The sequence below is a fragment of the Brassica napus genome, chromosome A7, assembly GCF_020379485.1.
Source record: "Brassica napus cultivar Da-Ae chromosome A7, Da-Ae, whole genome shotgun sequence".
NCBI lineage: Eukaryota > Viridiplantae > Streptophyta > Magnoliopsida > Brassicales > Brassicaceae > Brassica > Brassica napus.
The window spans coordinates 11,992,910-12,132,047 of NC_063440.1; the positions used below are offsets into that span (position 1 = coordinate 11,992,910).

The following is a 139,138-nucleotide window of genomic DNA, read 5'->3' on the forward strand; positions in this document are numbered from 1 at the left end:
AACGTCGAAAATTTGAAGAATTTTTGACGTTTTGATTTTGAGGATAATGGTGTATACGATGGTCGGACACATAGCCTACCGTATGAAAAGTACGGTCCATATACATGTCCCAAATGCAAAGACGTGTTTGATACTTCACAAAAGTTTGCAGCGCATATATCTTCTGTTCACTACAAGAATGAGACGGTCGAAGAAAAAGCAAAGAGATACAGCGCGAGGAACAAAAGAAGATTTCGTAAGATAGACCAAACGATGCATGACGAATCTCAAATGATCCAACCCGAAGAAAGAGTGTAGAAGAAAGCGGAAGCAATAATAACATTGCAAGTGGCATTGAGGCTTCCAACAACAGCTGGTTGTTAAGGAAGAACCTACTTATGATGTTGTTGATTGATATGTTTTCTGTTTGGAGTTTTATCATAATATATATGTATCTTTTGTTGTTGTTGTTGGAATTTCATCATCCTTGTTGATGAGTGATTTAATCACTGGGATTAAATCTCCGCATTAGTGAAAAAAATAATTGAATTATTATAATGTTTTGCGTTATCTGTAGACTATGGTTCAGTTATATTTTGTTAGTTTACTCCCGAATTTCCTTCATTTCAAAAAGATTAAATTGTTTAGCGGATTCTATTGCTAAGTTTGCTCTTTGTAACCCAACTCTTTAATGGGCTAGGCTGGAATGTCTTTTTCTTAGTGAATCTTGTAAAAAAAATCAATAAATTTCATATTTCGCAAGAATTATATTGTAGTTTTAAAATTAGTTTAATTTAAATCAATAACTATCCAACAGTGTAACCATTATATAATTTCGCAAGAATTATATTGCAGTTTTAAAATTAGTTTAATCTAATCAATAACTACCCATGTAACATTTTTTGGGGTTTAATGATAAGGTTTAGATATATAGTGATTCATAAACATCTATAGTTCACCAAAAATAAAGATATATATATTATATATATATATATATATATATATAAAATTTTTTGAACGAATGTTAAATTTATTCAATCCAAAATATTTTTACAATGGATGCTTCGTTAACTCAGAAAAAAACAGAGCTAGACTAATAATCTCTCTATATATTAAAAGAGAAGTCAATTTATTGAGGTCTAGTGACGTGTCGTTCATAGATGAAATTTCAAAAAAATGTTATAATTGGATTGGTCGATTGTTTTTAATTTTTATTTATTTAAATTAGATTTAAAATTTAAGGTAAGTCTAAAAACATTTAACATCACTTGCCATATAATTTAAAGAATATTACAAATAATAATTTATGGCAATTAATTCTCAAAATTATAAAAAGATTAATAATATTATATTATTACTTTTAATATTTATAAACTATAAAATATAATGAACAAATTTTTATATGAGATAATTATAATAATTTTATACTCTACTTGATGAATTGTATTCGAATATAATTATATAATAACTATTTTAAATATTACAAAATCCAACATGTTTATTAATATGATTTTTAAATTATTTATCGTTGTTTACAGAATAAATTATCAGAATTTTAAAATTATTTATATAGTGTTATAAATTATTTATAAAAAATAAATCCTACTATATATTGATTGAGAAGTCACATAAGTGATTTTTTATTACGTGTTGATCATAAATGAACTCTTCAAATTGTTATCATTTGATTGACCGATGATTTTTAATTTTATTTATTATAATTATATCTAAAAGAAAAGGATAATTCAATTACCACTTTCTAAATAATCTACATAATATTAGAAATAATTATTTATGGTAACTAATGTTGAAACTATGAAAGAGTAATAATACGATCAATTTTTTATATATTTATAAATTACGTAAAATAATAACAAAAGTGTTTATTTGAATTGATATAATGATTTTATATTCGTATAGAAAGAATTATATTTGTATATAAAGTATCATAATAAATATTAATGTCTAATAATTCAATGCATGCTTTATAAATCATTTATAAAATTATAAATACATTTATAAAAGTCAGACATTTTAAATTATTATCAGAGGTTCTAAGTCATTTATACAAGCTTATACATTAATTTATAAAATGTATTTTGAAACTTTATCTTCCTATTACAATATTTTGAATTTTTTACATTTTTAATGGTAAAATTTATCAACTATGTTTACTTAGTGTAGAAACTCATAAACTAAAGATTTACTGGTATTAATAGTAATTATGACCTGTTAGACTTTAATTCATTAAATAAAGTTAGTTTAGGGAGTTTTTCGTTAAATACTTAGTTTGAGGTTTTTACCCAAACAAACTTAGTTGAGGGGTTTTAACGTTAAAATTCTTTATTATTTCCTTATTATCTATTATTTAAATCCTTATAGTGTGATTTGTTTTATCAAAAACCAGTTGCAATCAACTGACGAGATATCTTCTTTGCAATTATATAATTTGTTATCTTTTGTTGATGTTTACATCTTTAAATATTTTTGTTAGAATTAATTCTTTTCTGTCTCAAGGCTTAGAGAAGGAAACCGTAAATCATCTCTGCTATTACAATGAAACCAATGATAATAAATCTCAGGTAATTCAAATCTCTCTTTTATATTTCATGGCTGATTTTTTATCGTGGTTATGCGTGAAATATTTGTTTTTTCTCAATTATATTTTTCTGATGTTTTAAGATTAGTGTTAGATGTGATCGTTTTCTAAACGTTCTAATGTATTTTTTTGTTTATATGAACATAGTATAAATATCAATATATAACATTGAATCTTTCATATTATCTATATACATGTAACATAATAAATATGTAATTATCAATTTAATATTAATGTTAATGCCCGCACATGCGTGCGGACGGTCCACCTAGTAAAATTACATGTGCAGAGAATATCAGCTTGCTTGACAAGCAAACCATACAGCCTCGCTTTCTCGAAACCTTTTCGTCCCATGGTTTGAATTGTTCAGATTCTATTTCTGATTTGCTTATCTATTGTGTGTCGAAGTTTAAGAGCAGGCTGATGGTATATTAATTTTATTAGTTCATTTTTACCAATCATTTGTTTATAAGCTATATAAATATTTTTTAAACAATTTATAGTAAGCAACATAACAGTTTTATGTTTTTTTATAAAACTTGAAATGGTTATTAACATTTTGAAAAACTATAACGTAATTTATAGGGGTGTTCAAAATAAAATCAAACCAACCGAAATATAGAAAATGGTTTGGATTTAGTAATACCAAATAAACCGAAAGGATGTAATTTTTAAAAATCCACAGTGCATGGATATGGTTTGGTATATAACGATCCAACTGAAGAAATTGAATAATTAAAATATATTAGTATAATTATACGTAAATTTTCTGATAAAATTAATAATATATATAAATTATTTATGAATATGATATTCATAATTAAAACATTGTTTTTAACAACTTGTTATTTTGTTTTAAGTTAAAAAGGTTATTTTATTTTTCATTCAATCAAAATAAAAAAAAAATATTTTATTTTATTTTTATTGGAAATATTTGTGCTAACTTGAATTTATCTAATAATATTATGATATTATAATTTTCTTATTTTTATTTTAATAGTTGAGCAAAAGATAAAATATTATATTTAAAAGTTAGATTAAAAAATATGTTTTATAAATGTGATTTCTAGTCATGTAAACTAAAACTTGTTATAAGAGATAGATATAATTATGGTTTGTGGTATAAAACCGAATAAACAAAAAACGATAGTATATAAACCGAAACAAACCAAATTAGATATAGTTCCAATATGGTAACTAATTTTTATATGCTAAAATTCTAAAAACAAACTGAGAAAATCAAACCAAAACTAAACCGCAATCCAGACTGAACATGCTTAATAAAATAATTTATAGAATCATTTATCGATTTTATAATATTATTTTTAAAATTATTTATAAGTATCTATAATAAATTCTCTTATAAGAATTTATAGTTTCATTTATAAAAAAATATAGATTCATTTATAAGGATTTATAAAATCATTTATAAAGCTTGAAAAATAGTTTTACAAGATTTATAGATAATTATAAATTTTTATAAATATTTATAAAATTTATATCATATAAATGTTTGTTATAAGAATTTATGAATCGCATAAACATGTATTACACATAACATAATAACTTGATATTTATGTAACGTTTACAAGAGTTATAAATATTTGTAAAGAGTTTCTAATGTTTATAAAATTTTAAAAATTAGTTATAAGAAAATACTATATCATTTTTAAGGGTTTATAAAACAACTTATTAGGTAAGAAAAATATACTAACTAAACTTACATTATTGTTATCAGACTATTTATAAACTCTTGTAGGGTATACTAACTGCAAAAAAGTAACTTAACATCTTTAATGTAATAGAGTGTAAAAATTTTAAAATCAGAAAATAATATAATTATTATTTTTGTTATCTTCCGACTAAAAAAATTTACTTTCTTTTTTGTAAACTTGACTAAAAACATCTTACAATAAAATTAAAAGTCACATATAAACTAAAATCATTCTACTCTTTCTTTTATAAAGTCTAAAATTCAAACAAAAAACAAATATTTTCCCCTAAATTATCAAATTCTTCTCTTATTAATTTACCAACTCTAATATAAAATTTAAATTAACACATGGCAATTAATGACCAATTTATTTAGATAATATTGTGTTGAGAATTATTTTCCTATATACAGATTCGGTATAGATTTAATTTGTTTTTATAAAATACAATATGATACAATTGATTCCAACTATTTAAATATTTCACAATAAATGATTTTTTATTACTTTCATATTTAATTGGTCAACTGATAGATGTTGGTGAGTTTACAACATTTAACACATTCCTATATGAAAAAAACAAATTAGCATTATATTTTCCAACAACGAAAAGTATCATTCAATATTATCTTTAAAACAATAACGAAAACAATAACTAAAAGTAATGTGTTTGTAATATGAATAGTTGTAATATTACCTTTAGAATGTTTCATGTGTAGTATCATTCAATATTATAAAATTCATGGAATTACCAATTATATTTCGTGAAAATAATTGTTTTAAGACTTTCATAATATAAACGAAGAGGTTGAATTTTCATATTAATTTAATTTTATTTAAACATATATTATAATAGAAATAAAAACTTTATCTAAATCACCGATAATGATCAAAATGCTATCCTCCCATCCCTCTTCTCTCTCACCTTTAATAGTGAGAGAAAAATGTATTTATTTGATTTACAACATTCAATATAGCGAATTCCACAAAGTAAAACAAAAAATAAATAATTAATAGAAAATCTAACAAAAGCCACATCTTAACCAATAGAAGAGTATACTATTGATAAAACACGTTTCAAAACTTAAACAAATGTAAATGAGCTTCCGTTCAAAACGCATGATTGATTCAATCTCCGCCAAAGATAAACTCTTAATTTGATCTTCTGATAACTCAAGCCTGAAAGAACATGTAAAAATTAATTTGATCTACTGACGTTTTCTTTTGATAAAAACATCATAAGCTAAGAAGTAGAATATTCTTTAATAAATTCTCAATAAATCTTATACTTATAAGGTAATATTATTTTTGGAATATCTGTTAATAAGCTAAATGAGAACATCTCGTGAATAGATTGAACCCGAATTTTGGTTGACAAGTCTCACCATAAATATTAAGTTTTTAAATGCATGATTTTAGGAGAGAAAATATCTTGTCAATTAATTTCGTTTCTCTGACATCTAAAATATTTAGTGAGTATTTAATGAATTAAACAGAGAAATGATCTCAAAAAGATGTTATTTGAATCGAGAAAACACAAAAGATAAGTATTAAAGTGATTTCAATTTTAGTAGTGTCGATGATTAAATAAATCAGAAAATAAATTCTAAAAAATCAATCAACAAAATCAAGAGAATTCTTTCCATTTGTAATAAGGGAAACTAATTATTACATGTATTAACTAATATTGTTGCGCAAGTAATGTTAATAGAGGGATTAAATTATTTTTTCCTTTTCAATCAGTATTCAATGTTACTTTCCTTTTATAGGGGATCGATGAATTAAAATAAATTATTTGATTTGATAAAATGACTTTATATTCTAATATATCTATAGACTACATAAAATAATAAACCAAAATATTTACTTGAATTGATAAAATGATTTTATATACCATACTTTCGACAATTAGTTACCATAAATAGTTATTAATAATATTATGTAAGTCATTTGGAATCCAAAATATTTATTTGAATTAATAAAATGGATTTATATACCATACTTTCGACAATTAGTTACCATAAATAGTTATTAATAATATTATGTAAGTCATTTGGAAAGTGATGTTAATTGGTCATTAAATTATGTTTTCCCTTGCAATTAGTATTCAATGGTACTTTCCTATTATAGTGGGATCGTGAATTAAATGATATATCGAAATTACAAAATAAGGTAAGTATTTAAAATAAATCAAAAAGAAATTCTAAAAAATATTTAACAATAAACAAAATTCATATCAATAAATTAATTTTAATTTTATTAATAATTTATAACATTCTGTAAATTATTTTAAAATTATGATAAATTTATTCTTTAAACAGCGATAAATAATTTAAAAATAATATTAATAAACATGTTTGAATTTTTTAATATTTAAAATAATTATTATATAATTATATTCGAATACAATTCATCAAGTAGAGTATAAAACAATTTTAATTATCTTATATAAAATTTCGTTCATTATATTTTATAGTTTATAAATATTAAAAGTAATAAAATAAAACATTATTAATCTTTCTATAATTTCGAAAATCAGTTTCCATAAATTGTTATTATGTAGATTATATGGTAAGTGATGTTAAATGATTTTAGACTTACCTTAAATTTTAGATCAAAATTAAATAAATAAAAATTAAAAATCATCGACCAATCAAATTATAATAATTTTCTTGAAACTTCACCTATGAACGACACGTCACGAGAAATCACTAAAGTGACTTCTCTTTTAATATATAGGGGGATATATTTCATAATCCCAATAATTAACAATTTCTACTTTCCATTTTTTTGGTTCTCTTTTTGTGTACTGTATATACCCAATAATAGATAACAATTTATATTTTCCATTTTACTATATTCTTTGATATACATATACTGTATGTTCTTTCTCCCTCTCCAGTCTCCTTCACACAAAACAAAATCTATCATGGCTGAAGCTGAGAAGAAGACTGCAACGGAGATGGAGAGGAAACTGAAGAAAGAAGAGAAGGCTAAAGAGAAAGAGATGAAGAGGCAAAAGGCTTCTGAGAAAGCAAAGCTCGCCCAAGTGAAGTCAGCAAAACCCAAACCAGTAACCGACAAGAAGATCAACAAAGACGAAGAGACTCCTTCAGACACTCCTCCTGGTGAGAAGAAAGGCTGTCTTCACAGATGGCCAAGCAGTACAACCCTTCTGCTGTAGAGACATCGTAAGTCTTCTCCCTAAAACCCTATTTTTTTTCCTAAAACCCTAGTTATACCCACCAGTTTATTAGATGATTTGTAATAACTCTGTTCCTTCTCCGTTCAACAGATGGTATGAATGGTGGGAGAGATCTGAGTTCTTCAAAGCCGAAGCAAAGAGCACCAAACCAAAGTTTGTGATTTCTTCCTCCTCCCAACGTTACAGGAGTCTTACACATCGGTCACGCTCTAACATGTGCGGTCCAAGACACACTCATCCGTTATAAAAGAATGTCTGGTTACAACGCACTGTGGCTTCCAGGTTTTGACCACGCAGGCATCGCTACACAAGACGTGGTCGACAAGGATCTAATGCGTGAGACAGGGAAGACCAGCCGCGACATTGGTCGCGAGGAGTTCTTGAAAAAAGCCTGGAAGTGGACACACAAGTACAGCGGCACGATAAAGACACAGCTGAGGCGTTTGGGGTCGTCTCTTGACTGGTCTCGCGAATGTTTCACTATGGACGAGGAGAGATCAAAGGCTGTGGTCGAAGCCTTCGTGAGGCTGCACAAGGAAGGTGTTATCTACAGAGGTGATCACCTTGTTAACTGGGACTGTTTCTCAAGAACAGCTAGATCCGAAGAAGAGATTGATCATGTTGAGATCAAAGGGAGAACGTTAAGGAACGTTCCTGGCTATGAGAAGCCTGTAGAGTTTGGTTTGATGACTTCATTCGCTTATCCTCTCGAGGACGGATCAGGAGAAGTTGTTGTTGCAACTACTAGAGTGGAGACGATGCTCGGCGATACCGCCATTGCTGTTCATCCTGATGATGCAAGATACAAGCATCTTCATACAAAGTTTGCTATGCATCCATTCAATGGAAGGAAGCTACTGATAGTCTGCGACGCAGACCTCGTTGACCCGGAGCTTGGTACTGGTTGTGTTAAGATCACTCCAGCGCATGAACAAAAGGACTACGAGCTCGGGAAGCTCCACCATCTGGAGGCTATAAACATCTTCACCGATGATGGTAAGATCAATAAGAACGGCGGGTGTAAATTCGAAGGAATGAAACGGTATGTGGCTCGTGAAGCTGTTGTGGAAGCTCTGCGTAGCAAAGGACTGTTGAGAGGTGTGGAAGAAAAAGACATGAGGATTGGTATTTTCTCAAGGAGTAATGATGTTGTTGAGCCTATGTTGAAGCCTCAGTGGTATGTGAGATGCAGCACAATGGGTAAGGAGGCGCTTGACGCTGCTGGTGACGGTAAACTCGAGATATACCAAAGCAGTACTCAGCAGATTGGAGGAGATGGTTAGAGAACGTGCATGACTGGTGCATCTCTAGGCAGATTCTATGGGGTCATAGGATCCCTGCTTGGTACGCTACTCTAGAAGAAGACCAGCTTAAGAAGTTTGGTACCTATATTGACCATTGGGTTGTTGCTAGTAACGAGGAAGAAGCTAGAGAAGAGGCTGAAGTTAAATTTGCTGGGAAGAAGCTGTTGGATCTCTCTCAAGATCCTGATGTGCTTGATACATGGTTCTCTTCAGGGCTGTTTCCTTTATCTGCTTTGGGATGGCCAGACCAGACAGAGGAACTCAAAGCTTTCTATCCAGGTTCTGTTCTTGAGACAGGGCTTGACATTCTTTTCTTCTGGGTGGCTCGCATGGTTATGTTGTCTATGAAACTGAGTGATGGGGTTGTTCCTTTTAGTAAAGTTTATTTGCATCCTATGGTACGTGATGCACATGGACGCAAGATGTCAAAGTCTCTTGGAAATGGTATTGATCCGCTTGAAGTTATCAACGGTGAGTCTCTTGCTGGTCTTCAGACTAGGTTAAAGAAAGGTAACTTGGATCCCAAGGAGCTGGTTGTTGCCAAGAAGGGGCAAGTGAAGGATTTCCTAATGGTATCCCTGAGTGTGGCGCTGATGCTCTTCGGTTTGCTTTGGTTTCTTACACTGCTCAGTCTTATAACATAAACATGGATGTTCAAAGAGTTGTTTGTTATCGCCAGTGGTGTAATAAGCTGTGGAATGCTGTTAGGTTTGCAATGATGAAGCTTGGAGATGATTATACACCTCCTGTGAAAACTATGTGCCCTGAAACCATGCCTTTTAGTTGTAGATGGATTCTTTCCGTGTTGAACAAGGCAGTGATAAAGACTGTGGATTCATTGAATGGTTTTGAGTTAGCTGATGCAGCCAATACTGTTTACTCTTGGTGGCAGTATCAGTTTTGTGATGTGTTTATTGAAGCAATCAAGCCTTGTTTCTCTGGTGAAAACTCAGACAGGACACATGCGCAAGATACTCTATGGGTGTGTCTCGAGACTGGCTTGAGAATGCTGCATCCGTTTATGCCTTTTGTTACGGAAGAGCTGTGGCAAAGGTTGCCTTCACCGAAGGGTTGTGAACGGGAGGCTTCTATCATGATATGTGAGTACCCGTCTCCCATAGAGGAGTGGACAAACGAGAAGGTGGAAGCTGAAATGGAAATGGTTATGGCGACTGTGAAGACTATTAGGACACTGAGAGCTGCTGAGTCTATGGAGAGACAGAGGAATGAGAAGTTACATGCGTTTGCTCTCTGTGGAAATATAACAACTCTGGAGATTATGCAGTCTCATTAGCTGGAGATCAGAACTCTTGCAAGTCTCTCATCTTTTGAGGTTGTGTTGAAGGGAGAAGACATATCATCTCAAGCTGGATCAGCTGTTGTTGAGACGGTGAACGAGAACCTCAAAGTGTATCTCAAAGTGGATGGAGCAGCTATAGACCCCGAAGCTGAACGTGAGAAAATGAGAAAGAAGATTGAAGAGATACAAAACCAAAAGGAGAAGTTGGAGAAGAGTATGGGTGTGAGTTGGTATGAAGAGAAGGTTCCTGCACACATCAAGGAAGAGAATGCAAGGAAGCTTGAGAAGCTTCTTCAAGAGTTGAACCTATTTCAGGAGAGTTAATCATCTTCTAGTCTTATAGACTTTTATTTTTCCTTTATAGGTCTTATCAAGGAACTTATAGTCATGACTTTATTGTGAGAAGATTCTGACTTTTTAAATGAAATTAAAATATTATAATGCAGATGATCAAACTTGATACCTCCTCCAAGAATTCAACCTATGTACTTTCGTTTATAGTCTAATGTAATAATAAGCAAAGTTAACACAGAACAATAGGTATGTGTTTGTTGTCTAATCAAACTTCTGATCTTATAATACCAAATATAAAAATAGTTGATAAAATATTATCTTAAAGACCAAAGACGCAACAAGTTAAAATGAGGCTTTGATCAGAGATGAACCTGGTCGACCTTAAACCCAATTCAAGTTTAAATCATGAGGCTTAATTTACGGTATAAGTGGTATTGGGAAGACTACACTTGCAAAACGTTTCTATAACAAGATCATCGAAAACTTCGAGGAACAACGACTTTTCATCTCAAACATTAGAGAAAAGTCATCAGGACAAGATGGCTTAGTCAACCTACAAAAAACTTTCATTACTGAACTGTTCCGTCCGGCTCCTGAGATAGAAGATGTTAATGAGAAGATAAGAGAGAAAGTTCATGAGAAGAAGATTCTTGCGGTTTTAGTCGATGTTTGATAGTAATTAGTAAAGACCAGGTTGATGTGCTTGTCAGTGAAAGAAGATGGTATGGTGAAGGAAGTCTTATAGTCATCACTACCAGAGATGAGGAGATTCTTAATAGACTCTCTGTGAACCAAAAAGTATGAGGTCAAGTGCTTGAATGAGGATGTGTGATCAGATTAGAGACATGGGAATGCAGATGGTTGTTGAAGAAAGCGGAGAGTGTCCTGGAATGCGAAGTAGACTATGGGACCGTGGTGAAATCATGACAATGCTGAACAACATGAAGGTTTTTATTCTATCTACTGCAATAGCATCATTTGTATTTGACTCCTATGCTCAATTGCTCATGATGTTGTTTTCCTGTCATGGGGATGACAGGAAACAACATCCATCCGAGGAATTGTACTAGACTTCAAAAAGAAGTTTGTAAGGCAGCCAAGTGCAGATGGCATAAGCTCTGTGTTTAGTTACATGATGAGTATATTTGTAAGATTTACATCAGAGGATGAGAGTTCTGTAATCACCATTTCTGTAGAACATTTTGTACTGAGGAAGTAGTTGAGACTTCTTCAGATTAGTCATGTGGAGTTGCAAGAAAATCTCAACCTTCTTCCAGCTGACCCTGCATGAAAGTGATGTGCAGTGCATTTGATGCTTTCTTTTGGCGCTAGTGGACCAAGTTTAGTTGTCGGTTTAGATTTGGTATACAAAACTCGAACCAAAAATACATGATCTATAATGGTATTTTTTAACTTTTAGATATATGTTATCTATCAAAACAGAATCACAACGTAAACCTAAATTTGATTAACTTGTGATATTGCCAAAATTTGAACATTTATATTAACTATGCTTATTAATATGTCACTTAAAACCTTAATTATTTAACTAACTCAACTAGATATTCTTTTTAAATAAATAAAACATAATTATACAGATTTTTTTTTAATATTGCAATCTAATAAAATTTTATGAGATCTTAAAAAAAATTATACATTTTTGAATAACTATATAAACTTTATAAATATCTAAATAATTAAATAATTCTGTGATTGTTATTAAATAATTATTAGACATTAATATTAATTTAATTTGAAATGTTATACACAATATAAAATTTATGATACTATATATATGGTTATTATTATGTAATACTAAATTTACTATATCAGATCTACTATATATATATATATATATCTCTTTTCTTTTGTCAACTTTTACTATATATATATATATATATGCCTTTTTGAGAACAAATATCTACTATATATGTCCAAAAATCTACTATATATTAACAATCATCTTAATTAAATTTTCTATAAATTAAATATACTAGGTATATATATCGAACATGTTGAAATCTTATATATATACTAAAAATCTAAATTAGTTTTTGAGATTTTATGATTTTAATAGTTTTCACTTGTTATCTCAGTTTTTCAATTGATATCAGCTAAATATAAAAGTTTTTTGGATTGCAAAAATAAATGCCACAATGTAAAAATACAATTTAATATTTATAACTCATTTCTACAAAGATATTGCTGTCAAAAAAAACAAAGATATTAATTTCAAATGGACTGATTAGATTAATGTTTTCTGTATATAAAGACATCCATACAACTCAAAGATTATTCATGTGCTAGTGCTACAAAGGTGAAGCTTGAACTCATAATATTTTTTCTAATTCGCTAATTACGTAGAAACTTTTTCACCATTCTGTTTCGATCATACCCAGTTAATATCTAGTATACTATAAGAATGTTAAACAATGAAATTTACATATTTCGCGGAGATATAATAGTTACATGAATGGTTTCTAAAATTTTTAAAGGTGTTTTCTTCGGCAAGTCTTAAACTGACGAAATATGAAGTATTCCTAGTTGAGAATCAGGATTTTACCACGTATATAGTTAGATTTGGGTTTGGATTAAATTAAAATGGAACTTAAATTTGATTAGATATATATTGTCATGTTGTCGTGCTCTATTTGGTTCAATCTTCAATGCATGTAAGTTTGAAATTATAGGAATTGTGAATTAAGATCTTTATGCAAAAAAATTTTCACCCGAAGATGTCAAAGTTACTTTCAAGAAAGTTATAATGTGTTTTAGTCTTTGGAGATGTTTTTTTTTAATTATTCTCTTTGTTTGTAAAATGAAGCTTCGACCAACTTCAAACCATGGATGGAGAGGGAAGTAAACCGAAAGCAAATATTGATGATGCGTATGCATATCTTAGGACTGTGAAGGATAAATTTCATAACGATCATGACAAATATGACAAATTTCTTGCTATTATGAATAATTTTGAAGCTCGGAGGTATGTATATTCATAGTTTCTGCAAAAAAAATTTAACCCTTGATGGGGTAACACTATAATTTTATTAAAACTAATTAGTTACAAATACAATCTTTATTTGTAGGATTGATAGGGCTCATTGCATAATAGAGGTGAAGGAACTATTTAAAGGACATCAAGACATGATATCTGGTTTCAATAAATTCTTGCCAGAGTCGTTGGAGATCTCTTGTGGCCCAACTTAGATAGAGGGTTTTACTATCCATCATTTTCATTTCGGATCTGAACCGACTTCGGTTTAGATTTGTTCTAAGTTGAATCTGTTCTTTCTTCATAAAGGAATCATGTTTTGGATTTAACCATTAAGGCTTAATAAAAATAAGGTTTCAAGATCTTTAATGTATCCAACTTTTTATTTATCATTCATGTTAACTCTTTAATCTAATAATCCAAGAACTCAAAAAATGATATTTCAAATCTTAAGAGAATTCAACAATTTATAGTATTATCATGTTGATAAAGTACATCGAGTTTTCAGAATGAAGTGAGGTCAACGTTTGATTTGATTTGGTTATTGTCTAGTTTCACAACAACAAAAAAAGAAAAAAAAGTCATGATATATATGCCATTGGAGTAAGATGCTTAAGGAATGAAAATTAAAATATATATGCACTTCAAGAAAAGCTAACTTTGAATTATGAATAAAAGCTTGTTGAGATTTTGAAAATGAAATAAGAGATTTGGGTCGTGCAAATAGGTTGAATGATTAAAAACTGCAGTCATAACCTTTCAGTTTTAAGGAACTACATGATCTTTTAAAAATTATAAAGCAGGAAACAGCTTGAGCTTTCTATATCACAACCAAAGAGTACCTAGTATCATAGTATGCTCCCAGTCCTACGGACTTGTAACCAACCATGTAAGAATCTTGGACGATGATATCAAAAAGCAACTCAAACTATTCAGTGTATTCACCAAGACACCAACTTAACATAGACAACAACAAACAAGTAGTAATTCTGAAAAAAAAAAAAAAAAAAAAAAAACAAGTAGTAATTCTCCATTTGTTGATTTCACCAGATAAATCCAAACTGAGTTCTCCTTGTAAACAGACGCAACATAATTTGTCTCTTTGTTGTCTTGACGGAAAAAGTTGACTTTCTATTACGTTTTGTCGAAATGACCATTAAAGGCTTTGACTTTAGAGGAGGAACCCTTCTTACATAACTTCTTCCCCTCACTTCAACCAAAAAAAAAAAAAAAACAGTTCCGATCTTTGAAAAAAAAATAAAGATTCCAAACCAAATCGGAGGAAGATGGCGCTATCACGACTCTCTCTACGATCCAACCGCTTCCTCCAACCGTCGACAACCACCGCCGCCCTACCTTCCTCCCTCCGCCGCCACGTCTCCACAGACACAACCCCCATCACAATCGAAACCGCCGTCCCTTTCGAGTCCCACCTCTGCGACGCGCCGTCGCGCTCCGTGGAGACCTCCTCCTCCGAGATCCTCTCCTTCTTCCGCGACATGGCTCGCATGCGCCGCATGGAGATCGCCGCCGACTCGCTCTACAAGTCCAAACTGATCCGCGGGTTCTGCCACCTCTACGACGGGCAGGAGGCTCTGGCCGTGGGGATGGAGGCGGCGATCACCAGGAAGGACGCGATCATCACGTCGTACAGGGACCACTGCACGTTCCTGGGACGCGGAGGGGAGCTGGTGGACGCGTTCTCGGAGCTGATGGGGAGGAAGTGGGGGTGCTCCAACGGCAAAGGAGGGTCGATGCATTTTTACAAGAAGGACGCGTGTTTCTACGGCGGCCATGGGATCGTTGGCGCGCAGATTCCGTTGGGGTGTGGTTTGGCTTTCGCTCAGAAGTACTCCAAGGAGGAGTTTGTTACTTTTACTTTGTATGGTGACGGTGCTGCTAATCAGGGGCAGTTGTTTGAGGCTTTGAATATTGCTGCTCTTTGGGATTTGCCTGCCATTCTTGTTTGCGAGAATAACCACTGTGAGTTCTTTTTTTTTTGTGTTTTTTTGATAAAGTTTGAATCGTTGATTGATTGAGTTTGGTTTGGTGTAGATGGAATGGGGACTGCTACGTGGAGGTCTGCTAAGAGTCCTGCTTATTTTAAGCGTGGAGACTATGTTCCTGGCTTGAAGGTGAGTCTGAATCGTTTAATGTCATGATCTTGAGTGTTAGCAATGTTATTGCATAGTAGACTTCTGATTAAATATGGTACGTGTAGGTATATAACGCTTTGCGCACTAACTGAGTGAGAAAGGACGAACCTTTTATGTGATATTTGAATCTGTTATACGTTTGGATTATGAGAATTAAAATGGTATTGTCTCCAAAATGTCTCCAAAGTCGTTAGCTTTATTGTTCAGTGGGTTCTATAGTTTTAACCAATAGTATTGTATTCTCTGTGTGACTTTAAAGCTATCTAATGACCGTGTTTTTGCTTTGGGTAGGTGGATGGTATGGATGCGCAGTGCCGGCTCAATAGGGAGTGCGGCCGGTGCGACCGCCCCGGGTCCGGTTCAAATCTTACAATATTAGGGGCCCTAATTATTTAATTAGCATATCTGATTTAGATTTAAACAGTATTAAAACAATGTATCACAATTTTTTCTAGTTAAATTATCAAAGAGAATATACATGTTAATTTGATGCTCGAGTCGAAATTTCAGAAAATTTTTTTACCAACGTTAAAAAATTAACTTACTATAGGGGCCTTAAAATTCTTTTTGCCCAAGGGCCCTTCTATATATTAAGCCGGCCCTGGATGCGCTGGCTGTGAAACAGGCGTGCAAGTTCGCCAAGGAGCATGCGCTCAAGAATGGACCTATTGTAAGTCTGTTCAATGCTTTTATCAAGTTTTAATTCTTGATTCCTTTGTTTCCAGTCTTTGGCTTCTCTGAAATGGAACATAATCAATATGACTCTTTGAGCTTATTTGTTAGCAACGCATCTATTAGCATATATTTGAATATTGTAATCGATTCTGCACCTAGTGATTTGACCCAACAGACCGTTGCTATTAACTTTGCAGGTCCTTGAGATGGACACCTATAGATACCACGGTCACTCTATGTCTGACCCAGGAAGTACCTACCGTACACGTGACGAAGTCTCCGGCGTGAGACAGGTTAGTTCTTTCTTTCTTTTTGTAAAAACACTGCTCCAAAGCGTCAGAAGATTTTAATAATGTAAAAGTTTCATTGGTGGTGTTACCTTTTAGGTGCGTGATCCTATTGAAAGGGTGCGAAAGTTGCTCTTATCTCATGACATAGCTACAGAAAAAGAGCTCAAGGTACTCTTTTTTCTCTACCTTCACATCCTCCACATACAAACATAATCATCATTTCCATATGCAAATGACAATCCTCTCTTGACTTTAAAGGACATGGAGAAAGAGGTGAGGAAAGAAGTGGATGACGCCGTAGCTCAGGCAAAGGTAATCTAATCTCATGGCTCTTTCTACCTTTGTCCTTTTTATTCATATATCAAAGCATTTTATACAAATTTCTTCTCTTTAAACTTGTTACAGGAGAGCCCTGTACCAGAGCCATCTGAGCTATTCACAAACATGTACGTCAAAGACTGCGGAGTTGAGGTACTGTCTTTAACTCTGCGGCATTGTAGTTCTTTGCACATAAGATGAATCTAGTGATTTATGCAATTTTCTCCGTTGGAATGTGCAGTCATTTGGAGCAGACAGAAAAGAACTCAAAGTCACACTTGCATAAACCTTGTTCCATAGGAGATGAAGGTTCTCAATAAATGCACTCACAATTCTTGAGTCTTGCTACCAAAATCATTTCTGGTTTACATTTTCATTGAGCCATTGCTTTTTGATTAAGCTTTTTTGTCATTTTTAAATACACTTCAACCACATTGTTACTGACACAGAAGCAATAAGCTTTGGATCTTGCGAGTCTTTCTCTATGTGTGAGAAATGATAAGAGAAGCAAGAAGAGAGCAGTTCAGAAAATATCTCATCTTCTTTGTATGTATTTAAAAGGATCGTGACGTGTGAGTTCAAAAATCATCAAGAACCCGTGTGTTTAATATCGTCATCTAAAACTACAAATGACACATTTATAGTTAAATAGATAAAATGGAGAGTAATATCAAAAAAAAAAAGATAAAATGGAGAGAAAAACCAACTTCGTCGTCGGTAGCAATAAAGCCTCATGAATTCTTATTATCTTTGCTTCTACTCCAAGTCCTTTTCTCATTCCCTACTATCACACACCAAATCCTACTGAACCGGTGAACTCAATGACGCACTCACTCTTTTAGTTTTCTTGTGACTACTAATCACCAATAAGAAACGTTGATTCATTCTCTCTTTTTTTTTCTTTCTTAACCCGGTATTTGTTTCTCCATATATACATAGGTGGTGTGAAATAGAAACCATCATGGATGTTGAATTGTTGTTCCTAACACCACCACGAATCACTAATTCATAAAAGTTTTGATCTGAATTCAAAGAGTAAAGCTCAGAGCAAGGCTAAGGCTGATGTAGAAACATGGAGCACATTAGGTTAATGTCGAAACATCCTCCAGAACTCGTTTGCTGTGTCTTTAAAAACATGGGTTGATCAAGGACTCAATCATTTGTTGTCTTTTGAAGTTTACTAATGTTTAAGAAACTCTAATTTTCATGTAATTATTTTATTTATGCTGTAAGAAACGGTTATGTATACTGATTTGGCCAGCGTGGGACATGCCGTGAAATTGCTCCAACCCATCTCTATTTCTGCCTCTATAATAGAGATTTCTATTTTTTCCTCTATTTATAGAGGAAGAAATAGCATTCCTCTATTTTTTACTTTATATTTTAGAGATTGCTATTTTAGAGGAATACATTGGAGCATATCTCACCTCTATTATAGAGTTCCCCTATTTTAGAGGTGAAAATAGCAAAATACATTGGAGATGGTCTAATAAGCTTCTGGTAATAATTCTAATAAAGTTGTACTTTGGTTGTAGCTAATGTTCTCGTGGAGTTTGAGGTAAACTTACATGTTTAGTTCAAGCTTCAACCATTTTTTTTTGGATCTTGTGAATTAAATCACAGCTTATTGGATTCTTATGAACCATCCTCTACATAGTGATAAGAGCCAAACAAACCATTGCCTTTTTTTGCAGATCCTCGAGATGGAGGATGTTTCGACACTTCAACATTTGTGATTGACACCAAGCAAATATCAATTTTTCTCTAAGAGAAGCAAGAAGAGAGCAGTTAAGAATGTCGACACGTGAAGACAAAATCATCAAGAACCCGTGTTTAAATTAGTTCTCTACAACTACAAATGACACACTAAAATTTTAAAAACAAATAAATGAAAAGAAGAACCTACTTCTTCGTCGGTAGCAATAAAACCATATGAATGCTCATGTCCCTACCACCTAACTTCAATTATTGTTGCTTTTACTACAAGTCCCTTTCTCATCCTCCACATCAACACACCAAACCCTAACGAACCGGTAAACTCAATGACGCACTCAACTCTTTTTTTTTCTTGCATTTTCTTAATATATAATTTGGATTTCTTGTAACTTACTAATCACTATCAAGTAACGTTGATTCATTCTCCCTTTCTTTAATCCGACATTTGGCTTTCTATAGGCCTTTAGGAACCTAACCATACTTAGTTTGACAAGTTTATAGAGTGTTCCAGTGTCTAACAAACAATTCAAGAATATTCCAAACGTATTCGACGAAAATCTTACATCGTGTTCTCTTCTCATACTCTAGAAAAAGTCCGAAGCACATCACATATCATATCACATCACATAGAAAGTGAACATATATAAATTTTCTATATATTATATGGTTACGTCGAGCAAGAGCTGCACTACCCAATGGGAATATTCGCTATAATTGGCTCAGTAGTCGCTACCAGCAACCCCATTTTAAAATACAAACAAGAGAACAAAATTTAATTTAATATCCTAAATGAAATCTTGCCGACAAAAACATTTATCCTTGTAAAAATTCGGATTTATGTCTTTCTTTTTTTCTTCCAGCTAAAATATACATTTTCCCTTTTTTTTAACTACGAATGAATACGCACGAGCGGGTGATACGCATAAAACCGGAATGATAGCCTTTTTTGGTCATGTTTCTATAAATTGTGTAAGATACGTTAAGTTTAAAAATCATTTTTAACTGATTGTGATATGTGAATGTTAGAATCTATAGTTTCCTTGTTTGGTTGTGCAAAATTTAATGCTATTTTCACCTTTTTATAAGGAAATCTTACATGCTTTTTCCTTTAACATTAGTTAGGAACTCTTTTTTTTCTCTAATAGGAACTTTATTCCTTGCTTGGCTGTACAAAATCTCATATTTATAGAAATTTGTAAAGAAAAAGGATATTATCTTATTATTTTCCCAAAAACATTATTGGGAAATATTTTCTGGGGTAGATGGTATTGCTTGCCAGTACGAAACTCGTATATTTTTTTGTAAATAAAATGAAAATTATTCTTTGTTCAACTGGCAAACCAGCATTTATTCACAGACATTTTCTGGTATCTCAATGCCATTTTTTCATAAGAATTATTATTACAAGCAAATATATGTGTGCAGCGCACGTGACAAGTTGTTTACATTCAACTTCTAATCTTTCAATCTCACCCGTCCAAATCGCCACAATGGAGCCCGTTTCACAAAAGCGAATCATCCAGCTGTTTCCCTCGACCTTCATAGCTGGCACTGTCTTAATGGGTCAAGACAAGTTTCCAAAACCAACCTTTCGTTTTCTCTACAGTACACCCTCCCGCAGAGGAACGTATCCAGTCTTATTAAACTCACGGTACTCACCGATATCTTGAAATTAACTTTTTTTAGTATGGGTTAATCAAAGTTTAGGGATTGCCTTTGTAAACTTTCCCTTAACGACTAAGCCATACTGCCTTCTCACGCGCTACTAACGAAGCGTGAGTTTCAGTCTCCTAAACGAGGAAACCAAATCATGAGAATCCAAAGTAGACATCTCATTTATAACCAATCTTTTTTCTTCTTCGACTTCCTCTTTCCTTATCTCTCCATCTCAGTGGAGAGACAAAGGAACATTCTTGAAATCTTTCCTGCACAATGCTAACTCTTTAGCAGATTCAAGAAACAAAGCTCAAATCTTTCTTCACACCCGCTTTGAATCTAAACGTGTTCTTGTTCTTGTTCTTGTTCTGATAATGCGGTCAAACGCCGTCGTTTTAGCGGCGGTCTTGTGTTTGTTTCTTCTACCACCGTTCGCCGTCGGGATACGTACCGGTCCGGGGAGGATCACGACCGTCAACGGCGGAAGAAATGCGTTTAGTAAACTCGGTCCGTTCATGGAAGCTCCGGAATACAGAAACGGCAAGGAGTGCGCTTCTCTAGTAAACAGAGAGAACTTCGTGTCGTCTTCCAACGACCCTTCTCTAGTCCACATCGCAATGACTCTAGACTCCGAGTATCTACGCGGCTCGATCGCAGCCGTCCACTCCGTTCTCCGCCACGCGTCGTGTCCAGAAAACGTCTTCTTCCACTTCATCGCGGCCGAGTTCGACTCAGCGAGTCCCCGCGTACTGAGCCAACTCGTCCGGTCGACTTTCCCGTCGCTGAGCTTCAAAGTCTACATCTTCAGGGAAGACACGGTGATCAACCTCATATCGTCGTCGATCAGACAGGCTCTCGAGAACCCGCTGAACTACGCGAGAAACTACCTCGGAGACATACTCGACCGGAGCGTTGACCGAGTCATCTACCTCGACTCGGACGTGATCGTTGTCGACGACATAACCAAGTTATGGAGCACTGAGTTGACCGGGACACGTGTCATCGGGGCTCCGGAGTATTGCCACGCGAACTTCACGCACTACTTCACTTCCAACTTCTGGTCAGACCCGGTTTTACCGGGTCAGATCTCGGGTCGGACGCCTTGCTACTTCAACACGGGGGTGATGGTGATGGACATGGTTAGGTGGAGGGAAGGGAGCTACAGGGAGAAGCTAGAGAAGTGGATGCAGCTCCAGAAGAAGATGAGAATCTACGATCTTGGTTCTTTGCCACCGTTCTTGCTCGTGTTCGGAGGGAATGTTGAAGCTATCGATCATAGATGGAACCAGCACGGTCTAGGAGGGGACAACATACGAGGAAGCTGTCGGTCTCTGCATCCTGGACCGGTGAGTTTGTTGCATTGGAGTGGGAAAGGGAAGCCGTGGGTGAGACTTGATGAGAAGAGGGCTTGTCCGTTGGATCATCTTTGGGAGCCGTATGATCTGTATAAGCATAAGATCGAGAGAGTTAAAGATCAGGCTCTGCTTTGGTTTGCTTCTTTGTCGGAGTTAGCTGATGATTGAAGCTTCTTGTGAGAGTGGTTAAAAGAAAAGTTTACATTTGTTTATTTTCATGTTGTGCGTTTTTACAGATACATTTGTTCAGGTGATTCTTTGATTTTGTGGTGTATAAATGGAATTAGAGAGGGAGAGAGTGAGAGATATAGAGGCTGTTGATGAACCCTTCTTTGAGAATTCTTTTTTCATTTTGGTGCATCTTCTTGTTCCTTAATAAAACTCATCTTGAAGTGCCTCTTGAGATTTTTCATTTTAGACCATTTAGGTTGTGTATAGAGAAGCTTGGGTGATAAGGAATAGATTGGTAATGAATATTCTGTCCTCTACCGCTATGGTAAGAGATGCCTAATCAAACCTAATCATGTGTGCATGCCATGATCGACCTTAAGATTTATGAGGTTTAAAACAATTATGGATTAAAGTTAGGACGATCTACACGTATATATATTTGGAATGGTTTGTGAAGTAGTTCAAATTTGAAGGCCAATGTGGATGACTGTTTCATTCGGTTGTTCCTAAACCGGGCTTGAGTGTGTGCATTATTTTTGAAACGGAGAAGAAGAATATGATCAGTGCCTAGGTTTGTGATGACAATATAAATAGGCTTTTAGCGATTGGTTTTGACTTTTGACATTAATAAACCTGGTGAAGGACGAAGGATTGGTCATATTTGTTTTCGTTATCAAAACCATGATTACAAACATGACATAAACACAGTGTCGTTTAGGGATTACTAATGGGCTGGACTGTGAAAGCCCAAATAACATTTTTTATGTGTCCATAACTATTTCGTTGTAGTTCACCGATGACTTTGAGAGTTATGGGAGATAAAGACATTGTGAAACGTGCGTTTAAAACGTTTTAGAAGAGTTATGACTTCAAAGCTTCTGTCGACGAGCAAAAGCCAGCTCTGAAGCAGGTATATTAGTATTTTTTAGTAATGTTTTTTGTGAAAAATAACCACTGATTCAGCTGCTTAAACATCAGAATGCAGCAAAGCCAACTACGAAAGCAAGTGGCATGGAGAAGAGAAGTAGTACTAACACTCGTGGAGTGAAAAGCAATGTGAGAGCTGAGAAACAACAAAAGGAAGTAATATCTCTCTCCCATGAGTCATGACCAAACTAAACATTGGAGGTTTGTGAACTTGCGCTAATGCTTTTTCTTCACGGTGTTTTCAGGTTTCCAGATCTGGTGCAGGACCTGTAGAGAAGCCACGCTTGCAGAAGAACCCTAAGGCTGGAGTATTGATGCCAAAACTAGGAGGGACTCTCTTAATCCGAACGCAAGTTCTCTTCCAGTATACGTACCTTACAAAGAGGATTTGCAGCATAGGTGTTAGGATAGTTATAATCGGTCCGGTTTTAGTATGATCTTTGCCACCAATGTTGTTCCATTTAGTGAAGAGCCAATGATCTTTTTGTTATATAGAGAAGTCTCTAGTTGTTAAAAACAAGCCTAACGTTAATATCTCTGAGGGATGGATGATGAATGGTTATAATTCCTGTGTATGTGTATAGAGTATAGACTATGAGAATCATACAGTTTGTTTTGAGGATGAGTCAGAGCTACCATCTTTGGCTGTGGTAATCTTATATCTTGAAAGATATTTGGGCCTTTGAAAAAAAATTATTCACGGTTTCGAAGAAGCAATGATAAAATTTTAGAAGTTATTAATTTCATTTATGTTTTTAAAAATTATAAATAAAAATTTGAGAAGTATAATTAAAATTTTAAAATTTTAGATCTTAATATATACTCCCTGTTTCATATTAGATGATGTTTCTGTTTGACCGCTCTAATTGCATATGCTAAAGCTAAATGCATAACAATAAGCTCATTATAGAATTTGGACTTAAGCCTAAACTGTTTCCTCGCATAATCATATGACAAAGCGTACCAAATTCCAAATTTTAATGTTTTTGTTTTCCTTTGAATTTGAATTTGACTGTATTGAATGAGATCCATAATTATTTTCCTTAGTTACGAGATGAGAGAGAATATCAATAGTCGATAATCATTTACGCAAGACTCAATAGTCGATAATCATTTACTATAAATTCATCACTCATGCAAGGTTTTGAACCTCACTCGAAATAAGAAAAGCTCATTTGAAGTGTTATTACTAATGAAAATGTTTGGATTCGGATGCTTCATGATGTTCGTCTCGTGTGTGGTGATGATAGTGCAGGCTGCGATAAGTCTCGCTACTGTCTTAGGATATGTTTTGTGCCCAAGTTGTAATCGATCGGGCTTATAAGTCAGATCTCACTATGAATTAATAAAAAATAATTTCTTCTTATTTCTTTAATCTCTCTTACTTATTTTTTGTGCTATTTACACATGACTCTATATTCCGGAATTGTTTACGTTCGAATTTTCCTGTTACACGTTCCTTTCTATAGTTGTTAGCTTCTCTGTTATTTGCACGTAGTCAATGTTGATATATGTTCATTAATTATGAGTTTGTTTATCTTTCAAAAAATTGTTTACTATAAGCTTTTTGAGGCATAAGCTTATAACCTCTTTGTATTGGGGATCATAATAGGCTGTGTAATCTCCTTCGCCAATAGTCAAACTCGCTATCTTGAACACTCTTCTAGAACCGAAACAACAAAAAACTGAAAAGCCAAAGAACTAAATGCTCATTGCTAGCTTAAACCATTATAAAAAAAGTTTACACAGAAAGTAATTATGATAATTAAATGTGATTTGGTTAATTCGAAAAATAATTGTAGAAGATTGATTAAATTACTAGTCTAGAAAAACAATGGTCTTCAGAGTAGAATCATCTTAGCAAAAGAAAATTGGTTGGCTCGCCATAGTCTTTTCCGGTCAAAGTGGTATGAAAATGCCAAAGCATTGATAATTAACGTGTGCGTCTGTTTGTGTATTTTGATCAAGAAGCCAATAGCGGATTGAGCTTAGCCCTCTTATTTCATTTTAAAGTTCATACCACCATTCACATGAAAAAGAAAAGGCATGTCATTACTGAGTATATAAGAAATCCTAAACCTAATTTTGATCTTAAAGCATTGTACAAAGGTTGATTTTCATGTGCTTTTTGAAGAAGAGAAATGAAATTCACTCAGCCTACACGACTGCTCCATTAAGAAAGCGGAGCTCGAGCAAGAACATACTGAGAAAGAGCTCGTTTAAGAAGGGGGTGGCTGGGGCATATACACCAATTGATCAGGAAGAGGAAGAGAGCAGCAGAGAGAGGAACAAGAAGCCATGTAGTCAGTGGCGGAGCCAGAAATTTTTTGTACTGGGGTCAAAAAAAAATCAAAAACATAATGTATAAACGACCAAAAAACTACAAATGTATTACTCCAAAAAAAAACTACAAATGTACTCGACACTCATTCATAACTTAAAACTTTTTTTTAAGCTTGTTTATTTTTGATGTTTCTATATTAAACTAACATTAACAATGTTTAAAATTACAAAATATGTGTAGTGATTTACTAAATTTTTATAATTATAGAAAAACAAGATTAAAACTAATATAAATCCAAAGTTTTAAAAATAAAAATATATTAGTTGTAATTAAATTTTGTCTTTAATGTTTTGTAATTATTTTTGTGGGGTCAAAATTATTTTTAAATGGGGTCAATACAAAAATTATACAAATTTTATCTAAAATTTCTTTTTTTTTTACAAAAAAGAAGTGGGGTCAGCTGACCCCCCACCCACTAAGCTGCCTCCGCCCCTGCATGTAGTACTTGTCATAAGTCTGAGACACTTAAAGGAGAAAAGCAGATGGTACAAATTAGTAATTACATTTGAAATTAGACAAGAAAAAACCATTTGCTGTTAGTCTTTGTATCTGTAAATATTTCCTGTTTTTTCTCCTTCAACTCTATCATTAGTAGTAATCAAAATTATTTGTTTGATACATTATTATTAGATAAAATTATCATGATCAAAGCATGTTAAATGACCATGGCATATAGCCTACAAGTTTTCAATCAGTAAATGGTTTAGCAACTCAACAAAACCACATTGTAAATTTTCCAGGAGAAACTGAAAATGTATTTTCTAAAACCAAATTGTAAAATTCTTATTTTAGTCTTCACGATTATCGAAAAACCATGTTATTGCATATTTGCTTATACCAAAGAAAGATCTGTTATCGTAATGCAAAGGCCCAGTAATACCTACAGCCCATAAGACCTTTTAAGAAGAAGCTTCAGCGTCCCACATTGGGGAGCCGAGAGGAAAGGATCTGTGGAGACTTCAGTATAAATAAGCTTCACACTCTACGTTTGAAAACCACGCAGCCATGTGGTGAGCACAAAGCGAACTATTCTTTCGCCTTTTACTAAAGAATACCGTGTGCTCTCCACGCTAAGTGGCATACGCCTATTTTTGGAGGTATCCACTTTCGAGTGGACCCAACATATTTCTAGTATTAACTTTATTTGATGTTAGTTATAACGTGCTGGGGAAAGTAGTTGATAATACAAAATCTAAAGGATTGTGTCATTAGCATTAGATGAATGAGTGCATCTCGGTCTATAACCCACTTGAGAGGCAAGTATGATACCACTCGGAAGTGCAGCCGCAGAGTCAAAAGGTACACACTCAGAGAGGATTAATCCTTTGACTCTGATCCTGAACTATGGGCTTTTAGGAGAAAACATGTTGATCATGAAAATTGAGACTATGCAAGAACAGCCATTATTGACATGAGCAGTCACTACGCAAGTACAGGGCAAGAACTCAAGAATATAACAGAAATCACTATGAAATCATCTGACCTGAGAAGTTATTAATCATTATGCAATTAACTAAGTTAAGCAGTCTTTTTTTTTTTTTGAACACATCTAAGTTACGCAGTCTACAAGAGATAACTCCTGGTGATTCAATCATTTCAGCATTAGTTAAGCTTATACTTAACAAAATCCATACATGGCTCGTTCTGTAACTGTGCAAAGTGTATACTCCAAAAATTGGAGGCAAAATCACTCTTCTTTCACCGATGATAATAAGGAAATGATAAGTGTAAAGCCGTCACGCCACTTCAACTTGTCCTTCTGTATGTAACGCACAATAGGTTTAGTTAGCTTTTTGTATCTTTTTGATCTCTGATATTATCAAATGTAGAGAAAAGGGAAGACTAGGTTAAGTATGGCTTGTTCCTCCGTGTAGTGATCCACAAGACAGTGATATCATCTACTTACAGAGAGAGAAATGCACTTAGGAACATACCCTTAGTACATGACTGATCTCGAAATATCCTGCTTCTTACAACTTCCTTTCTTAGTGTCTCTAGTCTTTATCTTTTGACCTCATCTCTGAGGTATCATCTTCTTCACATACTTAAACTTTAGGAGAAGTTGGCTCCTAAAGAAGGGGTTTTAAAGAGAGGTAGAGTTTTAACACACAATTCAGAATCTTGACGAACCACCACAGTAATGTTATCTAACCTGGAAAAGACAAAAGGTGAGAGAGCGCAAAACATATATCCTCTCTCTCAAGTCTCAAGCTCCAAAACTGTTGAGTGGGTTCTTCATCCCAACAGAAGAAAGATGCTCCTCTGTATAAACATAACAAAACAGATTGCAAGGCGAAAGATGTACTCACGGATGATACAGCTTGAGCCTGACAATCATTCACCTCTTCTATTTACACTTCTGCATAATAAAATTCATAGAGTTATCTCCAGTTTAAGTCAATAAGGTCTATGAGCATCAATCTCTCTTTTGTTCAAAAGCTTGCTATCACATTTACAGTTCACACTGAGATGTATGAGAGAAAAAAATAAGAAGCACACATCTTTAGTTGAAAAACTATAAAACGCGAAAACCCAGAATGAAAAATCAGCACTTATGTTCAATATGACATCTTTGCGTACAATTCAACCATAACTTTCTACTTCGTAACGACAAACGCTAGTGTTATTACGTAATCGATCTTCAAACAAACATGTCAAAGTTAACATCTTACCAAGCACAAGGACGTCAATCTCTCTCGCCACTGGTGCTAAACTCTCAGTGAGCTCTTCTTTCCGCTTCGTGGAAGCCGAGCACGGTGGGTTTGGTTCGTTTCCCGGTTAATGGTTTACGTGTTTTTAGAACTTGCTATATAATTTAGTTTGTAAAACTTAAACCATCAGGTTTCGTGGTGTAGTCGGTTATCACGTCAGTCTAACACACTGAAGGTCTCCAGTTCGAACCTGGACGAAGCCATTTTATTTTTTTCCTCCACCCGCCCGGGAAGGGAAGGCTTAATGGGCATAACTATAGGGCTCGCTCGACAATCAAATCAGATTCAGATCCATGAACGCCTTGTAGGCTCGTCTGCCTGCTTTGATTATGAGTTCTTGTTTATCATTTTTGTAGTTTTGTTGTTTGTGTGGTTATTTTCACTGTCAACCTCAAGAAAAACCAGTACGACTGTAAAATGCTCACGACCACGTGATAAATACTTATAAAAACTATGAGTGGGTTAAAGAAACAAACAGTTTGTTCTTTTTCTCCTGTGTGGTTTGAAGCTGCCATACTGCTCGTGAGTCACTAGAACCTCCAAACAATCATCAACGTACGTTTTACAACTATTAACGTAACCGACAAAGTCTAGCTAGGACCAACCAAACTAAAACACAAAATGTCCTGACGAATACAATAAATACTAGGTGATACCCGCGCCCTGCACCGAGTGAATGGATTAAAAGAGATTATAACTTTTAATCTATAAATATTAGAAATGCAAAACTTATAGTCACAAGATTACATATTATATAATGAGTTGAGACCCACCATAAATGTTTTGCTTGCAAGATCAAATTTGTAATGAAGGTTTGGGTAGAAGAATGTGATGAGTAGATGTGCTCAAAACAACCTATTTATATATACGATGAGGAAGGATTAGATTTCAAATGATGAAATCGTATGTGATTCGGATGAAAGCTAATCTATAAGAGTAATCAAAAACTTATATAAACTAAATTATGAAGGAAAAAAAAACACGTACAATAGAATTATTGTTTTCATAAAATAAAATATAAATATAAGATAAAACGAAATATAAGCAATAAACTAGTAAAATTCTTGAAAAACATGAGCAAGAACACCATAAGAAACACACTTAATGATGACGTGAAATCACGATGTTATCACCTAGGTAAAATGACAATGTTACCACCTAGGTAAAATCAGAAAAACCTAATGTTTTGGTAACAATGTTTTGATATATAGACTGTGGTGAGGATATGTTAACATTGGCTACATATTTATATACAAAAAGTTTTGGGTTTAGGGTTTGCTATCTTTATTCGAAATCGCTTTAAATATATGTAATATTCAATAATTAATACTGAATAACTTGCGCTACAATTTTATTTTGAAACTCGCCTTATTACTCCATTTGCGAATTGATCTTTCAAAATCAGAAAACATTTTATTCTTATTTTTAATATAAGGAAACAAAAATTGCAGCTTGATTGAAAAAATCAATCGATCTCAAATCAATAATCAATTCTGATTTTGAAACTTTTCATTTTTCGTCGCAATTTTTGTATAGAAATTATTAAGTTCAACTCCTATAACATACATTTATTCCAATAGCGTCATATTTATCTTTATACATTCCTGATTTGAAATATCATGGAGATCATCGTATGTCCCATTAAGTGTTGTGTGATTGACAATCCCTTCGTTTAGGTGAAAACTTATATTATTAAGAAAGTAGAAAAATATTGTAATATGTAAGTTTAATATATATTTCTTTTCACCAATGCCATTATTGCTGTAAGAAAATCTTTAAAATGCATAGCAAAGATATTTATAACGCATAGCAAGGATTTCATGTACACTATATTTTTAAAATGCATAGCAATGTTATAATATATGGCTTATTGAGAGTAAAAAAAATACTCAGTAATTACATATCCCAAAAAGGAAGTCTTTGTTTGAAAACAAAATCTACATTTACATTTGAAATATTGTATCATAAATTTTATAGAAAACTCCTCTTTTCACGTCAATTGTGTTGCCATTTCCTACGCTAACATTGCCATTGACAATAATTTATTTGATCCCGTGATTGACAAATCAATTTTGATTCATATATTATCGGAACACTCGAAATGGTAATGTATTAAATTGTGTTGCCTTGAATCTAAACTATCATAAAATGATCGTCGATTACAATTGCATTGATAATTGTGGAAATGATAAACGTGGTTAACATACAATGGAGGTAATTTGAAACTATTATTAGCTTTTAAAAATACTATATATTAGATCGTTTTATATAATTTTTTTGAAAAAGTGTATGTATATATCTATAAGATTTTGCGATTATGTAAGAATTGTTGAACATTGTGTTTGACAACACATATATAACGAATTCGTGATATATCAACACATATATAAATAGATATGTAGATACATACGTACACAATGGATTTTATGTAGTTTAACTATATAGAAAGGCATTAATATTTAAGTCAGGCTATACGAATTTCCATATTGAAATCGATAATTATGACGAATCTCTGGTTATGGTAATAAAATCTCTGCGTATTTGAAAATGGAAACGTTTGTAATCAAAGAGTAGTAGGGCATGAGATAAATTATTTTGTTAGTCAATAAGCTTATAGTATATACGGAAGTTTTAATGTAATTAGCAATGACAAATTTTGTAATTAGTGTAGTTAAGGAAGGGTGTTTGAATATAAGGTGTGAGAGAACTTGTGGTGATGCCACGTAGGAAATGACATACATGTAATAAACACATAAAGTAAATGTTAGTTTTATCTAATGCTTCTCAAATAATAAGAAAGGGATCCCTTTTATATTATTTGAGGAGCATTAATTTAAACTAACCTTGACCTCATGTGTTATTAACCAAATTGCCATTTCTTAGGTGTCAACACTAGAATCACTCTCACACCCTTTAATTAAATACCCTCTCTTTATTAGACTAATTACATATATTGCCATTATTCATTACAATATAGCTTAACACATAATATATTATATGACTCCTATCTAAATAACGGATAACTCATTTGATCATTTATTACCCATTTCTCATGCGGCCTCCTTCATATTAATAAAAAATATTTTTATTATTAATTTTCGTAGTCACTTTATGTTTCTATATCCATCAAGTAGATACAAATATATTAGTAAAAGTAGTATAACACAGGTTTTACTTCAAGAAATATTTCTCATCTATCTTGAGACGCCTATCATCTTTATAATATAAGTACAAATAAAAATCGAATATAGCTTGAAACGCCTATCATCTTTGAGAATATAAAAATCTCAAGCACAAATCTGTTTTTGTATAAGTAAGAAGGTTCGTCTCACTTAAATGATATCAACTATAAAGCAATTTTAATATCTTCAAAATGTAGAAGGAGCTACATAACTGCTTGATCTATATGGTTTGTATTAATTTTCTTATTCCAGAAGTTCTTATTGTCCAATGGTCATATGTTATTTTTTTTTATATCAACCTCACATATATAAACTCATTATAGGTATAGTTTTATTGAATATATAAAAAAATGTATTAAGCTATAGCCTTAACCGGTTAGCTACGTATGTTATTATGTTGAATTTAAAAAATTTATTAGTCCGTTTGGACAAATTAAATTAGATATCAATTCAAAATTTTCATTGATTGTCTTTTTAAGTGATTAAGTATTTATCGGTAATTACGGTTGTATATAAAGAAAGTTAGATTATTCTGATTGGACAAATTAAATTACATATCAATTCCTAATTTTAATTGATTGATTTTTTACAATGTTCTAAAAATCGCTAGGCGGTAACTAGGCGTTTTATAGAGGACTAGCGACTAGGCGGATTATTCGGGGCCTAGGCGAGGCCTAGGCGTTATCAAATTATTGATTTATTTTATATATTTTATACATTTATATGACATATTTTAGTTTTTAAGTTTAATTATAAAATTATTATGATGAATTATCAAAATTAGATATACAAAACAGAAGAAAGTAGACAAATTTATAGATTTGTAATAATATTATTGCTTAATTTAACATATATAGACAATTTTAGATCGATTTTAACCAATTTTAACTGATTTGGAACAGTTTAAACCAATTTGAATCATATAAATCGGTATAAATCAGATTTTAAGAAAATCGTTTCGGATAGGACTGAGTTCCCGCCTAGGCGCCGCCTAAACCGATTTTTAGAACCTTGATTTTTTATAATCATTAATCATTCATCTGCAATTACGGTTGTATATAAAGAAAGTTAGATTTAAAACTGAGTTACAGCTTCACACCTTCAATCTACTTCAAAAACTAATATTTTTAAATCTACTTCAATTACACCTAACCAGTTACACAAGTTATTTTGGGAAAAAAACTACATTATATAAATCTGCATAATTTCGTTCAACATTTTATTATATCTAATATTTGTGACTATTTTTTTACTTTATAATATCTATAGATTAAAGTAATAATCTCTTTTAATCACTCATTCGTGATTATTAAGTTAAAGACCAACTCTGAATTATTAATTACGTCAAATTTAGAATGGGAATGTGATTGTCACTGATTGTTTTTACATTTAATTTGATTGACCAGCACCACATTAATTTCCTATAATACAACAATCAAATAGTGTATGATAAGGAACAAAGGAAATAATATATTCAGATTTCGATTTGAAATAGAAAATTTGATTGTGGCAATTAATGATAGCGAGTATACCCTAGACATAGGCGCCTTGCATATATAAATACTAGGCCTTATATCTACATCTCCTCACCATTATCTCATTCTCAAAACATCTTTACTACTACGATCTAGCATTCACAACAGTCATGGAATTGTTTAACCATCAATTTCTAATTTATTTTTGTTTTTTTATATTTTGTTTCTGAAAGGTTTTATTATTTTATTGCTTATGTTTCATTTTATTTCTACTTCAGAATTTATTTATATTAGTATTTGCTTACTCTTATTATTTATTAATTCGCTTCCACGACCTATAATTCAATTAAACAAACAAAAATACAAGTTAAAAAATGAAGATTAAATGGTTAGTGAAACGCACAATTTTCTTTAAAGTTTTTAAAATATGTAGTATGTCTTTCTATGATTTTTACCTTTATAATAACTATTAATTAAAAGTGATAATCTCTTTAGATCTACTCACTCCGCACAGGGCGCGGATTATCACCTAGTAACTAATTATAAAAAAAACCATAGTGCTTTATATTAGAAGCAGTGCACCACTGAATCTGAACTCTCCAGAAGTATGGCTCTGTTTCTGAAGCCTCTTATCATCTTCCTACATGATTCATGGCTTGCCCTCCTCTCTCTACTGGTAATCAAGATGTCATCTTTCAGACTTTCTCTATCATTCACTCGCTCTGTTTCTCTGCTCTGACAATAATTTCTTCCTTTGTCTCACGAGAAGAACTATGGATGGAGCTCTGAAGAGGCAGCTGGAGTTCCAAAAAGGCTCCAAGCATCCATTAAAACGACATGGGGGAGACAATTGAGGAGTTCACTTATGGTTCCACTATTCAAGTGTTTGGTGGCTTTTTGCTTGATAATCTCCCTCTTAGTTTTCATAGAGGGCGTTTACATGAACCTTGTAGTACTCTACGTTAAGTTATTTAAGCGAAAACCCGAAAAAGTTTATAAATGGGAGCCTATGCAAGAGGACATTGAGCTCGGAGATGAATCATATCCCATGGTCCTTGTCCAAATCCCAATGTACAACGAGAAAGAGGTATGCAATTTATAGTTTATATTATGGACCGATATATTAAGATTAATCTCAAAATTATATATTGACAAGAAATATAAATATGAGAGATTTCTAACAGTCACGACGTGTTCTTACACCGCAGGTCCTCAGATTATCTATAGGTGCTGCATGTAGACTAACATGGCCATTGGACCGCTTAATTGTTCAGGTTTTAGATGATTCCACTGATGAAACAATCAAGGTCTCTTGCTAACCAACTCTATTAATTTTTTTTTATTTCTAAAATTATTAATGTGAAAGGATTGAAAATCAGGAGCTGGTGAACACGGAATGTGCAAAATGGGAAAGTAAAGGCGTGAACATTAAGTGTGAGAGGAGAGACAATAGAAATGGCTACAAAGCAGGAGCTCTCAAACAAGGCATGAAACACAACTACGTGAAGCTTTGCAACTACGTAGCCATATTTGACGCTGACTTCCAACCGGAGGCTGATTACCTCCAACGCTCTGTCCCGTTCCTTGTTCATAACCCTAACGTTGCTCTCGTTCAAGCCCGATGGAGATTCAGTACGTAGACTATGGTATCTAATTATATTTGACACACCTAAAAGAACTATTAGTAACTTTTTAACATTATACAATTTTTCTCTGAACTTTTATTTCAAAATTAATTGGACATTAACGAAAGCAATCAGTTGTTAAAATCAATTTATATGAATGCAATTCCCGATATTCTTTTTAAATGACTTTTTATCATTCATTTCACCAAAATTCCTTCATTCATTTTCTTATATATTTTTAAAAAAGCTAATGATAATTCATCTTAAAATTGAGTGATTCTGTGTGTGGGGTTCATCACAGTGAACGCAAACAAGTGCTTGATGACGAGGATTCAAGAGATGTCACTCAACTACCACTTTATGGCAGAGCAAGAATCTGGATCCACTAGACATGCCTTTTTTAGCTTCAATGGTGCATTTTCCTATCATCATGTTACTTACTCATTCCCCTCCACCCCTTAAATCTTTTGTTTTCACCTTCTTTGACTCTTATTAGTGGGATGGTAATCAATTTATGTGTTAATATTCTATGTTTAACATTAAATCTTTGTCAGGAACTGCGGGTGTATGGAGAATGGCGGCGATGGAAGAAGCTGGCGGATGGAATGACCGAACCACCGTAGAAGACATGGACTTGGCCGTTCGTGCTGGTCTTCTCGGATGGAAGTTTGTCTTCCTCCATGACCTCACGGTATTCGATTATGTCCCTAATTAATTAACCATTATTTTTTTGGTCAAACATTAATTAACCATTAACTAGATTCGGACCGTCTTTAAAAATAACGAATATATTTTTTATTTTACATTTTTTTATAAATTTAATTTCTATACTTGTATTTTTATTCATATTTGTGTTTTTCTTTATATAATATTTCTTTTAAATAATTAATATTTTTTTTAATAATTATATTAAAATAGTTAGACCACACCTATTGTTGTTTTAATAGAATATATTTTTTTGATAAAAAAAACTTACCTCGAATCAATGAAATCCCCAACCTTAAAAACTCATATCATGCTAACTTTAGTCATCATAGTGAATGATATCTAATATTGAATGATCGAACATATCATGGTGTCTATACACTGAGTTTTGTAGGTGAAAAGCGAGCTACCAAGCAAATTTAAGGCCTTTAGATTCCAGCAGCATCGATGGTCGTGTGGTCCAGCTAATCTCTTCAGGAAAATGATTATGGAGATTATTCGCAATAAGGTCTTCTCCAATTTTTTTTTTGTTTCATCTTAAACACACACGTGCCTCAAATATTTTGTTTTTTCTGCCCATCATCTTACTAGCATGAGATATGTGATGTGAGGCTGACGTACATTTTCTTGTTGATTGGTAAATTTCATTAGTTTTTTTTTTCTTTTAACTATATATATCAAGTTTTTTTCTTATGCTTTACAGGAAATATGTAGATTTTGATGCTGAACTTGATTTGCTAACGTAATGGCCTAATGAGAAGTTCGGTTTGGTTCAATGTAGTGTTATTTGGTTTGGGTTAGCTAAAATATGTTACGTATTTGAAAGATTGATTGTTTTTTTTTTACTTTAAACAAATAATCAACGTATTATATGTGTAATAACGAGCAGAGAGTGACGTTATGGAAGAAGTTGTATCTGATCTACAGCTTCTTCTTCTTAAGGAAGATCCTAGTCCACTTCTTCACTTTCTTCTTCTACTGCGTTGTTCTTCCTACAAGCGTCTTCTTCCCTGAAGTCAACATTCCAGCTTGGTCAACTTTCTTCATTCCCTCTCTGATCACTCTCTTCATTGTCATTGCTACACCAAGGTAATTAGTACTATACTTCTTGATTTATTTTGTTCAATATACAAACTTGTAGTATTAACCTTTTAAATTACTATATTGTAGATCCTTCTATCTCGTGATATTTTGGGTCTTGTTTGAAAACGTGATGTCAATGCATCGGACAAAGGGAACTTTCATCGGAATACTTGAAGGAGGAAGAGTGAATGAATGGGTCGTCACTGAGAAACTAGGAGATGCTCTTAAGACTAAGCTACTTCCTCAGATTGGAAAACCTCGTAACGGGTGTTTCGAAAGGTAACTAACTAATGAACTATGAACTAATCAATGCAAAATAAACATAACAGTATATTTAGAAGAGTGTTTGGTTTGTTGCAGCATAAACTCGAAGGAGATAATGATGGGGATTTACATATTGTGTTGCGCATGCTATGGACTTTTCTCTGGAGACACATTGTTATATCTCTATCTCTTCATGCAAGCGGTTGCTTTTCTCGTCTCTGGAGTTGGCTTTGTCGGAACTTGAAAGTACAACACTGGGACACCTTTTGGTTACTGATCAAGAACTTAGTTGATGCTTGATGAGCCGTTCTGAAGCTATAGTTTGATAATTTCTTGATCTTTTGTCTAGCTACGTTAGCGTGAACTGAATAAGATGATAATGTAATAACATTAACAAAAACAATGGCATGGTGTAATCCACATGAAATTCAAGAAATCTCTAATCTGCTTATAAGGAAAAACAGATTCTAGGTAAAAACAACAACATGCGAGAAGCAAACATACTTCTCGCTGGTCGATCAGATCTAGACGCTTTTTTAGGGTTAGCAGTAACATATATCCTTTAAAGCAACTTCACTGACCGACTCCTTTCACTGGACTCATGTGCCAAAGAGTTGCAACCTTCGTCTCTCCAGCTCAAGCTGTGTGATGAGGACAAAAATGCATTAATATCACAGAGACAGAGGCTTAATTAACATTAGACACAATGAAATGAAAGTGAGGCTTACCACTTTCTTGACTCGGTTGTTGGCAGCATCAGTTCCTCCAAAGACAGAATCGGAAAGATAGGGGCTACGTACCCGTACTTCTTTCATCACCAATATGTCTGACTTTTCCCATTGCACCGGAAGCCTGTAATACAAATCATATTCGATTCATTAGAAACAGACAAATCATTCTTCTGCTGTACTTGCTTAGACGAAATTAGTTAGAAACAATGAAAATTTCAAGATATATAATGTCCAAAACCATGCATCTCGACTGTTTCTTAACTGTATCACAGAGAAGACTAATAACGAATCATTTGAAACCAAAGCAAACAACATATGTAGTCTAAAACCATGTTGAACTTGGTAAGTAACGCAAAAACAACTCGAGAGCAGACAAAAGTACATTTACTACTCTCTCTCAGTAATTCGATTCAAACACCATACTCTCCCCTCTCTTTTTTTCTTAACAGCAATGCTATAAAAACTAGACTCCATAAAGGAACTCGGTTTCAACTCTACAACCAGTAGCCAATGGTACTCAAACAGTACAGCTCAAGGGAGAAAAAAAAAGACAAAACGCTGCAATAATAACGTAAAAAAAAAAGGAAAGAACTTTTACGTCTTAGACAAGGCGTCGAAGATACTCTGCGCCTCAGCGGTAACACCAACACCCATCCTCTCAGCATCCGCTTCCGCTTGCCTGCCTCAAATACATTCTCCCACTTAAGCTTAAAAACTTCGCATGCAAAAAAAAAAAGGATTCAACTTTAACTAATTCACCTGACAGCAAGTGCTTCTTTAGCTCGGAGACCGTCGAGATTAACCCAACAGCTGTCCCTAAGAAGCGGCTCCTCGGTTTTGCCCAGATACGAAAGCCCTGTAATGAAACTCGCGTTCACCATCCGAGTGTTCTTCGAGTGCCCAGGTCTCGGTTTCGAACCCTCTTGTGGAACAAAAAAAGCCAATCACTTTCGTCAAGGATTCATCAAATTAAACCAAAAGAATAATAATAAAAAGAAAATTAGAGTTCGAAAAGGATATCGAAAACGACGAAGTTGGGGATTGGATCGTAGGCCATGACGATTCCTCTGAACTCATCTCCGGTGATTAGCTTCACCGAGTAGATATTCCCTTTAGCGAATTTCTCGCCTTCGCTTCCTCCGATGACGTTGGCCACCGACGCTCCTGCTGGATCCATGGCGGCCGCCGTGAATCGCGCCTTCCCAAACGCCGTTGTACAAAAACGCGAAGTTTATATATGCATGCCACGATATGGGCCTTTTTAAAGCCCAATTACTTAAATGGGCTTTTTGGAGATTATATAAAATGATGCGTTTTATTTCGTTTACTAAAACCAAATTACTTATTAGAAGTGGTTGTGATTGGCTCCACCATGCAGGAACTTACATGTGACTTGACCAAGAGGGCGAAGCTGGAATAATTATTCAGTGGGTGCACCAGTGCTAAAATATATAGCTGATATATTAATTAGTAGGCATTGAATTTGAATTAAGGTTGCACAACTTCACTTTTGCCATCTAATACACCAATTTTTTTTAATGATCTTGTACATAAAATGGTAAATAGTAATATTATTATGGGTGCACTTGCCCCCACATCTCCCAACCTACCTTCGCTGGGCAAGAGCATATGTGTTGTTACCACCTTCATCCCATTGTTGTTGTTCCAGTTTCTTGCAACTTGCTGTTTATATGATTGTAGTAGAGGTATGTCTCTGATCATATTCTTATCTTAGTTACCTGTTGTTTTCTTCCTGACTGACTCTCTTGTTTTTATATGTGCGGTCCAAACTTTAAGCATAATGCGGAAAGATAAAACATAAAATGATTCACCCTTGAATGTACTATGTATATGATACACTAATTTTTCTTCAATCAAAACATTATTGGCAAATAAGGCTCAGCATACACCCTATTTACTTGGTGACTATATAGTATATATATACATCTACATAATTTCTCGTCTTTATATAATTTGAGCAGCGGGAAAATGAATTCAAATACCTCCACGTTCTTAATTGGGATTTTATCAAGTTTCATCAGCAACCTCTCATTTTTGGTGTCTAGAGCCTTCTCAATGTAGGAATTGTCTCACCCAAACCACCTTCGAATTTGCGTAGATAATTAGCTGCAGTTCCTTAACACAATCCATCACCGAAGGTAGCTCGCTGCTCTCTATACGGATGCACTGTGATGCCAAATCAGCAAACATGGCTATAGCTTCCATGCAAAGGAAGGAATTTCTTTTGAGTTATTATTATTATATACCTAATCATCCAAACACATTATCGTAAAAATATAGAACAATATTTTAGATCTACTGTAGTGTTGCAATCACTAGGATACTTTAAAGAAAATATCAACTCTTGTCAAAAAAAAAAGTTGCAATCAAGGATACTATGTTCGAAGTGATTATATTAATTAAAACCATTTTGAACGTCATCTTGATCACAATGTTGGTCCACATAGTTATGATGTTCTTTAAAGAGGTGATAAATGATATCCAATTATATGTAAAATGTGCTGCAATTCACTTATTTGGTTCTTTGTTGAACTAAATAAATATATGTTATAGATTCAGTGGCCATCCAAGGGCGAAGCTAGAAGAATTTTTGAATGAGTGCGTATGTGATACAAAATGAAATGAAAGCCAAGGGGTCAACAAACTTAAGACATCAGTAGGGGCACAAGATCACTCTAACCATCTTTCCATGCTGATTTTATGCAATGTTACATACTAAATGCATAATATCAATAATATTACGGGTGCACGTGCCCCATTCATGCACTGGCTACGCCCCTGTGGCCATCCCGCACAATCAAAGTCATAATTAAATGAGAAGATAACTGAAGCGGAATAGAATCCTTCTTCAGATATTGAACCATTTTCACGTCAGTAATCCTACACACGTCGCATGAACTGAGATAGCAAATGATTGACATACGTCAAATGAATTTGACGTGGGTATTTTGAAAAGATATTATTATAGCTCGCCTTATTTCAATGTATAGATTAAATTTTATACATAAATTAGGATCTAGAACAACTAAGATAGATACATAATTCACAATATATATATATATATATATATATATATATATATATATATATATATATATATATATATATATATATAAGCAAACGAGGCATGGATATTTGGTATGCACACCAATATATTCATCTACCGACATGGTTGGGTGAGATATCAATGCAGAATGCAAATGCATAAGATTTGCTTAAATTTACAAGGACCCATAGGATGAATAATTAGTTGGATGGGTTGCTGCAAATTTAATGCAATTAACATATCAATCGGGCTTCTAAAAATCTCTCTATAAATAGAAACGTTCATTGGCAAGCTTAATATCATAAACAAATATTTCTAATAATAATCGAGCTTGTTAAGTTAGAAAATGGGATTGAGTGGTGTTCTTCATGTGGAGGTTGAGGTTAAGTCTCCAGCAGAAAAGTTCTGGGTTGCACTCGGTGACGGTATCAATCTCTTTCCCAAAGAGTTCCCTAAGGACTACAAAACAATGCAAGTTCTTGCCGGAGATGGCAACTCTCCTGGCTCCATTCGCCTCATTATTTATGGAGAAGGTATACTGTCTCATTTTATTGTTAATTTGTTACCATATATTGTTTCTTATTCAGACGTGACTAGAGAGGACCCGAGAATGAGTAATGAGTACGGTATTACATTCATGAAAATATTTTTTTTTATCACAACATGTACAAACCAAATATTTTAACAAAAGAATCATTCATGTTTCTTGATTGGCAAAATCATCACATTTTCTCATTAAATTGTTTTACCCTTTCATTGTTTATTAATAAGTATATACTTTACCATATAAAGGATCCCCACTGGTGAAAGTATCGGCGGAGAGAATCGAAACAGTGGATCTGGAAAACAAAAGCATGACGTACAGCATCATCGGCGGTGAAATGTTGGAATACTATAAGACATTCAAAGGAACCATCACCGTTACTCCCAAGGGCGGTGGCAGCATTTTGAAATGGTCTGCTGAGTTTGAGAAGACCGGCCATGAGATTGAAGATCCACACGTCATCAAGGACTTTGCTGTCAAGAACTTCAAAGAGATCGATGAGTATCTCCTTAAACAATCCAGCGTCTAAAACTCTAGAAGCTTCTATTATATATAAGGGGGTTCGATCATCTCTATCAGTTTTATTGTTGTCTATTGTTGTCTAATTAAGAAGTTAAATAAAGTGGAATCTCCTTATGAATAATCATTTTAATGATTCCGAAGTCTGAGTATTGGAGATACACGTGTCTTTGAATATACGTATATGCATGATATCTTGGTAGTACATTTTATTAACACACGATTTAAACAATTCAACAATGCTTTCTGTTGACAAAAAAGGCTTGTAGTTCACCTATTTAGAAAAGTTTTTCGGTTTTAAAATAGCCAGTAGGCCATAAGATTTATACCAAAGCCTAACTAGAAAGAGTTTTGATCGCACATTATTGAAAAATATTAGAATAATTTAATTTATTAGTGTTTTAAAAACTTGAATAAGGGTTCATAAACACGATGTTTTTAAACTTTCCCAATATTTATAATTTAGTAATATAAAAAAAATATTACATTGCATGCATGTTTCTTTTGAACGTCACTAAGATACAATATATATGTTTAAAAATAGTTACTTCATTGTTTTGTTATTTGTGATGAAAGAAATAGTTTTAAACACATTGGATACTCATATAATAACAAAAGTTAGTAATTTTTTTTTCTTGAAAAAAGGGCTTAAAATTAGTAAGTTGAGTGACTTAAAAATCTGCAGATGTTTATTTTTCATTATATATACTCATTGGTCAAAACTATTCTCAGTTCAAGGAATTCGTATCAGCCCACATAATTAGTTTTAGAGATAAAAACAAATGGTTCCAATTACTTTCTAAGTTAGGCAGATAAGAAAAAAACAGCACGTTTTCTATATCGTATAATGCAAGGATCTGCAACTGGTTCATAAAAAAAAAAACTGGTACATTTCAAGAAAAAACTATTTTTGGTGACTCATGCAGTTATGACAGAACAATTCATCAAATCTATCTTATTAAAACATAAGTACGTACTTATAGATTCATCCTAAAATTTACCACTTATTTACAATAGAATATCACCGAAGTATTAAATAATCCTAAGTTTAAGCAAATAAATGTCTTTTCCTAATTTAACTTAATCATTTTCTAAATAAAGTTTAGCTAAATTTTCATGTTCAAAATATTTTCTAAAACGATTTAGCTAAATTTTAGAAATATCTACTTTATTAAAACATGAGTACACTTATAGAATCAATACAATACTAAAAAGGGAATAATCTCAACTCTCAGCTATGACACATCATCAAAAATATTCTACCAATCAATTTTTATATTTTTGCCACATCAGTAATAGAACCTAAGTTTCTTCTTTACGAATGAATGGGTGGAGCTCTTTTAATTCCGTTGAAAGTTGAAACTAATCGTCTGTTCACCTTTCTCTTTGTCTCATTGTCACCCCTTAATTACAAGTCTGTATATCTTCCTCTTCACTTCTGTTCACAGATTCACTAACCGAAGATAAAGCTTTGAGACTTTCTCTCACACTCTTATAATTGGATCATACACGATGGTCTGTGGAAGGGATGCTTCGAAGAAGACGGTACGCCTTGCCGGAAACACATGGCAGCACGGTGAGTTCTTGATTTCATCTTAGGTTTTAATCGAATCTTTGCAGTTTGCACTCATGTTTATATATCATTAAAAGGTTTATTCTTTGGAACTTTGACTGATCTCTCTTAGAATCGATCTTTAGTTTTGATCAGTGAGAAGTGCACCGAGTTTTTCTGATGCTGCTATGGGAAGCATTTAACATCGTACTAAGGTCCTTGCAGAAGGAGGATGCAACAAAATTTCCCGACAAGCGTTTAAGAATGTTCTCGAAGAACATCTTTAAAACTCTTTTCAATGTTACATGTCAACCTCTGTGAGTGATTAGCTATTTTCTGAACATGTTTCAGGTTTCCGTACGACGCCAGAAGTTTACCGGAGAGATTTGTCATGGCGAGACCTTTAATGACTAGATTCACAATCACCAGGGAGAGAATTGCTGGTGAAACAAAAAAAAATCAAGCTTTAACAAGTGTCTGATTTCGTTAGGGATCAAACCTGTGAGTTTCACAGATGTTAAGAGTGAAGTAATAGACTTTAGCTTCTGGGGATGAATTGTCAGTAACAGAGCTTGATATATATTCCATGACATGTAGTTGTATCTCCGAGAATTGACATGTAACATTGCATCATTGTTAAGGATTTGTCTCTACAATGTTCCTGAAAGGTAAAGCCTCTCCGGAGATGTTTACCTGAGTTTTCTGTGAGTGGAGAGCCTGACCTTCTTTATCTATATGTAGAAACATGGGATGAAGGAGTTTAGGAAAAGAAAGAAGAAAGAACAAAAATTTGTTATGTGGGTATCTTCATATGAGTCATGAGTCTCTTACACATGTTTTTTAAATGAAATTGTGAATTGGTTTACGTTTCTCTCTCAGGTTGAACATTTGGCGAGGGAAGAGAATACAATGGGTGGTTATGAGCTCTTTGGTCTATTCCTTACTTATGGTTTTACGGAGGTGCAGCTTATATATCGACAGTCATATTCAGTCCTATCATTGTTGTTAAGGTATATGTTTCAGGTTCTGCAATTCCTGTTATCTAATATATGATGAAAATGGTATTGTAACTGCAATTCCTGTTAATTTTTACATGTAATTTGTTTAACCACACATGTGTTAATGCACCTTCAAGTGTATGGGCTCAAGTCGCAGCTTCTAGCTGTTAGTTCAACTTCAAGTGTTGCATTTTCTTATCCACTAGCAATGTTCTTTGGTACTGGTGAGACTTGCGAAGAGCTAATGCACCGTTTTTGGGAATATATATGAAACTCAACAATTTAGATGCGTATATTGAGATACTCTGGTTTTACTTTATTTTCTGGGATTGGATTTGTCATTTTTTGTATGTTTAGAGGCTTTTGAATGGCTCTACACAAAATAACTAAACACCCTTTTTTCTACTTCTCAATATGATTACAGGACCCGGAATATCCAATGGCTATTCAGTGTGATGAGAAGCTCTGTCATCCTCTTGGATGTGAAAGCATTCAGCTGTGGGGGATAAATGAGATGCTAATGCGCCAAATTTACAAGCAGTCATGTGATCAATAATGATTTTAAACTTCTTTATCCAACTGTCTCAGACTATGATGTTCGATATTATTATATCTTAACTTCTAAAGGTGAGCGACCAATTTCTTTTTGAATCCTAGACTGAGCATTCTTCAGGTTAGTATTACTCCTTCAAATATTATATTTTATTACTATGATAGGTCTCTAAACATGATTGTACATGTTACTGATTTAGTGAAAATTCGCACTGATTCCTTTACATCCCACGTTTTCTCTTTCTGTGTGATTGCAGAGCTCGACAAAGCTTCACTAAAGTGGAAAGAGATTGAACGGTCTGAAGTAAAAAAGTACTCTCCCATTTTGGACAGTATTTAACGGCTCCACAGATCTCATGTTCTCTAACTGTGAGTGACAATGGACGCTTGGGGAAGACGACGAGCATTTGGACGGATGGACGAGTGAAATTGACGTCACCTCTGTTGTAGTCATAATTATCATCGCCATAGCCACTACTGGAGTGTAAATACAGTGGTTGGAGGAGGATAAGAAAAGGGGTTTAGGGTGTTGGAAGAGTGGCGCTGAAGATGGGTGCGATGGAGAGATATAGGGAGCGGACAGAATCTGAAATTGCGGGAGAGAAGAGATGACTCTGTTGTTTTCCTGGACATAAATCTAGATATGGATAAGCTTCACAAGATTTTATGACTCTCTGACTCCTTTGATACGGCTCACTTCTCCTAGAAATGGTTTTAGGGTTTGTTCCACGAAGAACCAACGTAGCAAATTTGCTTAAAACAAAAGAAATGATAAAATATGTTACATGTAAATACAACATGAGTCAGAAAAGTATCATGCAGAAAACCTATATCCTTTTCTAGATTAAGTAACGGATCCGAAACTCCACGAGTATGACCATGTTCATTGGCTTTCACCACTGTGGAGGTTTCCATATCCCCGCTTCCTACGCTGAAGATAAAAAAGAAACCATTTTAGTCAATGAAAAAGAACGCCAGATGCATAATCATAAATGTACCAGTCCATAACCAATGGTTTCTTTCAAATGTTACAAGCAAGCCCGCACCAGAAAGATCTAAACCAGAATATAGAAAGGATATTAAATATTTATTTTGTCAGTCACTCAATCAGGAGAAAAGTTACGAAGAAAAACAATAAGCAAAAAATAGACAAAAAGTACAATAAATAGGGATGATGACTACAATGTGTGTATATATATGTTTGTGTAAAATTCTTTGTTGAAATAAATTTGAGATTATTTAGCAATTGCATGGGTGGTTGACATGATAAGTAACAACTAAATTTAGTTTGGTCTTCCAAACCAGCTGAATACTAATTTATGAAGTTATTTAGTTACATAACAACTGAATATGAATGTTTCTAAGGCTTCAATTGGTGACCGTCTAATTGAATAAAAATAAAAAATAAAATAATGAACAAAAATTCGGTTGAAGAAATGGGAAAATTAGAAATATAGGAATTTATGTTCAATTTATTTGTCATCGAAATTTGAAGAGGATTGTTTTCTTAATTTTTTCATCATTGAGGAATGAGAGGAATAGAGTGGAACCCATACGTGTAATTTGACAAAAAAAAATTAACATGATTGGTATAGAAATTGAGAAATAAGAATTTCACTATTATTTTGTTTATAAAATGTGGTCACAAATTGAAGCCTAAGTTTATGAAAAGATTTACACAAAAAATTCTAGATTGTATACTATGATATCAAAAAACTATTTTATAAATGCATTTACAACCAAAAAGAAAAAAAAATAAGACAATAGTAAAGAAAGAAAAGAACATTTATTTAACCAGAGATGATGAGGAGGACGATGCCAAGAAAGAAGAGCATAGGTTCCTCACTTAGTAAGCATGAGTGAGAGATCTTATTTTCTGGCAAAGAAACTTAGCTTATTTCTGAAGAAAAAAAAAGTCAGGTTTTTGAGAGAAGCCTAATTTTTTCTTTGGTTTGGTTTTGTTTATGTTTTATTTTCATTTGTATTGTGTTCTAATGAACTACGCCCGGTTTGGAAGACAATACTCTTTTGTACTTTTGGTCATATTTTGACTTAAACTTATTCTCAATCACTAGATGGTTCGATTTGGTATAAAAAAATAACAGATTTAAATCATGAGTTATTTTACTCAGCCATTTCTTGGTCACTTATAAAACATTTTCAATATGTAACCAATGAACTTAATTTCTCAATTAAAATAAACCAAGTAAGAAGCCAATTAATATGTTGGTTTGTACTTCCTTTTGTGGACAGAAGACCTATAAACGTGAACTCAATAATTCTAAAACCATAACAATGGTTAAATCATCTGTAAATTTATCAATCATTTTACATAAAAATAATCGAAATAAAATAGATTTCTGAATATAAGTAAAGTTTAATAATTGTCAGTCCATTTTCCTGACCATACTATATACAACTTCCAATGTAAAGAAAAAACACAATTGTGAGTTTTAACCATTTTGAATTCATTGAAAAACAATGAATACAAAAAATAATTAAGATCTTTCTATTATTTTGCAATTTATGATAAATTCTAATATACATTTACAAATACAAATATTAAGTTATAAATTTTAAAACTATAGAAGAAAACCCGGGCGTAGCCCGGAACAGTCCCTAGTAACCCTAAGAGTTAAACAATGTTTACAGCCAAATGCCATTGAGAATTAAATTAATCTCATATTAAAAATAATTTTCTTTTCCACATATTTATTGTTTTCCTAAAATAACTCAAATGAACTACAAAGAAGGAAACCGATTATTAATAACTCAAACGAACTACATTGTTTTCCTACATGTGATTTCCACGACTATAATAAATGAACTACATCAATCTAGAATCCAGAATATTAAAACAATCACAAAATATTTTATTTTACTCTTATAATAAATAAACAAGCATAAAATCTTAAATAAACATTTACGCCTACACACTTGCGGAACAAGCACAATATCTTATCACATTTTTTACATTTTGTTTTTAGTTTTCAAAATTACTTCATTAATTTTATTTATCATTTTAATTCGATTTCATTTATTTTACGTATTAACCATAATAATTTCATGTGTTTAAATGAAATTATTCCATTAGTGACAAGAAGTCAAACCGGTTAACAAAATTATTTTTATTTGTTTACTAGATCATTTACACATGGTCATTCATGTATTCGTTCAGATACATATCGGTTTTTATGAATATCAAATTTTTGGATTTAAAGTTAAACTATGTTCGGGTGTTATAAATTTTTGAACAAAGTTCAAGTTAGATTCTTTCGGATCCGGGTAAGTTTGTAGGAACCTAAAAATATTTAAATAACCTATATGTTTTAAAAGTATCACTAAACAATTTATAAAAAGTAAAAACCAAACCCGTACGGATGTGCGGATAAGCTCTAGTCTAATCTATTAAATTAGGATCATGACCTATTGATATAGGTTTAATCCAACTAATTATTTTATAACTGCATTTAAACAACCATAACCACCTTTTAAATATTGATACATGTTATGTCTAACTATTTATTACTAATAATAACTAACTTTTTGCATTTAATTTATAACCTCTTTTTTTTTATTTCCTATATTCTAAGAACCCATAACTCGCATTTATACTAAATAAAATTCACGAATATATTATATATATAGTGAAAAAAATAAATATAAATTAGAATTCACGAAATAATTGAGAACAATGGCAGTTAATTTAATATTTGTTAATAATTATTATCTATATTAGTAATTTTATGTTAAACGGTAGCTCCTCTAATAATAATAAGGTATAAATAGCACTTTTAAGATTTAACCATTTCAAGACTCATTAATTTTTTGGCATCTTGATACTGCCAGGAAGGGGAAAAACAAACTCTTTCCAAACAAGCACAAGCTTATTGACAAATATTATTTATACAAGTTTAATATTTATTAAAATAAACCACTAAAATAAAATCAAATTGAAATAACAAATCATGAAGTTAAGAAAACCATAATGTGGGTCTGAATTATTTTAAATTCTTAATAAATAGTTCCATTTAAAATAAAAAAATTAAATCATGTAAAGTAAATTTAATAAAATTATAGAAAAGGTTTAAAACACCCAAAAATGATTTTTTTTCAATAAAGATCGGATTTAAAATATAAAATATTTTATTTAAACTAAAATAATAAAAATAAAATTAGTGTGAAATAAGTTTAACAACGGGTTAAATAAACAAAATTATAATATGGATCAGAATTATTTTGAGTTTTCAAAAATTTAGTTATATTTAAAATAACAAAAAAGTCATATAAATAAATTGAAGATAAATTTAATAAAAAAGAAAACTTATAATTTATTAAAGATCATAATTTTCATTACGTAAATTAATTTTTTCAACAAAAATATTAACCCCGCATTTTTAAAGCGCGGATCAAAAAATATACCTGCCTTTAGAGAGATATGTCATAATCTAGTTTTTGTTTAATTGTTATTTCTTGTTAAGAAAGAAATGAGCACAAACTATCGTCTTCAATGGCAACACTTATACTTTTCCAATGGACCATCCAATTTTCCTTTATACAAACTCTTTTTTCTGAGCATCACTTAATCATCATTTTGACAAACTAAAAGAACAGGTTAATATATATTTCCAATTAAAATTTTGTTAGAAAAAGTTCTGTATTTTTCCATGTACCTATCAAATTAAAGCGTACAATCTTCAATTTGATCAACACTATTTGTGTATTTTCAACTTGTCTTATTTTAGTGAAATCTAGTGGTATTCATAGCCAAGCCAAATAAAAATTTCTAAAACTAATTTCTAAGTTGGTTATTGAAATCACCTGAACAATAAGTAATGGAAACCATTTTAATTTCTTTACCCACATCACATATATGTACTTTTTTGAACATTGCATATATATAGATATATGTACTTTCCTTTAAAATGTAATAAAGAATCAAAATGTAATTGCAAAAAAATTGTAAATTTTATCAGAAATTCACTTTAATTTGTTGAAGTTAAAGGAAGAAATTATATATTAATTCTTCCAAATACTCATCGTTCTAATATATTACTAAAAATTAAGCACAACTAAAAGTAAATAAACAAAAACCTAAACATTTTTCAAGCGACAGTCAAGTTGTAGCACAATCTTCAATTTACATAAAGTAAACTGACCAGACGTTCGCTCTAATATTTTCTTGGGAGAGAAATCCCTGGTCACCGTTGTGGAAAGTGACGGTGATAAACACGTGACCATGACTTGTAGTGGATTTTCTCCTGTGAAGCCTTCCAACAGGAACCACCGCTCACTTCGCTTGCGCCGGCTAATTTTACATTTTCAGACCCGTCGGTTCCACGGACCCAGGTTGCAAACGATTATTTTTTCCTATTATAATTTCTGAAAAAATTAAACAAAGTAATATTAAAAAAAAAAAACTAATGAAACCATGCATGTGACAAAGGTTATTACTTTCCTTGCGCATCAAGCAAGACTACGACTGCTTATTATCCAATAAACTGATGTACTAAGCGTGTTTGTGAAACGCACATATGTGTTGCAGACAGGAAAAAAGTTACTAGAGCATTTGTTACTAGTAATCATGAGATTCATTAGTCATAACCATTTTTAATTTCATCACATACACATCAATCTGTTGATACTAAACGATAATCAATTAAATTACGCTTGGTTAGAGTTCGTTTATACATTAGGCAGCTGATATATCAGTTAATTTGGTCTTCGTAATTTATTTATTTTCCCATGTGCTACATGAATCAATTAGGTGGGTGGACTAAAATTGTAAATGCTGGAGCTTTTGGCTATATATAGAAATATTCGATATCGTCCAATTAATAAACTGATATGCACGCATTTTTTGTGAAACTTAGTTACATGCAGGAAAAGACTAGAGCGTGTCTTCTAATTATTTCATGACAGATACATCGGTTTATATTGATAAAAATTCAATATGGCGAAAAAATGAGAAGTGTAGGGTTAAGCAAAGAGCGTAAATGCAAATTTTATCTCTATCTATATAAACACCGTCACCGAAAGGAGTGTAGTTTTACCTCATAAAAATATACTTTCTTGCTAAACAAAATATAAATACGTAGAGGGAGAGAGAGAGAGCATGGCACTCCATGGGGATTCTTCCGGGGAGTTTGACATCAAGTCTCCGGCCGACAAATTCTTTACATCTTTCGCCGACGACATAAGTAGCACTTTTCACATAATATGTAAATCATTTAATTCTTCCACAATTCATTCACATATATTTCTTTATCATCGATCAAACCCCTTAACTAATTGATGTTCTTTCACCGTAGCGAAGGAGAAAAGAACAGTAACCCTGAGTTTGAGTGGGAATCTAGTCTCGGATAGCTACAAGACGTTCAAAGCAACCATCACGGTCACTCCTGCGGAAGACGAGGGCAATGGTAGCCGCGTAGTGTGGACCGTCGAGTTCGAGAAGATCCGCCATGACATCGAGGATCCAATGTGGATCATCGACATTCTTATCAATTATTTAAAGGAGACTGATGAAAATCTTAATATATAGCTTTTTAAATCACAAGGTGCGTCTTTATTTAGGATCTAACAACTTAGTTGAAAAAGTTTTTAGATATGTTTCTAGTTTATTGCAGTATTTTGTTTTATCACGTTCGGCATATTAGGGTGTATAAACTCGTAAGGCTTTTAAGATGAATGATATATAGATCAATTTGCAAATTATTGTTTTTACTATGGTAAGCTTAAGAAAGAGTAAAAGTTGACATCTATCAGCACAACATATATGATTTTTGAGTTAACTACAAGTATACTCCTAACTATGGTATCTTCAACTTGTTGAATTATATAGGAGAGTATTTTTAATGCTGAATTTCATATATATAATATATATATATATGAGTGTGAATTCATTTCTAAAAAGGAAATTTATGTTATTACTAAAGTGCATTTGATCGGCTAGACCATGTTTTCCTCGGCCAAAAAAGTAAAAGCAGTAAAAACATAAGATTCTGTTTTGCAGTGCATACTGATGAGTTGTCATTTACTTCTTTTGCCTCTGGCCAGCAACATGTCAATAACGCAGCGGTCAGTTTCTGAAATTTTTTCTTGCAATAATCAAATTAAAAGCACAGTTTCCAGTCTTGTATTAACTAATGGACCTTTTACTAATGGATGCATATATCAAGATCCAAACTAAAATCAGAAACGAAATCGTTAATCAAATTCTCGAACTAAATTGAAGTTGAATACCGATTAACATCCCTAAATTGATAAATTTAAACCAAAACCAAACTGAAACATACACTCTATTTTTTTTTTAATTTCAGTGTTCTTCAAATATTAAAACCGGTAAAACATGAAACTAAAATATCTTATTAAAATCTGAAACATTTGAGGGGCTTTATTAGTGGTGATGTTTGGTGCATTGTCAAGAGGGATATATGAGCTGTTAGACTAAGGGGGCGACTGGTTTTCCCGCTACCACCCGCAAACGCAGTTTTTGCGGTTGGTAGTGGTTGTCGGCGGTTTGCAACAATCATTCGAATCGCTTTAAACCGTTTTAAACCGCTCCAAATCTCATAAATTCAAAAGCTGGTTCCAGTTAGGGTTTGCGGTTGCGGGCGGTTGCGGGAAGGTAAAAAAATTTTCTTTTTTTAAAAAAAAAGTATAAATATTTAATAAAAAATTTAAAATTGAAAAAATTAAAATATATCTATTATATTTTAATTAATATTATAAAATTTTATAATAAACCTAATTTCAATAAATTTTCAAAAATTAAAATTTTAAAATTTTATGATTTTTGATATTTTTATAATTATATTAAATGTAAATATTATTAATTTATTATTTGACTGTTACCGCATTTAGTAGTTAACCAGTCATAAGTCACCCGCAAACGCATCAATTTTTAACCGCAGTATCAGTCGTACAAATCTTTTAAAACCGTTAGAAACCGCAACCATCCGCTTCCACAAACTCCCGCAACCGCAACCGCTGCGTTTGAACCAGGCCGTTAGTAGCAATAAACTGCGTGATCTTGCTGAAAAAAAAGCGTGATCTGGGGATTTGGTGCATTTACAAAAAGGTTAAACATTAGCTACTAAATCCAAAACTTTTGCGTAAATCACATCTTTTAAAGTTTTATACACAACGAGACAAATCCTCGATCACTTTAGATACGAAACATGGGAAGATTTGTTCAAAAAGAAACCCGGAGAACCTCAAATCCCAAACAAAGCCATAAGTTCTTGTTTCAACAATGGAAATGTAAGAAAATAGGAAGGGTAAAAGCTGATTTTGCAGCATCTAACGGCTCGGGCAAGACCAGTCTTTGTTTTTGTTCTTGAATCCGGATGATGAAAACAAATACTCAAGTCCTTATGCTCACAACCCACGAGGGAAGTTGTTGATTTGTCCTTCCTCCAATACATCTTTTCCGTTCATTTTATACCCAATCCTCATGCGCATCACAAGAGATTTCTGTCATATAAACATTCAATCCCTCGAGTGTCAAAAGAGGATCAACCAATCTTTATTTGAACATAGATTGAGCTGCTGATCTCATGAAATGATTCACTTAATGTTGAAGACATGAGCTTAGAAAGGAAGCTCAACAAAGAAAGTGTAGATACCTTCCCGTGCTGGCTGTTAGTGACTCTCAGATTCTGCGTTACCTTACCACCGTTTGCCGGAAGTGTGTTACTGCTAGCTGGATCCAAGTGCAGCTGGAGGAACTGGAAATTTCCAAGAACGACAGACAAGGCTAAGGAAAGAAAACTTTATACTAAGGGGTAAGGAAAAAGAAGATAAGGACGAAGTTAAGAAACTGAAATCACCTTTGGAACAGCTGCCTGGAAGACAAAATCAGTGAAAGTATTAGGAGATATGTTTATAAAAGTGGCCTCGACGTTTGTTGTTTGTGGGTTCCCTGATGGCTTTGAGAAAGTGAATTCAATCTTCAAGGAGCTGCTCTCGTATGCAACAATAGGTGGATATGCTGGACCATTGGTTGCTGCAATTATGTTACTAATCTTCGTAAAAGGGTTTCAATGATTATATAGATTCTGTTTCAGTGATTATATAGAGACATTTATTTACCTTCCTTTGATGGACTTGGAGAAAGGCCATCTAACAAATCAAACATACCACCAGCAGACGCGGTAGTTGCTATGTGAGGTTGAGCTGATGAAGAAAGCGTGTCTAGCGCAGTAGAGGAATTATTGTTCATGTCGGCTGTTGATAACAAATCAATTGCTGATGTGCTGTTTTGTGCCGGAGAAGGGGTCCCAATTGATAGAATATCCAGCAACAGATCTGTGCTGGCTTTAGGAGCTGGGGTTGCACCTGAAACATTGCAAAGCTTAAATATCATAACAAAGGACACCATAAAATGAAACGAGCAGCTGTAGAGGCGCCACCAAAGAACTAACCAGATTGTGCTGATGATGATCCTAAGTCAACACCGAGAAGATCCTGAAGGAAATCTGCACCAGATGAACTACTAGGTGCAGCCAATATATCGTCAGAACCCAGGTCCAGCAAGTCCACTAGTGGAGCTGCAGAAACACCATTTGGAATACTAACTGAAGGCTTGGCCATTGTTGAAACTGACGCAGGCAAAGACCCAGCCCTCCGCACATTGAAGGTAGCCTCATCTAGCACTGGCATTCTCTCAACCAGAGAAGACCTATATATGCCCAGAGACCTCGCTTTCATGAGCTCTAAGTGGCAGACACAATGAAAAACTACAATAGAAGATGGATAATGAAGAGACAAACAAGGGATTTCATTAACCACCTGATATTTTTATGCCTCTCAACGATAGAATTGAACTCAATAGCTCTCTGCTGCATTTCAAGGAGAAGGCTCCCTTTCTGCTTCAAAATTACATCTTTAATTCTCCTGCCAGAATTTTATAAAATTGTTTAATCACCAGAAGAGAGCTGAGAGCAAGGATGAATAATGTTTTTCTAATCATTTCTCTGAAGGTTATGTACGCACTGCAGTTTCTGATAGACAGCCAAAATTCCATTATTCATATACTCAGTACGCATATGCATCTTGTGTAGAATTGAAGTTGAGAAGTAAGGATATTAGATGAACGAGAACAACAGACACTAAGATTGAGAAAACTTTGACATACTCTGAGATAGAAGGAAATCGAGATGACAGCTTCAGTAGAGCAACCAATGCCATCGCTTTTGTAGTCATATCTGAGTTATGGCGAGTAATGGCATCAACGATAACGTCCACTGCGTCACATTCCGTTACCTGCTTAAGGCAGACAACTAGTCATTGCATGTTTTATTTTCAAGTCAGCAAGAAATCCGAAGTAGCAAGATCATCTGCCTATTAAATATGGATAAATATGAGTTAATATTGGTACTGGCTCACCGTTATTGGATCTTCAATGCCAAGCATCCCCACATTGTTGACCAACAAATCACCATATTCCCCAATGCACCATATGGCCACTCGGACAAGGGTCTCCTGTTTGAAATCTCAAAGAAACCATATTAGGAAGGATTACACAAATTGAAGATCGAAATCAATCAAACATAGAAAATAAGAGGTACCTGTTCCGAATATGTCAAGAAAGCCTTGTATAATGCTCTGACTGTATACCCATGAAGCTCTGATGCATTGGTTATGACAACAATCAGAGCATGCCACACATCATCTTTCACAAACTTTCCAGCCTACTAACACGTAATAGAGGACAATAGGTTTAAGGCCGATACAAAATGTCAATCAAAAAGAGCTTAGACAACTATAAACTCTCAAAACATAGCATACAATGTCTCGTATTTTAATCCATACCTCAGACAGAACCTTGAGCATCTGATCAATGTACCAGATTTTCTCTGGAGAAAACCTGCATTATTGAAATTGTCAATAAATCAACATAAAATCCAGTTAACTCGACACTCACATCTCTTGAGCATAAAAAAGTTAAGGCAAGTGCTCACTTTCTCAAACAGATTACTTACTTCTCAACGATAGAACAAATTTTTGCACTAAGATCCTCCTTAAAATCTTCATCGCTGATTTCCAAATAATCAATTAGCTCCTTTGTCAGTTGTTTGACATTATTCTCATTCACCAAAAGAGAGACGAGTTCAAGAGCTCTTTTCCGGATAGAAGCATCTGGATCCTAGATTGTTGATGGAAGCAAAAACCACATTAATATGATTTTTTTCTCTAAGAAAAGTAGACAATTATTACTTAAAAGCAATACCTTAACACATTCCAAGATTGTAACTCTGTGCCTTTGCACTGCTTGATCATCAAAAGCGATTGCTTTCATCAGCATGTTTAATGCAACATATCTGAGAGAACGAGAATATGAATTTCATAAGGGGAATGCAGTGCAGCATGTCTGAGAGAACAAGAGTGAGAAATTATAATATAAAACGAATATTAAGAAGCACTGGCTGATAACAAGAGGGCAATGTGTTTCATAGAGTTGCATTGATAAACAGAAAACAACAAACTAGTAATCTAGTTCTAAACATATGGTATCATATGATTGTAACAGATAAAAAACTGAAGTGAAGGGGTTGAAACTTGAACCTGATATTATTGTCACGGTTAGACAAGAATCTTCCCAAGATATTGATAGCAAGCACCCGCAAGCTACTGGTGTCTTCAATGGCCATGATTGTTTCAACACACTCATAGAGTACGGCATTTCCTGCGTTCTTGTTTGATTCAGTTTTTGTTGCCACCTACAATAGCATGAAACCAACTAGAATAAAGATATCTCTCAGCGTAACAGCAAGGATCAAGGAACTAGGAAAACAAAGAAACCAACAGTGGATCCCTGACTCTGAAGTTAGAAGATTTCTAAAACAAGACATGCAAAAGAAGCAAGATTCGCCATGGTGATAGAACTGATTGAAGCAACCTATAGACTTATCTGGCCACAAATAAGCACTCGCTAATAAACAAAAGACCGGCATCAAAGGAGGTAAAATTCAACCCGGCCAAAAGTACGTGTAATGTCAGTACCCAACAAGTCATGTATCCAACAAAAAGAATGATATCCCATCAGGCCATCACCTATCAACTACTGAAGCTTCTTTCTCCCGTTATGATATACTTAAACAGGATCAGTTGTAGCACATGAGATAACAAAGCTATCATATAACACTAATACTTCCTACAAAAATTTAAAAATATATATTTAATGCAACTGAAAGAAATTTACGATAAGAACTTGATTGTTCCTAAGGGAATTAAACCCTAAATGTGAAAATGGTGAGCCATATCCAGAATCTTTAGCTATTTGTTACTAACCTGGGCAAGTATATCAGTCATCAAATCACTAGCATCGGCGTCACCGTGGCCTAAAACACGCAGGAGCTTAAGTAACCGTATGTGTAAAAAAGGGTCTGTGATCCCTGCAACATCATACTCAGGCTGATATGCGCTATTTGTAATATCCCTCAGAGTTTTTATCAGCCCCTCCGTGCATTTCTGCATAGACAATACAAAGACAAAACTTTATTAAAAAACCTGTCTGCCCATTTCAGCACAGTGATCTAGTTCTAGGCGAATACCGCACGTGAATCAAACTCATTTGAGGGCAGGAACGTAAGTGAAGGAGAAATATAGTACACAGAAGCATTATACAAGTAATATAGTGGGCACATGTACGGATGTTCAACGAAAAATAAAAAACTACAATATGCCGCTGCTCATGTATGCACTAATTAAGCGATTTACAGAAGTTTATTGAGCTACCTTCCTGAAGAATTCTAGGGCCTCATCATTGATCGTGCATAGTTCATAACAAAGTTGAACTCCTGTTATAAGAACCCCATGATGCTTTTCTTTAAGCAAGGAGGAAGCAGCATTTATAAAGTTCTCCGCAAGATCTGGAACTTTCCTTACTATTCTAGTGGAGCAAAGTGCCGCCTACATATAATACAACAACACAAATGGTCAAAGAAATGAAGGAACAAAAGAAAAAACAGCAATCGAACTCCATCAAGCCAAGCCATATATAGGAACTACGAAAACTTCACCTTTTTACGTATATTAGGGTCACGAAACTGGATCAACCTTTCTACTTCCGGCGCAAGATCACGAGCCATTTCTGCAGAACAAATGTTCCCTAGAGCACAGAGCGCGAGTCCTACAACATACTGGTTCGTGTGGTTAAGATCTCTGCACGTGAGTCAAGGCTAAACCGGGAACAAATCTATTAAGCTATTTTCCCCTCCTAAAATTCCCACCAAACCAATGAATCCCAAAAGTGAGATCTTTCACCACTAACATTGAACAAGAATCTAAGCAAAGGCCATGCTATTAAAATCAATACAATAGACTTTCCTCTCCAGTTCACATCACAGCAAAATCAAGAATTCAATCTTTCTCCACTAACACTGAACAAGAATCTATGCAAAGTCACTAGGAACAGTAAAAGGATACTGTTTTAATGAGTTAGTGACGAGCATCAAAACTTCTTGTCTCTCATCAAGAAGCAACATCAACCCAAGATAACCAATCCTCTTCTCTGGAAACCCAGGAGACGCAATAAGCTTCAAGCACTCCATCTGCCCAAAATGCGTAGGGTAGCCCAGCATGTGTATGAACATGAGCTTAGCCAAGTTCCTGTGCCTATCATGAGGGTCATTCTCGTTGATAGAAGCTCTGATATCAGCACACTCTTTTCTCACAACGCCACGCTCCTCAGCAGCTGTTTTGCAAGCTCTTATGGATCTGATCATGTCCCTGAATCATACAATTTTAAGTAAATTTCAAACTAATCTGAAACACCTAAACACCCAAATCCTTCTCGCATTCATTCGTATAAGATCAGAAACAGAGACTATTATGAAACGTGAGATGGAAATGGAAAGAAGAGGATCCAATTACCTTAGACGAGTACTGGAAGAGAAGGGATTCATGATTGGAGCAACTTTTAGGAAGAATCTACAAATCGAGTTAGCCGCGCGGAAGAATTGCGCCGCCGGGTTAGTCCCCGGAGCTCCGAGTAGCTGATCTAGAAGCGAGGGATGAAAACGAAAACTGAGTGATTTGGATCTCGGTGGACACGACGACGATTCTCAGTCTTCTTCGTAAAGCCACATTCCAAATTAAATACGTTGTAACGTGATTATAGATTAAACGGCGACGTTTCCTCAGCAGCCAGAAAATATAAACTAGCCGTTTGTGGGCCTTATTTGGGCCCAAGTATAACAATTACTTGAACAAGTGCGCGACACTTTAATAAAGTTAAAAGATGATATGCCAGTAAGTAAAGACGCAAGTCGCTTTCTCTCCCTCTACTCTGATTCCGACAAGTCGCTTTCTTGTTCGTCGTTTTCAATCTGGGTATGTTTCTTTCAGATATCTGCTCTGAATTTGTTAACTTGCCTCAATTTCCAAACCCAAAAATAGGATTTTTAATATATTTTCATGGATTTTCTCGTTAACAGTGAGGGCTAAGCTAGTTTTAGAAGACGGCTACGAGGTTACTACAGTGGTCGACGGACACAAGTCTGGTCTGAATCAACACACGGTTCATGCTCTGCCAGGATCATCTTCCAATCTGATTCGTCAGTAAGCACATTCTACACTACTTCATTTCCTCTGTCCGTTGGTAAAACACACATAAACCCACCACCTTTTGTACCAATCTTTGAATCGAATCATCGTTATTGTGTGTATGACTTTTCTTTTTTGTGTGAAAGTCTTAAACTTTTACTATCTTTACTTTAGGTGAAATTTGTAACTTATTTGGAGCATGTTTTTGCGTAGGTTATGTGACCACCATTGCTGGAGGAATCTCCAATGAATTTGGACATAGAGACGGACCTGCACACAACGCAACTTTCTCTAGTGACTTCGAGATAACTTTTGTTCTGACCATGGAAACGAACTGATCCTTCAGATAAACCTAAAGGAGGAGGATTGCCTCGAAATTTCTCATACTAGTATGTTTGTTTTTGTAAATTTTGATATAGTCTGCTTTTAGAAACTTCAAAGACTCTTCTTTTGATGTTTTCAGGTTTAGGGTCATACTCTCTTTGGTCAGTAGGGGTTGTCCTCTCATGCTTTCTCGGTATAGCCTTGCTACTCGCCCTTACATCACTCATCATGTGAGTTTCTTTATATTAACTATCATCATCACATTTTTTTTTATGTCTAACTCTCTTAACCAAATTGTTATAGACAGGAAGAAGCGAATCACCACTGGTTTCATCATGACATGGAAGCTTCTCCTAATCAAATTGGGGAAACAAGTTCGGACCTTCTTCTCCTACGTTAGAAACTTAGTTGCTGGATCGGTACTAATTTGTCTAGTTATGATGCTTGTCTCTCACCTTTCCCTCATGTACTCCGCAATAAGTAGATTAGACTGACCCTTCTTTGACTCTTCCTCGTGCAACCATAGATGACATGATAAACGTTCAGATTGTAGGATTTTCAAAGATGGCTGAGAACAGCGCTGCAGCTCGTGGTTATTCCTCTGCTGACTAGGCTTTTGTTTAAAAGCAGAGGAAGTATGCGTCTTCAGTAAAATTGTTAATGTTCTTGGAACTAAAAATAGCTTTGTGCTGAACCTTTGCTTAAGAATCTTTATGGAAGTGGTCATTTTTTTCCTTATATCACGGAATGTTATTAATGTGATTTCTAGAATTTATAATGTTTCCTTTTATTTGTTGTAAAAATAGAAAACTTACTAAGAAAGGTTAAAAGCCCGTAATTGAATCCCTACGACGATGGATATATAACTAAAGCACTTTTGTGACAAAAAAAAAAAAAAAAAAAAACTAAAGGTCACTCACCAGTCGCCAGAATCTTTTTAAAAAAAGAAGCATGCACGAGGAGGAGGAGAATATGTTGACGTTGGAGAGTCCGTCGGAGGTTTATTACAGGGCGTATAGGGATTACTGGCATAAAGTGAATGAATCCGATGTAAGTCTTCCATCTTCTTATTGTTCTATAGGATTTAATTTATTCTATATGATGTTCTTAAAATCGATCGGTTCTAGCTAGGTTGTTTATGGATTTGATTATTTGTTTCGATATTTAAAATTAACCGATCGCTTCTATGGTTGTAGTTGTTTAGTGGACTGATTATTTTGTTGACAGGGCTTCGATCTTGAGAATATTTCAACACCGCCATACTATATGTTCAAAGGACTGCTTCCCTTCGATTGTGTAAGTTGTGGTTATCCTTATCCTGTAATGGTCAACCTTTATGCTAAAGTGGGGCTTCATCGTTACAATATGTTGAAGGTAAATTAAAAACTACTCTTCTCTTTGTGTTTTACCAACATGCTATTGTTCCCTTATAACCACATTAATTCACTTTTATTTCTTTTTTTTTCATCTGCTAGGGTACAAACTTCCAGCTTGATTCCCTAGTGAAATTCAACATGTTACCTAATTGTGTGTCCTCTTTCTACATAACTCTGCTTGCACACGATCCAGCTCTTGACCCATTGGATAAAACCTTCCAGGTGCGAGTTGATGAGCAAAACGCCAATTGTTTGGATTTTACGTGCTCCATTGCTAGACTTAAAGATGAAGGTGACTTGTTTTGCACTATTGTTCTTTTCTCCTTTTTTTTTTTGGTTTTTAGTATAAAATCTCACATATCTTTTATGATTAATAATGTTGTTGCATAGTGATCACCAAGAACCCCTTGATACCACACTTTCATGGTGCCGCAGTGGCAGATGGTTTCTTCAAAAGGTGAATTGCCTGATTGGCCGTCAGATGATGCTTTGAAGGATGAGAAACGGTTTTACTTGGTAAGATTATTTGTAACACTATTAACTTTTGTTTTCTCATGATTAGTTAACCAAGTAGTGATATCCTCTTCTTCATTTTTTTTTTTTTGATGTTGCAGCTGAAGGAATCAGAGTGGCAAACCAATGATTGGATTTCTATGTATTTGGAACTTGTAATTTGTGCACATGATAGGCGGATTCAGAAGGCAAGTTTTACATATCAATTAATCACATATCATGATTGACACTAGTGGTATTACTAATAACTAACATTAAATTTTTTGTTGTTGTCCTACAGAGGGACGTTCTGTCCCAATTGGAGATTCTGGAAGTGGCAATAGAAACTGGTATCGAAGAAATGGAGCCGCCAAACGAGAGACTCGAGGCCAAAAGTGCAAATGTCTACATAAAGTTTAAGGGCATGGCAAATGTTAGATACTTTAGAATGATTTTTGAGATTGGTGAGCATGTCGAACGCAAAGCTGTAGTTAGTATAGTCTCAATAGATCGTATAGAGCACAACTATAAGAACACAAATAAAGAACTCTCTTTATTAATCTCTCTTAAGGAAACACTCAAAAACCTTAAGCTCCTCAATCACAATTCTCTAAAACTCACAAAGGTATGCAACACTCTTGCAACTCTTTATATAGAGATTATATTTCCTAAACTCATTAGGAACTTATATTTCCTTTTTCCTAAACTCATTAGGTTAACTTAGTCTCCAAGTTATCTTTAAGCTTATCTCCAACATTGTCCCCCTTAAACTTAAAGTTAACTTCTTGAACTCCCACAAGCTCTCGCATTTCTCTGAACTTGATTCTCCCAAGTGCCTTAGTTAATATGTCTGCTTTTTGATCTACTCCCGGAATATGTTGGACATTGATTTGCTCATTCTCTACGCATTCTCTAATGAAGTGATAGCGCTTGTGTATGTGCTTGCTCCGTCCGTGAAACACAGGGTTCTTTGTGAGCTCTATAGCCGACTTGTTATCAACTAACAGCTTTACACGATCACATGAGGTTTCAGTGATCTCGCTGAGTAACTCTTGAAGCCATATGGCTTGCTTTGCCGCTTCTGTTGCCGCCATAAACTCTGCCTCGCATGAAGACAAAGCAACAGTCTCTTGTTTCTGAGAACACCAGGTGATAGGACAATTGTTCAAGTAGAAGATATGTCCTGTAGTACTTCTTCCATCATCCTCGTCTATATTGTGACTACTATCACAGTAACCAACTAACTCTGTGATGTTAGGAGTTTTCAAGGCTCCTAAGACAAATGTTGTAGTATAAATGATTGTCGAACCAGTTCTGAGGGATATCAAAGCACTGAGAATGCAAGTACTCACTTAATCTAAGTGCAACCAATGATTTAGAAGGGTTTTAAACTATGACTAAAACTAGAAAGCAATAACAGAATGATACTTTTTTGACTAAAGGAAAAGAGAACTCATGGGTATAGGGATTAGACCTTGGGTGATCAAGTATCGAACTAAGGATGGCAAATGATCAATCAAACAATCAACCTTAAGCCTAGACACAATTCTAAGCAAGCTCTATGTCTAGATGAATGCTCATTTGCTAACATATCTCAAACATCAAATGTCTTTGGTTGAATAATATGAAAGCAATCATTACTAACAAGTCTATTAGCTATCTTAGCATCTTTAACAACAAATGTCTTTGGCAAAGTATACTAAAAGCCTAGGAGAGTTGTCTCGGGCATTTCATCGAACACCTTTCGGGTGAGAAATGCCTAAGGATCAACAACTGAGTGGCCAACTCAGAAGATGCATTATGATTACTCTACTAGCAAGGAAATATGAATGATCTACACTAAAACATCCTAGAACTAACCTAATCACCCTTAATCTCCCTAACCCATGAATTCAAAAGGTGATTACTCACTAATCTCCATGATTCCTCTTAAACCCATATTGGATTTCAGATTAATCATGTAGAGAAATACAGGAAATAAAAGGAACACAGAATTTCAATAACAAACTGATCAATTCATTCAAAGAGATCCCTTTCCAAAGGTTTTTGGTGGTTTTTCTAAGAACAAAGATGATCTGCCTCCTGGTGGCTTACAGAGTAATAAAACATAGGTTTAGAAAATAAAAACGTGCATAATGAAATGACCAAAATGCCCTTGAGAAATCACAAGTTCGAGCAGAAACAAAACACGGAGCGACCTCAGCCCGTCGCTCCGACAAGTCGCTCCAGGCTTCGGGAGCGACCTCGCTGTGTCGCTGCGAGAGGTCGCTCCGGGCTCGTTCTGAGCATCTCCGGGTGATGAAAACGCGAGCGACTTCTCCCTGTCGCTCTGGTATGGTCGCTCTGAGCTTCGGGAGCGACTTCAGCACGTCGCTCTGGAAGGTCGCTCCGAGGTGTAAATGTGTGTCTCCAGACGTGAAAACACGAGCGACCTTGTGCAGTCGCTCTGGATGAGTCGCTCCGGGATGTGGTGCACAGCGACCTCATGCCGTCGCTCCGAGAGGTCGCTCCGGCTGTGCTCGTTCAAAGATCACTCTTTTCACCTCTTTTGAGCTCCAAATAACCTCATGTGGTACTCCAGTACCTAATAGAGACTCATGTGTGCAAAATGCAACCTAAACATGTCTGAATCCTAATCTATATGATGAAAATGCTCATGGATGAATGGATAAAACAATGCAAATATGCAAGATATCAACTCCCCCAAACTTGTTCTTTTACTTGTCCACAAGTGAACTTTCTAGAACTCATAGGAAGAGAGGTTGAAGGTGGGAGCACATAGCCAAAAGAAACACAACTAGCACACTCTCTTATTACACTCTAGCTTCTCTAGGCCTATCTTAACTCTTTTTGTTCTTACACTCATCATCAAGCATCCACACATTCAAATCAACCAACTCTCACATTCATTAAGCACAAAACATCAGGTGAATTCTTGCAAATGGTCAGTTGGTCCAAGTCATTTGGTTGGGTAAGGGAAGGCTTTTATTCAAGTGATTCAAGAGATTCAAAACATATGATCTTTAAGGTGGTTTACTCTCGAAACAAGTAGCCTTGACATTGCACATAATATATCTAAGAAAGGGATCAACTCATGCATACAATGCTCAATCTCCATTGTTCTACCCTTTTCCCAAACATACAATTACACAATCATTCCCAAATGTCAAACCCAACTCACATCTCTCACCAAAAGATCCTAAGAACATCAACTCTTTCTCTTTGAAATCTACAAGGGATTTTTCACAACCTCAAAACATTTCTTAGCTCCTAACAACTTTGCTAGCCCCCTTTTCTTTTCTTTTTTTTTTTTTTTTCTTTTTTTTTTTTTTTTTTTTTTTTTTTTTTTTTTTTTTTTTTTTTTTTTTTTTTTTTTTAGGCTGGGGGCCAAGACTTTCAAAACTTGAGCTAGAGGCTTCTCTACTTATCCCAATAAAACAATTCACTTAAGCACAAAGAGTCTATTCTTTTCCTTTTTCATTTCTCCCAAATCATAATCACAACACTCACCCCCCACCTATAGCTAGACAATAGAGTGCCCAATCTAGCAAGAATGAAGATCAAGCATTGTCGTTCCCGATACTCTCAACATTATGCGCATGTAAGACTTTCCGAAGAAGGCCTCACTCATCAAACAATGAAAGCTTAAAAGGAGGGAAAGGTTTTGGGAGTGGTCTACCACTAGAGTTTGTCAAAAAAGATTGGCATAAAGGATGTGACAACTCAAGTGTGTATAGCCATGACTCAGTACACAAGGGACCATGAGCAAGAAGCATTAAGTTCGTTCAGTTCAAATAAGGTTGTAGTTGGCTTCAAAGACTGAGTTTCAGCAATCAACAAGTTTCAGGAAGAGTTTTCAAGGCTCGAAACATACAAGTCTTTTTGAGAGGTGCAAAAGCTACTCAGGTGCAACGTAGTGTTCTTTACAAGGCATTTAAAATCATTGCTCCCAATGCAAGTGAATGCAACCTATATGCTCTAGACTCTCCTAAAAATGCAAATGATGCAAACTAAATGATTGATTTTTTTTTTTTATATGCAAATAGGTATGCAATGCATGACTCAATGAAACAACATCAAAGCAAACATGATCAAATACTTGGTACCTCCCCCAAACTTGAGTTACACAGTCTCTGTGTTGTCAAGTAGAGAGAGAGATACCGAAAAGAAGACTAATATGCAAAAATAAAATGGTATATACAGGGGAGTGTGGTGGGTTACCTTCTATGGGGAATGAGTAGAGGGAGATGCTCCCTCCTCGTCGTCCTCAGGTGGTAACTCTTCAAGGTGCTCATCAGCAGGAGTGTCCATCTCTTCAATGTAGAAGGCTTGCCCGAACACAGTTGGTTTCCTCATTTTCCTCTTGATGTCAAAGTGGAGGATGTTCTCTTTACCCAAATGGAGATCAATCGTGCCTTCCTTCACATTAACAATAGCTCCTGCTGTAGCTAAGAATGGTCTTCCTAGAATCAATGGATCTTGAGCCTCCTCACCCATCTCAAGCACCACAAAATCTGTAGGTATCTCATACCTTCCAATCTTCACAGGGAGGTCCTCTAAGATGCCCACAGGATACTTCACTGAACGATCAGCTAACACCAGAGAGAGTCTACACTTCTTGTACTGAGTGAATCCAAGCTTCTTTGCAACAGACAAAGGCATCAAGCTGACACTAGCTCCCAAATCGCAGAGACTTTTCTCAAATACCATAGGTCCAAGAGCACAAGGTAGTGTGAAGCTTCCTGGATCCTCTAATTTCTCTGAACATCAAGCCTCTGGATGATGGCATTGCACTCATGGGTAAGAATCATCATGCCTTCCATCTCCTTCTTCTTTGCAGCTACAACATCTTTCAAGAACTTGCTGTATTGAGGAATCAACATGAAAGCATCGATGATGGGCATTGCAACCTGAGCTTCACTCATTTGCTTCTCAAACAGAGCCTTGTATTTCTCTAGCAGCTGCCTCTTGAATCTACCAGGGAATGGAAGTTTGGGTTCATAGGGAGGAGGAACAAAAGAACTTTCACTTGCTGGAGTAACAACTTCACCATCTTTTACTGTCTTCTTCTCTTCCCCAACCTTTCCTTTACCTTTGGCTTCCACTATCTTTTCCAAGATCTCGTCATTGATCTTCTCATCAACAATCACCACTTCATCATCTATGTTGATGGCAACCCCCTCACCTAGTTTCTCAGCATCCTTGGTGAGGGTTTTAGGAGGTAACTGCTTACCACTCCTAAGGGTGATAGCTTTGGCCTCCTTGGGTTTTGGTCAGACTTTCCAGGTAGAGATCCTTGCTGGCGATTCTGGTGAGTGTTCATGGAAGCAAACTGATTCTCTAAATTCCTGACTGTAGAAGCAAGGTGAGAGAATTTGTTGTTGAGCTCATTGTAGCTCCCATCAATCTTGGTATGAAGGTTCTTCAACTCATAACCAACATGCTTCTCACTTCTAGTCTGAGACTCCAAGATTTGTTTCAGTAAGGTATCAGTGCTGCTCTCTTGAGGAGCAGAGGAACCAGACGAGGGGTTTTGCTGAGGCTGATAGCTGCCTTGCTGGTTGTTTCTAGGCGGATAACCACTCTGTTGGTTGTTGGGATAGGATTTCTGTTGGTAGTTGTTGTACTGAAAGTTGGGCTCCTTTTTGTACCAGCTACCATTGTTGTTGATGAAACACAACTCTTCCTGACCTTCCAAACCCTCAACCTCATTGACAGCAAGTGGATCTTCCTGCCTGGAGTTACCAACAAACTTCAGCTGCTCTTGGGTGGCTTTTTCAGCAATGAGAAGGTCGATCTTGTCTTCCAAAGCTTTGATCTCTTTCCTCGTCTGCTTATCATCTGTTCTACTGCCTCTGTCGTGGTCTCCACTGTAGACTGCATCACTCTTTACCATGTTGTCAACCAGCTCTTCTGCATCCTCTTCAGTTCTCCCCAAGAAGAACCCATTGCTAGCTGTATCCAGTCTGGCTCTGTACTTAGGAAGAGCACCACGGTAGAATGTGCTCAGCAAGCTCTCCTTAGAAAAGCCATGGTGTGGGCATTGAGCTTGGTAGCCCTTGAATCTCTCCCAGGCTTCACTGAAGCCTTCCAAGTTCTTCTGTTGAAAGCTGGAAATCTCGTTTCTCAGCTTAGCAGTTCTTGAAGTAGAGAAGAACTTCTCCAAGAATGCTTTCTTGCAGTCATCCCAAGTAGTGATGGAGTCACTGGGTAGAGACTTCTCCCACTGACGTGCCTTATCCCCCAAAGAGAAAGGGAATAGCTTGAGCTTTAAGGCATCTTCGGACACACCATTGGTTTTTGACAACCCACAGTAGCTGTCGAACCTGTCCAAGTGATCAAATGGATCCTCTAGAGCCAAGCCATGATACTTGTTGTTCTCGATCACGTTGAGGAGTCCTGATTTGATCTCAAAGTTGTTGGCTGCCACAGCGGGTGCTCGGATTCCCAATCTATGACCATGAATGTTGGGGCGGTCGTAAGTGCCAATGGGTCGAGCTGCTCGCTGTTGGTTTTGAGGTATGTCTCCCATATCAGTGTTCAGTCTCTGCAATTGAGCCTGTAGCTCTTCTTCTCTTCTATTTCTAGCACACTCTCTCTCTAAAGCTCTGATGTCTGCAGCTATTGGAACTAGGTTTGATGGACCCCTGCTCCTCAAGTTCATACACCTGTAGATTAAAGGGAGGTGAAGAAAGAGAATCAGTAACAAAAGAAAATAAAAATGACTTAGTCTCAAGCAAGTGACTAAATCTCAATGTTCAAATCTACTCAGAATTTGGCAACGGCGCCAATTTGATGTTAGGAGTTTTCAAGGCTCCTAAGACAAATGTTGTAGTATAAATGATTGTCGAACCAGTTCTGAGGGATATCAAAGCACTGAGAATGCAAGTACTCACTTAATCTAAGTGCAACCAATGATTTAGAAGGGTTTTAAACTATGACTAAAACTAGAAAGCAATAACAGAATGATACTTTTTTGACTAAAGGAAAAGAGAACTCATGGGTATAGGGATTAGACCTTGGGTGATCAAGTATCGAACTAAGGATGGCAAATGATCAATCAAACAATCAACCTTAAGCCTAGACACAATTCTAAGCAAGCTCTATGTCTAGATGAATGCTCATTTGCTAACATATCTCAAACATCAAATGTCTTTGGTTGAATAATATGAAAGCAATCATTACTAACAAGTCTATTAGCTATCTTAGCATCTTTAACAACAAATGTCTTTGGCAAAGTATACTAAAAGCCTAGGAGAGTTGTCTCGGGCATTTCATCGAACACCTTTCGGGTGAGAAATGCCTAAGGATCAACAACTGAGTGGCCAACTCAGAAGATGCATTATGATTACTCTACTAGCAAGGAAATATGAATGATCTACACTAAAACATCCTAGAACTAACCTAATCACCCTTAATCTCCCTAACCCATGAATTCAAAAGGTGATTACTCACTAATCTCCATGATTTCTCTTAAACCCATATTGGATTTCAGATTAATCATGTAGAGAAATACAGGAAATAAAAGGAACACAGAATTTCAATAACAAACTGATCAATTCATTCAAAGAGATCCCTTTCCAAAGGTTTTTGGTGGTTTTTCTAAGAACAAAGATGATCTGCCTCCTGGTGGCTTACAGAGTAATAAAACATAGGTTTAGAAAATAAAAACGTGCATAATGAAATGACCAAAATGCCCTTGAGAAATCACAAGTTCGAGCAGAAACAAAACACGGAGCGACCTCAGCCCGTCGCTCCGACAAGTCGCTCCAGGCTTCGGGAGCGACCTCGCTGTGTCGCTGCGAGAGGTCGCTCCGGGCTCGTTCTGAGCATCTCCGGGTGATGAAAACGCGAGCGACTTCTCCCTGTCGCTCTGGTATGGTCGCTCTGAGCTTCGGGAGCGACTTCAGCACGTCGCTCTGGAAGGTCGCTCCGAGGTGTAAATGTGTGTCTCCAGACGTGAAAACACGAGCGACCTTGTGCAGTCGCTCTGGATGAGTCGCTCCGGGATGTGGTGCACAGCGACCTCATGCCGTCGCTCCGAGAGGTCGCTCCGGCTGTGCTCGTTCAAAGATCACTCTTTTCACCTCTTTTGAGCTCCAAATAACCTCATGTGGTACTCCAGTACCTAATAGAGACTCATGTGTGCAAAATGCAACCTAAACATGTCTGAATCCTAATCTATATGATGAAAATGCTCATGGATGAATGGATAAAACAATGCAAATATGCAAGATATCACTCTGCCTTGTCTGATCGCTTGAATGTCAGGCCATAGCTCGTGGTTCCCTTTAGATATCGAAGTATCTGTTTTAATGCAGCAGCATGAGAGGTCTTCGGCTGATGCATGTAACGGCTGAGTAGTCCAACACTGAATGCCAAGTCCGGTCGCGTATGCAACAAGTATCGAAGGCAACCTATGTTTCTTCTAAACTCTGTTTCATCGACACAAGGTTCTTCTGGTGCTTTTGATAAGACAAGACCAGCATCCATTGGTATATATACTGAATTACACTCATCCATGCCTGTCTCCTGAAGTATTCTGATTGCATACCGTTCTTGCTTCAGTGTGATCCCGTCCTTGTGTTGTAAGACCTCGATCCCTAGGTAGTATGTTAGAAGACCTAAGTCGCTCATCTCGAATACTTTTGACATCTCTTCTTTAAACTCAAGTATCATCAGACGATCTGACCCTGTCACTAAGAGGTCATCAACATATACGGCTACCAGAAGAAGATTACTACCTCGACGTTTGCGGTATAGAGACGGTTCCTTCGAGCATTTAGTGAACTTCAACCTCTCAAGCACTTTGTTTAGCTTTTCGTTCCAAGCTCTAGGAGCTTGCCTCAAACCATATAGAGTTTTATTTAACTTGTAAACCTTACTCTCACTTCCCTCGACCACAAAGCCCTCTGGTTGTTTTACATAAACATCTTCTTTTAGTTCTCTGTGGAGAAAAGCGGTCTTGACGTCTAAGTGGTGTATCTCCCATCCATTCGATGCTGCAAGTCCTATGATGAACCTTATTGTTTCAATACGAGCAACCAGAGCGAACACCTCTTCGAAGTCTATTCCATGTCTTTGTATGTATCCTTTTGCCACCAGCCTCGACTTATGCTTGTTTATACTTCCATCAGAGTTGCGCTTGATCTTAAAGATCCACTTGAGACCGATTGCCTTTTCTCCTTCGGGTAAGTCTACCAAATCCCATGTCTTATTTTTTATTATAGACGTGATCTCGTCTTGACATGCATCCTCCCATACTTTCTCCTGTATGGCATCTTCAAAGCACCATGGTTCCTCGTTGATGAGTAATAGCAATCTTTCTCCTTCTTCTTCCGCGAGAAGAATATAATCACTCAGATAGTTTGGTGTCTTGGTTTGTCTTGTTGATCTACGTAACTCTTGTGGAGGCTCGTCGTTGGTATCGTTTGCTGTGATTGCTTCATTATCGCTATTTGTATCTCCTTCCTCCTCTTTCACTTCGCTACTCTCTTCTGTTATAGTTTCGATCACATCTTCTCTGATGCCTTGGTTCCCAAAATCTCCGAGTTTAACCGAAAATGTTCCTGGTTCTTCGAGATCATCTCGTGTTTTGCTCCAAATCCATGATCTTCCTTCATCAAATACTACATCTCTACTCACAATTATTCGCTTAGTTGTTGGATCCAATAACCTGTATGCCTTAGAACCAGGCTCAGTTCCGAGATGTATCAAGGCTCTTGATCTATCATCAAGTTTTCGCAGGTGTGGAGAGTCTATCTTAGTGTGTCCAATACACCCAAACACTCTCAAGTGTTTCATACTCGGTTTTCTTCCTTTAAATACCTCATATGGTGTTTGCGCGTCTAAGCTACTTGTTGCCACACGATTTATCAGATAAGTAGCATGTCGTATGCCTTCTCCCCACATATAGTTTGGCTTGTTTGCGTGTTTGAGAATGCTCCTTGTCATCTCGAGTAGCATTCTGTTTCGACGTTCTACTACTCCGTTTTGCTGAGGAGTGTATGGGGCGGTTAGATGCCTGTGTACTCCTGATTCCTCGCAGAACGTATTGAATTTAGCCGAAGTAAACTCGCCACCTCTATCTGTTCGAAACGTCTTAATGCTCTGTTTTGTTTCTTGTTCTACCATCGTTTTGAAGCTTTTGAACTTTTCGAACGCATCACCTTTCTCTTTCAAGAGAATTGTCCACATATAACGGGAATGATCGTCAATAAGAACAAATATGTACCTGTTTCTTGCTGCAGTCGATGGTGTTATAGGACCACAGAGGTCTCCATGCACTAGTTCGAGCAGCTCTGAAGCTCGCCACGACGTTGACTGTGGGAATGATGCTCTCGTTTGCTTTCCACAAAGGCAAGACTCACATATCTCTTTCTCAACGTTGATCTTCGGTATCCCTAGGACCAACTCCTTTTGTATCATCATCTTCATCGAGTCTGTGCTAATATGTCCCAATCTCGCGTGCCATCGCGCACAATCCGAATGTATAGCCATGTGAAAGCACTCAACATTGTTTGTCTCCATCGCGACTTTGTACAATCGATTGCGTGATCTAGTTGCTTATACAATAAGCTTCCCGTCTTTATCATGTAGCGTCAGACAATCACCTCTCATTCTTACATCGCAGCCAGCTTCAGTGGCTTGTCCTAGGCTGATGATGTTGCTTCGTAGTTTAGGTATAAAATACACATCTTTTAGAAGCTTCTTCTCTCCTGTCTGTGTGAGGAAACGAATGGAACCTTTTCCTTTAATATCAATCCTTGAGTCATCACCAAACCTTACCTTCCCGGTAATTGTTTCATCAATAGACTGGAAATAACTCATATTTCCTGTCATATGGTTACTTGCACCATTGTCCAAGTACCATACTCTATCTCCATCAGAGCTCGACTCAAACTCTTTTGGTCGTACGTTTCTTTCGTTGAGATACACGATCTCATGCATCATCAATGCATCTGCCGCCTCTGTATCTTCTTCTTTAGTTTCATGTGTTTCTTGCAGCTTAAGAAGTCTGTCAGGATAGTTTGCCGCAAAGTGACCCACCTTATCACATCTATAACAAGTTACTTTAGAAGCATCACGATTCTCCCAATACGACCTTGATGACTCTCGGTTCTCCCAGTAGGACCTTCCACGTCCTCTTCCTCTATTATTATATCTACCTCCTCGGCCTCTTCCTCTATAGTCGCCATGATAGTCTCGATTTGATTGTGTCTCCATGTTAGCATACATTAATTTGCTTTGATCATCTTGTCGATCTTCTTCTTCTTCACATATGCGTTCTTCATAGGCCTTTAGACGCCCAATGATATCTTCAAAACCAGTGGTGTTTAGGTCCAGAATTTGCTCAAGAGAAGCAACTATATGAATGTATTTCTTTCTTGGTAAACACTTAAGAAATTTCTTCACAAGTTTGCTCTCTTCCATGACTTCTCCTAAGGCCGCTGATTTAGATGAAATCTCGGATAACTTCCCAACAAAATCATCTATGCTATCGCTATCTTTCATCCGGAGACGATCAAATTCAGACATGAGAGTTTGCAACCTTGCCTCCCTTACCCTGTCTGCACCAACATGACGTCCCTTGACTGCATCCCGAACTTTCTTGGCCGTCTCGAGTTCCCCAACTTGTAGAATCAATGCTTCCGGGATTGATTGAAACAATAGGGCAATTGCCATATCGTTTTTTCAGCTTCATTAGATTCACCACTCCCCTTACTTTATGAACTTTAAGCAAGGTTTTCATGCGTATTGCCCATACGGTATAGTTAGTGGCGTTTAACATCGGACCCTTTATGGAGGATGGTCCTCCTCCTTCTGTAGGTTTCACCGTTACTATGTCTCCCATGGTTGCTTCTTCTTGATCTTATTAGGGCTCTGATACCAAATATAGTCTCAATAGATCGTATAGAGCACAACTATAAGAACACAAATAAAGAACTCTCTTTATTAATCTCTCTTAAGGAAACACTCAAAAACCTTAAGCTCCTCAATCACAATTCTCTAAAACTCACAAAGGTATGCAACACTCTTGCAACTCTTTATATAGAGATTATATTTTCTAAACTCATTAGGAACTTATATTTCCTTTTTCCTAAACTCATTAGGTTAACTTAGTCTCCAAGTTATCTTTAAGCTTATCTCCAACAGTTAGAAGAGTCCTCGATGAGGATAGCGGCTACATGACTCTTCTGGGTAAGTTTTGTGGTGGTCAAAGTACCAAAAAGCGACCTCGCTCAGACAGTAAGACTAGTGCAATTCATGGAGTATTACCGTCCGCGTGATGACAAGATCTATCGAATGTGTGGATCAGATAATCACATGCGACAAAATCATATCATTTCCCATTCTAGTTGTAAACTAATTCTTACATCTTAAGGCCTTAAGAGGAACCCAACCTAGGAATATACTACAACCATAGAAATTTTTGCACATATTGGGTTTTAACTTAATTTTGGAAAATAGGAGTTATCAGAACATTTGATTTGTCATATAAGTTAAATGCATTGTATTTATGTTATGCATTTTAATTTATATGTTTTGTATGATTATTTTAAGGTTACATTTGTGAGTTTAGAACTAAAATTGTTATTAAACTGAGTATAGCTGAACATAGTTTTAGATACTTTAGGGAAAACATATAAATATAAAACATAAATAAATAAAATATTTTTTTACATAAAACATAATTAATAATTTTTACATAAATTAATAATTTGTTTGTTTAAGGGAAAATTCAACTCATATATAGAATTACAATTTAATATGAATAATTTTTATATTTTTAAATACAATCAATACTACTATAATTTTAAGATAATTTACTTCTTTTGTTTAAAATCATACAATGAGTTTATGACTATTAAGAAAATTAAATTTTTGATTGTTGGAATGAGATTTTTTAAAGGTGGATAGACTAGCACGCAGTGTCAGGAAACAACCGTCTTTCGTCGTTCACATGGATCAGGATCTCTCGGTGTGGTTCACAGAGTCAATATGAGTCTGTAATTGATGAAAAAAAAACGGGTCATGAATGTAATGAATTAAATTAATGGTTAAGTATATTTTTAAACCAAAAAAATCAAAAGACTTAAATGTCATTAATGAAAATTTTTAATTCCTTTGGTAATTTAGGTAAGATTCTTTTTCATGAAAAGCGTAAAATCGTGTATTAATAGTATTTATATATATTTTTTGTTTTCCTTTTCTAGAATCTATAATGTTTCATTTTAGATATAAAAATAGAAAACATTACTAAGAAAGGTTGACAAGCCCTACTAAAACCTATAAGAACATCTCCAAAAAGATTTTATATTTTAAAGTTTACAAAATTCTATATTTGAAGTTTTAAAGTTTTGTTTTCCAAAAAGAAAATTCAAAACTAACTTCAAAATAATTTGTATTTTATTTTATAGTCTTTTTATTTGTATAATTAATATAAATCCATAAAACTTTTATAAATAAGTAGCACATATATAAAAATATTACAACAATATTAATTATTAAAATCTTACTAAAATATAAAATTATAAACAGAAATGCATAATTAAATATTAAACTACAAGTAAAATATCACATTATTCCATAAAATTATTTCTGTAATGCTCCATCTTTGGTTAATCAAATTTGTTTGGACAATACTTTGGAGATTTTGTAGGCTTCAGAGCAAATTTACAAGACTATTAGTGTTGTTGTAGTATTTAAACTTGTGTAATAGTTACGTCTTCATATATCTTATAAAAAGTGTTTTTATTAAGTTTATTTTGTAATATTCGTGTTGTCTAATTATAGTTTTAAGATAATATAAATTTTATTTTCAAAATTTTATTTAATTGTATGTGTAAAACTTGAATTAATAAAACAAATCTGAAGTATTTTTGAGATATAAAAAATTTAAGGATGAAAATGTTAAAGAAAATATTTAAGAATAATAAATGTAATGTGTAATTAAATATAAGAACCAAAATGCAACTAAAAAGATGTTCTAATTCCCTCCAACCGATGTATATATAACTAAAGGTCACCCATTGCCAGAATCTTTAAAAAAAAAGAAGAAACCATGCACGAAGAGGAAAATATGTCGACCTTGGAAATTCTGCTGGTGGATTTTGACAGGGCGCAGAGGGATTACTGGCGTCAAGTTCGTCAATCTGAGGTAAGTCTTCCATCCTCTTATCTTATTGTTTACAGAATTTAATTTATACTATGTGATGATGAATTGTTCTTTTGTCACACAAATTTAACGCTTACCTTGATCTTAGCCGTTCTTAAATTAGTCGACTGCTTCTTCTAGATTGTTTATGGATTTTGATTATTTTGTTAACAGGCCTTCGATATAGGGAATGTTTCAATACCATCAAATATGTGTGGGATGATCACTGGACTGTTTCCCATCGATTGTATACGTGAGAGGGGCTATCCTTATCATGTCTTGGTCAACCTTTATGCTAAGGTGGGGCTTCATCGTTACAATATGTTGAAGGTAATTAAAAACTCTCTCTGTGCTTTATCAACATAATATTGTTTTCCTTATACCATATTCACTCACTTTACTTTTCTCATCTGCTAGGGTACAAACTTCTAGCTTCATTCCCTAGTGAAATGCAACATGTTACAGAATCTTATGTCCTCTTTCTACATAGCTTGCACCCATCTCTTGAACCATTGGAGACAACCTTCGAGGTGCAAGTTGATGAGCAAAACATAAACCATTTGGAGTTTACTTGCTCCGTTGCTATACTTAAAGATGAAGGCGACTTGTTTTGCACTATTGTTCATTTTTTACGGTTTTTGTTTTATTTGTATAAAATCTCACATTTCCTTTTATGATTAATAATGTTGTTGCATAGTGATCACCAAGAACCCTTGATACCACACTTTCCTGGTGACGCAGTGGATGATGGTTTCTTCAAAGGTGAATTGCCTGATTGGCCGTCAGATGATGCTTTGAATGATGGAAAACGGTTTTACTTGGTAAGATTATTTGTAAAACACAATTAACTTTTGTTTTCTCATATGATTAGTTAACCAAGTAGTGATATACTCTTCTTTTCTTTTTTTTTTGCTTTTGAAGGTGAAGAAATTAATCAGAGTGAAGGGAAGGGTTTTGAAGGCATTTTGCAGTTTTGGTTTGCCACAAGAGTGTAAATAAAGTGCAGGTTAGGAGTAGAAAAGAGTAGTTGAGTTCCATTTATAAGCATAGAATTCACTTGATGTAAAGAGGTCTTTTTGATGAATAAAATTTAACATTCATTCAAAAAAAAAAAAATTAATCAGAGTGGCAAGCCAATTATTTAATGTATTTGGAACTTATAATTTGTGCACATGATAGGATGATCCACAGGGTAACTTTTACATATCATGACTGACACTAATGGTAATAATAACAACTAACATCAACAATGTTGTTGTTGTTGCTGCTACAGAGGGACGTTTATCCCAATTGGAGATTCTAGAGTGGCCATAGAAACTGGTGTCGAAAATGTGGAGCCACCGAATGAGAGGCTCAAAGCCAAATTACATATACAAGGAATTACAAAAACCAACGTCCATTTGGTTACTCCGTGTACATACAAACGGTGGGAAGAAAACCACCAGAGCAATTTGGACTGTTGCACTGGGAAGTCAGTCTGGGTTTGTCATTGAGCTTAATATGCTTTCAAACATGTCCTCAGCTGATCTTTTATCTCCTATACACACACATCACCATGTCAGTTGTCTTAGTTTTTTTTTTCCAGTCTCTATTAGAAAACTTAGCTGAGAGAAGCATTTTATGCTAAACTCTTGAGCATGTAATATACCTTATGGAGTAGCCGTGTTCAGCTGCTATTCCAAGATTTTCACATGGGGATAGCAATCACTCAAAGACTCTTAGCCTCCACCACTAACGATAAACACAGTATTTTCAGGATCTTCGCAAAGAGATTTCAGAACAGAGAGGACTTCAGCAGTAGGGGTTTTGAATTTTGATAATAAAGCTCTCAGGAACGAGAGTGCCATCATAGGCCAAAAATATTTCCCTTCTCTCCGTATTTCTGTACGTCGAGACAAGGGGATCTATTGATAGGGACAGAACTCTGAAACTCAAGCCAAAACCAATACCCCCAAAAACGTTTATTATAATGATCATGGCACACCCTCTCAAAATCATGCACGAAGCTCTTTGCCCAATGAGGCAATGACCCACGTCATGAGTACTAACATAGTGATAGTGTTTCTCATGCCTAAATCGCTTTTCAGCCTCACTCATCTTGAGGGCTAAGTTAACCGCTTCTGCAACAGCATCTACATCTCATATTCTCATGGGTTCACCCTGATCACACCACTCAAAGAAGTATGCTTGAGCGTGGTGACTCATGTTCATGATGTCTCTTACGTAATTCAGCAGGCAGCAGTCTGCTATGGCATAATAGGCAGTCTTCTCATAACGATCAATCAAGATAATTGGCTGATATCCAGATGAACCATAGCGCTCATTGATCCCTTTTTGCAGTTAGATATGTCTCCCTATCTGATTCTTCCACATCCTTACCGAGGTCAATTCTGGATTAATTACCTAAATCAAGACAAGTTTTCCTCCCATATGCCAATATGTATTAAATAGATGTTATGTGGATATAAGTTTGAGGTTTATGCCATTAAAGATGTACACGTAGTAAATACCAAGAATCAAAATTTTCCCCTTAAACTGTTTTTGAAACTCTTTCACTTTTCAAAACAGATTCTACCCTACCCATATGGATGCCAAGAGGAAGAATCTTAATAAACAATATTCGACCAAAGTAATCAATCATGATGTGCATGCGCTTAGATTCATAATCAAGGCCAAGCATCATAATCAAACGTGTGGAAACCAATGATATTACAGTTCAAGAATCGTCTCATAAGGTAATCTCGGACTGGCAAAGAGTGACAGTTTTTTATGAGGGAGGGATCTTGATCCTGTTGAAATGCTTCCTCATGGGAAGAAACATTAGATGATAATACTGAATCTAGACATAACCTTCCCCAGTTAATGATTTCCTTCATCCTGTACGAAAATATCATGGACATGGAACATGGGAGCTATAGAGTGGAAGAGCGACCACAAGTGATGTTTACAGAAACCATGATAGACTTCTCTTGCATCTCACTTTGTATAAACGTAGGAACACAATTTAAATCCTTCATAAGCTGCCAGAATAAATAAAAAGACAATCCAAGCCTCACATTGGATACTAGACATAATAAAATCTAATATATATATTTGGTCCAGTCCCACTTAGTATCAGTCTGTTTAGGAGTAACGACCCAAAAAAAATACGTGAAGGCTTAAGCCCAAAGTGGACAATATCATACTAACCAAAGGGTTGGACATCTGATTCTAGTTGAGCGTCTGGCCTCCAGCACATGCATCCAGTCTGACTTTAGTAGAACATCTGGCCCATGAGTACATCTGGTCCGTCACATAGATTGATACCAGAGCCAGGTTCCTTGCTCCTTTGTTTGAGGGGAGGGGTTGTCAAAATAAATAAAAAGTCAATCCAAGTTCCACATTAGATATTAGACATAATAAAATCTAATATATATCTGGTCCAATCCCTTTTAGTATGATGCCCTTTTAAGTGTAACGATCCAAGAACAAATTTGCGTGGGCGTAGACCCAAAGCGGACAATACTAAGCGAGTGGTTTGACATCTGGTGATGGAGGTCTGGCCCTAGTCGAGCGTCTGGCTTCCAGCACGCATTCGGTCTGGCTCTAGTAGAGCATATGGCCCATGAGTGCATCTGGTCCGTCACAACATAAGCTTTTGTGAAATTTCTTCTTTGTAATGGGATGGATAGATCATGATCTGGAAACTTTTCGTGAGCTCGAAGATAGGAGGATCAAAGTCTAGAAGGTGGTCATGAAGGAAGAAGGATCACCTCAATGATTTTAGATCTTATGATGATACTGATGATGGTTGATGATGAAGGATATAATGTTTCAGAGAAAAAGGAGAGAGAACGTAAATATTCTTTTGATCAATTTTTCTGGCAAAACTGCCTTACATAAACTAAGACCCAAAATTGCTAGACCAAAACATAAAATTAATCAAAATAGATATGATGAACCCGATTGTACTTCATGTTACAATATTCCTTTTTTCAGAACAGCGTTTGTCTCAAAGATGTTAATCTTGGAAGCTTGTAAAGCAAGGAATGTTGAATCTCACGGTAAGAATCTCCCTTCAAACCTTCTATCTATGTTTATCTTCTTTCAATTATTCATTCTTAATGCATTTCAGTTGATTCTCTGATCCATTATTTTCTTTCTTTATTTATTTTTTGCTTGGACATGACTAAAGTGTGTGGTGAGATTCATTTGTCTCACTTTTCATCATGCTAAATTCTCATTCCGAAGCATCAACTTTCATGCCAATCTTAAGAAGCTCATAAATAGTCTGACAGAGTGTGGCTATCAGGTTCAACTCTAGTTAAATCTAGGTCTTTTGTTATACATGGTTTGCTCTGAGATATTTTCATCTAATTAATCAATAAACGTGTTGTAGGAAACCACATAGCTTGATGGGGTCACGAGACTTTTAAAACAATATTTCAGCACGACAAAAATGGTAAAATTTCTTGTGTTATTTTCAATTTTTGCAACTCACAATTCCTCGTGTTAAAATTTGGTTTTGGGTGGTAGAATCTTTGACTGAATTTTTAGTGTATGTTTATTTTGAGAGTTTCTTATCATTGACTAAGATATTTCTTATCATATTCTAACAAATTTTACTATGTCTACAGATATATGTATTACTTCTTACCTTTTACATGTTACACAATGAAAAGAAAGAAATCAGAAGACATTTAACCGATTTAGTGAGATACTAATATACATAATCGTTTGAGCTAAAAAAATTAGAGTATTTCATGTTTATGTGTGGATTTGATAATTTTTTCCTCATAAAATGTCATGAAAAAGAAGTGATTGATATTCTTAGACTTAGAAGAGCTAGATTTACTGTTCATTTTCACAAGAGAATCATAAGAGAAAATGAGAATACACTAAGACATCCACAACTATATATGACAAAGAACACATCAAAGCAACAAAGAGAAAATTAACCATTCTTTGGAAAACAAGAAGATCTATTTGTTACACTTTTGTCGTGTTATTTCTCTTGACTCTTTTCTGACCTTCTTTTGATGTGTCGAGAGCATCAAAATGAAAAAAGATGCATAATTTCTAAAAAAATTACATAATTTATTGAAAGACTTGTTGTTTTGGATGAATGAAAGTTTGAAGTGGGTATTTTTTTACAATTGAGCTAAAAAAAAAAAAGGTTTGAACAAATTGTGAACCAATTTGTAGTCTACATATTTTTGATATTAAAATGTTGTTTTCTTATAGGTTTCAAATACATACCATGTTGACAGCTTGGTTTCATGCATGCAAATTGATGTTTTAGTCTATGCGGTATTAATTTCATACATATTTTTGCATTTACATTTGGATTTCAGATATTTAAGTGATAATTCTTACTAACTTTGTTCTCTTCTAGACAGAGAGGTCCTATAAGTTTCAAATTGCTTGTGCTTATGAAAAACCGATGTATCTTGCTTGATTTGGACAATTAATTACCACGTTTTCTTAACTTTTTCTTAATTTTTCCTTAATTTCAAAACGTTTTATTGTATTAAAACGATCTCTTTGTGTTCTCCTCCGCATAATAAAGATATACTAGTTAATAAGGTTAAATGCATGAAGTCAATTCCTAGCTACTTTCTACATGCATGTAACTCTTTGTTTTTACATAATTATATGACTTCAATTTCATCATTCTTTTAGTGAAATCTATACAGTTACTACAGATGAAAATGTTTTTAGGAAGAAGCTCTTGGAAGTGTTCGTAAGAAAAAAGAGGCTCACCACTGTTATGGAGATACAATTGAGAAAGGATTACGTCATAGATAATCACCCTTCAAGTGCTGATGAACCTCATAGTCTAAGAGGAAAACTACTGGTTTTTAGAGAATCAACACACTGCAGAAGCTTTATCAGAACTTAAGAATCAACCAATAGGAGCTAATATGCGTCAATATATAGGATTGCATCTTTCAGGAAAGCGCATCTATTATGGTCCCTATTCGAAGTTCTACAATTCTTTTGTCGGGCATCGCGATGTGATAATAGAGGTCTTTGAAGTTATTGATGGACGACCATGTAGCGGTTTGTAAAATGAGCAATGTTGAATATGTGGATGATGGATGATATGTTTATGTGTCCTTAACAACGGTGTACATGCATGTGGGTGTACCTGCTGATAAAAAAAGATTATGTTAGGAATTCATTTGAGCCCACACATCTGCTTACCAATTTTAAGATCCCAATTTTTTATGATGGAAAGATTGATAAAAATGATGAAGAAAAAGTGGACACAGATTCTTCCCAAGTAGAAGAAGAGATGGACGAGGATAAAAAAAATAAAAATATGAAAGACAACAAAAAACCGGTGGAAGAAAAACTGAAAGAGTCTACCGCAAAAACAAAGACTTTGTACGCCAGTCTCTCATCATGTTAAGGTATTGTTTTTAAGACTAACCGGAAAATATTTGTATACAGCTGTAAGTAATAGTTATCCTAGAGAAAGAATCCATCAACAATTCATGACTAGAATGGTTTTATCCGGAAAAAAGCTCTTGAGATTGTATCTCTTTTTGGTGAATAAGAATAATATCAACCTGACAAAGGTGCTTATTGATTATCTGGAAGTTAGCGATGAAATTTCAAAGATATCATTAAAAAGTAAGTATTCTATTGTTGAAAAGGAGCTCACTGATTATTCTTTGGAAACTACAAAGAGGAAACTAACCATAATTTGAAACATAAGAAGAACTATTTGTTACTCTTTTATCTTGATATTTCTCTTTACTCTTTACTAACCTTCTGTTGATGTGTGAGAGCCTCAAAATGAAAGCGACCGAGAATTTCTAAAATTGTGCCTAATTTATTTAAAGTCTTGTTGTTTTGGATGAATGCAAGTTTGAAGTGAGTATTTTATTACAGTTGAGTTAAACAAAATAAAGGTTTTTTGAACAATTGTGAACCAATCTGTAGTCTACCTACTTTTGAAACTTTGTTCTCTTCTAGACAGAAATGTACACTAAGTTTCAAGTTCCTTGCCAACACACATTTCTTGATTTCGACAAATCACCACGTTTTTCTTATCTTTATTGTATTAAAACGATTTCTTTATGTTCTCCTTGGCATAGTAAGGATATGTACTAGTTAATAAGGTTAAAGGCATGGAGTCAATTTTTAGCCACTTTCGACATGCATGTAACTCTTTGTTTTTACATAATTCTATGGCTTCAATGTCATCCTTCTTTTCGTGAAATCTATACTGTTACTAAGATAGTTATTATAAATCGTTAGCCCTAACTAATAAATTTATTCTAATAAATGACATTCAAATCCAAATAATTGGATAATTTTTGACTTATTATTGTATTCTTTATTTCTAACTGGTTACTTTCAATTTGTTGGTTCATAAAAAAAACTCCCAGACCCTAAACCATAAGTCCTGGGGGTCGTTCAGAATAAAACGGAAAACCAAATTTGATTTCATTTGATTTTAGTGGATCCAATCACTATCTATCGATATATCTAGATAGATACTTATAATTTAGAATAAACGTTATGAGACTTTTTTTAGTCGGTACATAATAAATACCAAATCCTTATTATACTAGCTGTCAGAACATAGGGAACTTGATTTTTTTAGAGCTTTTGTTGAGATTTCACTAGTCACAACAACTCATGTAGCAGACGAGATGTTTCTCTTATATATATTTTATGTTTTTATCGATTATATAATTAGAGACTATCGACTTTATGTTGTTATTTTCTATAAGAAATACATACATATCAAGAAGGGCAATTGTGACGAAAATAAGAGCTCCACACACCTGGAGTGCTTGTGATACATGTTTCATCACTTGGCCCACAAGGTATTCATTCCTTCTAACTTATGTGTTTAGTTGCTCAACTAAGTCTTTTTGTCTACCTTTTATAACTTAAGTTTTCTGTTTGACATATTTATTATGGTTCTTATGCGAAGTTTTATAATTATTTCATCTCGTATCACACCGTTATAATAGAAGTCCTTAAGATAATTGATGAACAACTTGTGGCCGTTTGTAAAATGAGAAAAGGTAAAGATGTGGCTGATGGGGGATATGTCTATGCTTCCTTATCAATTGTGTACATGCATGTAGGTGTACCCGAGAGGCTAAGCACTTCGACGAGAACCTAGAGTACGTCTTTTTGCTATGGAAATGTAATCTATTTTAAAATAACTTCTATTTCCATAAATGCAGTTAAATTTAACAATCATATATCCACATGTTATGAGAGATGTTGAAAATGATAAAGAAACTTGCAAGAATTTTGAATCAACATCTATAACGAACTTGTATGCTCAACGAGAATAAGAATGTAACACTTAAATAGGGATAGGAACAGTACAAACGCGGCACTGTTTTAAACTTAATTTTTATGGATTGTACAAGTTGTGATCAAGTTTAATCTTGAGAAAAGAAGGTTTAACAAGTGTTAAGCGATGTCTAGAACTAAAAATGATACATAGTCTTACTTGGTATATACATTGTTAGGCTCTCTACTCCTCTGTCCTCACGAAACACAAAGAACAAATTGATTAAAAATTGATGTATAAGAACAAATTGATTAAAAATCAAAACATAAAAATAGCTTTGAATTCTTAAAAGTAATTAAATATTATAAAGAATATATATACAAAATTGATGTATACGCTACATTCACACCGAAACAACTGATTGTATCTTGATTTCTAAACAAATAAATCACTAAGAAAGATTTAGTATCCAGTCACTGGTTCTGTGAATCATGCTAAGATACTCAATCAACATATGGAACAGCAACAAATGTCAAAGAATAAACTTCTGGAACATGCATAATATAGCAGACTGAAGATTAGTGGATGTATGAAGTAGGAATTAGATGAGCAACAATTAAGATAAATTTATTTGTTGATAAGGGTTGGATAGCATGGAACATATGAAAGCAATTCTCCAACATCTATATAACTACATAAAAATTTTGCAATATAACTCCAGGAAAGTCAATTAGATTTACACTGCCATTTCAAGGCCCAAAAATATGTTTAAATATCCAAAACAACTTAAATTGTAAATATTATGGCCAAAATCTGTTTGAGCTGTAAAGTTAGAAAGGTTTGATTGCTAACTAATATAATCTCCAAAAACAATTTTATAATTTTGAATATAAGGTTTTTCAATTTTTGTACTCCAAAATTAATTTTTGAACTAGATCTTGATCCGTGAAACAGTGCAGGTGTTATTTTCAGTTTTATATGCATATATATTTATTTTAGATTATTAGTGGTTTACATTTTTAAGTTTAATCATATAGTTAAATTTTTATATAACTAATTACAATAATTTATAGTTTACATGTTGTAAATAGCCAACTGTTTAAAACTATCATAAGTATTTTTTGTTTCATATTATATATTTATCTTATTGTATTTGTATTTACTTATTAAACAAAATAATATGTGCATGAAAAAACCATATATTTAATTTATTTAAAATTTATATTGAAAATTAAACTTTATGAATATTTTTTACGTTTATTCATTTTGCATAATATATTATTGTATATACAAAAGTCTAAGATATTTTAATTTATATACATGTATATGTTTTGCTAATGTTAAGCCGTTTTATCATCATATTAGACTTTTAACATAAATATTTTATATTTATGAAAATAAAATTTATAAATTTATCAATTTCATAAAGTTTTATCATATTTAGTTCATTATAATAATTTTAACATGGTTGATTATGATTATAAAATAGATAAGAGTAAGATATAATTTTAAATTTTATAAACAATAACTGAATATATATTAATGCATAATAATAGTTCATTGCTAATTACGAAATTAGTGAAAATATTTACATACACTTTTAAAAAATAAAATATTGTTAAAATATTTACATCAACATAATAATTTTCTTTTAATATGATTGATTGTGATTATATAATAGATAAAAATAGGATAGCATATTTATTTTTCATTTTATAAATGATAACTGAATATATTAATGTATAATATTATTTCAAAACTAATTAAGAAATTAGTTAAAATATTTACATATAATTTTTGAAAATTAAGATTTTGTAACAATCTTTTTAAACAGATTTTAGAATTTTTTAATATATAATATATATATATTAAATATATATTTTAAATGAAATGATATCAAAAGATATTATGATTAAAATAGTTCAAAGATTGTATATATTATTAGCTTTATTAAAATTTATTTAATAAAATTTCTTAAGGGTGGTCCAACTTAAAAATCGCACATGAAAAAAAATTGTGACTTTTATTTTAATATAATAGATTTCTGAATTTAAAATTTTGAATGATAAATCTCAAATTTGATGTTTCTTTATTCAAAACTGTAGATTTGAAGTTTAATATTTTTTAGTCTTACTTTTTAGATTGCCTTGTCTCTTCTACTCATCACCCTTAACACAATATGCAACCAATCTTCTAATGAGAAAGATGGAGTTGGTTCTTCACCCTGCTCTTTCATGTACTTCATCCTCGTATCGACAATAGTTATACACATCACTTAGCTTCTCTGCTCATTTTTTTGCTCACTGCAGTTTCCAACATCTTTGTCACACATCTATTGGCACTTTTAATATTCTTGTGGTTAAATGCTAAGGTTAAATCTTCATGTGACCTTTATTGGATGCTTCCTTTTGTATGCGTGTGAAAGGTGTTGACCTTCTGTGATCATTATTTTGTTTTCCACTGACACGTTCCTTGGTGAGAAAATATAACGATGTGGACCAAGTCTTTCGTTTAATAGACTTGAAGCTGCTTATTAATATTATAGTGATAAACCCCAACGACCATTCAAACGTGACACAGATGAAGTCAAAGTCAATGAAGGACAACGACCATTAATTTAATCGAATACTAAATTATTACAGATCTTTGATCTTCTTTCTTCTACTGCCAACAAAAAAAAAAGAGAGTGCTTCATAATCAACAGAGATGAAGATAGACAAGAAGCTTAGTGTCGTTGAGCTACTAAAACGAGCTGTGAAGTTACTCTTGAGCAACATCAATCTAGCACTCATCATCTTCCTCTGTTGTCTCCCACTGTTCTGTTTCTTGATAATCTTTGAGCTCTCCCTCCAAACAACCCTCTCTTTCACTTACCAATTCCTCTCCAAACAAGTCAACGTCGGGAAGGATTTGCCGGAGAATGATCTGTTTCTCCAAACCACCACCAACTATCTCACTTACCAATCGCTTTACCAACAACGCAATATTTGGGAGGACTTGTCTGAAAACGATCTGATTCCATGGCTGATCAAGACATCTCTGTTATACTTCTTCCCCTACACCATTCTCGACCTCCTTACCACCACCATGATCGTTGCAGCATCTTCCACTGTTTACACGTCCAAGGAAGAACCGTTGGGGTTGCTTGATCTGGTAGATAGATCTATCAAGATATGTCGGAAGAGACTAGGAGGTTGTCTGGTCACATCTCTTTATGTTCTTCTCTTGTCAACCTCTGTGTTCCTTTTCTTCCTTCCTTTTTGTCTTTTGTTTTTCTTCGGTTTCTTCTCTCATTGGGCGGAAAGGTTAAACTTTGTTAGTTTCGTACACGGACGCCAAACCTTCCTCGACCTAGTAGTACCGTTTCTGATCTACGCGATGGTGGTCCTTGTTCAGGCAACTCTCTTCATGTACCTGACTGCAAAGTTCATTAAGTGGAGCGCAGGATGGAACATGAGTTTGATAGTTTCTGTCTTGGAACAAGAAGAAGGAGAAGATGGTGAAAAAGGCATATATGGAAGCGATGCTTTGTCTCTTTCAGCTTGGTATCGAAAAGGACATGAGACGCGTGATGTCTGGATGATGTTGATGTTCTTGATCTTTGCTCTAACGACGAGGATGCCATGTTTATACTCAAAGTGCAGTTTAAGTTCAAGTGGGAACGGAGTGTTGTACACTGGTCTCTATGTAGGTTTGATTTGTTTTGGGAATGTGCTAAAATGGTTGGCTTGTGTTGTACGTTACCATGATTGTAAAGCTAGGCCTTTGAGAAAGAAGGCTGATGTAGAACAAGCTAAGCCTCCAGCTACTTAAGAGAGTTTGGCTGCCTGAGATCCCTCCAAAGGTTCTAGTCTTTAAATAAATGGTAAAGAGGCATAAAAAAATGAGACTTGTAGACAGGCTTTGATAATATGTAATGTGTACTGATGCTATTGTGGCTGAAAGAAAAAAAAAAGGTTGTTTTCATTTGTTGCGGTGGTCACAGAAACATGCTTGAAAACAAAACAAAAAAAAAAGATTTTATTTTGATAAGTGCAACGATCCTATCCTAAATTCTTTCTCTTTTCAAGTGGCCTTTGACTCGATCACCTTCTTAGCGAAAGAAGGTAAGCAGAATGCAGCTGAATGAATCTGAAACCGCAAATAATGAGAACATTTGTTAAGAGGAATCAAGTGTCTAAACGCATGAAATGGTATGTTGAGAGTTTTTTTTTGGTTTAGTTATACCTCAGCGTTGTAGAACTTCAAGGGTCCATTTGATTTGCTGGAGCTGTCATCAATAGGGTTTACAGGGTTTTTGAAGTCGACATGAGGCCCTTCAGTTGAACAGAGCATGAACCCAATAACCCCACTGCAGAAAATACCGTGAAATGATACACATTCAAGTTAAGTTATAGTCGCGAAGAGTAGAGACTGAAGGTTAAAAAAGTCATGAAACATGCCTAGGGTATGTTGGGACGCTAGTCCAGGCATAGTTTACTGAACCCTTGAAGATGTCACGACAGTTAGAAACAATGTCTTCGATGATGTCCATGTGAAGCCACAAGCTTTCAGCCTGAGTGCACACAACTCCACCAGGACGAAGAGCTCTCGCCACAGATTGGAAAAAAGGTTTCTCAAACAGCTCCTTTGCAGGACCTGACACACACACCAGCTCGAAGTTAAATGCTGCTTGTTAACTTTGTTCAACATAATCTAATTACTATCTGATTGTAGTAGTAGTAGTTACCGATTGGATCTGATGAGTCAACAATAACCGCATCGTATGAACCTTCAGCAGCATTCTTCAAGAAAGCAACACCTGCATTGATCCACCAACCGTAACAGTTAGAATACACTGGATTCAGAAATGACAACATAAGTACATAGTGGTAGTATTGTACCATCACCAATGACGAGGTTCACGCGAGGATCCTCGAATCTAATTGCTACATTAGGGAAAAACTGCTTAGAGACCTGAAAAGTCAAAGAAGGTGGAAACACATTAAAACCAAAAAAATACTCATATGATAACAAAGCATTCATCGAAACAGAGATGAAGCACCCACGTCGACCACCATTTTATCAATTTCACACATGTCAATCTGCTCAACAGAAGCATGGCGTGCAACTTCAGGCAGGACACCTCCACCTCCTCCTCCAATGACCAATACCTATGAAAGAACTATAAGGAAATTGATCAGAATCTGACTAAAAGCAAAGTCAGAGTGATTATCACTTTCCTTCATAATATTATTACCTAACTTGATTTCTCTCTGTTGAAAAAAAAAACTATAGTTCTCTAACTTTGCCAGAAGAGAACGTGAGACAATGCACCTATTTTTGTCTTGTGTATCTAAAAAGCTAAAGTGATCATCATCATCTCTAGCCCTCGGCATTCGGTTCTCGGTTCTGATTCCGGTTCGGTTTTTTTGGTTCTAGAGGTTTAAGATCTGTTCAGGTATTTAGAAAATTTGATCTGGTTCCGGTTTGTTTTTTTCGGTTCTTGGTTTGGTTCGGTTAGTAAAGTCAAGACCAACTAATATCCAAAATAATTTCAGATTCCATTTGGTTCTGACTCAGTTAATTATGGTTTAAAATCATAAAATTTGGATTTTTCAGATGAAATATAAAAAATCGGGTTTTCGGATAGATAATTCACATAATTTAAAATTATTTGATTATTTTAAAACAAAATATAATTTGCTTTTATAAATATTTAAATTATATTATAGAAATTTGGGTACCCATTCGGTTCTTGGTTCGTTCCAGTTCGGTTCGGTTCCAGTTCGGTTATGGTTCAGTTCTAGTGATATAAGATCTGCTCAGGTATTTGGTAGGATCCAAATCCGAACCAAACCTCTATTTTCGGTTCGGTTTGGTTCGGTTTTTCGGTTCGGGTAAACGTGCTGAGGCCTAATCTCTATCTTTTCTCTAGTGGACATTCCTATCACCACTCTGGAGTGTGATCTATTAATCATCTATGCCAGCTCAATTAGTTTCTATAAATTTCACATCTGAATCTGATAAAAAGAAGTTTGGTTACTCTATATTTCTCTACAAGTAATTAATTGATTAAGTCCTACTAAACCGGAGAAGGAAAACGTGAGCATACTAGTAGGCCCGGCTCAAACTTAGAACATACCATGTGCTAGAATGAACCAAAAAAGAATCCCTATAGTTTTGAGGTCCATTTTAAGTCTTGTTTAGATAAAAAAAAAAAAAAAGAAGTCTTGTTTAAATGACTAAGTCTCACGTGACATTTTTCAATTTTAGCCATCACGTGGTTTTCAACTTCTTCTTCTTAACAAAGACCAAACCTAAATCTTTTTCGGGTTCTTTTGTTTTTGACCGAGAAATAAGATTTTCCTTAGATTTTGGACCTTTTCTTATAAGAAAGATTATGCAAAATTTTAAGACCATGTGTATTTGCACTGTCCGCACATGCTTAGAGCCGGTCCAGTAGTAAATAACCTTTCATTACAAAGCATGGTTCTCTGCTACACATCAACAACTTACAGTTCGCAAGAGATGTAATAAATAAAGCAATAGTGTTTGATTAGTTAACCTTCTTTGGGTTAGGAATAGAGCACAAAGGAAGATGAGTGATCATTTCCTGATAGGCGCATTCGTCTCTCTCCGTAAGTTGGATTACTCCATCCAAAACCAACACTTTTCCATATGTGGCAGACTAAAATACAAACCAAACACACATATAAAGATGGTTAAAATTTTAAGCAAAAGTCATCGTTAATTTGTTACCTGGAAAACAATGACATCTTGGTAATCTGATTTCCCTTGAAACAAAACTTTCTCAACTTTCAAAGAGTGTGCCTCTCCTGCATCATCACATCATCGAAAAACTTCAGCTACAAGAGGATGATGGTGAAAAGAAGGCTTCACAATAAAACAAGAAAGAGGAATAGACCTGGCCACATGGGACTCATCTCAGAGAACCACCCAGGAATCACGGAGGAGAAACAAGCAGGCTCCTTCTTCTGATCTCCATTAGCTGCAGTGTTGTCATCATCCTCTTCTCTCAGTCTATTAAAATCGGTAACTGAGGCTTCTTTGGAATCCATTGCTGCTGTTGTTCTGAACAAGAAACTCAGAGAGATAATGAAATGAGAGAGAGGGAACAAGGTTTTTGAAGGATTGTGTATTGATGTGAACTGAAGCGAAAGATATAAAGAGGAAGCAGGTGAAGTGGAGATTCGATATCAATCTGTTTTTATATTTGTTTTATGACTTTCTTATTAGAGCATCTCCTTTCACGTACTATCATAACAACTTGTTCCCAGAAGGAAAATAAAGAATCTATACTATACTAAAAGGGGGATATAAGCCATGGAGAGGATGTCCACATAGGATAGAAAAATCAACCAATCAGAGAATCTGAAATTGCCATGTCATCTCATTTTTTTCGTAAAAAATAAAAAAACAATGCGAAGGTGAGAATTGAACCCGGGTTAGTATGATATATATATAGTATAGTTACCACTAAGCCATTGAAACATTCTTGGACACAAATACAAGAACCACTAAGTATATAATCACAAACTCTTATGTACATTTACAATAATATGAATTCAACTTTCAAGACTCCGATACTTTGTTTTGTAAAAAAAAAATAAGTAAGTGACTAAGCTAATATATTCTTAGAAAGTGTGAGAACGTTGACAAATATGAAAAAGCATAGATTTTTGTTTTCGTGACAAAGTTAAGAATTTTGTAAAAGTAAGTTTAACATATAAATTTTCGTGACAAATATGAAAAAACATAGATTTTTGTAAAATTTTGACAAAAGAACTCATAACATACTTCTCTAATATCTTAATAAAATATTATTTAAGGGTGCAATAATTAAATATATTAATTCAATAAATTTTGTAATTTATAGACAAAACAATAACACAACAAATTTTGAAACATTTGTTTAACCTATCGATTTTTTTTCATGAGAATCCAACTAAACAAGATAAAAATAATAATTAGATTTACAAATATTTAATTACCATTTTATTCAATTTTGATTAATTTCAAATTATCATAATGTATCTTTTTGAAGTTACAAATATGAAAAAGCATAGATTTTTGTACAATTTGACAAAACAACTCAAAACATATTTTTCTAATGTCTTAATAAAATATTATTTAAGGATGCAATAATTAAATATATTAATTCAATAAATTTTATAATTTATAGACAAAACAATACCACAACAAATTTTGAAACATTTGTTTAACCAATCGATTATTTTTTCATGAGAATCCAACTAAACAATTAGATTTACAAATATTTAATTACCATTTTATTCAATTTTGATTCATTTTAAATTGTAATAATGTATCTTTTTGAAGTTACAAAAAAATAATGTTCTTTCTTTATTACACTAGCATTATATATAGATTCTATATACACAAAATAAATATAATATAACAACATAAATTTACTTTCCCCGATTCATATGAAAACTTTTTAAGTTATCCACCAAAGCAAATTAATTAAATCAATGAAATTGTTAAAATACAGCAAATTAATATATAATTTTATTTTAAATTAAATTATTTAAAAAGTGTATTTTCGTTAAAACAAAATAATAAATAAGCAAAACTGATTTGATGGTAATTTTTATGATATATATATATATCAATTCTGTGAAAGAAATAAAAGCTTAATATGGAAAAAAATCTTAAATACAAAAACCTCTAAAAATTAACAAAAAAACTAATAAATTAAACTATGATATCACTTCAAAGCTTCTTAGACCATATTAATAAAATATTTAAGCGATAATTAGACAAATTTGATTTTTTTTCCAGCAAAAAGTTTATTATTAATTAGCATCAGTTATTTCAAGATGTTTAAGAAATGGTGGACAAAAAAATAGGATGGACATTAATGATATATGAACTATGAATAATACTTTGTGAAGCAGACTTAGATAACATATATGCACATACATTTTCAGTCCTTTTTGATGCCTAAATTCAATTTCTTCAGAGTAATTATTCCACAAATAGATCGTATGAGATATTGTTTTGATATGTAGATTTGTTTTTTCAATGTTAAGAAGATTGATAACTGTAAAAATGTCTCATTCGTATATGATATGTCTATAACCGAGTCCCCAACATGAGACAAGTTTGTTTAAAAAGTAAATAATTTTATTTTTCTTATATTATATAATAAATATATATTATTTACTGATAATAAAAATATAGTTATTCATGTATCACAAATATCTATGCAAATATGTGAATCAAGTACAACAATCAAACAACATAATGATTTCCACAAAGAAAATTTAAAAATATATTTATGTTATGTAGTCATATTTTATATTTTTTAAATAATATAATACAATATTATACATTATTTTTTAGAATTGAGAAATACATATAATATCTTATCCGCGCGTAGCGCGGTAAAAAAATCTAGTACTTATAAAACCATTAACAGTGAGCATGTTGAATTTTTTTAATTTAACAGTTTAATCAAAGCAATGGGGTAAATGGGGTAGTTGAATAATGTGAGAATGCAAGTGGATTATTTGGAGTTAGAAAATTTTCAACTTGTTGAAAGAAAAATATAGGTGAATTATTTGGATTGAAAGTTTTCAACTTGTTGAAAGTAAAACAAATGAATCATACATTGTCATACGTCCTATTCTCATTGGCTATTAATATTTTGTATTTTTATCTCCACTCATTTATCTAAATTCAATTATTTTAAAGTAAAACTTTTTATGAAGAAAGTAAAAATTATACCAAAATTTAACATTGTTTATAATTTATAAATTTTAAATGGAAACTAGTCTGATTTCATTTGGACATGAAATAAAAATGTTCTTTTTATTAAAAATATCAATAATAATTATATTAACACTTAAATTTTATGTTTCTCTTTAAACTACGAAATCCCAATAATTATAAATTTCCAAACTAATCTTCCAACCAACAGAAACTTTATCAAATTATTTTAAATAGTTTAATTTTTGTTATCTTGATTTTAAAATATATTTTTAATGATTATTATCTTTTAAAAAACAAACATAAAATAACAACATTAGATAAAATATTGAGATAATGCATTGAATTTATTAAACAGAACTATTGTAAATATAAAATTTGAATGTGTGTTGAATTAAAATGTGGAAAATAATAAAATATGATGTAAAGAGTTAAAAAGGGTGTTAAATAACATTCACCTTGTACATTGTCTTAATAATCTTAATAATGACCTTTCACATTCTTCTCAATTCTTGCACATTCTATAACTTCAGATGTAGGGCTGGGCATCATTACTATATACTCGCCTTAAACTCGCTACTTGACTCGTACCCGTTTTAAAAATTCAAGTACTCAGTGTTGTCAAGGCAAGTAACAAGTCAATAATTTTTATTACTCGCAAGACCCAGACAAGTATCAAGTATCATTATTATTTTTAGTACTTGACTCGTTACGCTCCGTTACTTGCCCCATTACTTGCTATTTGTTACATAATCTATTAGTTACTTGTTTATATTTGTCTTTTCTTTTACTGCATTTAGGATTCGACACAAATACTCTTTTTATACATGTTACTTGTTTCGTATTCATCTTGATTTTTAAATAATTGTTGTCTTCTAGTCAAGTATTACATAAAGAAGATAAATAAAAAAAATATATGCATATTTTAATATAAACATTATATAATTTCCACGATAACAAAAATGTCTTTTCTAAACAAGTAACATGTAATAACAAGTCATATAACTAAATTTTTGAGTAGAATAAACAAAACAAATTTTTATGTCTATTTATAATAGAATATTATTTAGTAAGTAGTTCTTAAATATTCCGAAAAACTCGTAAATAATTTACAAGTACTCGTAAATAGTAAGTAATAGAGCAAGACAACTAACTTGCAAGTAATTTATTTTTGATCAAGTACTTGAAATAGCAAGTACTCGTTTTTAACAAGGCAAGTACAAGTCGAAAATTTCATTACTCGTACAAGACAAGTCAAGTCGCAAGTACACGCAAAATAGCAAGTAACCGCCTTGTGCCCAGCCCCGTTCAGATGTTTACTTTTCAAAATGAACTTCAGATAAAATTTCTATTTCTATTAGCATTTTGGTTCTTATAATTACATATTACATTTATGATTCTTAAATACTTTGTTGTCTATGGTTTTAATGTTAAATTTTTTCCATAAATATTTCAAAAAATTTTCCATAAATATTTCAAATTTATTTTCATAAATTTAATTACACATAAAATTAAATAAAATTTTTGATAAAATTTAAAATATGTTAAAACTAGATTTAGTCAACAACAATATTATGAGAAGATGAAAATATTTTGAGCTCTTCCTCTGAAAAAAAGTTTTTATTTTGATAAACGCAACGATCCTCCAAACTACTTGAATCCCTTTTCAAGTGGCTTTTGACTCGATCACCTTCGTAGCAAAAGAAGGTAAGCAGAACGCAGCTGAATGAATCTGAACCATGAAGATATGAGAATATACGTTACAAGAGGAATCAAGTGTCTAGACGCATGAAATGGTACTATATATAGTGAGAGTTTTACCTCAGAGTTGTAAAACTTCAAGGGTCCACTTGATTTGCTGGAGCTGTCATCAAGTGGGCTCACTGGGACTTTGAAGTCAACATGAGGTCCCTCTGTTGAACAGAGCATAAATCCAATAACCCCACTGCCAAAATAAAGTGAAATGATACAGAGTCAGGTTCATGTTACGTTATAAATCACCAAATACATGAGATAATGTTATTAAACATGCCTAGGGTATGTTGGAACGCTGGTCCACGCATAGTTAACAGAACCCTTGAAGATGTCACGACAGTTGGAAACAATGTCTTCGATGATGTCCATGTGAAGCCACAAGCTTTCAGCCTGAGTGCACACAACTCCACCAGGACGAAGAGCTCTCGCCACGGATTGGAAGAAGGGTTTCTCAAACAGCTCCTTCGCAGGACCTGACACACACACCAGCTCGAAGTTAAATTTGTTCAACATAATCTAATTACTATCTGATGGTAGTAGTGGTTACCGATTGGATCTGATGAGTCAACAATAACCGCATCGTATGAACCTCGAGAAGCATTCTTCAGGAAAGCAACACCTGCAATGATCCACCAATCGTAACAGTTAAGAATAAAGTGGATTTGGAAATGACAACAGAAGTACATGGTAGCAGTTCTGTACCATCACCAATGACGAGGGTCACGCGAGGATCCTCGAATCCAATTGCTACATTAGGGAAAAACTGCTTAGAGACCTGAAGATTTAAAAGAAGGTGGAAACAAATTAAACTAGCTCAACAGAAGATGGAGGAAAGCGTGTGAGCATGGACTCACATCGACCACCATCTTATCAATTTCACACATGTCAATATGCTCAACAGAAGGATGGCGTGCAACTTCACGCAGGACACCTCCATCTCCTCCTCCAATGACCAATACCTATGAAAGAACTAGAAGGAAATTGATTAGATAGATACACACTCTGGCTATAATAAACAAAGTCAGAGACTCTGAGTGATAATCATGTAAGCCAGTTAAAACACTTTCCTTCATATTATTATTATTATCCAATAAAGTAACTAAAATGTTCATCATCATCATCATCACCTATTTTTATTCTCTAGTGGACATTCGTATCACCAGTTTGGACAATGCAAGATCAATTAGTTTCTTAAAGTTTCACATATGATTAAAAGGAGGAAGTCTGGTTACTCTATTTCTCCACAAGTAATGTGAGCTTAATAACCTTTCATTATAGTCCAAAGCAATAGTCTTTGATAAACCTTAACTACTTAATTACAGTTCCCAAGAGATGCAAAAAGTGTTTTGATTAGTTATACCTTCTTTGGGTTAGGGATAGAGCACAAAGGAAGATGAGTGATCATTTCCTGATAGGCGCATTCGTCTCTCTCCGTAAGTTGGATTACTCCATCCAGAACCAACACTTTCCCATATGTCGCAGACTAAAAAACAGAAACCAAACATACTTACAAAACAGAGACATGGTTACAAATTTAAAGAATAGTCATATTGTTTTTGTTGGTGCGTTACCTGGAAAACAATGACATCCTGGTAATCTGATTTGTCTTGAAACAAAACTTTCTCAACCTTCAAAGAGTGTGCCTCTCCTGCATCCTCATTTAATCGGTTTAAAAAAAAAAAACTCAGCTTTTAATCGAAAACGAAACAGAGGATGATGGTGAAAAGAAGGCTCCTTTTACAATAAAACAAGATGGAGGAAGGGACCTGGCCACATGGGACTCATCTCGGAGAACCACCCTGGAATCACTGATGAGAAACAAGCAGGCTTAGCTGCCGCGGCGTTATCATCCTCTTCTCTCTGTCTCTTCAAATCGGTAACAGCGTCCATTGCTGTGAAGAGGACCAGAAGATGATGAAATGAGAGAGATGGGATTAGCGTTTCTTGGAGGATTTGTGTGTTGATGTGAAGTGAAGCCAAAGATATTAAAAGAAGAAGGAAGCAGGTGAAGTGGGAGATTCGATATCAATTTTTGTTTCAAAAAAGATTTTGTTAATTATGATGTGATGATGTTACGAACGGACACGTCACTTCTTTCCCTTCGAATATATCGTTTCTCTTTTTAGCTCTTGTTATATGTCTGTTTTTCATTCGTATCTTTTATACTCTCACTCGTCTTTAACCACGTTTTTGTAACGCGCTATCTCACGCGCAACAGCATGACCGGTTCGAAGCTTGACCAGAGCACATTTAGAAAGAGATTTATCAAAACGCTATCAGACACCAGAACAACTGTGTAAACATTTTTATAAACAATCAATTGTATGGATTTACAACGGAATAAACAAGATGAAATTGATCAAAGACAAGACACATCTTCCAGCAAAAGGCTAGTACAAAGAAAAGTATGAATCATATTTGATAATTACTAAAAGCCCATCTAATCTTAAATCAATGGGCCCAAAACAAGGCTCGCTTATATTATTCTCTCCGATTCCCAGAAACGATCGGATATAGTATAATCAAACCCTTATCTCTCCTCCAAAAAAAGAAAAAAAAAACCCCTAATCTCTCATAACTCTGCTTTAGCCTCTCCGTTTATGAGCGTAGATCGATTTCACCGAAGAAGAAGTGTACGACAAAATGAAGCTTCGATTGAGACGCCACGAGACCAGAGAAACCCTGAAACTCGAATTACCCGATTCCATCACTCTCCACGATCTCCGCCAACGGATCAACGAACCATCCCCTTCCTCCGTTCATCTCTCCCTTAACCGCAAAGACGAGCTCCTCGCTCCTTCTCCCGACCATACCCTCCGATCCCTCGGCGTAACATCCGGTGACCTAATCTACTACTCCCTCGTTCCCTCTGCTTTCGCTGCTTCCCTCGAGGAGATCGCCTTAGCCTCGTCTTCAGAAGTTAAATCGCAGAATGAGATGGGGATCGGATTCGCAGCATCCGATGTAGATATGAATATCCAAGATCCGGAGGAAGTATCCACGGGGGAAGCTTCGGGTCACGCCCCAGACCCGATGGATGTTGAGGAGCTTGATGTGGAGCTCGCCGCCGCGGGAAGCAAGATGTTGACCGAACCGTTCTTCTTGAAAAAGGTTTTACTTGAGAAGTCTGGTGATACAAGCGAGTTGACTACTGTAGCTATGTCTGTTCACGCTGTAATGTTGGAATCTGGATTCGTTCTGTTCAATCCTGACTGCTCTGATAATAAGTTTAGCTTCTCGAAGGAGTTGCTTACTGTGTCCCTTAAGTATACTCTCCCTGAGTTAATGACCAGCGACAAAGGGGTTGAGTCTGTGACTGTGAGGTTTCAGAGCTTAAGCGATAAGGTTGTGGTCTACGGTTCTCTAGGTGGGAAGCTGCAAAGGTTGTATCTTGATAAGCGTAGGTTTGTGCCTGTGATTGACTTGGTTATGGATACTTTGAAGTCTGATAAAGACGGCTCTTCGAGCATCTACAAGGAGATGTTCATGTTCTGGAGGATGGTGAAAGACGGTCTCGTTATCCCTTTGTTGATTGGTCTTTGCGATAAGTCTGGCTTGGAGCTTCCTCCGTGCTTGATGCGTTTGCCGACAGAGCTGAAACTGAAGATACTGGAGTCGCTTCCTGGGGCTAGCGTTGCGAAGATGGCTTGCGTTTGTACGGAGATTCGGTACCTGGCGACGGACAATGACTTGTGGAAACAGAAGTGTTTGGAGGAAGCTAAGCATCTGGTTGTGGATGGAGAGGGTGATTCGGTTAACTGGAAGGCGAAGTTTGCTGCGTTTTGGAGGCAGTACCAACGGCAGGTTTCCTCATCAAGGCGAACCTTAAGGAACTTTGGCATGGGTAGAAACCGCATTCCAAATCCGTTTCCTCGGATTCCAGACCCTGACCCTTTCGGATGGATTAATGGTGGTGGCTTGCCTGGACCTGGACCATTCATTATGCACCCTGGACAACCGGCGGGACGGCTTGGGGGACGAAGATTGGGACGTAGCTTTAGTCCCAGATGCAATCTTGGAGGAAACAACTACCAACAACATGGTGAGTGAATCGTATGGAGGATAGGTGAAGTATATGGCTTTCGACATCAGCAAATAAATGGCCTGGATACTTGTTTATAAGTTTTTATCTATAAATATTTCTTTGGAGTTTTTTCTTTTGTTCTTGCCATGCTTATGCTATCTTATAATAATAATAATAATATTGCATCATATATTTTGCTATTGCTCTTAATTCACAGATGTCTTTATGATTCGGTTCACTAATGTCAAAGCTCATGTCTGGGATGCATGTAGAATTTTTATATGTTTGAGAAACTCTAGCCGTGTCTTATCTTAGCTTTCGAACATGTACCAAATGTTGAGATTCATCACTGCTTGTGCTCTTAACTTAACATGTAGTGCAACATAGATATCATGTGAACTCTTTTTTGATGCCAACATCAAAATGGTAGCTCTTTTATTATTATTGATCATGGGTTTCGAAAAAAAAAAGTATTTTGAGAGTTTTGTTAATCATTCGACGACATTGACGACCTCATACTCAACAAGGGACATGTTGGTGTCTTCTTTCACTTTGAGGCTGGCAGGCTCTGTGACTTCAACGCGACCCCACTTGTCTACAGCTAGCCTCATTGATCCTTTATACATGTCGATTTTTGCATTGCGTAGAGTTACAGTGGTTCCTTCTTTCATCAAGTCCACTACACCCACAAACATGTAACAGTTCAATTATTCACTAACATTTGAATCACACACATTCCTACAGTCAATACCACATACCATCAATGAAAGTTACACACAAATGTGAGTCTCACTGATAGAAATAAGTCAAGTACCTTGGTCATTTCTTGCGGTGAAGACGACAACTCCGGTCTCGTCACCAACAATACATTCACAAATCCGCATCTGGCGAGCCTGAGGACCATCTGAACGACCTTTCTGCAACACCATCTTGGTGCTAACGATCTTCACGGTGACATTGTGTCTACTAGTTCCCGGACGCAGCTGATCAACCTTAGTGAATTCTGGCTTTCTCAACCCGGGTTTGGTGTCTGCCATTTTTCAATGAGTCTGTAATAACAAGTGACAAAGAATAAAACATAAGTTTCTTACCAAAACAATTCGAAGTCATGGAAGATGAGTTCATAATATATTATTCAGTTTCAGACAATACATTGAAATCCAGACAACGATGGAACCACATTGTAGAAAATAAGAAGAACAACATACAAATTCTCAGAAAAAAAAGAATCTGAAATTGGGATTTAATTCGAAGCTTACATTTGAATGATCGAGTGATAGATCTGATTAACGTCACATTCAATGAAAGCTTTCACCGTTTTTGAGTTCTGTGGGGGTGTGAGGACACGGACGGTCGGTTTTTAAGTTTGGTCTCTGATTAAACACTAACCATCCACGTGTACACATCGTGCTTCATTGTGCGCGGTTGTCTTGATCATCATCCATCGTGCCTAGATCAATGTTGCAACTCGACTTTTTACAACTGTTTCTACTTGGACCTTTACTTGATGGACTTTCGTTATCAAGCCCAATTATGATATAGGCCCATATATGTACACTGCGTTACAGGTTAGCGTATTGAGTTCATCTCATATTTGTCATGTGTAACACCGATTAGTTCTTTTATGCAAGATCCCGAGTTCAAAATCTGGAAAATACGTTTTACCTGATGATGTCCATTTACCTGAAATTTTGGAAGCTTTAATTTTAGTACAAATCTTAATGTTTTTCCCCATAATTTAGAGGCTACTAGACCTATGTATATTAGTTTAAAAAAAAAAAAATTAGGAGCCAAGATGAATATAATATCCGATTGCGAGAGAACCTGAATTAGTTACATGTAGATGTAGTAAGTTCTGCTTATTTATGCATAGTATTTCGTCATTTGTATAAGAAAAAAACATTTTTTCGGGGAACTATTGAACCAAATCAAATGAAGATAAATGCTTGTTATAGCTTATTCATTTATTTTTAAACATAAAAGATGAGATTATACAAGAAGTTGAGTAAAAAAAACAAAAAGAGACAAGAAACTGAAGATAAAGTAAGATGATTACTGATGAGAACAAACTTAGAAGCAACATAGGGAGAAAACATGAGTATGACTCTTTTAAGACAAAGCAAAAGCAGGGGTGGTCTTGAAGTCAAGTTCCCAGAGATCAAACGTTCCTTTCACAAAATCATAGTGAGCTCCTCTTATGGCGAGCTTGTTCTTCACCACTCGCTCTCTCACGAACGGGTATGATAACAGGTTCCCCAGCGACACGTTCACAGCTTCCTTCTCGCACCATAGAGACAATCTCAGTGTCTACTTCAAAGCAAGACAGAAAAATAGAGTGAACATTGTGTTTTTTTTTCCTTATTACGTACCTTCTCACAGTTGGTGCACTGATCGTCGAAGCTCAGGTCTTTACAATCCTGCTTGGTCTTGTTCTTGGCCGGTGCACAGATCTGGATCCAGTCTTCTATGAATTCACTGCCATTAAAAATGTATTTTAAACCAACCCCTTAGTCTCCTGCCTGATCATATAATTGGACGATGTTGGTTAAGTTAGCCTTTTGAGAGAAGTACCTCTTATAGGGAGCCGCATCATCTTCAATGGCCATGAGTCCCTTTATTCCACCACAACAGCTGTGACCAATCACGAGGATGCTCTCCACCTGATAATCACAAAACATTATATTATCTAAAGACTCACTTAAGGTTAACGTTAGGTCACATAAGCCTTTTACTAAGCATCTTATGCAAGACAAGAGGGGCCATTGATTAGTTATTATGGCACGTACATTGAGGACTGTGATTGGATATTCAAGGGCGGCACCAACATTAGAATGTTTTGTCTGAAAATTTTTCAAAGACAAAAACTATTTATAGTTAGTTTTTGTTGTTCAACCAATAACAACAACCTATGAATGTTTATCTAAAATGATTAGAATGAACTCATGAAGTGAAAAAAAAAAAGACATTCTCTTTGTTTGGACGAACCTTGTCATAAGGTGGCACCATGTTTGCAATATTTCTAACGATAAAAGCTTCCCCAAGTTGGAAATTCAAGATGTGAGATGGGCAAACTCGAGAATCCGCACAAGCAAACACCAGAAACTGAAAACAAAAAAATCAATTTCAAATTGAATATATATTAATCATCTCACTGTTTGGGTTGTGTACGTTCAGACTATTTTACTGTGTATGACTCCGATCCTCCGGAACTTTAGTTTCATTTGTACAGTTTTATATGTTGAAAAAAACATTTCCTCATGTCTTATTTAATCCTCGTTTATAATGTACTGTTAGGGTTTAGTGTTTGATTTCTTTCTTGCTCATAAAGTTACCACTATTTTCATAACTTTGGCAAATCAGAGAAAAGTAAAATCCCTAAAAGGAAAATAATGATGTGACGGACAGAATAAGTCAAAACCTTGGGGCTCTGGCTCTTGGCAAGTGCACTGTACAACGAAGGATTCTTCCTGGAAATGATTGAACCAATAATATAATGAGCAGATATCATAACCAGACAAACTATTTTCATTAATAATTTCTATAGAAAATATTTTTATGTATTTTACCATTTTGATTAAATAATTGAATAAAACAAGTTATCTAACTTTATAACCGTTGTTATTATATCAGAGTTGGGGCAAAAGGTTGATATCCATATAAAAAGCCCTCTCGAAAAAAAAAAAAAAAGGTTGATATCCATATAGAAAAAGCATTGAAACGTACGGACGTATCATTAAATAAGAATACAACGTACTCGTAGTTATGAGTCTTGAAATGGTTAAATCCAGACTTGATCCTTTCTACAGAATCTATCTTGCTGGAATCAAGTTCCTCTAACTCACTAGTTAACTGCTTGATCTTTGCGGCTGCGATGTTACCTAGATCCGATTTCTTGCTACGAATTGACCAATTCATATTAAAAGAAAAATAATCATATATATATAGACACAGGTTACGAGTTGCGGGAGTTTGTACGTGAGAAGCTCTCCAAGTTTTCTAAGGGCATCTTCGTACGAGTCCGTCGACATATCTTTTCGTTCCTATAAGAGAGAGAGAAAAAGAAGAATTTTGGATAAGGAAAAACTGATTGCATGTGAAAAGGTGCATGGTTTATAATGATTATGTAAAAGCATGTTTAATGGGAGTTTTTAAAAAGGGATTCTTAGCGGAATATAAGAATCCGTCTCTTAGCGGAATAAAAAAGTTAAGAGACGAGTTCTTATATTCTGCTAAAACCCCACCCTAAGAACTCCCCATTAAACATGTTCTAATAATAGCGTTGACCTTCGTGGTTAGACTGCCTAGTAATTTAACCTTGATCACATTGATATTCTTGACTTAGCTAGCAACTACAACTTTTAAGTATATACATATATATATGAATGTTTTCTAATATGAAGGTTTTTTAATATTATCTTATTATTTTATCGATTTATGTCTTAATACTACAAATGTCAAATATACTCCCTCTGTTCCTAAAAGATCCATGTTTTAGAGAAAAAATTGTTTCAAAAATATACATTATTTACATTTTTAATACATTAATTAATAAAAAATTGTACTTTTCAAAAAATACAATTGTGTTTAATAAAATCTCATTGTTGGAATAGTTAATTAAGAAAAATAATTTATTGGAAAATGAAATTTTATATGTTTTCTTAATAAGTGTGAAAAAACTATAATATGGATTTTTTAGGAACGGAGGTACATAGGCAAGTCATAACAAAAAAGAGATTAAAAACATAAACATATAATCAAACTTGACCAATTAACATCTTTTCACTAAGGCACTTTCCAACAAGCTGGTCAAGAAATTTTGGATTTTATTTTTTTTGGTAAAAAGAAATTTTAATTTTTTTACCAAAACATGCGTTAATGCGATAAGATTTGCAAAAGTTTAAGAAATTTGAAACTAAAACAACCGAACAAATCGAAAGAAAAAAAACGATGGTTTCATGTCGAGAGAACAGAAAAATAGATCATCATTAGGATCATCTACATATACAACAAAAACGAAATGGTAAAGTGGGAAATATAAAGATTATATATGCTGGTTTAGTATTTACAATTTTACACGGATCTTGGAAGGTATATCTGGAAATAGAAGATTTAATTAGAGAGTGGTACCTGAAGATTGATACAGTTTTACTGATATGAGAAGGTGTTCTTTACTGCACTATTTATAGCCCGAGATACGTGACATCTTCTGACTCGGGTATATGCTTGAACTTGTCTTTTAGTGGAAAAAATCCTACGAAATTGGAGGTTTTTTGGAGTTAAAAGCAGATACTATGAAAAAGAAAAATAGACGCCAGTTATTGGTTTATCATATACATTATTGTGTCTATATACATTCTGTATCGGCCTTGATTTTTATTTCTTGTCAATGGATTCTAGATAAACTTCTATTTTAATCGGAATATAGATAACTGTATATGAATGTAGAAAAATAAGAATATAGATTACATTATTTTTCGAGTTTTCATTTTCAAAAATAAAGAATTTCATTATTTAGCCTATTTTATTATTTTTGGGTTGATCATTTTCATGTTTCTAAAATGATGACTAATATTGTACATTAAAATATTTGAATAGAAACATGAGATACTTTTCTTGGAATAGAAATTGATTTTTTTATCAACTAGTAAAAATTGTTGATAATTTTGTCTAATTATTATATAAGATCGTATATTTTCCTGGTTTTATTAGGATTGATGACGAGTTTTTGGAGTAAAATGTATTTTAAGCCTTTTTATATAAAATAGAATTTGAAGTCAGAATTTTGATACTTCAATTAGAAATAAAAGATTAGTCCTTGTATACTTAGATATATCATCTATGAAAACAGTGTGTATAGTATAGCTTTTACTTTTGTATTGAATAACATGAATAGTTTATGTGTTTTTTCGTAAAAAAATGGTCCTTAGTTTAATTGAGAAACATTTTTTTTTATGTTAGGGCTTCCAAATTAAAAAAAAAGGTATATGTTTAGATTATATTAAATGTATTTTGATTTTTAATATATATATATATATATTTTAAAGTTTTTGATAAAATTCCCTCAGATATATACCTATATATATATATAGAAATTACGTGCATCCATTTCTTACTCTAAATATAAAAAAATTATATTTATTATTTAAAATATAGAAAATAAAAATATATTTATTTGACAGAAATACATAGAAGTGTATTAGTCTATTATGATATATTTTTGAGTCATTTAGCTTAATAACCATAAAAGAAGGGGTAATTAGGTGATCATGCAAAAACTTTGTGTAATTGGGTAACCGGTTATCATTAGCAGCTGATATTACGTTATTGACCTCAGAAGAATACTGTTTGAGGATAGCCTTCTCGATTATCAGCTTTGTAGGTAGGTAGGGAGGTCAGCTTGTTCAGATTTTGTGTCAGAGTTTTGTCGGGGTAGATATTTTATTGAGAAAAAACAGTTAACGCTTTGAAGTTGAAATATATTTGATTTAAATTGGTGCGTGTGATTATCGGAGCGGAGCTTGGCCATGGCAAGACGGAGCAAATCGGAGGAGTAATGCAGCGAATCAGTGGAGCTCGGCCGTGTGACTATCGGAGCTTGTCCGTGCGACTATCAGAGCTTGGTTGTGGCAGGATGGAGCAAATCAATGGATGTTATGGCCGTGTTGTCCGTTTTACAGTGAAAGGCGGCGAGTTATAAGCGACTCAATGCAACTCGTTTAATGAAACTAAAATCCAAATTATTTCAAATATACTTTATATCTGTAAAGTCTAAATCAAAATGAAAAGAAACATGATGAAAAGCGTGAAAGATCTGAAAAAAAAAAGAGATAGCCATTTTTGACCCATAAAAGTTGCAGGTTGCAAGAGAAGAAGATGGTACTGAAATTACCATTCTGCCATCTATTAAAAGAAAAATGAAAACTAAACTAAAAGGCACATGGCAGAGCTCGACACCTGGTTTCTTAAAAATGGAGACAGTCAACTACCATCTAAGCCAGTGCATATTGTTAATGTTAGTAACTCCCTAGTAAGTTAATAACAAAATATAGAGACCGTTCAAAATGAAAAAAATGGTTTTTAGATTACTTAACTCTCGGCGAATGTACAGATCAAAGTATTGTTAACAAGGCATTTTATATGAATCCAGACATGTACATTTACGATTTTTTTTTGGCGGAGTACTAACCGGATCATTCATAACAATAAACTGGATTTTTTATTCTTTGAAAAATAAACCGGATAATTTAAAAAGATAAAAACGGATAATTCAGCAATAATCTGGATTATAACGATAAAATCCAGAAAATAGTTCTCTATGTTTTTAAGCGGTAATCTGGATTATAGCGCTTATATTAGTAAAGCAATAATCCTGATTATAATGGTAATAGCCAAAAAATAGTTTTCCATATTTGTAAAGTGAATAGGAATGAACCGGATAATACATTATGGCACCAAGTCAAGTTATTAGTCGAGATTTGAATTCAGATACCTACAAGTAAAACCGGTATTTTTATAGTATTTCGGATACACAATAAATGGGAACATATATGCAAGTGTCAGGTCTACATGCAGACCTAGGAGTAGGGTTAGTCTCGGGATATTGAGCTTTCAAGAGTATCGACATAATTAGTCTAAAATGTATATTGCAAACTCTCCTATACACATTTTAATATACATAACATGCATACACCTTTGGATAATGTGTACTATAACCGGATATTACATATACATAACATGTATACACTTTGTATCCGGTTTTAGTTTCTGAAATCTGGTTTGTGATTAACGTTTATATTCTGGGTAAAGTTTTCCAAAACCGGTATCTATTATAAATAGTTGTCAGGTTATATAAGTAATTTCAGAAGGATTAAAACCAGATATTAACAATAGTATCTCGATATCTGGGAAATGGGAGTATAAACTCAATGATAACTGGATAACAACGGCACATCCACTTTTTTTTTTTTTTTGAAAAAAGGCTTTCTTATATATATATATATGATAGGCCTCAAGGGCAGTGTTTAGTGGGCTGAGCCCAATACAATATTAGAACCACAGGAATCAAAGTCAGGAAACAGGAGTTGTGAAGCGGAGAAGTTTACGCGAGAAGTCGAAGTGGAGAGAGGAGGCAGTCGTAGACTTTGCAATTACTAGAGCCAGTGTTGAATCATGAGGGATGAGAGTCGAGGATTGCTGTCTCTGAAAGAAGAAATCTTGTTTTTGATCAGGGAGAAAGCTGTGCTAGAGATTGAGGCTGGTTGTCGGAAGATTTGGCGATGAAGCCTTGTGTTTCTTTCATTCCAGAGGAGGTAGATAGTTGTCTGCCAAGCTAGGAGGGAGAGTATTCGGAGGTGGCGGGGCATATTGAGGGCTTGCATGGTGGCTAGGCAGTGTGACCATTGTCTCACGGGAGTGCAGCCTGCTTTCCTTGCCAAGAATTCCCAGACTGTAAAAGAGAAAGGGCAGTCAAAGAATAGGTGGTCTCTTGACTCAGCGGTAGAGTTACAGAGTACGCAGACCGGGTCCGTTTGCAGTCCCCATCCTAGAATCCTATCTTTTGTTGGACAACGGTTTAGAACCACCAGCCAAGCCAAGAAGTTTTGCTTTGGAATTCCCCTTGAAGTCCAAACCGCTTTCAACCAAGGAACTTGAGGTTTGTGTTCCTTGATTAAATTGTATATCATACCTGTGGAGTAGGATGTTAATTTGATATCTTGCGGTTGCCAGAAGTAGGTATCTTCAAGTTCAGTAAGAGCGATGGTGGTGAGATGGGTGTGAAGGATAAGCTGCTCTTCAGAACGAGGGTTAGGTGGGGACCAATTACCATTCCGATTTAAGTCAGCCACCGTAGCATGTAGTCTAGTTCCCAAAGTCGACTGTGGCGGCAGATGCAAGAAGTCTTTGATGCAACCTAAGGGGCTCCAGTTTTCAAACCAGAACAAGGTTTTCCGACCGTTTCCCAGCTTTACTTTGATCCAGTTGAATACCAAGTCTCTGTTCCTGAGGAGCTTTCTGACAGTGTAGGAATGAGATTGTTTCTCTCGCAGGGTCCAAAAATTGCTGATGTTGCCTGCAGGGTCCAAACCAGAACAAGGCACATCCACTTAGTTATTAGGATATGATATTAAATATGCTAAGCGGAAACAATTGTCATACACAATCACCAAACCACAATTTTCATGTTTTTCCCTTGTGTGTCCTTCTCTAATTTTCGAGGCATCTGTGTAAGCTGTTCAATCTTGGCAAAAAAGTTGAGCTCTGTTTGAAGAGTCATATCTAGCTTGAGAGCCCTTCAAAAGGTTCGGTCCTTTTATCTTTCCCAATCATATAGAAATTCTGCTGGCCAAACAAAACCACAAAAGGTTCAGACTTTAGCAAATATATGAATTCACAAGAACAACTCAACCATGTTGAAAAACAGTCTTAATTTGCAAAAAAAGAAAAACATTATTAATCTGAACAAAGTAAAACATACCAACTCACACGATAACCCAGCTAAAAAACATTAAGGTGAAGATGCTTCTTAGCAAACTCTGCAGCTAAACAACCACCATGCCCATCATAAATCGGAAAAGAGCACACCTACAATAAAGATAGATACAAACTGTAAATCTTTTTTCAGATCTGTCTTTAAAATAAGTGAATCTGGGAGAGAGAACCTGAGGAAAAAACATGAGAGGAGATCGAGTAGCACAAGGGTCTGAGGAAGAGATAGACCCATGATCCGTTTGACGGTGAGGCTGTGTATTTGATGGCGGTGAGGAGGTGGCAATTATCGAGATGGGACTTGACAGAGTCTATGGTTTCTTCTTTTTGGAAACGAAACATGGCGGATCTGATGATAGGGAGATGAATGTAGTTTGGGGAGTTGAATCTAAAACTTGATTTGTAGAGGATAATACAAATAGATCTTGAAGAACATTTTTTTTTGTTTAAAGATCTTGAAGAAGATAAGAAAATAAATTTAACCAGGGAGAGAGAAAACAGTTGAGATAGAATAATTTCAAAATTCAATATATATTTAGTTTTAGATGTCAAGTGGTGGCGTGAAGTAGGGTTCAATAGAGTAATAATTACAATTCATAGCATGTGTATCTGCAGAAGCTCAGTGTGTCAGACTTGCCTCAGAGCTAGTGTAAGGGCAATGATGGGATTATGAAAGTATAACAGTGTCGTATCCGTTCGCCTAATATTATTTTGTTTTATGGTCATGAGACGCAATTACTCTATATTTTTTTCTATAATAACTTTAAACGTAAATAATAGAGTAGGTTGAAGATGTTCTTATGTTCAAGTTTTCTCTCCTTTTAACATTTTTTTTTCTGTAAGAGCTTATCTTTTCTTAAGTTTTTGATGATATGTTTAGTCCGTAACTCATTAATTTATTCAATGTAAGTCTTTATTCCAAATTTTTTTAATCTATTTTATTAGATTATCCTTACAAATTCTAAATTCAAAGCGTTTGAATTTTCAAATATCTTTAATCATCTATACTGTTTCCAATCAATTTTTAATGTACTTCAATATATTGGTACTTAGGGTTTGGTTGGACGCTAATTTATCTGGTTGTTAATTAGATCATTTAAGTCATTTATAAGTTTGCTTTCATAGCTATGCAAAAAGTACCGCAGTTTATTCTAGATCGAGTTTAGCCCTAAATTTCATTACAATAGTTTTGACATCTTAGAGTCTTAGTCTTCCCATGAAAATTAAGATATATCTTATAATTGCTTGTCATTGGTGTAGTTCAACTAAAACATTATTTCTTAACGAACCCACTAAGATTGGTTTTTGGGAAATTTGGCTGTATAACCTTCAAACAAATTATAATTCATTCTATGTCTAAATACCCTAATACACCAATACACCAATACACCATGCATCTTTTATATAATAATACTACTATGCCCTCTTACACAACCGGTAAAACCTGTAAACAAAAAAAAACTAAATTAATAATACTTACCTTACACACATACAACGTGGCCTTTGGAGAATCACATACCTTGTAGAACGTGGGTTGTTTCTTCTCCATTTTTGATCCACTATGTAACCACCAAAACCATTTCTGGAGTAGCTTTGCCTATGAGATGCCCATCTGCAATGACTCGCTTCGCTACTGACAAAAAGCTTTGCGCATCTGAAATCTATGGAGTCGCCGACAACGTAAACGGCACCGCCGCAAGATTCGTCAACTCTTCCTTCAATCACCTTAATCTTTTCGGTTTACGAGGCGGTTACATGTACTATTCTCACGGATGTTGCCAGTTACACATATCTTTCTCGCTGTGAATATCCTTGAATTGATCGGAGAAGATGAACAGTTTTTGTAACATTGTGTTCTATTCTATTTTATGCGTATAGAATAGAAATGTAAAACAATATGTATTATGAATGTTTTATTCATGTTATGTAATGTAAAATAGTCTGTTACTATATGTATTTATCATGTATCGTTCCAGTTGATGATTAATAAAGAAGGTGTTATTTTCTTCACCAAGTACTATACTATGTATTTTTTTCCATTCTATTTGGGTTTAGAGTTTATATTTGGGTTTAGGATTTATTGATTAAGATTTAGGGTTTAGTATTTGGAAGGTGGGGTTGAGGTTTGATGGTGACCCTATCATGTATCGTTCCATTTGACGATTAATAAAGAGTGTTCTATTTTGTTCACCAATATGTACTATACTATGTATTTTGTTTCATTCTATTTGAGTTTAGGGTTTATACTTGGGTTTAGGGTTTATACTTAGGTTTAGGGTTTATACTTGGGTTTAGGGTTTAGTGATTTAAATTTAGGGTTTAGTATTTGGAAGGTAGGGGTTGAGGTTTGGGTTTAGTGATAGCCATAGTATTTAAAAGTTGGGATAGTGTTTAGTATTTAAAGATTATGGATGTGGTTTTAGTATTTCTATAATACTTAGTGATTAGGGTGATTAGTGACTAGAATTTAGGGTTTAGTATTTAGAAGGTGAGGGGGGTATGGTTGGGGTCAGCGTTAACTTCTTTCATGCAATCATAGACATTTTATAGTTTCACCAATATGTACTATGTTATTTATTTTGTTCCATTCTATTTGGGTTTTGTGTTTATATTTGAATTTTGGTTTATAGGTTCTTGCCTAGGGTTTAGATTTACTAAGTAAATGTTTGGGTATAGTAAACCATATTATATACATTCTATTTGGGTTTATACTTCCTTGATCAGGGTTTAGCTTAATCTATTTATTTAGGTTTAGCGTTTAGGGTATATTTGGATAGGGTTTAGTGACTGGAATTTAGGGTTTAGTATTTAGAAGGTGAGGGGTATGGTTGGGTCAACACTAACTTCTTTCATGCAATCATAGACATTTTATAGTTTCACCAATATGTACTATGTTATTTATTTTGTTCCATTCTATTTGGGTTTTGTGTTTATATTTGGGTTTAGGGTTTATATTTGAGTTAGGGTTTAGTGATTAGAGTTTAGGATTTAGTATTTGGAAATTTATGTTTTTTTGGGTTTAGAGTTTATACACTTTTTATTTTTTTTTTAAATTATGTTTCTATCCGCTCATTCTACTTCATATAGTAAATAAATATGTTATAAGTAAATTTGTGACATGAGTTCTTTTACGTGATGTGTTTGTAAATAATAGTGATTCATTATTGACCAGCAATAAGAAAATTTTGGGTGGATTAAATTGGTACGTGGCTGCATGTGTTTCTATCAAATAAAGTAGTATTTAATTTAATCTTTACCCTACGTTATTTTGACCAAGTCATATCTAGCAATACAATATTACCGGATGATTAATGGAAGAAGGGGCAGAACCGGATAACAATTGGCATAAATGATAGATATTACATTACGTCAAAATCAATGCTACTCACTTAATTTTGATGCCAAAGTTGGTTATTCAGCAAATTGACCCTTGGTTTTTTATTCTCGTTTTTTTTCTTATAATTATTGAGTCAAATGTTCTAGTTTTATCCAAAATTTTCAAATCTGTCGGGTATTATATTGTTTTCTTCTGTCATCAATTGGAATTTGAGAAACATCCATGTTTCATTATCATGTACTCTATCGCTAATCAAGGCCCAATTCAGAAGCAGTTGAATCTTCAATCGTCATTATCTTTAGCAATTCTCTAGTTAACCAAAAAGAAAATAAAAAGAAAATCCGCAACAATGATATACATTATTACAATCGTTTTCGGGTGAAAGACAGCAGACAGATTGGACGAAACTTAGATTAACAAGTCGCAAATAGACAAATCAGTTTTCAAAATTTGATTATGGATATTCTTATTTCTATATATCTAATTCATCTTTTTCTGAATCCAGGCACTATTACAAGTCGACTCATATACATAGAACTGATAATATTTTTGAACATTTTTTATAAGATCTTATTTTTCCTTATAGTCATAACTCGAACATTCTTTTTAACAAAACCATTACTTGTGGTATTTTATTATTATTTCCTTCATGGGTATTGAGTCAGATGTTATTGTTTTCTTCCCGATTTTCATATTTGTGGGTACTATATCGTTTTCTTCTATCATCAACTGGAAGTTAAGAAACATGCATGTTTCAATTTTTGTATGCTCCATCATTTTTTTTGAATTTTATATTTTTTAAATTTAGATTTTTTTCTTATATGTTATTATATTTTAAAATTTTAAAATGACTATAAATTATTAAAAATGTTAAAAAGTCTCACATTTAATTTTTTTTATCAATGGTTTAATTTTTCTTATATTAATATTTTTATATTAAACTATATATCCTATAAAAACATAAATATTTAATTTCAAAACTTGCATTCGAGAAATATTGAGACCTTAATTTTTTAATTCAGAAATTTGCATTGAAAAAGAACTCACAATGAAAATTGTGCGATTAATGCTTTAAATTTTCGTTACAGCAAATATACAAATTTTAATAAAATTATATGAGAAAAAAATATCAATAATAAATATTTATATTAAAATATATTATATATCTATGTCAATATCATTTAAATTTGATTATATATCACATAAAATAAATATATGATTGTTTTGATTTATTTATCAAAACAATATTGTAAAAATACAAGAAGTATTATTTTGATTTATGTGTTTATTATAATTTGATTTTATTCATTATACATAATTGAACACAAAAAAAATAATAAAATACAAAAATTATTTGCAGACCTAATATTTATCATGCGCAAGGAGCAAATTTAACCTAATCACTAATCATAACCAGCTCTTACTTCTTAAGCCCATTTATCGCAGATCTAAACAAGTCCACGATGCTTAGATGTCACGTCTCTCTCCAACAGCCTTGTTAAAAATGGGGTTATTGTCTCTTATTCAACAAAGAGACAATTACACAGATTTTGGCTCCTACGCTTGCACATAACTTTTTGATCAAACTATTTTCAAAAAAGGAGAGATAATTATTGAGTTTGAAATGTCCTTTGAATTTATCTTGTTGTAGTAGACCCGACGAGATTGTAGTTTTGTACAGGAGAAAAATTAGGGTTTCACGGGTTCGACTTGCGACACAGGTCAGTAAAACGAGTGGAAAGCAATATTCAGCCGATTTTCCGCACATGCTTTAACGTCCACAAAGGAACTCACGAAAATGGAACTTCCTCCAGATTTTTAGTACCCCTTACGTATGTTACACTCAACATCCACCAACTGATTCTTGATATTATCACTAACCACTTTTTGTTTACATCTAAATCAATCAAACCTTCTCCACTAGCTTCCCTCAAGTTAACTTTCTATTTGTTCTGATCAGTTATATTTCATCTTGCTCTGCTTTGTGATATCTAATTTTACAGAAACAAATGGGTGGATCTGAAATTTCAAGATCAGAGGAGAAATCGTTTGAAAATAATGATGTGTTTGTATGGATTAGTAAGAAAATTCAAGAGCCCCTTAAGGTCAAACTTAATATTCATCTCAACAACCCCAAGAAGCTTAGTCAAATGTTCCAAAATTTTCAGATTAATTGTTGTGGTTGTAGGCTGAGTTCAAAAAATTAAGGACTGTCAAAGAGCAACAAAGCATGATTAAGCCAGTGTTAGAGATAGAGACTACTCATGATGAGGAAAGAGAGGAGGAGAAGTTAGAGAAGCAATTACAAGCTTGGAGAGATAACCCTTCATGGATAGATCAACCTCCTAATGTGCAGGTAAGATGAAAAATCTAGAAACTTAGATTTGACATATTTCAAATCTTTCAAAATTTCCTCAAATTTTGATGTTTTTTTCAGGTGAAATCACAAAATGGTTTGTTTTGCCATTTGAACGCAGAATTTAACGTAGGATTGCCTCCTAAGTCAGTCTACAAAATTTTCACTCATCCAGACAACAAACGATACTTCAAAAACATTAAGGTGCTTTGCATGGTCTTGTCCTGGATGATTTGAATGGTGTAAGTGATACTTAAGGCAATTAATTTTAATCCAAAAACAGGAATGCATATCAAGAAAAGTTTTGATGGAGGATGGACCAATGCAGACCGTGGAGGTGAAGCAAGCCGCGGCCTGGAAGTTTCTTTGGTGGGCTGGAACTTTCCCTATACATCTAATTGTCCAAGAAAACCGAAAACATCTAATGGTATACATATCCCTTATATATTAAAAGAGAAGCATTGTAATAAATGCATTCACATTATAATAGACACGTGGCAGCTTCACAATGATTTGATAATAAATATGCTAACGCGTTCACACTATAATCATAAATGTGTTCACACTATGTACTTTGTGATTTTTTTTAATATAAAACTCACATACATAGTTCCAACAAAACTCTGAATTTTTCGGTTCGAATAAAAATAGATAACGAATCAAAAGCTAAACTATATATATATTATTTTTATTGTTTACGGATAAAATTGAGCAAAATATTCATAAATTTTGATTCGATTTGTTATCCGTTTTGATTTGAACCAAAAAATCTTGATATTTGAAACTCTACGAAACAAATCAAATACTAAAATACAATATCCAAAAAAGAAGCAAATCACTAATACCAATATTTTTAGGAACATATATCTAATTCGATATGTTATATGCATATATATATATATGAAAATAATTATATATATATGTTATATATATTATACTTTATATCAGTTTTACAATATAAATTTATTATATTAGGTACTAGAATTAAAAGGTTATATAATGTTTTATTTTTGTAATAAAATATTATTATTAAATTATTTTTAAAATTTTATTTTATTTACGAATCAAATCGAATATTCTTTAAAATTCTAAAACATTTCGGATATCCGAGTCACCGAATATCTAGGTGGCTAAAAATCGAATCGACAAAAATGCTTCCAAATATCCAAATACTTGATATGTGTCCACCCCTATTTACGAATGTAATTTTATTTATATATGTAGTATATATATATGTTATATATATTATACTTTATATCAGTTTTACAATATAAATTTATTATATTAGGTACTTGAATTAAAAGGTTATATAATGTTTTATTTTTGTAATAAAATGTTATTATTAAATTATTTTTAAAATTTTATTTTATTTACGAATCAAATGGAATATTCTTTAAAATTCTAAAACATTTCGGATATCCGAGTCACCGAATATCTAGGTGGCTAAAAATCGAATCGACAAAAATGCTTCGAAATATCCAGATACTTGATATGTGTCCACCCCTATTTACGAATGTAATTTTATTTTCTTTTGATGAAAAAATGACCAATGTCAAGGTCTTTTTTATTTTAAATAAATTTTAATTTTATCTTTCATGTATTATTCTAAACAAAAATGTCATTTAATATTAATTAACAATATCTTTATATATTTTTCAACTATTTTTATATACTTTTTACATAAATATACATGTGCACCTTGATGTGAGCATCTTATAACTAAGTATTCACCACAGCTGAAGTATCTAATTTTTTTGAAAGTTGAAATATTTTTTCTTAATGTTTCTTTCACTATTGACCAAATTGTAGTGAAATGATTTGTCTTAATAATTTTTTTTTTTCTTAAACTATTATCTGTTTAAAAACTATAATATGAAACTATTGGTTCGACATGACAACTATCTAAACTTCATAATATAAAAATAAACATATAATATTAATTTTAGGTTTTTATCCGAAAAACCTAAAAATCAAATGTTTTAACCGAATAAACTAAAATGAATATTAATTTAAAATAATAGTTATATTTTAGAAGATTAAAAACAAAAAAACGTAAAACCTAACTAATATCTAGATTAAACAGATTTATTGTCTTTTTTATTAAAAATAACGAAACTAATAATCACATCCCGCGCAAGGCGCGGGTTATTACCTAGTATTCTTTTATATCCCTAACAAGAATTTGTATGTCTTCATCAATTCAAATTTTATTTTATATCTTTCTTATTTTGAGGGAAGTCCAATTATAAACAAGAGAAGACTATGTTCATGAAAGTGTTTGAGGGTTGTTGGAGGGTGGAGCCATTGTTTATAGACGAACATTTGTGTGAGCGTTTGAAACCGAAAACACAAGAAGACTACGATCGTTGTACCAACGGACGAGGAAGGATCGGGTCTAAGGTGACAATGGATCAGATGTTTCAGCCTTCTGCTATTCTTACACCACCTCCTCTTTCTTGGTATATTCGTGGGATCACCACTAAAACCACAGAGAGTATGATTGAAGATCTTCTAGCTGAAGCTGCTAGGATCCGCGGAGGAGGCCGTGATGATGATCAAGTAAGAAACAGCAACGAATTGGATAAGAGAAAAGTTGAGGACATTAAGGACAGATGGAGATCGAGGAGGAGGTGTAATGGGAGGAGATTCACCAATCGGAGGAAGATTTAAACCTTTTATAAAAGAAACATCCTCTCAGTTATTGCAATGATATACTTTGTTAATCTCATCGTAGTTCCAATGGCTTTAGATAAAATCCAGCATAGAGGGTGTTTAAGTATCTGTATCCATAGGGGCTTCATATATCTTGACAAATCATTATTAATTAAAATAATTATATCCTCCAGATAATGATTATGTAATGGCATTAAGTTCTTTTAAACCACTCTAGAGGCAACAACAATAAAAATCAGACAATTGGATTTTACTGTTTTAGTTCTGTACGAATTATGATTCTTTTGTCATCAAAATCATGATTCCAAAAATTCAAAACAAAACTCATTATACGATTAGGGCATCAAAAATTGGTTATTTGATGGGTTTTGATTCCGTGACATGCAGCATCATTCTACCATTTATTGAACACTTGGGTCTCCTTTCCTCAGGAAGGTCTTTGCTTGTACGTCATATAATTCACGAGAACTTAGCTGCCCACTTCATTTTTTCGTTATAGGAAGAACTTAACGTACACCATTCTCTCAAGATGCAGATACTTTAACTAACATCCACAAACCATAATATATACAATCTTTAGATCGTCATTTCTCTTGCCCTCATCAGATAAGTATTAGTTTTTTTAGATTAACTTTGGAATAGAAATGGGTATATTCCCCAGATTTGGTGGCTGGATCACTCAGAATATTCAACAACCCCTTAAGGTCAGTTCATATCCACCAATCAAAGGACCCTTTGAAGTCTACTATATCGGTTCGTGAATAGATGAGATCATGATTATGTTTGCTGTTGTAGGCGTCGACCAAGAGACCTGAGAGTAGTTCAGTTTCAGAAACAGATAGGTATATTCAGGGACCATGGTATTTTAATCCTGCTGCAAGCCCTAAAGAGAAGGTAATAGCAAATCAGCAATAAGTATTAAATACTTGTGTTGGTGGTTAATTATGTAAATGATATAACGATTCTGCTTGTTTTTGTAGGCCGAAATCATGAAAATAGATCATGTTAGATCTATGTCAGTGTATCCTACCGATCCTAAATACTATGACCTAGCTGAATTGTGGAGGCAAGTAAGACTTTGGAGGTCTGAAAATAGCAAACATCCATGGTACGATGCACCTGCTAAGGTGAAGGTAATAGCAAAGAAACAAACATAATCTCAAAACTCTTGGATACATAATTTTTGTTTGTTTTTTTTATAGGAAATGCTAGAACTTAGGAAAAAAATAATTTTAAAACGTCTTTGCATATTTTTTGTGAAGATGAAAACAAAAAAAGGTCTTTGCCATTTAAACATAGACTTCACATTGGGATGGCCTCCTCAAGCAGTCTACGAGATGTTCACTAATCCAAGAAACCTGAATTTCTTCCATTCAATGGCAAGTACCTATGGCACACACGTTTGGTTTGTTTTATTCACTAGTTGTATGATTCGAATTTAAGAATCAATTGATAGTAATTGAGAATGTGGTCTTTTTAATTCTTTGAAGGACACAATAGCAACAATGGTTTTAAAGAAGGATGGACCAAGGCAGATCACGGAAGTGGAAAAAGTTTTGAGATGGAAGATACTTGGGTATAATGGGGCTATCCCAATACATGTAATAATCGATGAAAACCATCAAAAAGTTACAGTAAGAAAGCTTCTCTATATTCCTCACAAGAACCAATTTGTTTTTCGTTCATTTTTGGGTGAACTAATTTGTGTTCTTGCTAGGCAACATATAAGAAAGTGAAAGTGAAGTACATGAAAGTTTTTGAGGGTAGCTGGAAAATGGAGCCATTGTACGTAGATCAGGAACGGTTGTGCAAGTCTAGGTCGCAGATTAGTGAAGAAGAGTACAAAAAATGTAGCGGCGGTAAAGGAAGGATTGGGTCAAAGGTGACAATGGAGCATATATTCAACCCTCTTCTCTTCTTAATGTGCCACCAGTTTCTTGGTTCATCCGTGGTATCGCCGTCAAAGTCACCAAGGCTCTGCTCCAAGATCTTAGAGAATATGTAATCAGGATGAACAAAATGAAGGGTGCTGGCGAAAAACAAACAAAAAGAATCAAAGTATTAAATGTTTGGATTATAGTCAATGAGGATCAACATCTAGTCATCCACGTCACTAGAGATAATCGACCAATTAGAATACAATTTATGAAAATGTTATTTTCTAATTAATTAGAAAGTAATTCATTAGTTTAATATTTATTCTTTTCCTAAGTCGTACACTACATCATGCCTTTTTCAAGACTGTAAGTCTATAACCTCTGGATGACGATTCACTCTTCATATTCTCCTTCATCAGTGTATATATACATAGGACTCTCCCAACTTACCCGTTAATATCTTCATCCCTCCCATTCCACAAATACCTGCGCAAGAATGGTTCTCTGGATCCTTATATTTTCCCTAGCGTTTATATGTCTAGTTAAACACATATCAATTAACTATTTGAATCCCAAATTACACAAAGGTACGAGATAAGATAACTATTTGAATTCCTAGTAACGTTAAAACTGGTGAGGTAGAGTTTCTGGATAGACGTAGCTTCTTGGATGGTTTCGGGAAGTTCCCAATGAGAGAACGGATTGTTCTCGCGAACAGTGTCGATGAGAATTTGGTGATGATTCAGCGCGACCGAGTGAGACCAGAGAGATCAGGAAGAGCCGTGAGGTTGTGAAGATCGGCAGAAAGATTTCCACGAATCCCTTTGGTTTTTTTTCAGTTGGTTAGCTACATCTATGAGTTTAAAGATTCCGTGACAGGCATCATTCTACAATTTATTGAACATTTTGGTCTCCTCTTTCATCAGGAAGGTCTTTGCGTATACGTATACGTCATATAATTCACGAGAACTGAGCTGCCCACTTCATTGTATCACCAGACGAAGAACTTAACGTACACAATTCTCTCGGGATGCAGATACTTTAACTAACATTCCACAAACCATTATATATATACACTCTTTAGATCGTCATTTACTCTTGCCCTCATCAGATAAGCATTAGTTTTTGTAGACTAGCTTTCTAATAGAAAATGGTATTCCCTGGATTTGGTGGCTGGATCAATCAGAATATTCAACAGCCCCTTAAGGTCAGTTCATTTCCACCAATCAAAAGACCCTTGGAAGTCTAATATATCCGTTAATTAACTGCAAAGATCAGATCATGATTACGTTTGTTGTTGTAGACGTCCAAGAGATCTAAGAATGGTAAATCTAGATCAGCTTCAGAAGAAGAAGACGATAGGTATCTTCAGGGACCATGGTATTGGGTTCCTGATTTAAGCCCTAAAGAAAAGGTAACTAATAGCAATTCAGCAATCAAATATCAAATACTTGTGTTGGTGGTTAATTATGTAAATGAGATAACGATTCGTCTTTTTTATTTCTTTTGTAGGCCGAATCCTTGGAATTAGACCATGTTAAATCTATGCCACTGATGGCTATCGATCCTAAATACTATGACATGGATGAACTGGTGAGGCAAAACCGTCTTTGGAATTCTGAACATAAAAAACATCCATGGAACGATGCACCTGCTAAGGTGAAGGTAACAGCAAAGAATCAAACATATCTCTCAATACTCGTGGAATATATTTTTGTTTGTTTTATGGGAATTGCCAGAATTTAGGAAAATTGGTCTTGAAACGTCTTTAACTCTTTTTCTTTTTGAAGGTGAAAACAAGAAAGGGTATTTGCCATTTAAACATAGATTTCACATTGGGATCTCCTCCTCAATCAGTCTTCCAGACGTTAACTGATCCAAGAAACATGGGAATTTTCCATTCAATGGGCAAGTACAAGAATAATTGGCGCACACGTTTGGTTTGTTTTACTCACTAGTTGTATGACTCGGATTTAAGACTCAATTATTAGCAATAACTGCGAGTGTGGTCTTTTTAATTCCTTTGAAGGACACAAGAGCAACAAAGGTTTTAAAGAAAGATGGACCAAGGCAGATCACGGAAATGGAAAAAGTTCTGAGATGGAAGATACTTGGGTATAATGGGACTATCCCAATACATTTAATCATCGATGAAAACCATCAAAAAGTTACCGTAAGAAAGCTTCTCTATATTCCTCACAAGAACCAACTATTTTCCTTCATTTTTTTAGTTGAACTATAATTTGTGTTATTGCTTAGGCAACATATAAGAAAGTGAAAGTGAAACACATGAAAGTGTTTGAGGGTAGCTGGAAAATACAGCCACTGTATGTAGATCAGGAACGGTTGTGCAAGTCTAAGTCGCGGATTAGTGAAGAAAAATACAAAAAATGTAGCGGCGGTAAAGGAAGGATTGGGTCAAAGGTGACAATGGAGCATATATTTCAGCCATCTCCTCTTCTTAATGTGCCACCGGTTTCTTGGTTCATCCGTGGTATCGCCGTCAAAGTCACCAAGGTTTTGCTCCAAGATCTTAGAGAACATGTAATCAGGATGAACAAAATGAAGACCGTAGACCCGGAGGTGTATGCTAAAGTAATTGAATCAATCGAAAAGAAAAAGAAAAAAGAAAAAGAAAAAGAAGCTAAACTAAAAGAATCGGAGTATTAAATGTTTGGAGTATCTCCAATGAGGATCAATATCTAGCCATCCACCTCACTAAAAATAATCGACCAATCAGAATACAAATTAAGTAAATGTTATTTTCTATTTAAATAATAAACTATTTATTAGTTTAATATCTATTGTTCTCCTAGGTCTTTCTAATCTATATCCCTAATGCTTTCTTCAAAACTGTAACCCATGGATGAAGAAGATTCACCCTTCAGATTCTCCTTCTCCTTCATTTCTTTCTCTATATATAGTACTCTCCCAACTAACACGCCACTATCTTTATCACTCCCGTTGCACAAGTACCTGCATAAGAATGGTTCTTAAAGGCTTTAAATCCATCGTAACCCCTCCTAGCGTCTTCTTGGACGACTTGGTTCCCGGTTTTCAAGATCGACGACAAGGTAAGGCATGATACTCTGAATCCCTTATATGTCTAATCACTACAGCATGAGATTTTTTTCTAAGGCTGTTAAGGGAAAAGAGATTACTCAAGAGATTCTTCTACACAAATAAAAGAATGGAAAACTCTTCTTCGGGCACCATCAAGCAATAATGATTCCAGGTCCCTGAAAGGGCATTGTCGAGGACTCTATATACTAGTATCTAGCCTTTCTTTTATTAGTTGGTTAGCTCTATCTATGAGTTTAAAGATACCAGGTGATGGACCGCGGTCCACGGATCAGTACATGGAGCCGAACCTGCCTGGAGATCAGAACGTTCTGAACATTTCAACCGAGGTTCATGTTTTTCACCGTACCGGACAGACTGACCGTGCAGTGTACTGGACCGTCCCGCATACGTCCGGAAATGAGCTTTGGCTGGAACCATGGCCAGATGACCGATCTGACCATACTGGGGCTTGTCTTTCCCGTCCAACTTCACATTTGAAGACATATGGTCGAGCTAGAATCCACTTTGGACGAGCTGGACGAGGTGACACTTACTTGGGCGAGCTAGATGAGCTGAGTGAGCTAAGTGACACTACTTTGGAGTTGGATGAGCTGAGTGAGCTAAATGGCACTAGCTTGGAACTGAATGAGCCAAGTAACACTGAAGATGGAGCTGGTTCAGCTGCTGGGCGAAATGGGCCTTTTCAGCCCAAAGAAAAGTTCATAAAAAGTTCATTATGGGATTGTTTCTTTCCAAATTCGACCAGCCCTTTCCTCAGTCCATTTCAAGCACATTCTCATCAAGAATACCAAGAGGGAGTCAGCAAGGAAGTCTTGGTCGTGCATGGGAAAAAGAATTCAACAAAAATCATTAATTTCGGTCTTTAGTCAAAGTCTTCATTTCTAGTTTCTATGTCTTGTTTTTAGCACATTCTTCTTTGGATTTCTACAACTTGTAATCCTATAAATAAGGCCTTAGAGCCACGAAATAAGACAGATTGTTTTCCCCTTTTGTTGAGTTAAAACTCTTTGTTCTTTGTAGAACTTGTTCTTAGTTTCTTGGTGAGGTTATCTCCAAGTTTCGATCCTTCTTTTGTTGGACCGGTGCGTCACATCCGGCAACGATCGAAGTCTGGTAGTATCTTTGGGATATTCCGCAACCCTTAGTGTCACCCCTCGATCCATCAGTTCTCAATCCTCTCGGATCTGAGTTCATATCAACCTTACCGAAAGAGTGATCCTTATTTTGGTTCTATCAAGTGGTATCAGAGCCACTCTCTCGGTAACTCTATTATCATTCCATCTTCTCATCTCTCCATCTTCTTCAAACACTTCTTCTTCTACCTTTCTTAAATCCGGGCCCCTCATTACCATCCATATATATATAAAAAAAAGGATTTACGATTTGATTCAAAAAAAAAAAAAAGTTCAAAGTTTGTTTTTTGGATTGGTGGTGGAAGAGAAAGCCTGCTGGCTGAGGAGAAATCCAGCCTTTGAGGTGGTTAAAACGGATTTCAAAAATCAAAAATCTCTTATCTTTCTATCTTGAGAAAATTCCCTTGTTTGTTTGGATTTGCCCATTGGGATTCTTTGATTTGTTCTCTTAGAACATTGAGTAAAAACTTGTGTGTGATCACCTAAATCTGAGAGAAACACTTGTGTGGGTGAGGATCAAACACTCGAGAGTGTGAGGTTTTTATCTACTAACTTTTGTGTTGAGATTTTTCAGGTTTATGATGTTTGGTTTGCAAAGGAAAAGTAACAAGGAGAAGCCTCAACGAAATTCTAACTCTCAAACTCCTTTTAAATATCCTTTGAATTATTTTGATGAGTTTGTTAGTGTGCAGGAACAACCAGCTGTAAGGAGAAAAACAACCAGAGATGTGGCTGATCCAAAAAGGCAACCCTTTCAAATTGATGTCCAACAAATTTGTGATAACCTTGTGAAGGGAGTGGACAAAGCCCTTAAGGACTTCAGCAAGAGCCAAAAGAAGAGCACATCTACACGTGCCCCAGTAGCTGAGCCATCCTTGTTCATCAGTAAGAAAGCCCAAGGTGAATCTGAAAACCATTTTGAAGAACTTAAAGATTTTTCAGATTCTCTACCCATTTTTGATGAATCTGATGAAGAGCTAATTGAAAGCTTGATGTTTTGTGAAAAAGATTGTGATCTTCCTTCTCTTGAAACTGAGTTTAATCTTGATAATGAACAAGCTATTGTAGAACTAACTGTTTTGCAACCGGAGCTTCCGAGTAGTCTTATTTTGTCTCCACAGGTTTTTGAGGAAGAGCCACTGGATTTTCCACATCAGTGCCCATGTCTTGACACTAGGATATGTTTTGATGATGATCTAGGTCCTATCTTTGATGAGGAGGACGAACCTGGTCCAGTCTTTGATGAAGAAGCAACAAGCATCACATCCATTGCTATGGAGAATTATCTATGCTTTGATCCCGGCACAACTCCTGCCCCTTTACCTCCGGATCTTCAAGAGCACTTGTTTATTTTGAGTATACAGGAAAGACAGGTTCAGCCTCTAAGAATTGAAAGCATTGACCGTGCCCAACAGTCTGAGTTTTGGAGAAGCTTTGTTGAAACCGGCTACCTTGATACCAGCGACAGATGTTCAGTCCAAGGAGGATATCTCAACATTACGAAGGCCTTTTGTCATGAATCCAATTTTCCCAGAAAGCCAACTCAAAAGGTATTCACTGAGGCTTGGAATCGCATGAAAATCTTCACGGATGAAGAAGTTATGAATTTTCCAAACTGGAGGTTCTTCAGTCCATCTATCCGCGAGTACCAGATTTCTAAAGGAGATTCATGCCCCAGAAAGAATCGGCCTGAGCCAAAACCGATCCTCCATGAACCAAAGGTGTTTCCTCAGTCATTCTCCTGTCTAAACCAAAAGCAATGTAAGGATCATGAGTTGATTGCATCTACTCTTCATGAAAATGTTTTGAAACCGAGAATTTCAAAGAGAAAACATATTCTTACGTGGTTGAAAAACGTTTTGCTCAAACCTTTTCATAAATTGTGTTCATTGAGCTGTGCTTTGAAAGAGATTTTGTTTAGGAAAAGGCATGAACCAAAATTGCTTACGCCAAAGAATTCTTTTGATTTCGTTCATGATGATAATTTTTCAAATTTGGCATTGTCTCTTTCTTTCCATAACAGTTTCTCACCTTGGCCTGATTTTGAGATTGATAAATCAATTTTTGGCAACCAGCTTACTTGCTTAATGCTTGCCCACGTCCTTGATGATTATCCTAAGTGCTTGGAACCTGTTTTTGGTGTCTTAAGGATAGAGAAACCCTTTGATTATTCATTTACCAGATTTGATGTGGTTTCTCTAGTTGCTTTGAATAAACAGGATAAACATGATCAGTTTCTAAGGAGAGCAAGCACCAATGGACGCCAAAGTACTTGGAATTCCTTGATGAAAATGACTTCAAAACTCCAAGGAAGTTTCTGTCCATATTTTTCATTCCCTGAATTTTCCATGAATTTTAATTCCTTTGTATCTGATTCATCTCTTTTTGATATAGGTACTTTGGATTTGAGGACAAATCCTTTTGAAGAAGGAGGGAATGATAGACCGCGGTCCACGGATCAGTACATGGAGCCGAACCTGCCTGGAGATCAGAACGTTCTGAACATTTCAACCGAGGTTCATGTTTTTCACCGTACCGGACATACTGACCGTGCAGTGTACTGGACCGTCCCGCATACGTCCGGAAATGAGCTTTGGCTGGAACCATGGCCAGATGACCGATCTGACCATACTGGGGCTTGTCTTTCCCGTCCAACTTCACATTTGAAGACATATGGTCGAGCTAGAATCCACTTTGGACGAGCTGGACGAGGTGACACTTACTTGGGCGAGCTAGATGAGCTGAGTGAGCTAAGTGACACTACTTTGGAGTTGGATGAGCTGAGTGAGCTAAATGGCACTAGCTTGGAACTGAATGAGCCAAGTAACACTGAAGATGGAGCTGGTTCAGCTGCTGGGCGAAATGGGCCTTTTCAGCCCAAAGAAAAGTTCATAAAAAGTTCATTATGGGATTGTTTCTTTCCAAATTCGACCAGCCCTTTCCTCAGTCCATTTCAAGCACATTCTCATCAAGAATACCAAGAGGGAGTCAGCAAGGAAGTCTTGGTCGTGCATGGGAAAAAGAATTCAACAAAAATCATTAATTTCGGTCTTTAGTCAAAGTCTTCATTTCTAGTTTCTATGTCTTGTTTTTAGCACATTCTTCTTTGGATTTCTACAACTTGTAATCCTATAAATAAGGCCTTAGAGCCACGACATAAGACAGATTGTTTTCCCCTTTTGTTGAGTTAAAACTCTTTGTTCTTTGTAGAACTTGTTCTTAGTTTCTTGGTGAGGTTATCTCCAAGTTTCGATCCTTCTTTTGTTGGACCGGTGCGTCACATCCGGCAACGATCGAAGTCTGGTAGTATCTTTGGGATATTCCGCAACCCTTAGTGTCACCCCTCGATCCATCAGTTCTCAATCCTCTCGGATCTGAGTTCATATCAACCTTACCGAAAGAGTGATCATTATTTTGGTTCTATCACCAGGAGTGTTTATGGATATGATCGTGTTACTGATCTCGGATGACAGACTTATGTGTTCAAAGTTAATACTACTCATATTCAAAGATCAAAGTATATGTCTAAGGGCAACACAACTGATGTAATTGCGTTACTATCAAAGTTAGGTTCATATAGTCACTAAACTAAGATCAGTACTAGGGTAAAAAGATGATGAATTGATATAAAAGAAAGATAAGAAAGTATCTTACTACTAGTCATTTTCTTAATCTTTCTGTTGCCAAATTTCAGATTTCCAACACTGGGGGCCCATTGGAGACAAAGGTACCCGTACTTAATAATCTCAAATAATGCAAACTACATATGTTATAAATCCTCCTTCCTTTTGGTTCATTGCTTAGTTATGATGTTTCAGTTTCTGGTTTTTCTAGATATGTTTGTCAGCTAAAGTCAATGCCATACTCAACAAAAACCGTGCATCTGCGGCTGGACATGTTAGTTTTTCTTTAAACATTTCTTTCTTGCTAGCGCCAAAAGTTCAAAATGAATATGCTATGGAACAGCTTTTAGTTACTGTTAAGGTTCTAGAAGGATCCAGAACAGACATACCTGTTAGATGAGAATATTCTGTTGTATGAGATAAATTACGATAAATACCAAGTAGATATATCTCGGGTGTGCCGAGACGTATATAACAATGTACGTAAGCTAATGTGAATAACAAGATGTTTTCTCATATTTCTCTTGTCGTACATGGTATCAGAGCCACCAAAATTAATTTTTGAGTAGATTTTGTTGACGAGAGAAGAAGAAGAAAATGGGTGACAGCAAGTCTATGGTGAGTTCGTCGAGTGTTGCAGGCGAAGGAGCCTTGTCGCCATATTATTTGGTTCCATCATACAATCCGGGGACAGCGATTACTCTGGTGGTCTTGACCGGACAGAACTATGCCGAGTGGGCATTAGAACTCGAGAATGAGCTACGTGCTAAGCGTAAGATCATGTTTGTTAACGGGAGTTTGAAGATTCCTGATGAAGCGGAGAAGCCTTTGGAGGCGAAGATGTGGAGAACGGCGAATTCCCTGATAGTCGGGTGAATAAGAGCTTTGATATCTCCAGTACTGCTATCGACTGTTTCTTTCACACCTAATGCCTACAAGATGTGGACAGAGCTCAAGAAACGCTTCTCAGTAGGACGTGCGGTGCGAGTTCATCAGCTCAAGGCGGAGCTGGCTTCGTGTAAGCAAGAAGGATCTAGTGTTATGGATTACTTTGGGAGATTATCTCAGAAGTGGGAAGAGTTGTTGAATTGCAAGCCTATCCCTACGTGTACGTGTAAGGCTGAAGAAGTGTATGCGAAAGAGTAAAAAGAAGAAAAGGTTCATCATATCCTCATGGGATTAGATGAAGCAAGATACAGTAATGTGTGCACCAACATTATCGGAATGGAGATTTTGCCAGACCTTAACTCTATATATCAGAGAGTTGTGCGAGAAGAGAAGAGACTAGGAGCCTCTCGAAGTGAGTCTAATTAAAGAAATAACGGTGGGGTTTGTGACTTAAAAAGTGTCGAGAGAAGGAGCGGAAGTTGGGATAGAGGAGTGATGGCAACGGTAGCAAGAAGCTGATCTTCTGTAGCGTGTAACAACTGTGGTAGAACTGGACACGAGAAGAAGGAGTGTTGGCAGATTATCGGGTTTCCTGAGTGGTACACCGAGAGAAACTAGTCGAGTGGAAGAGGTGGCAGAGGTTGTCTTGAGATTTTACATGATTTACTTGTCATTTCCATACTCATTTGAATCACTTAGTATGCATTTAGAGTCCAATTAGGTGCATATCATATGCATTTGTGGTATTTCAGGTTTCGTGAGGCTCAAGTTGAAGTTATGAAAGCTTGGGAAAGATAAGTGGATTAGATGGAGTGAAGCTGGACGGCCGCGGGCATGAACTGCGGACGAAGGTGGGCCGCGGAATCCGATCCGAGAGACCCATTTATTGCGGTCAGCCGCGGGCGTGTACTGCGGATGAGAGCATGCCGCGGAATCCGGTCTGAGAGACCCATCTGTTGTGGATAAACCGCAGACGACAGGCGCGGAGCATGCAAGGCCGCAGATTCTCGTCCGAGAGGTCGAGATTTGGAGCTACGGACCGCGGACCACGGCCGCGGGTTGAGGCCGTTCGCGGTTGATGCGAAGAATATCTCATCCATTTGTCTTTCGGGTCAAACCCCAGTTTGTCGGGTCGACCCGGTTTAAGTTTTAAGCCTCTATAAATACTTTTTAGACTTAATCTTAGGACTTATCTTGTTATCTACCTAAACACAAAACATATTTTGGTGAAAGATTCAATATTTAACTTTTTTTCATCTCGATATATTGTGTTTGCTTTGATTATCCTGATCACTAATCATAATTAATCTTAAATCATCATTGATTATTTGGTTTATCATGGCTATTAGTAAGTAATTACCTTTAGGATTCATGGATTAGGATGATTAGAATGATTAGGATCTAGAATGTTAGTATAAAGATTTTACACCTTCTCGATGACAATTTGTAAACTTCAACTTTTATTTTGTTCAATATATTTACATTCTTAGCAAAAAAACAAACAAACTACCACTCCCACCACCACCGTCCACTTCATATGTAGTAACCCTAATCCAATCTGGCAAAAAATTGGTCAACGGGAAAAAATGTTATATTATTAGGTTTCTAAGTAAATATTTCAGCATTGCAATGGATTAAAGATTAAAAATGTATTTCTATGAACCCAAATTAATCATAATCTGATTAATAATTTATCACCCTTAACGAAGTTTTCAGATTACAATTTAAGATTTAAATCCCAAAGTAAAGCAGAAAAGTTTCAAAATTAAAAATAAATGCTTCTTGTCATATGTCGAAACCCAAACACAAACTCAAAGCTTGTGGCGAACGTAACCATAATAAAATTTCGGAATAAATATTGCTGATTTACCCAAAAAGGAGTACGGACTTTGATAGGTTTTGAATCCGTGACAGGATTCGTCATTCTACAGTTTATTGAACACTTCGGTCTCCTCTTTCCTGAGGAAAGTCTTGCTTGTACGTCATATAAGTCACGAGAACTGAACTGCCCGCTTCATTGTTTCACCATACGAAGAACTTAACGTATACCATTCTCTCATGATGCAGATACTTTAACTAACATTCCACAAACTATAATATATAAAATCTTTAGATCGTCACTTACTCTTGCTCTCATAAGATAAGCATTAGTTTTTGTAGACTAACTTTGGAATAGAAATGGGTATGTTCCCCAGATTTGGTGGCTGGATCAATCAGAATATTCAAGAACCCCTTAAGGTCAGTTCATTTCCACCAATCAAAGGACCCTTGGAAGTCTACTATATCGGTTAATTGAATAGATTAGATCATGATGTTTACTGTTTTAGGCGTCGACCAAGAGATCTGAGAAGGGTAAATCTAGTTCGTTTTCAGAAAAAGATAGGTATCTTCAGGGACCATGGTATTGGAATCCTGCTATAACCCCTAAAGAGAAGGTAATAGCAAATCAAATACTTTTGTTGGTGGTTAATTATGTAAATGAGATAACAATTCTTCTTGTTTTCTTGTAGGCTGAATCCATGGAAATAGACCATGTTAAATCTATGCCACTGTATGCTACCGATCCTAAGTACTATGACTTGGATGAACTGGTGAGGCAAGTAAGACTTTGGATGTCTGAAAATAAAAAACATCAGTGGCACGATGAACCTGCTAAAGTGAAGGTATTAGCTAAGAATCATTGATTGGTTGGGCTGCAACTGTAAAAAATTAACTTTAGAATTTAGTCTATTTATTGTGTTTTTTGGCAGTAACTTTATTTTTTTTGTTGTAGTTTTAAAAACCAATATAAAGCATGATTGGTAGTTTTTAAGACTGTAGATAAAAACTAAAGCTAAAATCATTTTCTACCTCCCAACCAATCACTATAATCTCAATACTCTTGGATATATATTTTTGTTTGTTTTTATTATAGGAAATGCTTGAATTTAGGGAAAATAGTCTTCAAGCGTTCTTCTATATATATTTTTTTGAAGGTGAAAACAAAAGAGGGCATTTGCCATTTAAACATAAATTTCACATTGGGATGGCCTCCTCAAGCAGTCTTCGAGATGTTCACTGATCCAAGAAACATGGGATTTTTCCACTCAATGGGAAAGTACAAGGACCATTTTCGCACACGTTTGGTTTGTTTAATTCACTAATTGTATGATTCAAATTGAGTATCTGCTATTAGCAATAATTGAGAGTATGGTCTTTTTAATTCCTTTGAAGGACACAATAGCAACAAAGGTTATAAAGAAGGATGGACCAAGGCAGATTACGGAAGTGGAAAAAGTTTTGAGATGGAAGATACTTGGGTATAATGGGACTATCCCAATACATGTAATCATCGATGAAAACCATCAAAAAGTTACAGTAAGAAAGCTTCTCTATATTTCTCACAAGAACCAATTTCTTTTCGGTGAATTAATATGTGTTATTGCTTAGGCAACATATAAGAAAGTGAAAGTGAAGCACATGAAAGTGTTCGAGGGTAGCTGGAAAATGGAGCCACTGTACGTAGATCAAGAACGGTTGTGCAAGTCTAGGTCGCGGATTAGTGAAGAAGAGTACAAAAAATGTAGCAGCGGTAAAGGAAGGATTGGGTCAAAGGTGACAATGGAGCACATATTTCAGCCATCTTCTCTTCTTAATATACCACCAGTTTCTTGGTTCATCCGAGGGGTCGCCATCAAATTCACTAAGGCTTTGCTCCAAGATCTTAGAGAATATGTAATCATGATAAACAAAAGTACAGTACTAGGACCTTAATTTACCAAAAAAGGTTCAGAGCACGCTTGAAGCGTTTATACACCAAAATAAACGGTCATGATCATATTAAAGCTTTTGAAAATCAAACTATAACAATTTGTTAAACTTCTTTATGATTGAGACCTAACAAAAATCGTTTAATTGACTTATCTTTTAATATATAACTAGTATGCACGGATCTATTTTCTGTATTTAAAGTTATTTGATTATGTTATAATTTTTAATCATATTTAAATTATTTCAAATATTTTATATATGAGCAGTGTATTCAAATTTAATCAAATAGGTTGAAAGGGGGAGGGGTTAAACAATAATTTTGATATAATTTTTAAAATGGTTACATGTTTGTAATATTTTCCAACACTATTGAGATAAATATCAAATTTTAAGACTAAATTTTGATTTTTACAATTAAAATTTTGATTTTAATCTTACTTATTTTTTTATTTTGATTACTTAATCTGTTTTAATATTAAAATTAACAAATTTAGCTTGTGTGTGTAAGAGAAAATTTTGTTCTTGAATTATTATTTTAGAGTTTCGGAAAATTATTTTATTTAAAATATTATCTCTTTTCTGTTTTAGGTAGTTTTTTAAACAACATAGGAAGTTTGTAAAATAAAACTTGATTAGAATTGTATTTACTTTTGATTTTGTTTAGAATTGTATTAAATCTGAAAATAAATCTAAATAGTTGTGGATAAAAATAAAAATTATAGAAATGTGGATATATTTCTATCTTAGAAAATATATTACAATTAACTAAAATACATCTTCTAACCATTGACTTTAATCTAATTCCCACTACAGCAACTATACCATTTTCAAATTCCTCAATAGTAAGATGGCCTAACTTTTCTTTTGTTCTATAACCATAAATTCTAGAAGAAAAAAAAGCTTTAAACATAATTTTTATGTTAAACTGAATATAAATACTCACGTTTGTATTCCAAATAAAATTAAGGTCTGATGTTTTGTATCTATTTACACAGTAAATAGTCAAAATCCTTTTTTTGTTAAAAAATAGAAAAGAGTAATATATAAAAATTATGTTTTATAGTTATCGTTACCTGGGTTGTTGTTTTGTTGACCGTGATCTGATTCTCCATTTTTGGGAAAAACTAAACTCTTAAGGAGGAGGGAAATCCACTGGCATCATGCAGAAAAATAAAAGAGAGTATCAAGTTAAGAAGAGAACATTGAACCTGGAAATAACTATAAACATTTTTGCTATATTCACCACCTAAAACCAAATTGACGAAGAAGAAGACTACACACTGTAGAGAAAAAAAAAGGGAGAGTAAACAGATAATAAACAAATTGATTGCAAGTTATAAAGAAAAAAAAAGAAACCGTTTGAAACTTGCCATAATTTAAGGAGTTGTAGATGAAATGATTTATTTTTAAACGTGATGGTAATGATGTGCTTAAATTTAGGGATACTAGAATTCTTGTCCGCGCGTAGCGCGGATTGTACCTTATAAACTTATTTTACATTTTTATTATTATTATTTTTAAAACTCATTTTGCATCTTTATATATTTGAATATTTTATACCTTTTTACTTTTCAAAAAGTTAAAATGTCTAAGATAATGTGTAACATATGGTGATGGATTTGAGTTTTCGTTGTGATTTTTTGAACTAATAAATTTCACTTTGTTTTTTATTTTACATTTATGTAATTTCTCAGCTGTTAATTTTTTGATCGGGTGTTAATTATAAATCTATTGACTATTTTAAAATAGGAGAAATAGTATATAATAGTGTTTGGTAAATGTTTCATCCAAAAATTTGTATATCCATCAAATATAAAATATTTAATTTTTTGTTTTAATCCAAATTTTTAATCCTCTTATACTTTGAAAAATAAACTGTTTTAACTTAATAGTTTGATTTTTTTTTAAGAAAATTTATTCATATCACCAAACTACTGAAAAATATATATATATATATATATATATATATATATGAGTTTAGTTTTATTATATATTTTAAGTTATCTCTCAGCTAAAATTTCACTATTTATTTTATAACATTTTTGGAATAAATTATTTGTATATGTTTATACATATTTGATTTTAAAAACTATTTGTTTCTATGTTGTTTTCTGTCAATTTGAATTAATGATTCATTTAACTTTCTTAATTATATAGTATAGATGTAACAAAATTATCTGAAAGTGAAACATATTTTTAAAATGATAGGGTAGACATAATTTTTTTTTAAGGAAGTTGTGTTGGAGGTGAGAGAATCATCAAGGAGGTATGGTAGTTAGCTTCGCTCACTGTTGTTTAGAGTTAAGTTTGAGAAACTGGTGTTCATGTTTTTATCATATTTCTTTTTCTTGCCTGATTTTATTACTTGCCCAATCGATGTGCTTCTAAAACAGATTTTGCATTCAAATGGAACTTTATTGGTTTGTTCAAGCGTGCCCATATTACTTTTCAAGTATGCTAAATCATTTTAAGATCTTAGTAACTATGACCACGCTAAATTATTTTAAGATCTTAGTAACTCTGACCATCTGGAGCCAGGACTTTGGGATGCAACTTATTGGGAATGCTTGCTCGAGCTGAATTACTTGACTTTCGTTTCATGTAAAACTCTTTAGATATGTTAAGATATATGGAAAAATACACCCTTCAATGTTAACCTTTAGGGCATTCTACTTACATTGAATAAACTATCCTATCATGTGCTGCCCCTTTACAATGTTGTAGGTTCTCAAGGTCTACTTAGTAGAAGCAGTCCCTATGAGATTGGAGTGTCATAAGCTCCGGTAATCCTGCCGGAGCTTCATCTTCTCCAGCTTATCCTGCTCAAGGAAACAGTTCATGAATGTACACATTAGACCATATGCAATAAGATTTTAAGGAAGGTGATAACCGATTTTACTTAAAGCTAACACATCAATTAAATTTAAAACTATAGCTACAAAATCTACAGGTTTAATTTTTTTTAAAAAATTAAAGAAAAAGATCCAAAGCTACATCCTATACCATTTAACCCCATCATATAGAGATGAAGAACGAAAGAAGAGAAAAAAACAATAGAAAGAACCTCAAAGAATTCACTTTTCTTTGTCATCGGCATGGCGTACGGAAACGTTGGATACACAGCTTCTAAGCTCTGAACTTTCTGGTTCGCGTAATTTTTGGAATCCATGAACACTCTCGGCTCTGGCTGAAACCAAAAGCTGGGAGTTAGTCAACTCACTAATAGTTTTTGAACCATGCCATGTGGCAGTTGAGGAAGAGTAACTTCTGCGAAAAGACATATGTTATCCTTAAATTGAGTCTCCTAAGTATCACAATATTTCTTCAAGTTATTTTTAAAATGTATCACAAAGTCTTTTGCCATGTACACACTCTATGGCTCAAATTTGTCGAATCTAACCTTCTTCAAAGCCACTATCCTCCAAGTGTAAGTCTCTCGCGCACGGAAGACACTATGGTTCATCCATTTTCAAATCTTTAATATCGCCAAAAAGGAAAAAATAACAGAGCTAATAATTTTCCATTAACTGCAAAAATTCAGACGCAAGCACATTCAAATGTATTCATAACATAACATAATGAAAAGTAAATGAGCTAAAAATGCAAAATATTGTACTTGATTGAGTTGTCGAGCTCTTGCGCAGTTGTGCAATCAAAGCTCCATGGAAATAAACGTGTTACCATGGTGGTAATCGTTCCCTTCAACATTTTCTCTTGATTTCGGACATGAAACCAATCAAAGATCAATGGAAATGAAAATCTCAGAGAGAATTTTTGTAACTATAAATGTCGTAACCTTGTTATTTTTTCCAAAAGCATCAAATCGAAACTGGACCCGGCTGTAGATAGCTTCGCCAGAAAAGTTGCTTAGCCACGCATGCATCGAAGTCGGTGGCGACCAACTGTGAGGGAAATTCTGGCTGCGGAAGGATACATCGGCATATTTATATGGAGCTAGTAGAATTAGTGGAAGATGGCAATTACAGATCTAAGTAACTAAGTAAATGATAAGATTTATGATGACTATTGATTTTTCTTTAAACTGTAGAGAAGGTATAGAGAAAAGGCATGGGAATGTGAGGAAAAAGATCGGTTGAATAAATGTGTCATATTTAATCTCTTGAAAGTTTGTTGTTTAAAGAAAATGGGCTTCGTTGTAATATGATTAGAGAACGGGCTTCGACTAAAGTTGGATTTTATTTAGGCTTGTTAAACTCAAAGTGATGTGTAACTTTGATTGGATAGAAATATTTTTACTGATGTGGCATAGCTTAGGAATCTCTAAATTAGTTCCTTTTATATAGTAGAGATAATTTTTTCAGTTTCAGAAAATGAAGGATTGATTTTTTTTTGTTTAATGATAACGGAAAAACCGTTTGTTTTAGTTATTTGTCCTGTATTGAAACTTCATCTTATTTTCAAATTCATCCACGTGTTTTGTTTTTTTATTTTTCTGGAAATTTTTGTTTTAAAGATTTTCCACATGTTAGGATTGGGCGTGCGACTTGCGCTTTAGTATATAGTGGATAGAAATTTTTCAAACTTCATATATGGTTGACATCTAAGCGAAAATTAACTAAATGACTTATTTTTTTAATATTTAGTATAATGCACAAATAGTTTTTGATTGAATATAATTTTTAAGTTCATTCAAAAACAAAATTTGGATGCTGAAAAAAAAAATATTGGATCAGTAATGATGATTTGGATCAGATAATTGTTATGACGTTACTCTTCCATAATTGTAATGCTCTACTTTTTATTCATTTTTGGCAAGAAAACATTTATCTTACTAGTTAGGGATACTTATTTGTAATCTCTTTCTTTTCATTTATATGAGGTTAACATTCTTAGCAACTGTGCGTAGTTGCGGGTTCATCAAGTTTTACTGATCTACAATATAATAATCACAACTACTAACAAATCAACTATTGTATCACAGCCATGAGATTTAAAGAACACGTGATGATTTATAAATGTGTATCTTTGTGATCAGGTTAAAAGTTTGCAGCTTAGCATTTTCCCTAAAGATTCCGGAAAATTGCATATTTGCGCCAATTTCATTTAAGTCAAATTTTTACCACAACACAGCTCTGAAATGCTGGTGAAAATGTGTTATTCCTCAGCTTTGGTGCAAAATTATGATTTTGTGATGAGGCTAACGCTTGATTATGCTATTCTACCGCAAAATTAGTTTTTGACACGAAATTCTAGTGTTTTATATTATCTAAATGTTCTAACACAAGATTTTTTTTTTTGGTGGCATCTGACGATACTAGATCATTGGAATTACACCTACTTTACGATTTGGAATTTTATAAAATGGCATATATGAGAGAATTATATGCATGTATGCACCCACGCGCACTCTCTCTGCCAGACAGTCTGAAACTCCACTTCGTGTGCTGTTCATTGCAGCATGTATCTCTCTCTTTTTCTTTTTTCAAATTTCTTTTCATTTCTAATCTAATTTCTTTTTTTTTTCTGACGCAAAGCTTCTTCTTCTTCTTCTTCTTCTTCTTCTCTCTCTCATTCTCTCTTTCTTTGGTTTGAAATCTTTTTGTTTTCCAGTCCTCATGAATCAAAAACAATTGACACCCGAAACAGAGCAAAAACTTGATGGCTGATTTTGTTTCCATGTGTCTGATCGAACAGCTGTGGTTTAAAATGGCTGGTTTCTTTCGACAGCGGAGCATGTTAAAAAATGCCCTGAGGGAGCCTGATCCAACGACGGAGAAACTTCTACATGTATACTTTAAGCTGTTATAAAAAAAACTCAGTTCTTATTCTTTCTCGGTGCTGAAAACGTAATTGTCTGCTCCAATACTTTATATTTGTCAATTCACATCTGCTTCTAAATAATTTTGTATTGGTCTGCATAGTTGTTCGTATTCTAGTATAAAACAGATAGCATTTGTGTTGCCACAACCGTATGTATAAAAGTAAATATATATGTTTATTGTTAACATGCTAACTTATTTTATAACATGCTAATTTCTTTTATTTGGCTCGTTAACTTTAAAATTAGTTAGTTAACTTTATGTTTTAAAAACATAAAGTTAACTAACTAATATTAAAAACATAAAGTTCGTTAGTTAACGAGCCGAATAAGTTAGTATGTTATAAAATAATTTTAAAAACATAAAGTTAACTAACTAATATTAAAAAAAAATGCAAACAAAAAAAGTTGTAAAAAATTGCAAAACAAAAATGTGTCAGGTACTTTGTTGCGTCAGGTACTTTGTATGTTAGAGAAAAAGGTCAATTTGGGAAGTCCTTGTAACAATATGCATTTGTCTACCTATTTATTTTCCATAATGCATAATTTAGGCCTCTCTTATGGGCATATACCTTGATCACTCCACAGATAATTGGTAGGCTCTCATAAATGTTTTTTTATTAACTTGTAAATATCATTAGATGATTAAAACGTTTTTACAAAAAGCAGAACCTTAAGGTTGGACCACCCCGGCAAAAGACGAGAAAAAACAAAATGAACCAAGGGGGATGAATCAAGAAAGCACTACGCAGAGTGTTATCTTAACCATAAAACCATTCGAGAAGAGAAATTTTTCAAGTGTCTTCTCGCTGAGATACCATTTCGCACTTCCTTTCTACTTAAATGTTATAAAGAAAACGTAAAATGCCATCTTTCTACTTGTAACTTTGAAGGAACCAGATAGGAAGATCTTCTTTTTCCTAATGTAGATTTCTCCTATACGTCAATAACTCACGGGAGTTGAGCTGCTCACTCATTTTTCCCTACGTAACATTTAACGTACACCATTCTCTCAAGATGCATCCATTATATCAAAGATCTCTAAACCATAATATACACAAATTTGATTTCTCTTATTACTATCATTTGTGGTACTAAATTTTTTTAGAAAAATGGGTGGATTTCCTGGATTTGGTGTTTGGATGAATCAGAAGACTCAACAGCCTCTTAAGGTCAGATTTATTTCCATCAGAGCTTTCCAAGGAAGCCAAATCTATATAATTACTATTGGTCAAATGTCGAAGATAGGTAACTAATGATAATACTTATTATAACTAGACCGGGTCCAAGAGATCTGAGGATGATAAATCTAAGTCGGTGTCACCGAAAGAGAGTAATAATATGGAATTATATCACGACTCAGAGGAGGAAGATAAGCAAATAAAACTATGGAACGTTGCAGAGAGAAAGCATCCATGGTATGATCCTCCTCCTAAAGTGAAGGTAAGAACAATTCAGCAAACGAAGTATATGCATTACCACTTTGGCCTTGGAGGAAGCGCTATAATTTTTCTTTTCTTGGATCTGAAATGTTTCTTTTTTTTTTTATGTTTGAAGGTGACAACGAAAAGGGGTATTTGCCATATGAATATAGAATTCACATTGGGAGTGACCCCTTTAGCAGCCTTCGAAAATTTGCGTAAACCAATGTCCTTGTCAATAGACATGTCTGCGCGCCAACTTCTGGTTTTTTTTTCTTATCATTGTACGATTCAAATGATACTAACTATAGTAATACTGGAGAGTGATATTTTTCTTTAATTATAAAGAAAAACAAATCAAGAAAGGTTTTGAAGAAGGATGGTCCAAGAGAGATTTTAGAGACAGAGAACACTGTGGCCTTCGATTTCCTGTGGTGGTCTGGAGCTTTCCCCATAAAGCTTATTGTCGACGAAAACATTAAAGATCTTACGGTAAGAAGCTATCAATAAGTTTGGTTTGTGTTTGTGAAACATAACTTGCTTCGGGTTTCTCTTGCCTTGTTGTGGGCAGGCAAAATATAAAAAGGAGAAAATGATGTTCATGAAAGTGTTTGAGGGTAACTATAAAGTGGAGCCGATATTTGTAGATTCAGAACGTTTGTGCAAGCATAGGTTGCCGAAAACCCGAGAAGAATACAAAAAATGTAGTGGTGGACAAGGAAAAATTGCATCGAAAGTGATAATGAACCAATACTTTCAACCCTCTCCTCCGTTTAACCTGCCACCGTTTTCATGGTACATTAATGGGATCACCATCAGGACCACAAAAACACTGCTCCAGATGATTGAACTTTCGACTGTGACCTTCCGAGAGTTGTCGTGAGTTCTCATGATAATGACGTCATAAAGGCATCAAGGCAACAAACATGGAAAATAATAGCCTAAATGAACCTTCACAAAATAGATGTCGTTAGTCTATGAAAGACAACATATATATTTATAATGATTATTATATCCTTTAGATGAACAATTTGAGTCGAGTTTAGAGCACCTCCAATGTATTACTCC

The 139,138-nt window shown here is 34.4% G+C and overlaps 18 protein-coding genes, 2 long non-coding RNA genes, 4 other non-coding genes and 5 pseudogenes across 29 annotated transcripts in view; 20 read left to right on the forward strand and 9 right to left on the reverse strand.

Annotated features, from left to right (window-relative positions):
* BNAANNG34870D overlaps positions 1 to 473 on the forward strand; it is a 1,082-nt gene extending 609 nt beyond the window's left edge. The window contains exon 1 of the transcript XR_007314602.1: positions 1 to 473. This exon is cut by the window's left edge and continues 609 nt beyond it. This is a non-coding gene — a transcript (uncharacterized BNAANNG34870D).
* A 6,698-nt stretch (positions 474 to 7,171) lies between these two features.
* On the forward strand, positions 7,172 to 10,554 carry LOC106433380 (annotated as a pseudogene).
* Positions 10,555 to 12,553: 1,999 nt separating this feature from the next.
* LOC111199452 lies at positions 12,554 to 13,749 on the forward strand. Its single transcript, XR_002653360.2, has 2 exons — positions 12,554 to 13,376; positions 13,480 to 13,749. It is a non-coding gene; the product is annotated as an uncharacterized LOC111199452 (long non-coding RNA).
* An 847-nt stretch (positions 13,750 to 14,596) lies between these two features.
* On the forward strand, positions 14,597 to 17,432 carry LOC125576506 (pyruvate dehydrogenase E1 component subunit alpha-2, mitochondrial-like). Its single transcript, XM_048736732.1, has 9 exons — positions 14,597 to 15,368; positions 15,441 to 15,520; positions 15,833 to 15,842; positions 16,144 to 16,211; positions 16,414 to 16,509; positions 16,603 to 16,674; positions 16,765 to 16,818; positions 16,912 to 16,977; positions 17,066 to 17,432. Exons 1-9 carry the CDS (start codon positions 14,672 to 14,674, stop codon positions 17,108 to 17,110), a joined length of 1,188 nt encoding a protein of 395 aa, XP_048592689.1. The 5' UTR covers positions 14,597 to 14,671; the 3' UTR covers positions 17,111 to 17,432.
* A 2,861-nt stretch (positions 17,433 to 20,293) lies between these two features.
* On the forward strand, positions 20,294 to 21,949 carry LOC106433395 (probable galacturonosyltransferase-like 8). Its single transcript, XM_013874226.3, has one exon. It carries the CDS (start codon positions 20,571 to 20,573, stop codon positions 21,717 to 21,719), a length of 1,149 nt encoding a protein of 382 aa, XP_013729680.2. The 5' UTR covers positions 20,294 to 20,570; the 3' UTR covers positions 21,720 to 21,949.
* Positions 21,950 to 25,994: 4,045 nt separating this feature from the next.
* On the forward strand, positions 25,995 to 26,110 carry LOC125576827. Its single transcript, XR_007315251.1, has one exon. It is a non-coding gene; the product is annotated as a U5 spliceosomal RNA (small nuclear RNA).
* A 1,723-nt stretch (positions 26,111 to 27,833) lies between these two features.
* TRNAV-AAC lies at positions 27,834 to 27,907 on the forward strand. Its single transcript has one exon. It is a non-coding gene; the product is annotated as a tRNA-Val (tRNA).
* A 4,877-nt stretch (positions 27,908 to 32,784) lies between these two features.
* Positions 32,785 to 36,474, forward strand: LOC106433394 (probable glucomannan 4-beta-mannosyltransferase 10). The gene is made up of 10 exons (XM_013874225.3): positions 32,785 to 33,037; positions 33,131 to 33,448; positions 33,570 to 33,668; positions 33,741 to 33,993; positions 34,288 to 34,398; positions 34,541 to 34,677; positions 35,086 to 35,199; positions 35,581 to 35,780; positions 35,862 to 36,053; positions 36,135 to 36,474. The coding sequence occupies exons 1-10, from the start codon at positions 32,969 to 32,971 to the stop codon at positions 36,280 to 36,282; spliced, it is 1,641 nt and encodes a 546-aa protein (XP_013729679.2). The 5' UTR covers positions 32,785 to 32,968; the 3' UTR covers positions 36,283 to 36,474.
* LOC106433381 lies at positions 36,408 to 38,030 on the reverse strand. Its single transcript, XM_048736733.1, has 5 exons — positions 37,790 to 38,030; positions 37,529 to 37,694; positions 37,368 to 37,448; positions 36,767 to 36,890; positions 36,408 to 36,679 (listed from the first exon to the last, which is right to left on the reverse strand). The coding sequence occupies exons 1-5, from the start codon at positions 37,944 to 37,946 to the stop codon at positions 36,638 to 36,640; spliced, it is 570 nt and encodes a 189-aa protein (XP_048592690.1). The 5' UTR covers positions 37,947 to 38,030; the 3' UTR covers positions 36,408 to 36,637.
* A 2,085-nt stretch (positions 38,031 to 40,115) lies between these two features.
* On the forward strand, positions 40,116 to 41,035 carry LOC106433391 (MLP-like protein 423). The gene is made up of 2 exons (XM_048736734.1): positions 40,116 to 40,369; positions 40,629 to 41,035. Exons 1-2 carry the CDS (start codon positions 40,183 to 40,185, stop codon positions 40,907 to 40,909), a joined length of 468 nt encoding a protein of 155 aa, XP_048592691.1. The 5' UTR covers positions 40,116 to 40,182; the 3' UTR covers positions 40,910 to 41,035.
* Positions 41,036 to 52,092: 11,057 nt separating this feature from the next.
* LOC106358107 (AP-1 complex subunit gamma-1-like) lies at positions 52,093 to 58,140 on the reverse strand. Its single transcript, XM_048736735.1, has 18 exons — positions 57,883 to 58,140; positions 57,436 to 57,738; positions 57,030 to 57,171; positions 56,746 to 56,919; positions 56,299 to 56,478; positions 55,573 to 55,727; positions 55,238 to 55,328; positions 54,990 to 55,153; positions 54,820 to 54,874; positions 54,576 to 54,698; positions 54,394 to 54,489; positions 54,143 to 54,270; positions 53,797 to 53,901; positions 53,430 to 53,686; positions 53,098 to 53,343; positions 52,836 to 53,011; positions 52,632 to 52,733; positions 52,093 to 52,479 (listed from the first exon to the last, which is right to left on the reverse strand). The coding sequence occupies exons 1-18, from the start codon at positions 57,912 to 57,914 to the stop codon at positions 52,384 to 52,386; spliced, it is 2,625 nt and encodes an 874-aa protein (XP_048592692.1). The 5' UTR covers positions 57,915 to 58,140; the 3' UTR covers positions 52,093 to 52,383.
* Positions 57,913 to 59,616, forward strand: LOC106355196 (annotated as a pseudogene).
* Positions 59,617 to 59,794: 178 nt separating this feature from the next.
* On the forward strand, positions 59,795 to 61,989 carry LOC106355197 (annotated as a pseudogene).
* Positions 61,990 to 66,772: 4,783 nt separating this feature from the next.
* LOC125576844 lies at positions 66,773 to 66,879 on the forward strand. The gene has a single exon (XR_007315267.1). It is a non-coding gene; the product is annotated as a small nucleolar RNA R71 (small nucleolar RNA).
* Positions 66,880 to 71,312: 4,433 nt separating this feature from the next.
* LOC125576134 lies at positions 71,313 to 72,431 on the reverse strand. Its single transcript, XM_048735513.1, has one exon. The coding sequence runs from the start codon at positions 72,429 to 72,431 to the stop codon at positions 71,313 to 71,315; it is 1,119 nt and encodes a 372-aa protein (XP_048591470.1).
* Positions 72,432 to 74,829: 2,398 nt separating this feature from the next.
* On the forward strand, positions 74,830 to 76,397 carry LOC125576135 (annotated as a pseudogene).
* Positions 76,398 to 76,434: 37 nt separating this feature from the next.
* Positions 76,435 to 78,937, reverse strand: LOC125576136 (annotated as a pseudogene).
* Positions 78,938 to 85,748: 6,811 nt separating this feature from the next.
* Positions 85,749 to 87,120, forward strand: BNAA07G09780D. Its single transcript, XM_013797849.3, has one exon. It carries the CDS (start codon positions 85,859 to 85,861, stop codon positions 86,963 to 86,965), a length of 1,107 nt encoding a protein of 368 aa, XP_013653303.2. The 5' UTR covers positions 85,749 to 85,858; the 3' UTR covers positions 86,966 to 87,120.
* Positions 87,121 to 87,180: 60 nt separating this feature from the next.
* On the reverse strand, positions 87,181 to 90,275 carry LOC106358109 (spermidine synthase 1-like). Its single transcript, XM_022688785.2, has 9 exons — positions 90,060 to 90,275; positions 89,894 to 89,970; positions 89,700 to 89,822; positions 88,201 to 88,305; positions 88,036 to 88,108; positions 87,882 to 87,953; positions 87,595 to 87,790; positions 87,380 to 87,503; positions 87,181 to 87,283 (listed from the first exon to the last, which is right to left on the reverse strand). Exons 1-9 carry the CDS (start codon positions 90,211 to 90,213, stop codon positions 87,218 to 87,220), a joined length of 990 nt encoding a protein of 329 aa, XP_022544506.2. The 5' UTR covers positions 90,214 to 90,275; the 3' UTR covers positions 87,181 to 87,217.
* Positions 90,276 to 94,332: 4,057 nt separating this feature from the next.
* Positions 94,333 to 96,778, reverse strand: LOC106358110 (spermidine synthase 1-like). Its single transcript, XM_013797851.3, has 9 exons — positions 96,406 to 96,778; positions 96,211 to 96,287; positions 96,000 to 96,122; positions 95,494 to 95,598; positions 95,342 to 95,414; positions 95,187 to 95,258; positions 94,917 to 95,112; positions 94,706 to 94,829; positions 94,333 to 94,616 (listed from the first exon to the last, which is right to left on the reverse strand). The coding sequence occupies exons 1-9, from the start codon at positions 96,527 to 96,529 to the stop codon at positions 94,551 to 94,553; spliced, it is 960 nt and encodes a 319-aa protein (XP_013653305.2). The 5' UTR covers positions 96,530 to 96,778; the 3' UTR covers positions 94,333 to 94,550.
* A 358-nt stretch (positions 96,779 to 97,136) lies between these two features.
* LOC106358111 (F-box protein SKIP22-like) lies at positions 97,137 to 98,873 on the forward strand. Of its 2 annotated transcripts, XM_048736737.1 has the most exons (2): positions 97,137 to 97,548; positions 97,582 to 98,873. In XM_048736737.1, exons 1-2 carry the CDS (start codon positions 97,283 to 97,285, stop codon positions 98,687 to 98,689), a joined length of 1,374 nt encoding a protein of 457 aa, XP_048592694.1. In that variant the 5' UTR covers positions 97,137 to 97,282; the 3' UTR covers positions 98,690 to 98,873. The 2 variants fall into 2 exon arrangements, with proteins under 2 accessions (XP_048592694.1, XP_013653306.2); XM_013797852.3 differs by having other exon boundaries at positions 97,138 to 98,873.
* Positions 98,874 to 99,051: 178 nt separating this feature from the next.
* On the reverse strand, positions 99,052 to 100,064 carry BNAA07G09820D (uncharacterized protein At4g28440). The gene is made up of 3 exons (XM_013797857.3): positions 99,923 to 100,064; positions 99,478 to 99,712; positions 99,052 to 99,342 (listed from the first exon to the last, which is right to left on the reverse strand). The coding sequence occupies exons 2-3, from the start codon at positions 99,698 to 99,700 to the stop codon at positions 99,155 to 99,157; spliced, it is 411 nt and encodes a 136-aa protein (XP_013653311.2). The 5' UTR covers positions 99,701 to 99,712; positions 99,923 to 100,064; the 3' UTR covers positions 99,052 to 99,154.
* A 557-nt stretch (positions 100,065 to 100,621) lies between these two features.
* On the reverse strand, positions 100,622 to 103,933 carry LOC106358113 (beta carbonic anhydrase 3). Of its 2 annotated transcripts, none has more exons than XM_022688793.2 (9): positions 103,791 to 103,933; positions 102,639 to 102,703; positions 102,418 to 102,558; positions 102,082 to 102,130; positions 101,649 to 101,765; positions 101,450 to 101,503; positions 101,235 to 101,323; positions 101,033 to 101,138; positions 100,622 to 100,940 (listed from the first exon to the last, which is right to left on the reverse strand). In XM_022688793.2, the coding sequence occupies exons 2-9, from the start codon at positions 102,689 to 102,691 to the stop codon at positions 100,773 to 100,775; spliced, it is 777 nt and encodes a 258-aa protein (XP_022544514.2). In that variant the 5' UTR covers positions 102,692 to 102,703; positions 103,791 to 103,933; the 3' UTR covers positions 100,622 to 100,772. The 2 variants fall into 2 exon arrangements, with proteins under 2 accessions (XP_022544514.2, XP_013653308.2); XM_013797854.3 differs by lacking the exon at positions 103,791 to 103,933 and adding an exon at positions 103,730 to 103,776.
* A 2,670-nt stretch (positions 103,934 to 106,603) lies between these two features.
* On the reverse strand, positions 106,604 to 108,746 carry LOC106380022. 3 transcript variants are annotated; one of them, XR_007314905.1, is made up of 4 exons: positions 108,323 to 108,746; positions 108,139 to 108,245; positions 107,820 to 108,002; positions 106,604 to 107,733 (listed from the first exon to the last, which is right to left on the reverse strand). It is a non-coding gene; the product is annotated as an uncharacterized LOC106380022 (long non-coding RNA). The 3 variants fall into 3 exon arrangements; XR_007314903.1 differs by having other exon boundaries at positions 106,606 to 107,733; positions 107,820 to 107,999; positions 108,323 to 108,737; XR_007314904.1 differs by having other exon boundaries at positions 106,606 to 107,733; positions 108,139 to 108,743.
* A 4,628-nt stretch (positions 108,747 to 113,374) lies between these two features.
* On the forward strand, positions 113,375 to 116,718 carry LOC111199237. Its single transcript, XM_022688791.2, has 5 exons — positions 113,375 to 113,591; positions 113,675 to 113,842; positions 113,924 to 114,046; positions 114,126 to 114,269; positions 116,081 to 116,718. The coding sequence occupies exons 1-5, from the start codon at positions 113,496 to 113,498 to the stop codon at positions 116,510 to 116,512; spliced, it is 963 nt and encodes a 320-aa protein (XP_022544512.2). The 5' UTR covers positions 113,375 to 113,495; the 3' UTR covers positions 116,513 to 116,718.
* A 269-nt stretch (positions 116,719 to 116,987) lies between these two features.
* LOC106355200 lies at positions 116,988 to 118,708 on the forward strand. Its single transcript, XM_048736739.1, has 6 exons — positions 116,988 to 117,219; positions 117,311 to 117,409; positions 117,496 to 117,648; positions 117,718 to 117,894; positions 118,006 to 118,149; positions 118,233 to 118,708. The coding sequence occupies exons 1-6, from the start codon at positions 117,160 to 117,162 to the stop codon at positions 118,518 to 118,520; spliced, it is 921 nt and encodes a 306-aa protein (XP_048592696.1). The 5' UTR covers positions 116,988 to 117,159; the 3' UTR covers positions 118,521 to 118,708.
* Positions 118,709 to 119,462: 754 nt separating this feature from the next.
* LOC125575398 lies at positions 119,463 to 121,222 on the forward strand. The gene is made up of 6 exons (XM_048736738.1): positions 119,463 to 119,599; positions 119,696 to 119,806; positions 119,905 to 120,057; positions 120,183 to 120,332; positions 120,422 to 120,565; positions 120,652 to 121,222. The coding sequence occupies exons 1-6, from the start codon at positions 119,543 to 119,545 to the stop codon at positions 121,060 to 121,062; spliced, it is 1,026 nt and encodes a 341-aa protein (XP_048592695.1). The 5' UTR covers positions 119,463 to 119,542; the 3' UTR covers positions 121,063 to 121,222.
* Positions 121,223 to 129,221: 7,999 nt separating this feature from the next.
* On the forward strand, positions 129,222 to 131,062 carry LOC106355202. Of its 2 annotated transcripts, none has more exons than XM_022688792.2 (6): positions 129,222 to 129,358; positions 129,448 to 129,555; positions 129,631 to 129,783; positions 130,096 to 130,245; positions 130,334 to 130,477; positions 130,595 to 131,062. In XM_022688792.2, exons 1-6 carry the CDS (start codon positions 129,299 to 129,301, stop codon positions 130,871 to 130,873), a joined length of 894 nt encoding a protein of 297 aa, XP_022544513.2. In that variant the 5' UTR covers positions 129,222 to 129,298; the 3' UTR covers positions 130,874 to 131,062. The 2 variants fall into 2 exon arrangements, with proteins under 2 accessions (XP_022544513.2, XP_013650642.2); XM_013795188.3 differs by having other exon boundaries at positions 130,550 to 131,058.
* Positions 131,063 to 137,633: 6,571 nt separating this feature from the next.
* BNAA07G09910D overlaps positions 137,634 to 139,138 on the forward strand; it is a 1,621-nt gene continuing 116 nt past the window's right edge. Inside the window, exons 1-5 of the mRNA XM_013802916.3 lie at positions 137,634 to 137,821; positions 137,928 to 138,092; positions 138,207 to 138,335; positions 138,419 to 138,562; positions 138,642 to 139,138. The exon at positions 138,642 to 139,138 is cut by the window's right edge and continues 116 nt beyond it. Coding sequence (XP_013658370.2) covers positions 137,762 to 137,821; positions 137,928 to 138,092; positions 138,207 to 138,335; positions 138,419 to 138,562; positions 138,642 to 138,953 — 810 coding nt within the window. The 5' untranslated portion in view covers positions 137,634 to 137,761 and the 3' untranslated portion in view covers positions 138,954 to 139,138. The remainder of the gene's footprint in view (positions 137,822 to 137,927; positions 138,093 to 138,206; positions 138,336 to 138,418; positions 138,563 to 138,641) is intronic.

Bases quoted from the DNA above. Each gene is read 5' to 3' on its own strand.
- LOC106433381 (XM_048736733.1), bottom strand. From the start codon at position 37,946: ATGGATCCAGCAGGAGCGTCGGTGGCCAACGTCATCGGAGGAAGCGAA. The intron at 37,695-37,789 runs ATATCCTTTTCG...TTTTTGTTCCAC, and splicing joins CCCCAACTTCGTCGTTTTCG to AAGAGGGTTCGAAACCGAGA. The intron at 36,891-37,367 runs GTAAAAGTTCTT...TTTGTATTACAG, and splicing joins TTCGACGCCTTGTCTAAGAC to GCTTCCGGTGCAATGGGAAA.
- LOC106433391 (XM_048736734.1), top strand. From the start codon at position 40,183: ATGGGATTGAGTGGTGTTCTTCATGTGGAGGTTGAGGTTAAGTCTCCA. The intron at 40,370-40,628 runs GTATACTGTCTC...TACCATATAAAG, and splicing joins CCTCATTATTTATGGAGAAG to GATCCCCACTGGTGAAAGTA.
- LOC125576134 (XM_048735513.1), bottom strand. From the start codon at position 72,431: ATGGCAATTGCCCTATTGTTTCAATCAATCCCGGAAGCATTGATTCTA.
- LOC106355200 (XM_048736739.1), top strand. From the start codon at position 117,160: ATGGGTATATTCCCCAGATTTGGTGGCTGGATCACTCAGAATATTCAA. The intron at 117,410-117,495 runs GTAATAGCAAAT...TTGTTTTTGTAG, and splicing joins CTGCAAGCCCTAAAGAGAAG to GCCGAAATCATGAAAATAGA. The intron at 117,649-117,717 runs GTAATAGCAAAG...TTTTTTTTATAG, and splicing joins ATGCACCTGCTAAGGTGAAG to GAAATGCTAGAACTTAGGAA.
- LOC106358109 (XM_022688785.2), bottom strand. From the start codon at position 90,213: ATGGATTCCAAAGAAGCCTCAGTTACCGATTTTAATAGACTGAGAGAA. The intron at 88,306-89,699 runs GTTAACTAATCA...GTTCTTTCATAG, and splicing joins CTATTCCTAACCCAAAGAAG to GTATTGGTCATTGGAGGAGG. The intron at 87,504-87,594 runs GCATGTTTCATG...TATTTTCTGCAG, and splicing joins AGCGTCCCAACATACCCTAG to TGGGGTTATTGGGTTCATGC.
- LOC111199237 (XM_022688791.2), top strand. From the start codon at position 113,496: ATGGGTGGATCTGAAATTTCAAGATCAGAGGAGAAATCGTTTGAAAAT. The intron at 113,592-113,674 runs GTCAAACTTAAT...TTGTGGTTGTAG, and splicing joins AAATTCAAGAGCCCCTTAAG to GCTGAGTTCAAAAAATTAAG. The intron at 113,843-113,923 runs GTAAGATGAAAA...TGTTTTTTTCAG, and splicing joins ATCAACCTCCTAATGTGCAG to GTGAAATCACAAAATGGTTT.
- LOC106433395 (XM_013874226.3), top strand. From the start codon at position 20,571: ATGCGGTCAAACGCCGTCGTTTTAGCGGCGGTCTTGTGTTTGTTTCTT.
- LOC106355202 (XM_013795188.3), top strand. From the start codon at position 129,299: ATGGGTATGTTCCCCAGATTTGGTGGCTGGATCAATCAGAATATTCAA. The intron at 129,556-129,630 runs GTAATAGCAAAT...GTTTTCTTGTAG, and splicing joins CTATAACCCCTAAAGAGAAG to GCTGAATCCATGGAAATAGA. The intron at 130,478-130,549 runs GTAAGAAAGCTT...GTTATTGCTTAG, and splicing joins AAAACCATCAAAAAGTTACA to GCAACATATAAGAAAGTGAA.
- BNAA07G09780D (XM_013797849.3), top strand. From the start codon at position 85,859: ATGAAGATAGACAAGAAGCTTAGTGTCGTTGAGCTACTAAAACGAGCT.
- LOC106433394 (XM_013874225.3), top strand. From the start codon at position 32,969: ATGGCTCTGTTTCTGAAGCCTCTTATCATCTTCCTACATGATTCATGG. The intron at 33,994-34,287 runs GTACGTAGACTA...GGTTCATCACAG, and splicing joins TCAAGCCCGATGGAGATTCA to TGAACGCAAACAAGTGCTTG. The intron at 34,678-35,085 runs GTATTCGATTAT...TGAGTTTTGTAG, and splicing joins TCTTCCTCCATGACCTCACG to GTGAAAAGCGAGCTACCAAG.
- LOC106358111 (XM_013797852.3), top strand. From the start codon at position 97,283: ATGAAGCTTCGATTGAGACGCCACGAGACCAGAGAAACCCTGAAACTC.
- LOC125575398 (XM_048736738.1), top strand. From the start codon at position 119,543: ATGGTATTCCCTGGATTTGGTGGCTGGATCAATCAGAATATTCAACAG. The intron at 120,058-120,182 runs GTAACAGCAAAG...TTCTTTTTGAAG, and splicing joins ATGCACCTGCTAAGGTGAAG to GTGAAAACAAGAAAGGGTAT. The intron at 120,566-120,651 runs GTAAGAAAGCTT...GTTATTGCTTAG, and splicing joins AAAACCATCAAAAAGTTACC to GCAACATATAAGAAAGTGAA.
- LOC106358110 (XM_013797851.3), bottom strand. From the start codon at position 96,529: ATGGACGCTGTTACCGATTTGAAGAGACAGAGAGAAGAGGATGATAAC. The intron at 96,123-96,210 runs GTAACGCACCAA...TCTGTTTTTTAG, and splicing joins AGGATGTCATTGTTTTCCAG to TCTGCGACATATGGGAAAGT. The intron at 95,415-95,493 runs GTGAGTCCATGC...TTAAATCTTCAG, and splicing joins TTGATAAGATGGTGGTCGAT to GTCTCTAAGCAGTTTTTCCC.
- LOC125576506 (XM_048736732.1), top strand. From the start codon at position 14,672: ATGGCGCTATCACGACTCTCTCTACGATCCAACCGCTTCCTCCAACCG. The intron at 16,212-16,413 runs GTAAGTCTGTTC...TTAACTTTGCAG, and splicing joins CGCTCAAGAATGGACCTATT to GTCCTTGAGATGGACACCTA. The intron at 16,510-16,602 runs GTTAGTTCTTTC...GTTACCTTTTAG, and splicing joins AAGTCTCCGGCGTGAGACAG to GTGCGTGATCCTATTGAAAG.
- LOC106358107 (XM_048736735.1), bottom strand. From the start codon at position 57,914: ATGAATCCCTTCTCTTCCAGTACTCGTCTAAG. The intron at 55,728-56,298 runs GTTAGTAACAAA...ATGCTATTGTAG, and splicing joins TGACTGATATACTTGCCCAG to GTGGCAACAAAAACTGAATC. The intron at 55,329-55,572 runs GTTCAAGTTTCA...TCGTTCTCTCAG, and splicing joins AACCGTGACAATAATATCAG to ATATGTTGCATTAAACATGC.
- LOC106358113 (XM_022688793.2), bottom strand. From the start codon at position 102,691: ATGTCGACGGACTCGTACGAAGATGCCCTTAGAAAACTTGGAGAGCTT. The intron at 101,766-102,081 runs GTTTTGACTTAT...TTTTGTTTTCAG, and splicing joins CCAAGAGCCAGAGCCCCAAG to TTTCTGGTGTTTGCTTGTGC. The intron at 101,139-101,234 runs GTACTTCTCTCA...TTTTAATGGCAG, and splicing joins GATGCGGCTCCCTATAAGAG to TGAATTCATAGAAGACTGGA.
- BNAA07G09820D (XM_013797857.3), bottom strand. From the start codon at position 99,700: ATGGCAGACACCAAACCCGGGTTGAGAAAGCCAGAATTCACTAAGGTT. The intron at 99,343-99,477 runs GTACTTGACTTA...TTGTGGGTGTAG, and splicing joins CACCGCAAGAAATGACCAAG to TGGACTTGATGAAAGAAGGA.